Source organism: Choloepus didactylus, chromosome 8, assembly GCF_015220235.1.
Source record: "Choloepus didactylus isolate mChoDid1 chromosome 8, mChoDid1.pri, whole genome shotgun sequence".
NCBI classification, from domain to species: Eukaryota; Metazoa; Chordata; class Mammalia; order Pilosa; family Megalonychidae; genus Choloepus; species Choloepus didactylus.
Genome location: NC_051314.1, coordinates 41,397,453 through 41,527,759, shown reverse-complemented (window position 1 = coordinate 41,527,759; position 130,307 = coordinate 41,397,453). Strand labels below are relative to the sequence as shown.

The following is a 130,307-nucleotide window of genomic DNA, read 5'->3' as shown; positions in this document are numbered from 1 at the left end:
GAAATTGTTGGGGAAAACTTCCCAAATCTTCTAAACAACATAAATACACAAATCATAAATGCTCAGCGAACTCCAAATAGAATAAATCCAAAAAAACCCACTCCGAGACATATACTGATCACACTGTCAAACATAGAAGAGAAGGAGCAAGTTCTGAAAGCAGCAAGAGAAAAGCAATTCACCACATACAAAGGAAACAGCATAAGACTAAGTAGTGACTACTCAGCAGCCACCATGGAGGCGAGAAGGCAGTGCCACGATATATTTAAATTCTGAGTGAGAGGAATTTCCAGTCAAGAATACTTTATCCAGCAAAGCTCTCCTTCAAATTTGAGGGAGAGCTTAAATTTTTCACAGACAAACAAATGCTGAGAGAATTTGCTAACAAGAGACCTGCCCTACTGGAGATACTAAGGGAGCCCTACAGACAGAGAAACAAAGACAGGACAGAGAGACTTGGAGAAAGGTTCAGTACTAAAGAGATTCGGTATGGGTACAATAAAGGATATTAATAGAGAGAGGGAAAAATATGGCAAACATAATCCAAAGGATAAGATGGCCGATTCAAGAAATGCCTTCACGGTTTTAACGTTGAATGTAAATGGATTAAACTCCCCAATTAAAAGATATAGATTCGCAGAATGGATCAAAAAAAATGAACCATCAATATGTTGCATACAAGAGACTCATCTTAGACACAGGACACAAAGAAACTGAAAGTGAAAGGATGGAAAAAAATATTTCATGCAAGCTACAGCCAAAAGAAAGCAGGTTGTAGCAATATTAATCTCAGATAAAATAGACTTCAAATGCAGGGATGTTTTGAGAGACAAAGAAGGCCACTACATACTAATAAAAGGGGCAATTCAGCAAGAAGAAATAACAATCGTAAATGTCTATGCACCCAATCAAGGTGCCACAAAATACATGAGAGAAACATTGGCAAAACTAAAGGAAGCAATTGATGTTTCCACAATAATTGTGGGAGACTTCAACACATCACTCTCTCCTATAGATAGATCAACCAGACAGAAGACCAATAAGGAAACTGAAAACCTAAACAATCTGATAAATGAATTAGATTTAACAGACATCTACAGGACATTACATCCCAAATCACCAGGATACACATACTTTTCTAGTGCTCACGGAACTTTCTCCAGAATAGATCATATGCTGGGACATAAAACAAGCCTCAATAAATTAAAAAGATTGAAATTATTCAAAGCACATTCTCTGACCACAATGGAATACAATTAGAAGTCAATAACCATCAGAGACTTAGAAAATTCACAAATACCTGGAGGTTAAACAACACACTCCTAAACAATCAGTGGGTTAAAGAAGAAATAGCAAGAGAAATTGCTAAATATATAGAGACGAATGAAAATGAGAACACAACATACCAAAACCTATGGGATGCAGCAAAAGCAGTGCTAAGGGGGAAATTTATAGCACTTAACGCATATATTAAAAAGGAAGAAAGAGCCAAAATCAAAGAACTAATGGATCAACTGAAGAAGCTAGAAAATGAACAGCAAACCAATCCTAAACCAAGTACAAGAAAAGAAATAACAAGGATTAAAGCAGAAATAAATGACATAGAGAACAAAAAAAACAATAGAAAGGATAAATATCACCAAAAGTTGGTTCTTTGAGAAGATCAACAAGATTGACAAGCCCCTAGCTAGACTGACAAAATCAAAAAGAGAGAAGACCCATATAAACAAAATAATGAATGAAAAAGGTGACATAACTGCAGATCCTGAAGAAATTAAAAAAATTATAAGAGGATATTATGAACAACTGTATGGCAACAAACTGGATAATGTAGAAGAAATGGACAATTTCCTGGAAACATATGAACAACCTAGACTGACCAGAGAAGAAATAGAAGACCTCAACCAACCCATCACAAGCAAAGAGATCCAATCAGTCATCAAAAATCTTCCCACAAATAAATGCCCAGGGCCAGATGGCTTCACAGGGGAATTCTACCAAACTTTCCAGAAAGAACTGACACCAATCTTACTCAAACTCTTTCAAAACATTGAAAAAAATGGAACACTACCTAACTCATTTTATGAAGCTAACATCAATCTAATACCAAAACCAGGCAAAGATGCTACAAAAAGGAAAACTACCGGCCAATCTCCCTAATGAATATAGATGCAAAATCCTCAACAAAATACTTGCAAATCGAATCCAAAGACACATTAAAAAATCATACACCATGACCAAGTGGGGTTCATTCCAGGCATGCAAGGATGGTTCAACATAAGAAAAACAATCAATGTATTACAACACATTAAAAACTCAAAAGGGAAAAATCAATTGATCATCTCAATAGATGCTGAAAAAGCATTTGACAAAATCCAACATCCCTTTTTGATAAAAACACTTCAAAAGGTAGGAATTGAAGGAAACTTCCTCAACATGATAAAGAGCATATATGAAAAACCCACAGCCAGCATAGTACTCAATGGTGAGAGACTGAAAGCCTTCCCTCTAAGATCAGGAACAAGACAAGGATGCCCGCTGTCACCACTGTTATTCAACATTGTGCTGGAAGTGCTAGCCAGGGCAATCCGGCAAGACAAAGAAATAAAAGGCATCCAAATTGGAAAAGAAGAAGTAAAACTGTCATTGTTTGCAGATGATATGATCTTATATCTAGAAAACCCTGAGAAATCAACGATACACCTACTAGAGCTAATAAACAAATTTAGCAAAGTAGCGGGATACAAGATTAATGCACATAAGTCAGTAATGTTTCTATATGCTAGAAATGAACAAACTGAAGAGACACTCAAGAAAAAGATACCATTTTCAATAGCAACTAAAAAAATCAAGTACCTAGGAATAAACTTAACCAAAGATGTAAAAGACCTATACAAAGAAAACTACATAACTCTAGTAAAAGAAATAGAAGGGGACCTTAAAAGATGGAAAAATATTCCATGTTCATGGATAGGAAGGCTAAATGTCATTAAGATGTCAATTCTACCCAAACTCATCTACAGATTCAATGCAATCCCAATCAAAATTCCAACAACCTACTTTGCAGACTTGGAAAAGCTAGTTATCAAATTTATTTGGAAAGGGAAGATGCCTCGAATTGCTAAAGACACTCTAAAAAAGAAAAACGAAGTGGGAGGACTTACACTCCCTGACTTTGAAGCTTATTATAAAGCCACAGTTGCCAAAACAGCATGGTACTGGCACAAAGATAGACATATAGATCAATGGAATTGAATTGAGAATTCAGAGATAGACCCTCAGATCTATGGCCGACTGATCTTTGATAAGGCCCCCAAAGTCACCGAACTGAGCCATAATGGTCTTTTCAACAAATGGGGCTGGGAGAGTTGGATATCCATATCCAAAAGAATGAAAAAGAAATGAGCTATCAAGCCACTCAGTGACTTGGATGACTCTTAAATGCATATTGCTAAATGAAAGAAGCCAGTCTGAAAAGGACACGTGATGTATTATTCCAATTAGATGACATTCTTTAAAAGATAAACCTTATAGAGACAGTAAAAACATCAGTGGTTGCCAGGGGTTCAAAAGGAGGGGAGGCACTAAATAGGTGAAGCATATGGGATTTTTTTAGGGTGGTGAAATTATTCTGTATGATACTGTGATAGTGGATATGTGACACTATGCATTTGTCAAAACCTATAGAACTTTACAGCATGAAGTGAACCTTAATGTACAAAATAAAAAAAATAGTTTAGGAGGTTGACGGATCCTAGGATGAAATGCAAAATGTGAAAAAACAATCTCATTATATTACATATATATGAAACAACCCCACTGAAGGGAGGTGGGAGCAGGGATGGTGTTGACCTAAGTAATTTTGGAAATGAGTGGAGTCTGCAAGACTAAAGGCAAAGAAACTATATATAAGCACTGTGTTCTAATCGTTTTTTTGTTTTTTTCTACTGGCTTCTGTTTAACAATTCTGATACTACTTTACATGATTCTATAATTGAACAATTAATTACATGGATGGCGGATAGTGGGAGCTAAGATTCTTACCTATTGGAGTGAGAATTTACAGGGAAATCTGCAAAGGGAGGAGGCTAGACTGGCCCACGTGATGACGGATTAGAGATGGAGATATTATGAACTCATGCTTAAGTGAATATAGGTAGAGATGATTATATATAGAAATATTTATATATTTGTTTATATATACAGGTTAGGCACACACACACATTTTTTTCTTGCTCTGCTAGCCAAGAGGGCATAGAAGCAACAACATCCCACTAGCAATGAGCATACTTAGCACAGAGATTTTGGTTTCTAATACCATTATCAAAAAAAAAAAAAAAAAGAAAAAAAAGAGGAACCAGGGCTTCTTAGAGCAATAACTGATTCTATAACTGTGGCAAGAAATTTATAAAATGGACTGTAGAATCCTGTTTTGCCAGAAAGTAAGAAAGTGCTAAAAACAAAACAAAACACCAATGATGGGAGTATGTAAAATTAATACAGAAGAGCCAACTTGAAGAGCCCCTAATGACCAAATCTGGAACAATTTGAACAACAAAATAAAGTAATATTGTGTTATAATGCATATAAAAAATAAATATCCTACTGATATAGATTATTGAATAAATAAATAAATGTGGGAGAAGAGTCAAATCTCCTGTGCAGAAGAAGAATTTCAAATACTTTATAAGGATGCTCCATTCTCAAGGGGCCAGAGAACTCCCCACTTCTTAAGCGTGGTCTGCACATGATGACTTCATTCCAAAGAGCACAGTGGAAAAAGGGCAAAAAGTAATTTGAAGAAAACTGACAAACACCACCTTAGCCAGATAATCAAGGTCAACAGTCATCATTGATAAGGGATGTTGATACTATGTACCTGACTTATACCTGAATTAGTTTCCCAGCTGCTAAAACAAATACCATACAATGGGTTGGCTTAAACAATGGGAGTTTATTTATTCATGATTTTGAGGAAAGGAGAAGTGCGAAACCAAGGCATCAGCAAGGTGATTCTTTCTCCCCAAAGATTGTGGCTTTCTGAAGCCTGGCTGCCAGCGATCCTTGGGTTCTTGGCTTTTCTGTCACATGGCAATGCACATGGCAATATCATCTCCCTCCTCTTCTGAGTTACATTGACTTCCAGCTTCTGCTCCTCTGCAGCTCTCTCTTCATAAAGCCTCATTCAATTGGACCACATGTTAAGTGAAAATAACATCTTCAAAAAGTCCTGTTTACAATGGGTTCCACACCCATAGGAATGGATTAAGAATATGTTTGTTTCGGGGGTACATAATTCAACTCCCCTTGATATGATGAGATGAAATAATAGCACTTTTCCTTTGTAGTCTTCCTCCTAAAACCCATAACCGTAATCTAATCATGAGAAAAACATCAGACAAATCCCAATTGAAGGATATTCTACAAAATACCTAACATGCACTTGTCAAAACTCCCAAGATCAAAAACAAGGAAATACTGAGAAACTGTCACAGCCAAGAGGAGCTTAAGGAGATATGATGACTAAATGTAATGTGATATCCTAGAAGGGATTCTGGAGCAGAAAAGGAACATTAGATTAAAACTAAGGAAATTTGAATAAAGTGTGGACATTAATTAATAATAATTAATTAATATTGGTTCAGTAACTATAACAAACATACCATACTAATATAACATGTTAATAATAGGTAAAAACTGGGTATGGGGTATATGGTAACTTTTGTACTATCATTGAAATTTATCTAATTTATTAAAAATAAAATGCTTGCAGCCTCTAATGCTTATCTTTTCTAATACCTATGCTGGTATGTGACTGACCAGGAGTGTTGTTCACATGCAGGTTACAATTGTTCCAGAAGTTGTTTCCTTTTATTGTAAAATGTCACAGGTTAGGTAATTTTCAGTTGTAGAAAAAGGTAAAGATCACTCACAGGCTTTTCTGTTGGAACAACAGTGCATAACAATCATCAATTAATCAGCAGTTTTCACATATGGTATGGAATCTATAATAATGAAGTAGTATTTGGTGTCTGATTAATTTTTTAATTTTCACATTACTTAAACTCTATGTGTGCCCATTTTTGATTAATTTATGTAAACTTTTGGAAAAAACAAGCCACATTTGCTGTTTTCATTAGACAAGTACAAAAATGGATCAAAATCAGTGCATAGTTCAATGATTGCTGTGATATTTCTTCTGCTTAAAGAATACTCTTTCTCATGACTGGTACATTGAAAGGCAGAAAACATGTGACCTCTCTCATATAGATTTACCTGCTCTGCAAATGCAGCAATTTTATTAAATTCTATTTTGCCTTCTTACAATTCAAAGAGAAAAAAAAAATGTATGCTGTGTTTATAATTGAGTGTAGCACATACTGAGTATATTCCTGACAGGGGAGAGCTTCTGTTTTGACTTGAGGCATTAGTGAAACCTGAGTAAACTCCACTTATAATCTCACACGTCAGGTAATTATGATGATTGGGAAAATTTCCCCAAAACTGGGTTCAGACTGCATTCATTTCAAACCTTGTTCCTCCTTCATTACCCACATCCTTCTGATGCCAGGTCCACAGGACACATTCATTTTGATATAGCCTCTTTCCAGAATGCCTTTGTAAGTTGGCACGTGGTCAGTGGGAGAATTGCTGGAAGCTATTCCCACATGAGAATAGCTGGCAATATCTTAAAGATGAATGGAAGTGGCTGAAAATTTAACAAAAACATATGACCATGTGAATATATTGCTAGGCCCCCTCCAAAGACTTACAAAGAATGTAAATAAGTGAGGGGGTCCTGAAGTTTGATCTTTTTTAATATTGCAGAATATGTGCTTCTGGTGCTAGGAGTCTTTGAAAGGGCTCTTCTTATTGCTTCAATTTTCAAGGTGAAATAGTAATTAAGATAATCAATTCAGAGTGAGAAGGGAGAATGAGGTGGGTGGTTTGGGAAGAGAAATCAATGTATAAAATAGAAATCTACGAGCTTGGAAGAGTGGGCACACAAGGGGAATACAGTGTAATTGTTAAACAGCATTAGAAGCCCACCTGAAGTTCATGGGAAGGAATTTATAGGGAGCAGTAGGCATGATGGTATATTGTGTTCCAGCCATGTTTAGCCATAAAGTGTAAATTCAGCATGGGCAGAGAACTGGATTTGAGCAGGGTTGTCGTTTACCGAGAAAATATTAGAAAGTGAGAGGGATCAGGGGAGCTGTATGCAAGAGAGTGAATATAATGCTGGAACATGGACTTTAACTTGGGTAAGGAGAGAAGAGAGGACAACAGGTGGTTGATTATGAGAAATGGTGGAATCAATCGATTAACAGGTCCAATGGTTCAAAGGATTGTTGGGATTGGGTTCCATAATGGAGTGAACTGGAAAGAAACAGTGGTGGTCAAAGATGGGATGCATGGAATTGAGTTCTGGACGGGCAATAGTCAGTGGCAATGACAAGGTCTACAGGTTGACCATGATACTGACAGGCTAGGGTGGTCCTGAGGGTAGGTTCACTGCAAGGAGAAAAGTTCAAGCACATGAAAGAACAGTATATTGATCATTTATGTGTGTATTAAAATGTCCAAGAATTAGGACAGTATAACAGAATTCAGATAGTGAGCCTTAAGAAATGAGGAGGAAGAACCATTGTTGCATGAAAGCAGCCATCAGTGGCAATGAGTATGTAATCTGATAATGTGAGATTGAAACCTAGGGGTGGGGATGGAGAGTACTAGTTTAAAGAGGAAAAAAGAATTGCCTAAAAAGTGATAAGAAGCACAGAACGGTCCTCCAGACCCACAAACAGCTGTGGGGGAAATACAGCCACCAAATGAGAGGGTGAAGGGAAGAAATAGCCTCAGAAAAAAGCCTCATTTTAGTTTTGAGGAAGGTAATGAAGGAAAAATTCTGAGAATATGCTGGATTTTGCTAAGTAAGGACTGGAATTCCATATGGCACACATATTACAATCTTGATGTCCATTAACCAAAATCGAAGTTCCTGATTGTTATGTAGTGGATAAACGTTTATTTGTGCTGATGCAAGGTGTTCCATAATATTTTAATAAGTGGAATAGGCAAGTTAGAGATTAATATTGCATATGTATGTGTGTATATGTATACCTGTGTATGTATATATATCTGTGTGTGTATCCGTGTGTACAATGCTTTGTACATGAAAAAAAAGTTACCAAGAAACAGTTAACACTATTTATACCTGGGGGAACCCTAACTTTAAGGTTGGAGAGAGACCTATACCTTTATTTTTACCCTACTATAGTGCAATATTACAGTATACAATGATAATTTAGACAATGAAAATGTAAATACTTATTGGCTCTTTGATATTAAGGAATTATTAATATTTCTTAGGTGTGATAAGGATGTTCTGGTTATGTTTCTAAAAATTATCTTTTAGAGATACGTATAGAAATATTTATAGATGGACTATTTTTATAGTTATATTTTATTTGCCAAAAAAAAAAAAATGAGAGGAGAGTGGATGAGATTATTCAAGAGCTGAGTGTGGTTAAGGATGAGTGACGATTACATGGAGGCTCATTATTCTGTCTACTTAAAAATGAAAGAATTTTTAAAATAACAACTTATAACTTACAAAAAATGCAATAGACCATAGCTGCTTGATCAAATTTTGTTTCAACCTTAATTCTAGAAACTATTATTTGCTCTTAGTTCAGGGAATGCAGTGCGGTACATGGTCCCACCCCCTTGCTACTTGCTCATGGTTTAAAGGAGGGAATTAGGAATCATGTACACTAAAAGAGATCAAGGAGACAACATTATGGATCAGTAGAGCAAGAAGATCTACCTATATTAGGGAGAAAGCCAAGTTGAATAGGAGGATAGTAGGTCAAAAGGAGATAAGGTGTTCCAGACCACGAGATCTGCAGGTGTAAAGGGCAAGAGTAGAGAGAAAGCCGGATGTGTTTTAATGCCTCAAGGTGGTGAAAGTTTCAGGAGATGGAGTTGAGACGGCCAGACTGAGGAGGGCTTTGCAAGTCACACTGAGTTTAGGTTTTACCTAAAAATAATGAGAAGCCATTTAAATATTCTAACTAGCAGAAAATAACAGATTTCTCCTTGTTATTCACTTTAAAGTGATAAACACATTTAAAAAGGTCTAAAAGGGAGGAGCATGATCAGTTGAGAGGCTATCATAGTCTATGCTTATATTAATGGAGGTTTACAATTTAAAGCATGAGAAGAGAAGGGAGAATAGGCAAAGGAATTTGAAAGAAATTAGGAGACAGATTAGGAGAACCTGTGGGGTCTGAAGTCAGGGGGTGTTGTCTCAAGAGTCAACTAGGGGTTAAGCAAGGTGATTATTTATTGTCTGAACCACGGAAGACACAGTGAGGTTTGATCTTGCCATTCCTCTTTCAGAAACAGTGTCTTCTCATAGCCCCTAAGAATAATGTCTAACTCCCTTTTGTGTTTCTCAAGGGTCTGTTCTCATCTCTGGATATTGCTTTATACTATGTAAGTTCAAGACACACAGGTTTGATTTTATGAGACAAGATGAGAAATTTTAGAACTTCTTGCTTTGTAAAATACTGCTCAGACAGGGGATAATTCTCATTTCCTATTAAAATCTGTCTCATCCTTATAAGAAGTCCTAGCCCAAACACAAAGCCCCATTCTGTATCTGTTTCTCGCTCTTGCATGCCTTAAGCACATTTAGCTGGACATCAGTTCTGCATTTAGGTTGTTACTTCATTGTGGCTTTATATATACTATTGCGGTTCCCATCTCTCTCCCCATCTAAATTATGAACCACTTGAGGGCAAGCAATGAGTTATCTTCCTTGATTGCCTTGCTTACTTTAGTGACCAACAAATATTTACTGAATTAAAAGGATTCCTTACCCCTTGTGTTCATATTTCAACAATGTATAGAATAATGACAAAAGTTTCCATGGAAAAATTTGATTTTAGCTTTATAAATGCTCAACCATGTTGTAAATATGTGGTAACTTTACAATATCAAAGGACAGCACACTGATGAGAGTGCATAAAATTCTTTATTTAGAACAATAAAGTATATGTATATATAATGTAATTTCAAATTCAAACCTGTATAAAAAAGGGTCAGGACATACACCTATTTTAAAAAGTACACATACAGTATATATACATACACCACATTTTACAACTGCTTTTATTTAATTAAACTTCAGCCTTAATAAAACTATTTATAATAGTGTTGACATACATTTACATTACAATATGCAAACTCCAATCTATGACTGAACTAGCAATATGTCTGTGCAACCATCTAAATGTCTGAATACGTTTCAAGTCCATTGATTTAAAAATAATGACAAGTGGATGCGATAATCACACATTAGTTCTTAGAATACAGAATAGGATATTCTGACTGGAAAATTATATTTAAAGAGACATAGCTCAGAAATCAAATAACTGAAAAAATAATGGTTTTTGTTTAAACAATTATATTAAATTTATTTTTAAAAACATCATAAGGATGTAGTTGGGGATGGCAGTCATAAATTTACAATGTTAAGTAAACATTTTGGGATCATGGATATCCATTTTAATATGGATTATTTCTAAAATAACACCTTGTAAGGAAATAAAAGTACCATTATTTTTATCTTTACAAAGGCATTTCAAGACTAATTAAAGGAAAGCAATAACTTCATAAATTCTGTGGCCAAATATCTCAAATGAACTAGTTAGAATTTCAATCTGAATGTTTATATTTTAAAGCTAATTTCAAAATAATATAGTCTCAAAGATAAGCTAAAATAAGCTGGCTTACTCTAAAACTCATCCCATTTTCTAATTTTGAAATGTAATGTATGGATTACTCTTTTCTGAATTGATTCTAAAATATCTTTTGGCATTCAAAAATTTTATGAGCATCTTACATTTTCTGCTCTTAGCTTTTAATAAAATTAGGGCATTTAAATGCTTAATTTGGTGCATTTCCAAATGTTACACACGTTTCATAGTATATCTTCCTGATTAGAATATACTGGTTTTCATTCTTCAGAGGTGATCCAAATGTTTATTTAAGCAAAGGAACAGCCATTGCTTGTGTAAATTTGAGACTAAGTTTCACTTTTACTAATGGGCCCTATATACATTAGAAACAAGAACAGCAGTGACTTTTTATGGTCAAGATGCTTGTTCAAAGACACTGAAATAGAATATTTTGTATGGTGTTGTGTCAGCTCTATTTTAAATCTTTTGTTAATCATAGAGCAATAGGTTTCAGACCCAGAAGAGACCTTAGAGTTCCCAGATAGATTTAAAAAAACAACAACCACCTGCGATCCAAAGAGGGACGGTGACTTGCCATCATCGGTTCATGGCAGAGTGGAATCTTCTGACAATTTTCCCCAACATTCATCCCATTCTACCAAACTGCCTTTCTGAAAAGTATTTTTCTTAGTTAAAGAAGAATAGATATGGAGTGACTAAAAGTCACATATTAGAATTAAATTTTGAAGCCAAAATCTAGCTGCTTAAAAACATTAATATCCATGACTTCTGAATGGATTTTTCAGTTAATTTAAAATTCAATTGAATTAGTGTAGTAAAATATCCAACAGAGGTTCTCCAAATACTTTAATGCTCAATGAAGTTTAATTCTTTTTAAAAGCAAACAATTCATTATGGATGCATGCCTTTTCATTTTAATAGAACCAGTTACTTTTTCTATTATAGTATTGAAAAAATCAATTCGTCTCTGATTCATTAAAAAGTGGCAGTATGGTAAGCACATTACATTATAATACAATATCCAGGAGCATTCTCATACTTCTGGGCAGGCATCGTTTATCCTGGAGCCACTTTTTTTTATAGATGTGGGTACTACTGAAGAGCTGCAAAGTTTTCAATATAATTTAAAATCTGCAGGACTTCTGAGCTTATTTTAAAAGACAATTTTGAAACATTACAAGAGAGAACTATCAGATATATGGTACCAATTTGAAATATCATTTCATGGTTTACAATGTCAGTTCTGAGTTTTCAGCATTTATGAAGAATTACATTCAGAACAAATATGGGATAAAATAAGCAAAGACATGTATTTTTTTCTCAAATCAGATATGACAGTTAATGCCCAAGCAACTAACATCCAAAATAATAGCCAGCATTTTTTCTATTCTTCATGCATTTTATTGAATTTTAGTGTTTTAAAAATTGATAATCCATGTAACTCTCAATGAAACAATACATTTAATTAAGCAGAACACATCTCCCCTCCCCTACCATCCCAGATTTCATAACTTGCTGAATTTGTTTATTTAACTGTATTTATTAGGACCATGTCCTTGAGTGTCAAAATTCAGCTACTGGCTTTGAGAACAAGAGTACATTTATTGTTCCATCTATTTCGTTAAACAACCTTTCATATGCCCAAGAAAATTGAAACCATTAGTTATATGTCAAACCATTAGACTGAAAAGTATCAACCTAGATAGCCACGACCTACACACATAACTCACACTAACCGATGTCTATTTTTCACAAAACAGTGTCACACACCGAGACACATCCTTTTAGCAACTAGATCTCTGGCTTTATTACTAATCGATTGTGCCATGGCTATATGTGAACAAGTTAATGTAGCTTCCCAAAGCACCTGGGTGTATATTAGAGAAATGATTAGTGTTTGAGGAACCACAGAATTTCAGAGAAGGAAAGGACCACGGAAATATTCTGGGCTCTTTGGTACAAAAGAAGATCAAAGGCCACTTACTGGAGTTATTTTTGGATTAGCTTTGAACATAAGCTAAAATCCACTATACCAGAAATTCTTGGACTTTTGAAATCAAAGGAAAGCTGTTAGTTTTTCATGCCCGTCTGTATAACTACATTGAAAATGGGCCTCTTCTGGTTGTAGTACATGGTGATAATGTTATCACAACAATCGTATTAGAATGGGAAGCTTTGGATTTCTCTATCCACATGCTCCCTGTATGGTATAAGAACCTTTCTCAAAATAAAACACAGGAAATCAATCCTTGACTTTAGTCAGATGTTTCTTTGACTATACAAAAAAAAAAAACTGGCAAGGGGAATTCACATAACATCTTACAAGTTCTACTTTAAAAGCACAATGTACAACTTGGAAATTTCTGCCAAATTCACTCTAAATATGATAAATGCTGTCACACATTTTAAACAGCAAACTGACACGCATGACTACATAAAGCTCTCTTTTTATTTTTAATTCATAAACCTTAATGAATATATAATGCCTGATTTTAAATAAATGGATCCTTTAAACAGATAATGGTGATTATACTATAAATAACTAAAGTTTCCAGATTCCTTGCATTCTTGTAAAAGCCAAGTAACCTAGTTTTCAACACCCATATTAGCATGTGGGTGTGGTTCTCTAACCTTAGATACTAAATATTATAATTTATTTTTACTCTTCCCCATGGTGGATTTGGAAAATGGGACATTCATACATTCAGCAATTTCTCCAAAGTCCCTTTACAAGACTGTAATAGTTTTAGAGTACAAACATTTTGCAATATTTTTTGCAAACACAATTTATACATCCTATAATGGTCAAGGGAAAAGGTAGATTTCACCGTGGGTGCCAAATGTCCTCCTTGGCAGACTGTTCTGCTATTCAGTGTTCATAGCTTCTTCATGGATTAATTTTTTTGGAGAGTCTTCACTCTGCAAAGGCATCACTGTTCTAATTCCGTACTGGCTCCCTTGCATGACCATGTCCTTTTGTCTAGTGGGATATGGGTGAACATGGTTTCCATCAGAAAGACATCAAGATCAGACCCATATCATGTAACCAGGCAGCTATAAGGCTGACACATCGCCTACTCCAATCATTTTGTTCCCACTGCTTTCTATACTGTACAGTGGCTGATGCTATTGACTTTTTGGTTTTTGAGAAAAAAACAGTTTGAGAAAAAGTGTTACCCCCTACTATCCCAGCTGAAATTAACTTGCAGAGACCAGGATAACCATGGGCTGCCGGTTGTAACTGAAAAATAAAGCTATGTGGTTTTTCAGCAATTAGACATTTCTGGAGGCATGCAAATGGTGTGTGCAGTCTGGGACATGTTCTTTCTTTCCCAACATCAGTTGCAAGTTCTAAATGAGACCACAAGTCCCCCAGGTCCTTAAAATAGAGTCCTGCTCCATGCAAGTTATTCTTTATAGATGATTAATTCAGTGCCAGTTTCACAGTAAAACACTTTGTTCCAATTTCTGAATCATCCTTATATAGTCATTGGTAGCAAGAACAGATAAAGATGCAGCCTGTCACTCCAGACAGAATATTTGTTTAAAGCTGCTTCATTTATGAAGCAAACATGAACTGTTACCCGCCTAGAAAGGAAGGAAAAGAGAGAGGTTAGGGCATGTCTGTTTTCTCCTTTCTTTTCCTTCTTAATAGCTGAGTTAATAAAAGACTACAGAATAAATAATAGAATTACAATGAATGCTTCACTTACATGGCCTAAAGGAACTTGACAACGTTTTTCTAGGCGCAGTGATACAGTTTCCCAATTGTTCCTTTTAAAAATCTTTAACTCTGTCTGCAATTATCATACTTATTGTTTATTGTCTGTCTTCCCAGTAGAATGTAAGCTCCACAAGGGCAGGACGCTTTGTCTATCTTGTATACTGCTATATCCCAACACTTAGAACAGTGCATGGTATATGATGGATATTTAAATAAGTATTTATTAAATGACAAGATGGATGAATGAATACATGTGGCTTTCATACCTACAGGCATAGCACCAATTATCTCAATTTTTGATGGGTAAGAGGGTTAACCTTTTCCTTAGTCTTGAATTTCTCTAGCTATGACAAGATAGTAGACAGATAGCAAGGCAAGGGAGAAGAGGAACACAGGTAGAGTAGAGAGTGGAAAAGTAGAGATAAATGTGGTATGAAAGAGATATCCAGGAAAGGTGGAAAAACCGGTCAGAGGCCACCAACAAAACAGCCTCATGTTCAACAAACAGCTCCAGAATCTTGACTGTCTAGCCAGGCTCTAGCAACTGAGGAAACAACGACAAGCTCTCATTCAACACTGTCAGCCAAAAAAAGACAAAAATCCTGGCACCATATCCTGATAAAGCCTCAGGGGAAGTTCATTTGGCCTCTGCATAGCTTATTGTACTTGTTTGAATCATGAAAGCTACACTTTGTTTTAGTTCTTCAGTGCTGGTGTTAAATCATTCAGCTCTGGACTCAGCTTTCAAATTTTTAGTTTTCAAGTAAAGTATTTGTGCTTCCTCATCTGCTTGTTATTATAGACAGTATCTTCACTCTACCTTTAATCACAGCAGCTAAAAACATGTGTATTTTGCATTTCTTCTCTTCTCTACTCACTACTTCCCTATTTTTGGTCTTGTTTGACAATCCCAGAGCTGCAGATCACTGGTTTTAAACTACTCCAAATCATTACAAAGGTTACGTAGAAAATTCCCTGGTATGAATAATAGGAAGAGCAGTTTCCCTAAATGTTGTATACTAAAAACTGTATTACATGGTAATTTATCAAACAGAAAACTTTAGTAACTAGATAAATTATGCTTAGGAAAGCAGAATTAAATCCAGAAAGAAACACTGAGACAATAAGAGAAACTTCAGAAATGCAAAATGCATAGCAAATATTTTAAAAATAAAGCTTGGTTAGAAAAGCAAAAAGTAATCACAAAAAGCAAAAGGAATGAAAAAAAAAAGTTACAGAATACTTTGAAATGCTAAGCTTAATCAAACATAGAGAAGCCATCATTGGAAATCTATTTCTGATATTGTCCTTGGGTCACTTAGCAAAGAAAATAAACTTTCTTTTCCCATAGAATAAAACTACAATTTTTATAATGATATCCTGGACTCTTGGAACAACCTCATGAAATAAGGAGGGCAAGTATTATTATCCCTTCATTATATAACCAGAGGTTAAAAGACGTTAACTGACTCATCCAAGAACCTTCAGCTAGTTAAGCTGCAGAAGCCTAGGCTTGAGCCCAAGTCTTCTAATGCCTCTCCCCACAATGCACCTACAGAAAGAAAGCTCAAAAACAACACACCCAAATTCAAGAAATTCTTAGGAAATACCAGTAAAGAGCAAAAGATCTTGCTATCTGGCAGCCAACTATTTGCAAGCCCTCTGCACTAAATGTCCAAGCTTGACCTAAGCTAATCCTTATTCCAATTCTTGGATCTATTTTCTTCTGTCTTAGCTCAAATCTAAAGGAAAATTCTAGCTTGTGTTTCTTTTATGAATCTTTTCACAATCTCAATTATAATGAGAATCGACTTTCTATACTTACCATGCTGGAGTAAGTCAATAACCGTTGCTGAGCATCTAGAAATCCATGCTATTTACTATCAACCAGATTGGACCTTTTCTGTGGCAAAGCAGTCCTTGTCCCAAGACTTCAATTAAAATTCATTGTAGGTGACTCCCAAATCTATTTTTTCCAGCTCTGGCTGCTCTCTGAAGTTCCGGTCTAAATATTTGGCCACTGGAGAGTTCTACCAATATTTACAAACAGTTCCTTCTCCCGACTTCCAATTTTCTTTTAATGACACCATCTGCTTATTCCCAAGGGCTCCAAACCATCCTTGAGTAATCCCTCTGATGTCAAGCCTCACATACCATCAGTAACTGATCTGTTGATTCTTCCTCTGCAATGTGTCCAAAGTGGTCCATGTTTTCCTATTTCCATGGCCCCAATCCTAGTTCAACCCTAGTTCTCTCTCATCTGATGGGAAGACTGGCCTTTTAAATGGACTCTATCTCCAGTTCACCACTCGAATCTATCTAGCTACACAAACACTAGATTACTTTCTTAAATATCTGCTTTGATTGTATCACTCATACCTTTTCTAAAACCTCCAATGACACCTTACTAATTACTCAGTGGAGTATAAGCCCAGTACTAGAAGTCAAACCTTGCTTCAAAGTCATCTGCACACTTTTTCCCTTAGCATTTTACTCTTTCATGTGTGACTCTAAGGAGTCCTAATGTTGAAACTGATCCTTGAACTTTATTTGTACTTTGGGGCCTGCATGACTTTTAGTATATGCCATTTCCAGTGTCTTGATACTGCTTCCCTACTGCTACTAATGAAATTTTATCAATCACCCAAGATCCAGCTCAGTGCAACTGCCACTTCTACCACCTCCACAAAAAAGCCCTTCTCCTATTGTTAGTAATTTCTTTCTCCTTTCAAATGAGGCCATTGTATATGGTTTGCACTTTACAATGTTAAGGGGTGCAACCCACACCAATATCTAGAGTGGTGTCAAGTGCACATCCCACACAACCAGACCCAGCAGCACTGCCTGGGATCTCTTATTGCATTTTCTTTGTAAATGCCTTTTGTTGTGTTTTAAACTATGTAAATTTCTAGTCTTTTTTTTTTTTTTCATTTGGTTTTTTACCCGTGTCTTATTTGCTTTTGTAGGCTATAAGCACTTTGAGGAAACAACCAGGTACATTAAGCTTTGCATTTACCAATGCACCTACTACAGTTTGTTAGAATTAATTTGTGGAAAGAAAGAAGAGCAAAACTTTCCTATAATATACTAAAATAAATGAAGTTCTTCAAGTAATTTAACCCCATTTTATTTCTTTCTCTTAAAGTGTGCTGCACATAACCAAATAAATAAAAAGTATCTGAGAAGTTCTTGTGGGATGTCACATATAAATATTTGGCATCAGCTAGGTGACTATGTGATTTTTAACTTTTCATTTAGATGTTTCCATGTTTGAGGTGAAACAAACATAACTTTAGTATATTCCTTCGGAGGCAACTACTTTTGTTTCTGGTTCATCACTTATGTTCCTTCTGTGTTCTTCTATTTAAAATATCAAACCCTCCTTACTTCTTTTAGTTTACCAGTTGTGGGCTATTTCCTTCAGAGAGCTAACTATCCCACATGTTTCCTATTGCAGTGTTTCAATATTTGCCCTGACTTAATTTGTTTTAGTTGCTGAAATTTCCACTTCAGGAGGAAATCCTTGCCATAAACCTGAGTCATTCCCTTTATTTTCCTCTTCTTGTTAACCAATAAAACAGCAATCTAAATTGCATCTAAGATACAATTACAACTCCACATTTCATTTCTGCCTTGGTATTTTTTAAAAGCTATTGTTATTATTTCTTGGGAGATTTTTTCTCCCACCATGTCATAGTCTACTCTTCCAAACTTTCCCTCCACCACACCCCTTTCCTTGAACTACATGTAAAATTCCTCGGCAGGTTTTAAACCTGTTTGTAAGCTTTCCTCTATTCAATGGATACATAATAAATGACTATAAATGATACACATGCATTTTAACTTTGGGGTTTGACTTGGTGATTAGCTGGCTCCTCCCTCCCTTCTTCGTTTCCCTCGGCATTTGAATTCTTATTTATTATACATACCCAAGTTATTTTTTGTTTTTCTTTCTACAAATTTTATTCTCACATTACTACAAGTCTATGAGATATCCTTTCATCTCCTCATTCATTTATTCAACAAATATTTATTAATTGCTTAAAATATGCAAAGTATATGCTACATAGATTGGTAGAATTCCAAAATTAAATTTAGATACAAATCCTGCCCCCTAAGAGCTAGTGATTTAGACGGAGACAAAATGTCTAGATAAGTAACTTTGATATCCTACCAAGAATCATATGAAATGTAAGTAGAGGGCCATAAATAGAGATTACTTTCATTTGAAGAGTCAGTGTTTTGGAAGTGTGGTATCTGAGCTGAGCTTTGAACGGGCTATGCAGAGATAGGAGTAAGGCACTCAAAGAAGGAGTACTTTGCACTTCTTCAAAATTCACTGTCATCCATTTCATGCTGACCACTCAAAAGATTCGCAAGAAGTTTATTTCTGAATAATTCTGGGCTTCTTTAAACCTGACTGCTAATTTGATTCTTTTTGTACATGAGCAATATTTCGTATTTTAAGAAAAATAAATTAATGGCAGCCTTCCCACATGACTGTATTCTCTCTAGCTGTCTTAATGACAGTCTTATACCTTACAGTCTTATTGACCAGAACCAGCAAATCAAACACACACATACATGTACTATACATACATATACATGTTCCTATATACAAAGTAAAAACCCTATTTCAGATGAACATGTTCCTTACCACTCAGTTAAAATTTCATTTAGAGTTCATTCATTCACGCAGTTGTTCACTCAACAAAGATTTGCTGAGAGCCTGCAATGCTCAGGCAACAAGTTCAGTGTTGAGGACACAGCCAGAACCCGACAGATCCAGGCCCTGTCCTCATGTTTCTGAGTATTAGACATATGCATAAGCTGCTCAACTATGGTTGCTTCCAAGTGCTGTATTTTTTCCTCCTAAACAAGTGGCCTGCATTTTTCCACTATAATCCAATCTCCAAATGCCACAGGAAAAATGCCACAATTTAACCACAGGGTCAAAGTCCAATGTGCCAAAACCGGATCCCAGCCATGCGATCCCAAACCAAACAATATAAGACATGACTTGAGCCTTTAAGACTCAATTAACTATTTAATGTGTGGTTTGTGGATTTCTTGCTGAGGATACTGAAACAGCAGTTAGGGAAGAAACCATGAGCTTGTACTGGGGTTGAAGAATAGAGAAAGTATTTAGGAAAAATCATGATTTCACCATGGAGAATGTTGCTTCAGAGAAATAAAAAAGGTAGACCTAAGGGTCTGTTCATTCACATTACTTGACAGGAAAACTGAGCCTGGAAAGGTGAGATGGAGAATCGAAAAAAGAAACAAAACAAGAACAACAAAAAAAGAATGCAATTTATGCTCTGGATACCGTGGTCAAAGGCATGATTGAAAGCAAAAACAAAAAAATCTGCAGAATAACAGGACTAAAGTGTTAGGGACATATGCTACATAATTATCATATTATGTTATGTGGGGTTGTTGAAAAATGATATTCTATAACTAAAAAGTGAGTTCCTGGATGAGGTAAGAGACTCCAAGACCCAGCTTCCCTGGGGAAGGTTCAGCGCTAGAGATAAATCTCTAGCTCAGAGACAGAAGTGAAAGCTGGAAGGACAGTGACCCGAAAGGAAAAGGCAGAGCTCACCACAGACCTTATCTGTAATTATCTGGGAGAGTAAATGGTCCTCTTGACAATAGGGAGGATAGGGAAGAACTGAGGGTTTAGGAAGAGGAGAGAGCACTCTTATGCCACTGTGGTAAAGACTCTGGGATTTCATGAACAATTACAAAATAGCCAGTGAGCAGAAGTAAAAGAGAGGACAGCATGACATGATATGGGCTAAGGTGAGTGCCATGCTGGATATTCCTCCAACAGTGTCTGCAGCTGGAGAAAAGGGAAAGATAGGAGAGGAGATATATACATTGGTTCTTTCTGGCCACACCTTTCTCTCCTTTCCCCAACAAGCCTTCCACTGATCCACACAATCCTAAAAGGTAGCTGTCACTAGTTGACATTCAGTGCATCCTGGGCTCTGGACTGTTACGAGACACAGTTATTAGTATCACTCATGTGGCAGGTGGTACTTTAATACATCGATGATTTTATTCTCCTGATTGTAAGCTACTTTGACTCTTCTCCTTTTTCTTAAAATGGCAGGGAAACAGTTTTGGTTTTCTCTTGCTTTAGTATCAAAAAGGTGGAATACTTATTCTATCATCTTACAGTAGTAACATCTAAAAGAAATCATTTTAAGGTGGTAACATCTAGATGAACACCTAGAAGTAAATTATTCATTTTTTCCTTTACTAATAATGTTTTAGTTTAGCCCTAGTTTATCTTCTGGACTCAAAAATAGTCTAAATAAACACTCAATTGTTAACTTTTTTATATGTCACCCACACAGGATGGATCTACTCATCAGGATTAACGTTGCTCACCTTTCAAAACTTGAGATACATACAATGAATTAGACACGCACGATTCTATTACGTAACACCTTCAGTTAACATAGTGGCATCTGCTTGACAGAAGACTTACTAATACATTTTGTTTCTAAATTTTTATATCTAAGATGCTGTATCATTCTTGCTGAATATTTCAGCTTGAATTCTAAAGACTTACCAATGTACGAAAGTAACAGTGTTGATACAAGCCAAAATTACACTTCTTGAAACTCTCTCTCTTTTTCTTGCAACATACTGAAAAACAACAAAAATGCTTATTTGCTTTTGGGCAGAGATTCTGAAGAACACCATGATCTGGGCATTGTAAAAGGCAGTTTTTCTGTAAATCCAGTAGCAAATGATTGCAAAATTCAGTGGGAAGCTTATCTTCATAAGTCATACCCTAGGGAAGATTGTATCGGTCTCAACATAGTCTTTCCAAGTAGTTTTAAAAATTCTCTCTCTGTATATGCATATGCACATGCTAAAAATGCCTGTATGCATTTAATATGTGTATATGTATGCACACAGGCATGGTATGAGAGAAAGTAACATGCAAAATTTAAACTGTATGAAAATATTAATGCTGTGACTATACAGGATAAGGTAAAAGAGTGATCAGGCACATAACTATATAGCTTATATGGTGTGACTATGTGAAACCTTGCGGCTCACACTCCCTTTATCCAGTGTATGGACAGATGAGTAGAAAAAAGGGGGATGAAAAGTAAATGAATAATGGGGGAGCGGGTGAGAAGTATGAAATGTCTTGGGTGTTCCTTTTTACTTTTAGTTTTATTCTTATTTTTATATTTTGGAGTAATGAAAATGTTCAAAAAATTGATTGTGGTGATGAATGCACAACTATATGATAATACTGTGAACAACTGACTGTACACTTTGGATGACTGTATGGTATGTGAATGTGTCTCAATAAAATTGCATAAAAAAGAGTGCTTAAGGTTGGCTACAGTAAATGAAAGGTATCTTAAAATGATTTTTGTATTTGGTTATGGAGAAAATACTGAATATGCTGAGAAAAAGTTAGAGGCTCTGAAAGCCAGTGTCGTTAAAATAAACTAAGTATGCAAGAGAATAAGCACTGCAAGTATTTTGAACAGGAACTGACATTACGAACCAGGGTTTAAGAAGAATGTGACAAGGGTTGGGCTAAGGATAGGTTAAAGAAAAGAAAGATTCTGTAGCAGCAACCTAAGTCAAGAGATAATAAAAATCTTGGATGAAAATAATGACTATTGACAAAAAAAGCTAAGTTTTAGAAGAGATGCTGAGAAAGGGATCAGTACGTCTGGTAATGTGATGGAGAGGGGGAATAATCAAACCTGCATTCAGAACTTCAGGACCAGGGTTCTGAGCAAGACTGTTGCTTATAGAAACAAAGAAAGCAGAAATGATCACTTTGATACTCTAAGAAGGATCATAAAGACAATATGTAAAGGTGTTCTACAGGTAAATGGAGATGTAGTAGTGCAGAGAGTGTGAGAGGACAGAAACATGGATGAAGACTTGGGAGACACTGATTATGAGCTGCCATTATCCAAGAGAACAAATTCTTAAAAATGTTATGTGCACAGTATGTGAAATGGCAGTCTCGAGCTTACTTAAATGCACACATTTAACAAAACAAAATAATGGCAATGTCAAGCTTACTTACACACACATTTAACAAAACAAAATACCTTATCTCATTATCCTCTTCATTAATCTGTATTTTTTCAACCGCCCTTGTAAGATTTGGTTGTTTCTTCTAGGAAAAGAACAATGATATATATATATATTGTAAAAATATCAACGAATGTTACAAAACTGAAGAGGAAAATGGGCCTTCTTTTTAATTTTTATGTCAATAAGTCCAATAACAATTTTGTTAAGCATGCAAAATACTTTTGCAAAAAAAAAGTATGAAAATGCAGAGTATCATCAGTTCAATATTCTTATGGTATTGGAAGTGAAAGAGTAATAAAGAAACTGCCAGATTTAAATAGTAATCAATTTCAAAAGACATTTCAAAAAGTGAGTCAGGATGCTTTAGCACATTTGAAAATTTTAGAGTCTTTGAGGAGAAGACAACAAATGGTTAGAAACCCAAAATATCTGATAATAAAAATGGCATTTCTATTTGGTTTTTAAACACATGATATGACTTTTAGCTTATGTTCTTTCTTTTCATATTTAGTCCGAGCTATGCAAACCAATTCCCATTTCTCAAGTGTGATTATCAGTAGAGGTCTTGGCTACAAAGCATGAAGACTACTGTGGGAAACCAATCTGAGATTCAAATTTTGTTGAAGCTCTAAGTCAAGGTAATATGCACCATTTTCTTGATAGGATCCTTTCTCAGAAAAGGTTTGCATGTTAATCATTTGTATAAATAATAGTAGGAACAAATAAATAAGATCAGAAAGTTTCTGATCTTTGGGAAAAAAAAAAAAAGTAACAACTTACCTTCCAGTATAAGGCTCCAAAGGCAAACCCAATTACAAGAGAAAAGAAAGCTGGCAATGCCATGGCTGCCCATTGTAAGCTGGAGTCTCCAGTGGAATTTGAGGCCTTCCCTGTAATTTAAAAAGCAGGCAGTGGACAGCACACCCACGCTAGAGGTTTTGCCCTTAGGTTGCGGTTGTTCCCAACTGTTTCCTCAAGGTACTCTTGTCCTGTCTCTGCTTAAACTATCTGAAACCTTGATCTTTATGCTGAGAATTGTTTGGGGAAAAGCAAAACAAGTCCAGGTACTCTCCAAAAGTTAAAGAAGTTTAGAAAAGAAAGATATCCTACAGACAAGGGGATTTGACATAGTTAAAATTGATACATACAGAACACAGACTTGGCATATCTCCTGGGAGGGGATGATTTATACTATCAAGCAAATCTTTCTAATATCTTTTCACTTTGTCACTCCTGACATCCTGCCCAGATGTTTTAAAGATGACACTGCAACCAGATCAAGGTCTATATGCATTAAGTTCTGTTTGTCCTCCCACAAATATTAAGTTGTCATACCTAGACTCTAGTTATAGTATTTTTAGGTCCCCTGTGCTTAGAATCATAGCTGTTTCCTCATTCACATCTTCATCCACATTTATTAGATGCCAGATAGTACCAGGCACTGTGCTGTGTACTAAAGGTTTGATTTTTCAGACATTTTATATTGGAAAATTTGAGACTATTTAACACTACAGAATGGTTGAGAGCACCAAACCATGTCACCCCACACTTAATCTAAATAAGTAACTTAGTGAAATAAAAGACATATGAGATTGACTTGGGAAAAATTTCCTGACCCTGCCTATTTCTATAAGAAGTATAATGATTCATGAATTTACAAACAAAACAAAACACATATGAGTACACACAATCTTTCACAAGGGTCTTGCATCCCACTACAAAACTTCAGTTTTGCAGATTCCAGATTTTTCTATACGTTTTCTGACAAGGAACACCTTAGTTGCTTGGGAACACTGACACACATGTGCTGATATGTAAGATTTAAATTCTCAGTTTTCTTTTGAAAATGTAATGTATTTATAAACTATAAATTTTCAGCAATTATATGATCAAAATATAAACAAATTCAAGGTAAAGTGTCTGCTTTGGGCTAATTTTGCAATATCTGGGTTACCAGGTCAGCCTACAATTACCTATTTAACATGAAAAGTAAGTAAGTATATAAGGTAAAAGAACTAAACCACTATATGTGAGTCATCATTTACAAGGGTAAAATGAACTCATAGATTTAACCTGAGTGATATGAAACAGATCTTATCTTCTATAGTAGGAAAAGGAATTGCCCATTTCCCACCATTTGTGCACCGGGAGCAGGAAATTCCCTAATTCTAAGTGTTTCCTATGGTCTAGGTCAGAGGCTCAAATAATACGTAGTTTGCGTGCAAGTGTTGGTGGGGGGAGGGAGGGAGGAAGTGAGGAATAAGGTGTCAAGTGTAAGGTGCAGGGGGTTGGGCAGGCAGTTGTGGGAGTGGGCTCCTCCTTCCATATAGGTACACTATTCTAACAGTCCTTCTGGCCCATCCTATCCTATAGCTCCATGAGAGATGTGTTCAAGGCATCTCAAGTTGGAGCTCAACATGAATTTTCTCACCAAAATAAACCTGTTAGAAAATGAGATTTGGTATTGAAGCAGTACTATTATTACAATAATATAGCTTTTATATTAAGGGTTATGTTAAGATTATCTACACTAGTCTGAGACCTAACTGTCATTTATAAAAGTGTTCTCTTTGAGAAAAGAGATTTAGAGTTACAAGCAATTCCTATTATTTTAGGAATTTTAATATCACAATCTGTTAATAACTTGGGTTCCACTGTCATGTTGTATTCTTCCTGATGGAAAACCTACGGCAGCCCATACTTGGATTGTGTACATGCAATTAGCATAGATTTGACCAGGCGAACCTCTTTGAGAGGCTCTAAGCAACGTTTGCAGAGAGAACAAAGGAAAGCATTGATAATTTTGTCCCCAAAACCCAATGGAAAATTTCAATGAGCTCCCTGTTCCGCCCAACGCCCAAAGCCGAGCCTTGATTTTACCCCTCAAATCAGAGGGAAGACCACACACACTAGCAACAAACAGGAGTTTACTAGAGAGAGAGGCATTCTGGGATACCCTCTCCTAGAGGACAGCCCCCTAAGAAAGGCATTCCAAGCAAAGCAGCTGGGAGGAGAGAGCAGAACTAAGGAAAGCTCACACTTGCTCTCACAGATTTCTGTGTCTTTAACCATTATGAAACTTCCACCCCTAAGAAAACAGCCCAAGACAAAGTTCTGGAATCTGACTACTGATGAAATACACAGCAGGAATGTTCCTGTGGGAAAGAAGGAGGAATGTAGGGTAATGATGGGGAGGGGAAAGGACCCAGAGGTACTGAGCTTCATTCCTATAGAGGGCAACAGGTCCTCACTTTTATTTCTCTTATTAACTCAAAGGGCTTAACAGCCAGGTGTTTGATTTGCCAGCGATACTGCTATCCCTTCTGAAGGAAGAGAAATATAAAATTTTCAGAAAAGGCTTGCCTCTGCCTACAGGATTTGACTCCCAGTATTTGCCACTGCTGTTATCCACCAGAAATCAATGAGATTTGAATTATATGCCTCAAAGCCTATATGAAGGATGTTTGGGGTCAAAGTCCCAGTAAGAAAGCTTTGCAAAGATTGTCCATCAGGTATGGGGAAACAGGAACACTCATTCACTGCTGGTGGCAATGTAAAATGGTGCAGCTGCTGCGAAAGACCATTTGGCAGTTCCTCAGTAAGCTAAGTATAGTGCTGCCATTTAACCTGACAATCCCAAAAGGTATATACCCCAAAGAACTGAAAGCAGGGACTCAAACAGTTACTTGCACACTGATGTTCATAGTGGCATTATTCACAGTTGTCAAAAGATGGAAGCAACCCCAATGTCCATTAAAACATGAATGGAGAAACAAAATGTGGTATATACATACAAAGGAATATTATTCAGCTGTGAAAAGGAATGAAGTCCTGATACATGCGACAACATGGATGAACCTTGAGGACATCATATTGATTGAAATAAGTCAAACAAAAAAGTACAAATATTATATGATTTCACTTATCTGAAATAAGTAGAATAAGCAAATTCATAAATTCATTATCTGGAATACAGGTCACCAGGAAATGAGGTGGGGAAACGGAATGGGAAGTTAAGGTTAAAAAGTACAGGGTTCCTATTTGGAATGATGGAAATGTTTTGGCAATGGATGGCAGTGATGGTATAGCACAACATTGTGAACGTTATCAACAACACTGAATTTATATCTGAATGTGGTTAAAAAGGGAAACGTTAGATTGTATATACGGTAATAGAATTTAATAACAAAAAAAAAAGTTTGTCCACTGGGACTTTGTGGGGAGAAGGAGGCTCATCTAGAACAGCATTTGAGTAGTCCCAAATTCCTGAGTTATCTATCATATTACTTGGGTCTCATTATTACTAAAACTGTTCACTATCCAAATTTATGGGAACTGACTTCTTGGTTTGACTAATAATTACTGACATCCGTACAGATGTAGAACAAACAAAAAAAAGCTACAGTTTTGCTGACCTTTCTTTTAAGAGTAAATCTGCTTTTGGGGACCACACCTATAAACACAGATTTCTGGGTGCTTTGAAATAGGAAACTCAGTACTCCTCCTTGATTCAGATCCAAAGTTCACTATAGGCTCCTCACAATTACTGATCCACAGCCTTGGTGCTTCTACTGTTCTAATAATTAATGATAAACATTTACTATACATCAGACATGGCTCCATGTACTTGTATATTAACTCATTTCAAGCACACAGAAACCTTATGAAGGAGATTTTATCACTCTCCATTTCATTGGGAACTACAGAGATTAAATAACCTGCTGAAGGTCATAAAGCTAACCAAAAGCTAGAGCTGGGAAATAAGCCCAGGCAGTCTGACTCAAGATTGTATTTCTAAAATATGTATAAGGTAATACATACTTGTCCTTTGGCTGGCATGATTGCCAGCTTTTGAGTCTTACCCCTGAAAATTAGTAGGCTTTTTCAAATTTCCTTGATCCTCCTTCCCCAAAAGCCTCTATCTCCTCCAGACTATAACCAAAAACTTTTACCTACTTCTATTATTATTCTTATTATACACTGTACTGTATTTTATTTACATCTGCTTCTCTTATCAGAAGGTGAGCTAGTCTTGAGCATCAGAATCCAAGTGCTGTATTCATCTGAATGACACTGCCTGGCCAAAAGCTGGTGATGATGCAAGACTCATATTTTTTTAAAAAGAAAACAAAACAAAATCAACAAACAAAAATAAGGCATCCATTCACCTTCACAATTAAAAAAAAGTAACCTCAGACTCAGAAGCACAGGATTAAACAGGTGCTTTACATTGTTTTTCTTTTAAAGCAATAGGGAAGACTTTCACTTCCAGCCATGATTTAACAACTGGTAGCCGAGTAGCTTTCCCAACCTAAATAATTATAGCACTGGAAAAATTATAGGAAGCATCTATTTCCAGACATTAGTCAACAGGCAGCACAAGACTGTAATCTCTGAGGGGAAAATATACAAGGTGAGTCCCATGATGTGGAAGCAAACCCAAGCAGGGGATCAAAGTTCCCCTGAGAGAGCAAGTCAAAGACTCACGTTCAGGGTTCCTGATGTGGCTGGAGTTTGTGGGATAGGGAACTGGGGAGAAGGTAGCTGTGCAGAGAAGGAGCACCAGAAATCTCCAGCAGTCTCCTTAAGTCACTGATTGAATAATAAATAAGCTGTACATGCACAGGGAGAGATTTCACAAATCCTTGCAAAAAACAAATCCTAGGGAGCTAGACTTTAACAGAGACCCTAGCAGTCATATGCAATGGGAGACAAGGAGTTCTGATAAGCAAGAATGGACAGACCCTGAGAAATGCTTAGAGACATTCTGAGGAAGTCAAGAGACACCTCAGAAATTCCATACTTTAAGATAAGGATACTCTACCCCCTCCCTCCAAGAAAGCCTAAAAACAGGTCTTGGAAGGAAGATAAGGCTGATTTGCCAGTAAATGACTGCCTACCAGAACAAAACTCAATGACAGTACAAAATCCTAATACTCAACAGCATATATCCAGCATGTATTAATAAAGTACTTAGCTATTTAAATAGGAATGTGACCTAGAATCAAGGGGGAAAATAGAATAGAAGCTAGCACTGAGACGATTTATGTGGTGAAATCAGGGGGTAAGAACTTCAAAGTAGCTATTATAACTATGTTCAAGGACGAAAAAAGAAAACATTGTCATAATGAATACGCAGATGGTAAATCTCAGGAGAGAAATATAAAAAGAACCAAATGGAAATTCTAGAACACAAAGTACAAATTTAGAAATGAAAAATTCACCAGATGAAAAATTCACCACTTTAGAAGAAAGGGTCATTGAATTTTAAAATATATAAATAGAAATTACACATTTTGAACCGAGAAAAATGGTTAATAAAAAATGAACAGACTCTCCCCTACGTGGGACTTTACTCCCAGGGGTGTAAATCTCCCTGGTAACAAGGGACGTGACTCCCGGGGATGAGCCTGGATCCAGCATCATGGGATTGAGAAAATGTTCTTGACCAAAAACCAAAAGTGGGAAGTGAAATGAAACAGCGCAAAGTTTCAGTGGCTGAGAGATTTCAAATGGAGTCAAGAGGTCACTCTGGAGAGTATTCTTATGCACTATATAGATATCCTTTTTTAGTTTTTAGTGTATTGGAATAGCTAGAAAGAAATACCTGAAACTGTCAAACTGCAACCCAGTAGCCTTGATTCTTGAAGATGACTGCATAACTATGTAGCTTACATGGTGTGTATGATTATAGAAACTTCATGGTTCACACTCCCTTTGTCCAGTGTATGGGCAGATGAGTAGAAAAATGGGCACAAAAACTAAAAGAAAAATAGGGTGCGACGGGAGGTGATGGAGTGTTTTGGGTTTTCCTTTTTTGCTTTTATTTTTATTTTTATTTTGGAGTAAGAAAAACGTTCAAAAGTTGATTCTGGTGATGAATGCACAACTATATGATGGTACTGTGAATGGCTGATTGTACACTGTGGATGACTGTAGGGTATGTGAATATACCTCAATAAAACTATTCAAAAAAAGTATATCTACTAAAAATGGGAACAAAAATTAAATGAATAATAGGGGTGATGAGGGGATAGGATGTTTTGGATGCTCTTCTTTACTTGTATTTTATTCTTATTTTCATTTTTTTTGGAGTAATGAAAATGTTCAAAAATTGATTTTGGTGATGAATGCACAACTATATGATGGTACTGTGAACAACTGATTGTATGCTGTGGATGAATGTAAGGTATGTGAATATATCTCAACAAAACTGAGTTAAAAAAATGAACAGAACCTCCATGACTTATGAGACAGTATCAGATTGTCTGATACATATGTGATTGGTGTCTGAGAAGAGGAGAGGGAAGAGAAAATATAAACAATGGTCAAATTTTCCCCATGTTTGGGCAAAAACAAACTTATAGATCCAAGCAGCAGCCTGGCAAACCCCAAGAAAGATAATTACAAAGCAAACCATCCCTAGGTACATCTTAGTTAAACTGCTAAAAAAGAGAAAATTCTGAAAACAAAGAAAAAGCCAGAGGAAAAAGCCAGAGTATACACAGGGAAAAATACAATAAAAAAGATGGCTACCTTTTGTCAGAAACAATGAAAGTGGGAAGACAACGGAGCAACATCTTTAAAGGACTGAAAAAAATTCAGAATTCCATAATCAGAAAAAATACCTGTTTAACATTAAAAACAAAATAAAGAGATTTTTTTGATAAAAAGAAAAAATTGAAAATCTGTTGCCAGAAGATCTGCACTGCAAGAAATGCTAAAGAAAGTTCTTCAGCTTGAAGGGAATTAACACCAGATGGAAACCTGGATTTACATGAAGGGATGAAGAGAATAAGAAATAATAAATTTATGGATAAATATAAAAGATCATATATTTTTCCTTCTCTTTCTGTAAAAGTCATACCATGGTTTAAAGTAAAAATTTTAAGAGTGTATCATGGAGTTTATAACCTATGGAGACATAGAGGTCAACAGCAACACAAAAAAATGGGTGTGGTTAAGTGCAACTATTCTGTTTCAAGGTTCCTGTATTTTTCTGAAGTGCTACTATATTAATTCTAAATAGAATGCTATTATTTAGGACGTATTCTGCAATTTCTAAAGCAACTAAAAAATAATGCAAAGGGATATCAATGAAAAGTCAACAGAGTAATTAAGATGGAACACTAAAAAAAATTTAATTAACCCAAAAGAGGGCTGGAAAGTAGGAACAGATGATTAAAAACAAGTGGGACAAATACAAAACAAGAAAACAGTAGACTTAAATTGAACCATATCAATAACTGTATTAAATATGATGAAACTAATTAAAAGTCAAAGATAAACTTGATAGGGAGGTGGGGCAAGATGGTGGCATAGGGAGATGTAGAATTTAGTTAGTCCTCTGGAACAGCTAGTATAGAGCTAGGAACAACTAGTAAATAGTATGGAACAACTGTTGTGGGACATCTGTACCGGTCACACATCATACACTAGTCTGGAATGGGTGGAACGGCTGAGATTGCAGCATAAAAAATGTAAGTAAAAGTCCCCAAACTGCGGAGCTGTCACCCCTCCCCCATGGGCACAGCAGTCCGAGTTGGAAGACTTCACTGTGAGAAAAAGAAGCAGTTTACTAGGAGGAAGGGAAGGTAGCTCAACCAAGGTCCAATTGCAGCTTTAATTAATGCATTTGAAAACAGAATACAAGCTACGAGCACAGCTAGACCCAGACCAAACAGGAAAGGAACCTGGAGGCTCCTCCCAGCAGACAGTTGGTGGGGCTGATGGGAAAAAATTACATAAATAAATAAAAACAGAGGCTTTTGGAATCGGCTGAGCTCAGAATACTAGAAAAGGGCTGTGTCCCAAGAAAATGGGCACACAGAACTGGGCACCAACTCTGTTTCTTGACTGGTAATTGAGGGGTTGGGGACTGGCTCTGAAAAGGGGATTTCTTTCTTTTTTCCTTTTTTTTCCTCTCATTCTAACTAATGTCTCATTAGAGAAAACCTCAGGCATTTTCATTTGTCAGGCTGACCCAGGCAAGGATGGAGTTAAGATAGTCAGAGAGTCAAAGGAAGAAATCAAGTGTAGGGGATAAATCCCTAAAGGGCTTATCTTCCCTAACAAAAAGGTGAGACAGAGCCCAGTTCAAGTGGCTGCCCTCCCTCAGAGAACTCAGATCCTAGGGCCAGGAAAAACAAACAAACAAACAATAAAAGCTTAAGCTTGGTGTGCTGGTTTGTATATTTATGTCCCCCAGAAAAAGTCATATTCTTTAATGCATTCTTTTGGGGCCAGATGTATTAGTGTGGATTGGATTGGAATCTATTGATTCAGTGTCCATGGAGATGTGACCCACCCAACTGTAGGTGATAACTCTGATTGGATAATTTCCATAGAGGTGTGCCCCCCCCCATTCATCCTGGGCCTTGTTTAGGTTACTAGAGCACTATGTAAGCTAAGAGAGAAGGAGCTCATACTAGCTGGAGCTGAGACAGACATTTTGAAGACTGCTGTTGGAAGCTAAAGCAGACATTTTGGAGAACGCCACTCTGAAATGCAACCTGGGAGTAAGGAGATGCCAGCCATATGCTTTCCCAGCTAACAGAGGTTTTCTGGATGCCAATGGCCTTTCTTCAGTGAAGGCACCCTTTGTTAACGGACATTTTATGGCCTTAAGACTGTAACTGTGTAACCAAATAAAAGCCAATCCATGTCTTTTATAAAAGCCAATCCATCTCTGGTATTTTGCATTCTGGCAGCATTAGCAAGCTAGAACACTTGGCTTCTGACACTCTCAGCCCCTGGCAGGGACAGGATCTACTGAGAAATTAAGGCAACACACCTCTTTACACTGGTGGGGAGCTGTGGGCTGACAAGTGCCATGTGCTGGGCAGGATAGGAAAAGCACAGCATCTGGAGGTCTCACTAGAAAGTCTAATAACTTGATGGGTGTCATCCTCAGGGAAACCTGATACTGATTACAACCCCTTTCTGAGACCTGGGCACATCTGGTCTGGGAAAATATGATGGGGTAATCAAGGAAACCAGATGCCTAGACAACAAAAAATTATGAATCACACTAGAAAAAAATGAAGATATGACCCAGTTAAAGAAACAAACTTACACTTCAAATGAGATACAGGAGTTGAAACAATTAATTAAAGATCTTCAAACAAATATGCTAACTCAAGTAAAAGATCAAATCAATGAGTTGAGGGAAGATATGGCAAAAGTGATGAAGGACATAAAGAAGACATTGGAAAAACAGGAGGAAGAACTTGAAAGTTTGAAAAAACAATTGGCAGAACTTACGGGAATTAAAGGCACAATACAAGAGATGAAAACCACAATGGAGACATACAACAGCCGATTTGAAGAGGCAGAAGAAAGGATTCAAGAACTATAGGACAGAACATCTGACATCCTACAGAGAAAAGGAATAGAAAGGGAAAAGAATGGAAAAATAGGAGCAGGGTCTCAGGGAATTGAATGACAACATCAAGCACATGAGTATATGTGTCACTGAAGAGAAGAGAAGGGGAAAGGCAACAATAAGAACAATGGAGGAAATAATCCCTGAAAACTTCCCATCTCTAATGAAGACAAAATTTCAGATCCAAGAAGCACAGCATATCCCAAACAGAATAGATCTGAATAGACCTATGCAAAGAAACTTAATAATCAGATTATCAAACATCAAAGACAAGGAGAGAACTCTGAAAGCAGCAAGAGAAAAGCGATCCATCACATACAAGGGAGGCTTGATAAGACTATGTGTGGATTTCTCAGTAGAAACCATGGAGGCAAGAAGGAAGTGGGGTGATGTATTTAAGACACTGAAAGAGAAAAACCACCAAACAAGAATCCTATATCCAGCAAAACTATCCTTCAGATATGAAGGAGAGCTTAAAATATTTTCAGAGAAACAGACATTGAGAGAGTTTGTGAACAAGATACCTGCTCCACAAGAAATACTAAAGGGAGCACTACAGGCAGATAGGAAAAGACAGAAGAGAGAGGTTTGGAGAAGAGCATAGAAATGAAGACTATCAGTAAGAGTAAAAAGAGAGACAGAGAGAGAAAAAACAAAAATAAGATATGACATATAAAATCCAAAAGACAAAACTAGATGGTAGACATTACATTCAGTGAAATTAGCCAAAAACAAAAGGACACATACTCTATGGACTCACTAATATGATTAACACTGATGAGTGAAATTTGAGAGTTAAAGTTGAGAACACAGGTTGTCAGGAGATAGAAAGAAGTTAGAAAATGGGCATGTAATGCTGAAGGAGTACAGAAGGTTCAAGAGGATTGATTGTATAGACCAAATGGATAGCATAATACTGTGTGATGGTAGCACAATATTGTAAGTACTCGGAACAAAGATCAGTGTAAGTATGGTTGAAGGTGGAAGGTTAGCGACATGTATGACACCAGAAGGAAAGATAGAAGATAAAGACTGGGACTGTATAACTTAGCAAAACCTAGTGTGGTCAATGATGGTGATTAAATGTACAAACAGAAAAATGTTTTTAAAAGAGGGAGAACAAATGAATGTCAACATTGCAAGCTGTTGAAAATTGGATGGTATAGGGCAAAAAAATACAATCAATGCAAACTAGAGTCTATAGTTAACAGTAACATTGTAAGACGCTTCCATTAGCTATAACAAAGACAGCATACCAAAGGTAAATGTCTATACGAGGGGAGTATAAGGGAGTGATATGGGATTCTTGGTGTTATTGTTGTCTGACCTTTTGATTGTATTTTATTTTATTTTAATTTTTCCTCTATCTTTTATATTTTTATTCTTCATTTTTTCCCTTGTTCTCCTGTTTCTTTGCAGAAGAAATGGAAAGGTCTTCATATAGATTTGTTGGTGAAGGCACAATTATGTGATTCTACCAGGAATCTTTCATTGTTTACTTAAAATGGATTGTATGTTGTGAGAATAAAATTGTTTAAAAAATAAACAGAAGGATACAAGTGCTGGAGAAAATGTGGAGAGACAGATGTACCTATTCACTGTTGGTAGGGAAGTAGAATGGGGCAGCCCAGATGGAAGGCAATGTGATGGTTCCACAGGAAGCTAACTATGGGGATGCTACATGGTCCTACAACCCTGTTATTGGGTATGTACTTGGAAGAACTGAGAACAGGGACATGAATGGACATTGCACACTGGTATTTATGGTGGCAGTATTCACAATTCATAATGGATGTACCTAAGGGTATATTAACTGATAAATGGAATGGTGAACTGTGATGTATAACACATAACAATGGAATATTGAGTGGAAGCAAGAAGAAATGAAGTTGTGAGATATGCAACTAGGTGAATGGACATTGAGGACAGTATGGTGAGTGAAATAAGCTAGAAATGAAAAGAAAAACAATATAATGCCTCACTAATATGGACTATCGATAATGTGCAAACTCTGAGAATTGAATCTGAGAGCAGAGGTTTTCAGGGGAAGGCTTATGGTAAAGGTCCCTAGATTGTAAGCTCTTACAGCAGTCACATCTATGCATGAGTTGTAATGGTTATTTCTAAATTCTGAGATGATGAGCTGTTTGTGTATAACATGGTCAACTCCTGGAACTTTGGGTAGCTGTGTGACACCTGAGACTCAGAGCCAGGGTTTGGTAGCTATGAACGTCAGCATTACCATATAGCAAATGTTAAAGAAGCTGAAGAAGAGATCAGACTTTAACTGGAGATATGAGTAAAATGGACTTTGTTAGGACTAAGGTAACCCAGACTAAAGGGAAAAGGATGATATTGACTGTGTTTTAAAACTTTGACTTCTTTGTGAGACCAAAGGAAGAGATGTTTATTTGGTGGAAAATCTATATTTTCTGTAGCATTCTATATAATGTAACTTGTATGGTCAGTTTACTCAAACACCATAATTACATGGAACCTTGAATAGGGGGAGAGATCTGGTTGTTTTCTACAGATTAGTGTGACATCTCTATACATCCTAGAGTAATTTGGGCAGAGAATAAAAAGTATTTGCAAAGCCCCCCTGAGACACTGGGGAAATTCCCCACCTGGGGAATTCCTGATATTCTCATAAGCATTGGAGCTACCAATTTAGAAGGCCAAGCCCTTGATCTTGGGGCTTGCATTATGAAACTTGTTACTGTAAAGGAGAAGCTAAGCCTACTTATAATTGTGCCTAAGAGTCACTCCAGAGAACCTCTTTCATTTCTCAGTCATGGTCTCTCTCTCTGAGCCAACACTACAGGTGAACTCACTGCCCTCCCCGCTATGTAGGACATGACTCCCAGGGGTGTAAATCTCCCTGACAACATGGGACATGACTCCCGGGGATGAGCCTGGACCTGGCGTTGTGAGATTGAGAAAGCCTTCTTGACCAAAAGGGGGAAGAGAAATGAAACAAAGTAAAGTTTCAGTGGCTGAGAAATTTTAAATGGAGTTGAAAGGTCATTCTGGAGGTTATTCTTATGCATTAGTTTTTAGTGTATTAAAATAGGTAGAAGGAAATACCTGAAATTGTTGAACTGAAATCCAGTATCGTTGATTCTTGAAGATGATTGCATAACTGTACAGTTTATACTGGATGACTGTGTGGTTGTGAAAATCTTGTGACCCACCTCCCTTTAGCTTGTGGATGGACAGATGAGTAGAAAAAAGGTGGGCAAAAAGTAAATGAGTAATAGAGGAGGAAAAGGAGTATGAGATGTTTTGGGTGTTTTCTTTTTTACTTTTATTTTTATTTTTATTCTTATTTTTATTTTTATTGGAGTAATGAAAATGTTCAAAAAATTGATTGTGGTGATAATGCACAACTCTTTGATGATACTGTCAACAATTGACTGTACACTTTTGATGATTCTATGGTATGTGAATATATCTCAATAAAATTGCATAAAAAATATAAACTTGATAAAGCAGCAAGGCCCAACTACACACTATTTATAAGAGATGCACCTTAAAAATAAAGACTTAGATAGTTGAAAACAAAGGAATGAAAAATATATACCATGAAACAGTAAGAAAATAAAGATCAGCTCTGTCAATAACAGACAAAACATGCTTCAAGACAGTGATTAATATTGGGGTAATGAAGGTTATTTTCAGTAACATAGAAGAGTTAATCAGTCTAGGAAGACATGACAATCATACACGTTTTAACACCTAATAACAGAGCTTCAAAATACAAAAAGCAAAACACTGACAGAACCAAAGGGAGAAATAGACAAATTTACAATCATAAAGAAAAATTCTGAACACCCTGTCTCAGGAAGACAAAAGAAATTAGACAAATAACTTCCTAAGAATGTGGATCTGAACAACATTATCAATCACCTTGACCAAATTTGGAAAAGCTACATCCAAGAAATGAAGAATACACACAAAAGATGTCTCAATAAATTTCAAAAAATTAAAAGGTACAGAGTATGTTCTCTGAGAACAGAATTAGTTAAAAGTCCCAAATATTTAAACATCAAATAACTCATTTCTGTATAACCCATGACTCAAAGAAGAAACAACAAGGAGAATTAAAAAATATTTTGAAATAAATGATTTAGAAAACTCAACATAGCAAAATGTGTGCGGTGTAGCCAAAGCAGTGCTTAGAGGGATATTTATACTTTTAAATGCTTATATTAGAAAAAAATGGTTTAAAATCAATGATCTTTTTTTTTTTTTTTTCCTTTTCACCTTAGGAAGCTAGAACAAGTTGAGCAAATTAAACCCAAGGTAGGTTGAAGGAAGGAAATAATAATGATAAAATTAGAAATCAATGAAACAGAAACAAACAATAGGGAATTTAAGAAGCCAAAAGATGGTTCTTTGAAAAGATTAATAAAGTCCATAGTTAATAGGAAAGACATTCATTGACTAACACACACACTCAAGGCCCCAATCTCTGATCAGAACCCTGGGGAGTCAATGTATTATGTAATTCACAATTTTAGATTTTAGAAGGTTCTGTGCTGCAAATATTGTATTTTATGTAATACCACCAAGAAGGTCCAGGTAGCAGCCAGTAATCAAACAAATTACTTCTTCTGCAGTGAAATACATATTCACTTTTAGAAGACTAAATAATGGTTATAAATAGCCTCATCTTAGTTCAAGTCAGGTTTTGGTGAAAAAAATTACAAAAACAAATTTGGCATTAGAAGGTTTGTTCTTATTTTTTAACTTCATAATTGCAGACAAGCTATTGTGGACTTATACTATATTACTTACTCCTATTTACAGATAAGTCGTTTATGTCCCTGAACAAATGACAATCTCTCATTTATAAGTCCTAAGGAATGATTTTCTTAGCTAAGATCACAGAATAATTTTTTTTTCCTCCTGTAGCTTCCAAGAAGCTAGAGGATCAGAATATTTAGTAAATCCAATGATCTTTATAATGACTTTTGCCTGGATTTGAAAAGAGGACATAATCTTCAGAGGAAACTGGGTTCCTAGCTAAGAAAGACAGAAATTTCAGGGAAAGAAGCGTCTTCTCCTTCAACATGTAATTTTAAAGTCAAATAAGAAAATCAAAGTTTCCAAACACTCAGTAGTAAATATTGATAAATACAAAACTGTAAGTATCCCTCCAAGAATTCTTCACAATTAGCATTTCTACTTTCAATTTTAAAATTCTATTTAGTCTGGCAATTTCCATGCAAAAATTATCTTTTTGAGCCTGCAATTTAAAATTCTAACTAAATCATATTTCTAAAAAAAAAATTCCATCCTTATTTAACGTAATCTTAGCAGAAAATTTATTAGCCCAATTCTTTAAGCTTTGTCTCAAGCTATAAGGAAACACAATTTTAAAAACCTAGTATTTAATTCTCAAGAGGACCATAACATGAAGAACAGTAACAGAACAGTATTTGTATTAATAATGGTATAAATTTCCTTTAAAGACCATGCAATACTCCTATGGATGCTTATTGGAGCCATGCATGCATTAAATCAGATATTTGTACTTACTATTACTGCTACTGCTGTCATTCCTAAGGGAGCTGGCTGCAACAGGGGGTAACATAAATGGTTTTGTGACACTGACTCTGGAATCTAAATAGAAAGCAATAATGTGTCAGTGTTGCATGGCAATTTATGTAAATTACAGAGTCCCCAAAAGGTGAAGTGCAATATCATGATGAGTACTTTCCGGATCTGCTTCCCAAGTTTAGATTATTCCTATTTATTTCATACTGGGTCTTGCTGTTCTATTTTATTAAGAAATTCACCACAATCATGTTGTAGAACAAAGATTTATTGCATACCTATGCTAGTAAATATGAACAATGATTAACTGTTGGTAATTTATCATTAAAAACAACAAAAAGACAATGAAATTAAGACTGCATTAGAGAGAACTGGTGGAGAAAAAAGTAGTCTCATTACAGAACAATTGATGTGAATCAGAATTCATGACTCAGAGTTAGACCCTTAGGGGTAAGATGAGAGAAGGGAAAATTAAGACGACTGGGGGTGAGGAATAATATAAATATTCATATTTATATTATGTAAATTACTAGCAAGTATCAGGTAAGGAAATACATGACTACCATATTGTTTACTCACATAAAATTCTTTAATTTGACAATGATGAATGTTGTTTTGGCTTGGAAATCAACAAAACTACCATCACTAGCTTCTTGTGTGCCATTGATATTTCCTTTTACATTAGTCATACACACACATATACAGCTACACATATATTTGATTCACTGATAGATCCTTAACTACACATATGATTCAAGCTTGTTATTTATATTTAAAGTGGAAATGCTTAAATATCTTACCTTTCTCAGGACTTAACGTTGAAGAAAGCACACATTCACTAGTTTCAGATGCCACGATAAAGTCTTTGATGGCATCAATGGATCTATTAAAAATTTGAAAGAATTGTTCAGGAGTAAATTGCCTGCGTTCTGTGTTTTTAGGTGGTTTTTTTACATTCTGGAAGAAAAAAACACCATGATTACATTTTTAAAATAGACTACAGACTTAACTGAGGTCAAGGTAATAGACTATAAATATGTCCTTCAAAGATTCATGTATTTGAACTCTTAAAACTAACACTTTTAGACAGCTGCTTTAAGCTACATAATTCAAATTTGTACTGCAGGACAGTGATCCCAACCAGTTCCATCTGGGGCTCGACTCCTGATAATAGCAATTGAGGAGAGGTTGGGGACTGTGAGGTAAACACAAGGTCATAACAATGAAACAATCCTGATGACTCATTGAGGACACCGCATTTTCAGGGATGCTCATTAAAAACATTACTGTTCATTAAAAAATCATATACCTCTCCATAACACAGGCTCCAAATAGCCAAAAATTTACAAGTCTGATGGTATTAAATATTGGCAAGGATGTGAAGCAAGAGGTCTCATACACTGCTAGTATAATATAAATTGGTACATTGAACATTATCTAGTAAAGTTGGACATATGTATGCCCTATGATCTAGGAATTCCACTCCTAGATAAATGCCCTAGTGAAACACTTGCATGCACTATGGAATGTATAACAAAGTTTAAGCCACAGAGTGTAAATCGTTACATCAAGCAACAGGACAGTGGTTTAAAAAATAGTTGTATATTCAATCAATGTAATATTCTATAAGCAGTAAAAAATTAGTTACAACTCTATATCAAAGTGGACATATCTCATAAACCCAATGCTGAGAGAAGCAAGTCAAAAAAGAATACAAACAGTGTGGTTAATTTAGAAAAAGTTAATAAAAAGCAAATCAAAGCTATACTTCAGGGATACATAAATGGATGATTTTCTATAAAGAAAAGCAGGTAATAATAATAGTGGCTAACAGCTCAATAGCACTTACTGTGTAGTATTCTAAGTACATTATATATACTAATTCGATTTCCAAAACAGCTGAGAAATACCACCTGCAATCACCTAGGTTCCAGCCAAAGGCCACGATTTATAAATGCACAATCTTTGGTATTTGGAATGTTCTTCCCAGCATTGCCATTTACTGAACATCTAAGTCATCTTTCAAGCCCAAAGCAAATGGTACTTCCCTTGTGACACCTGCCTGCTATACCCAATGTTGTGACCTCTACTCTTCCGAATGCCATCAGCACACCCCTTGTACCAACAAGATGTAAAAAGAGATTTACCACTAAGATGTCATTGCTTGTAAAATACATTCTAATTTCAGATATTAGAAAGTAAAACAACAGAAATGATGAAATATACCAATTAGGTTATTCTTATAAGAAGTTAGTCAGAGATTGGGGAGTATAAATGAGACTGATGTTGGGTCTTACAGAAATTTGCATGCAAGAAAGGAGGGAGCATTTCAGTGTTTCAGGAGAGAATCATTTTTAAAATCTTAGGTTTAAACTTCAAGAGGTCCTTAAGTAAGGACTTCTAGAACTTTAGCCCTTTGAGCTCTATACCAAACCAGGTCTCCTAAACTCTATCCTGTTAGATACTACAGTGCTATAAAATAATAAAAATAATAATATGTATTAAGATTTCTTTTGTCAGGTGTGATGCTAAAGCACTCATCTCAGATCATCTAAAGTCAGCCCTGTGAGATAGATCCTGTCATTGTTACCATTTCAAACATAAAGTGAAGCCCACAGAAGTTTACCAAGCTATTAAGTGAGAGATTCAGGATTTGATCTCCAGTGCCTCACTCTTACTCTCTAGGGGTACACTGCATATGCTTGAAATCCAAAGCACTGTCAGGCCCATATCCTGAAGTGGGTGATAACCAATTATCAAATGACTTGGAGGAGCCAAAAGTGTTCTTCTTCTTGTGACATATGGGGTGATTGCAGTATAATTCCATTAAATAGTCTAAGTATAAGGGTCCATTACAGACAATTTTCCATTTAAAGGTAAATAAACATTTGTAACCAAATAAGAAGGTTGTGAGGACTTCATTCATTTAAGAAATAAAGATATGTTTGTTTTTACATCATTGTGCAAAGAAATTTTTTTTATATTAAGTGACAACATTTAAGTCAATGCTTATTTCAGCATTGCAGTATTTTCTGTGTTCACCTTTAGAAAGATTTTTAAACTCATTTATAAATTAAAACTATACAAATAAAGATGCCACCATATTCCCCCACCCCCAAATAGCATAGGTTTTAGATAAGAGCACTAAAAAACAATCTCACTGAATATGTGGTTACCTTAGATGAATGTTCATCCATGCACTCTACAAGGTCATCCACTATTTTCACCAGTTTGTCTATGATAGAATAGTTACTCAAGCCTTCAGAGATATCTGAAAACTTGTCCAGAAGCTCAGTCAAGCTGACTGTCAATTGTTGCACCATCACACTTATCCAACAATGAGTAGGCTGCAAGAAATGGAAAGAAAGGAAGATAAAACCATTTATTTTAAGTACAGTAAACTCAGAGAACCCTCTAAAGCCATCGGTGTTTCAGTCATCTGCAGCTGTATAAAGAATTTCTTTATATCAGACCAGGTCAATTCTTATGTTTTGTTTCACTCAGATCTAATATCCTGATAAAAATCAGAGGAAAGCATTTATAGTAGTGACTTTGCTATTAAAATTAAGAGTTTAGGATACCTGGTTTAGGAGACCTGGTTTGGTATAGAGCTCAAAGAGCCAAGGTTCTAGAAGTCCTTACTTAAGGACCTCTTGAAGTTTAAACCTAAGGTTTTAAGCATCATTCTGTCCAGAAACACTGAAATATGCTACCCCCCTTAACTAAAATTAAGACAAGGCAGAACTCTTACTTTTTACAAGGAATCTAATTCTATTTAAGAATATTTATTGTTTACTCATTGTGTTCTCAAAAGAGCTTTAGACACTGAGGTAATTACAAATGCAATGATAGGAGAGAGTTCTAGCCCTCAAGAAACTTCCAGTTTTTTGGGGGACTGGAATGTAACATGAAACAACTGAATAATAGCAGCTTATGTTTCTGGGGTTATTGACAGATTTCAAGGCTTCTTCATAGATCGATTCATGTGGTATTTAAAAAAACAAAACAAAACCAAACAAAATATAGCCCTGACAGGAATGTGGTCTGAGAGAGGAGAAGTAGTTTTGCCTAGTGTCAGGACCGGTAACAAAATTTGCAGGACCCAGTGCAAAATGAAAATGTAGGTTCCCTTTGTTCAAAAACAATTAAGAATTTCAAGACAGTCAGAGCAGAGCATTAAACTAAGCATGGGACCCTTCTAAGCAAGGAGTGGGCCCTCTGTCACTGCAGAAGTCACACGCCCACGAAGTAGGTCCTGCCCCATGGTTACACACTCAAGCTGTATTGACAGGCAAAACTTGAGTTCTGTTGAGGCTGAGAGACTCCAGGCAACTACTTAAATTCTCTGAACCTCACTTTGCTTGTCTATAGCATGGAAATAATGGAACCTTCCACATGGTGTGGTTGTGATGAGATAATGTAGGTAATTTGAATATAAGTTGCATGAGGGCAGCTATAGTCTTAGTAACTGATGCCATGTAAAATGACTCAAGCCACCAAGCTTTATTTCTCTACTTATCTGCAGAGTACTCACTGGGGGAAGGTCAAGTCATTTATTTATTCTAAATTATATAAGTGAGCCATTTTATACTCACTTAACAGAGCCATTTTAATTAACGCAAAAGAGCTAAAAAGATAGGTAAGCGCCAATTCCTGGAAGCATTAAGCATCATTCAAAACTTTTAGGATTGTTGGCTTCGGCTTGAGATAAGTAGGATAAACACATCCTCAAATGGGAATTAGTTCAAATGTGTATCTGGGCCATTTCAACTCATCAAAACCAAGTTCTCAAGACATTGTGTTTCTGAAGTACATTCAGAATGGATTCCTTTGTTTTGTTAAATCAACACTTATCTCAAGCACATGTACATTCAAATTTCTATCATCAACAGGTCACTTTCAAAACTGTCAGTCTTTCCTCTGGTGTTGAATTGCTCTGCAAGTTTCCCTCCATTTAAGTAGTGATAATTCCCTTTAAAAATAATCAGCTCTATCAGGAAGGGACAGATTTCCTAGGATATGGGACATATTACATACTGTAAATACAGTTTGAATAGAAGTTATATGGTAGAATAGCCTTCACCAATTCATTCCTTCAGTTGTAATTGTGAAAATACTTTGGTGGCAAGAAGATTCTCCATAGTAATCTTGTCAAATTCTTTTCTTGCTTCACTTTATGAAAATGTTTCTCTATCCTTCATTTGGATCTTCTCACATATAAGAACCAAAATCAAATTCCCTTATTTTGAACTAAAGCACTACTTTTGTTCCTGTGCTTTGCCATTGATGAATGGGTTCCTTCATTTTTGTTGCTTTCTTTGTAATTAAAGTAGGAGAGTTTTCTGTTTTTTTGTTTATTTGTTTCTTATTTTTAATCTGGGGAACTTGGGGGTACTTACAACCACTTCTTTCTCTCTCTTTTTCAACTTAACTCTATGTTTACATTCTGTATTCTAGGTTTTATATAGCTGTAACAATCAACAGCCCCTCATTTTCACATACCTAAATCAACAGTCAGAGAAATCAACATTTTCCAGTAAAACTTTTCATCCCTCAAACTTGTGATTTCTTCTAGTTAAACCATGAAAACCCCACAATCTAATCCTATCCCAGTATCTGCCTAAATTTTAAAATCACAAACAGTTGATAGTTGGTATGATAAACTTCTTGGCCACACTGCAGAAATATCATGTTTCCAAACATTTTACAATCTCATTTTATTCAATTTTCATTCTTGCTTTTGTCAAAATTCCCTTGGGAAAGGATGAATAATCAATTCAAAAATTCTAAATTCTATCGTTTCATTGATTTGTTTAACGTTAATATGTTAGCTTTTTAAGATTCTTCAATTTATTAAAGATAAAACTGAGGTAAACAAATAATGTTAAATGCCAGACAGTTTTTACCTGCTTGCCTGCAAGACAGGAAACCAGTTTTGACTAAAACATCAAGCAGTTTCGTATTTTCTTTTTCATTAAATGGTCAATGATTTGCAAGGAGAACAAAACACAATAAACGAAGTATTTCATTTGTGAGATGATATTACGTTTTTCTGCTTTTAAACTCTCCCAAGATTATAATTATAAAATGGATGATTAAAGGTTGTGAAATTCACAAACGTAATTTTTTTTCCTTTGCTTTAAAAAAAAGGCATTATTATCACTATTTCTTATCTTTCAGAGACCATTTAAAACTTAAATAGTTCTATATAAATATTAACTCAAAACATTCATTAGAAGAATGTAAAATATAAGTAAAGTTCTCTCCTTTGCTAGCAGAAGAATGTGAAGGATTAGAGAAGTTGACAGTATCACACAGGATGTCAAAGAGGAGATATGAAGAACAGTTTTCAACTTCTCAAAGTATTTTATTCACCCATCACACACAGTTTATAAAAGAGGAAAGATAGTCCCTGCTTTGAAAAGGAAAACTTACCTGGAATGTCCTTAACTCCAGACTCTTTGATTTGCTAGCATCTGTGTTACATTTTCTACGTTAATAATAGAAGCTCTAGGTAAGAAAACTGGAACAGCATATTCTCTTTTTCTATATATTTATAACATGTATCATTCTAGAATGCTAACTGAATCGATGCTATTGAACCAAATGTCCTGACCTGCTAGCAGGCCACTGCCCCTAAAGACTTGGTTAAAAACTGTGAACTTCCATAGGGATCTTAACGTGCTTGCAGCAGCAAATTATTTAACCAAATGATTATTTAACCAAATGATTAAATAAAAGATTTAATGAAAAACTAATATAATTTACATATATGAAACACAACTAGGAATATGACTGCTTCTAAAGATAAACAATGAAAATATCCATGCACATTCAAGCACCAAACATACATTATGAACCCCAGCAGATGTGTCATATACTCTCTGTAATTCCAGAACTGGTAACTGAGACACTGGCTGAAATGAACTGTGTGCTTTAAAAACATCCTGGGGACTTGCTACATCTGGCACCTTCACCTCCTGCTTCATTCAAGAAACTGTTCTCGTTTACTAGTTGAAACAGTATGGCCCATTACTCTGCATGGGATGGATTAAAATGAGTAAGCACAAGCTTTATGGAGTCAGAAGTTGACATGGATAAAGCCTACTATATTTTTTCACTGATGTACTTTGCTCTACTTTCTTCTTAGTAGCTATTCCTACAGATACCTAAGTGCTTCCTTGCTGGGCCTAAGATTAGTCTCCACATGGTCAGAGAATGAGCCCTCTACAAAAGAGTTAGAGTAAAATATCAAGTAGAGAGTCTGAGGGAGAAAAACCCTGGCTCAAAAATTCTGAGGCCTCTCAGGAATATTCACAAGTATTCACTGAGGCTTCTAATCTAACTGATCTGATTACCAGCATTACCACCCAGTTGGTTGTTTTTCTTTTAATGTGTTAAACCTCAGTCTTGCCAGAATTAGAGGTCTGAATGTCTAGGGCACAAAAAATTCCTTTCTTTCTTCTTGTGCTTTCGGCATCTACGTCCTGACTGAACAATCAAAAGAATCCAGAGTCATGTCATGTCATTAGAATCACAATATTTTGGATTTGGTCCAGTCCTACCAATTTTATAAATGGGAAAACCAGGTCCTCAAAAAGTGAAGTGGTATGTCCAAGATTACACAGCAAATTTAAAACAGAAACAGGTTTAGAATCCAAGGATTCCAAATCACTGTCCAGTTCTTTTATCAGTAAGTTTAGGGAAAACACATAGGACTGAAATTTTTCTCCACTGCATTCACCATGACTCATCTGTTCTCACATCTGGACCCTGACACACTGCCCTTTAGAGATCTCTTAGGAATAGAAATGTCTCTTTCTGTCTCATTTCAACTAATTCAGAGTGATAGTGATGAGAGCAAAAGTCTCTGAGTAATCGAGTAATCATGACAACCAAGTAGGAAATGCCAATTGCCATTAGTGAACTTTACCATTCCTCTGGATTTTACCTTTATTGCCAGAAGGCTCAACACGCTCCTGCTAAGTTCCATGGGCAGGCAAATTTAAAACATTCCTATAAAAGCACTTTGCAAAATACAACATTGTGTGCTCACATTACTAATATAGTAATTAAATTAAAAACCACCTTAACTCCCCTTTGGATAAGCTGGGGTTTGTAATGATTTATTTTAGTTCTCTTCCACAACAATTAATTTGGGTCCTCAGGGTTCACTTTAGACTTCTAACTTTGCATTTTATTGTTTGGCTTAAAGTGATGTAGAAACCACGATCTGATTAGGATGGTGACCAACACAAACACTATAAATATGTGTTATTTCCCAGGGCAGGACTATAAATGGCTACTGACCCAGACACAAAATAGCACAGTGAAAAAGAGACAGCATGGGGAGGCCAGGGCAGCAGTGATGAACTAGAGGCCCAGTTTCTAGTCTCACCTCTGTCAATTCACTTTGCAGTTTTGGGCAAATCAATCTATTCAGGGATCCAGTTTCTCTGTCTGTAAAATAAAGGTGTCTTTCTAATCTCTACTGTCCAATATGGGAGCCACTAGCCACACATGGCTACTGATCACTAGAAATGTGGCTAGTGCAATTTAAGGACCAAAATTTCAATTTTTCTTAACTTTAATTTGTTTAGATTTAAAAATCAGTACTTGAGTCAGTTATTGGAAAACTTTTAAGTATGGCTGGAATAACTCAGGTATATGAATCTATATTTTCAGCTATAAGTTTAGGAAAATCTAAATATAGAGTAAATATTTCCAATGAAAATTTAATGTCTGAACTGGGCTGTATAGATGTAAAATACATCCAGGATTTTGAATAAAATGAAAAAATGTCAAATATTTCATTAATAACTTTAAACTGATTATAAGTTAAAATAATGTTTTGGTTACATTGGATCGAATATATTTCATACCTAATTTCATCTGTTCCTTTTTAACTTGTAGCTACTGGAAAATTTTAAATTACTGATGTGGCTTCCATTATATTTCTATCAGCCTATTCTAGACATTTGAAAAGTGGCTTAACATAATCACTTATTATAAAGATGAGCCCAGTACTGTTGTTTGAGTATACAAAACAACTTCTTAAAATAGTATTTAATATAGTATATCATACACTTAACACTTTACACTTATTCCTTTTAAATAAATTCTTCCTTATTATATAGGAGGGACTATTATATGAGAACTTAGTGTGTCTACTGGACAGACCTCTTATAGTAGAAAACTATAATAACAATGATGACATTTGACAATTATATTATATGCATTTCATGCCTTGGTTGTCACATCTTAATTACTTCTCCCAACAGTACTTTGAGGCAAATACATAACATAAAATAGTAAAGAGTTATGCAAGTAATGCATGCTCATGTAGCCAAAATGAATATGTTATAGAAAAATTCAGAGATAACTAAATGGTAAGGTCCACAGAGCAGGTCCCACGTTGGTGTTGTTAACTATTATGGCCCCAGTACGAAGCAAAATGCCCAGACGGAGTAGGTGTGGTGTCAAATTTTCACTTACCAAATGATAGAGGAGAGAGAAAATGTGGTCTGGAACAGTGACCTTGTGTGAGAGAGAAATCTTTAGATCACCTTTGAAGAGATGCCTAGTAAGACACTCTCAGCCTCCAAATATTTCACTACTCTTTGAGTAGAATTTGTATGAATGAATGGTAGAGGAAAGGGCTTCCCTAGCAAGAGGAAAGCAGCACTGAGGAAAGCCTTGGAAATGAGAATAATCATGGTGATTTTAGGAGACGGTGATGCATCTGGCTGAGGTGGTAAGTTTGTGTTGGGAAAGAATGGGTATTAAGATAAAATGAGTGGGACGGGGCAAGATTATAGAGAATCATGAACCAATCACATTCAGTAATTTGACTTTCAGCTTTAAGTAGCTGGGAACAGTGAGAAGATTCTTGAATATAGAAATTACTCAATAAAAGTAGTGTAACAGGAAGTTCAAAGGAACCATGATTCTTCATAATTGCATAATACAACTCTTATAAAATGCACACATACATAAAAGAAGACAATAATGTTGAGGCTCAGACACTGTTTGACAAGTTATAGGCACACACTCAATTGTAGTGACCCCGTGAACTATATTCAGTTCAAATCTGTGCCTCAGTGAGATTACAAATGATTGCCTGCCCAGGACCTTTCCTCCTTCCTTCCTTCACTTTCTTTCCATGAATATTTAAGTGCCTACCATGCATTAGGCACTATAAGGCAAAGCAAAAAGAATGCAGCCCCTTAGTTTCTGTCCTCATGAAGTTTATAGACTAATGGAATATTATCAATTAAATTATCCCACAGACAAATGTAGAACTGCTACTCTAAGAAGTGCTATAAAAAGAGTGTCTAGTAGGAGGACTTGACTTCATCAAGGTGGTGAGATAAGCTTCCTTAAGGAAGTGAAATTGAAATTTAAAAGAATCAGGAGTTACCTACATAAAGGGACTGACCAGCATTCCAGGGAGATGGAAAGGCACGTGTGAGGCAACAGTGGCATCAGGGAACAAGAGAGAATGAGGCACTGAAAAAGAATTTGGAAAGGTGCCAGACCATGAGAATCTTATAGGCTCTGTTTCTCATTTCCCAAAAGCAATGGGAAGACATTCAAAGCCTATCAACAAGAAGGGGTAAAACGATGGGATGTATTTGTTAACAAAACAAACCAACAAAACAAAACAACACTCTTTCTACTTAAGAAGAGCCAAAACCTCAAATGAGAAATCCTGGATGGCAAGGAAGATTGAGAAGAGACCAGAGGAGGCAGTACCAGGCAAAAGCTGGTAGCCACGACTGCGAAGTGAAATTACGCGTACCTGAGAAAGAGTGCTGGAGGGGGAAAAAATACTGGGAGGCTTATTGTTAGAGTAACATTACATATCATCAATGACTTCTCCATTTAGCCCTGCCTTTAAAAAATCATGTAATTAAAAGCTGATGAAGAGGGAACTTCTGTGGAAGACGGCAGAGTAAGGAGCTCCAGGACTCACTCTTTCTCTAAAACAGCTAGTAAACAGGCAGGAACTGTCTGAAACAACTGTTCTGGGGCTCTGGAGGCTAGAACACTGCACAGCATCTACTGAAGAGCGGGAGAAAGAAGCTGGTAAACTGCAGTCAAGAACAGTGAGTACCTCTCTCTGCGGCAAATGCTGGCACCCAATCCCCAATCTCCCAGCAGGCCTCTTCAGGATCCAGTCCCTGGCTAGCTGCTGCTGTCAGAAAAGGATGTAAAAATCCTCTTCTCCAAGAATGGGATGCTGGTGATGGGGGGTAGTGTGAGCACTGATCACCTTTTGATTAGTGAATTTAGATCTCTGGACAACAGCAGTGGCAGCCATTGTTTCAACCCCACCCCCAACAGGGGTGGAGGCAGTGGGGGTTTAAAGACACAGTGCATCCTTATGGCTGTGGGGAACAGTTTCCTGAAGATTGCCATCTGCTGGGCAGGCCAGGAAAGTGCAAATTTGGGGAGCTGTCCAAAAGGCTCTGGGCATCTTTCCTGATCCTCTCCCCAGGGTATGTTAGAGCCATTGGTGCCCTCTTTGTGGGTCCCTGGCCAAGTTTTTGCTGTGAAATGCTGACTTTGTAAAGTCCTCCATGGGGTAACCCTCCTCCCAGAATTTGCCCTCCAGACAAAAGCAACTAGAGACAACAAAAGGAGTGTTAAAAAAACTATGAAGGAAAAACAAAAACAATCAGAACAGAGCAAGATTCCCAGAGAAGGAAGAGAGGAAAGGAAGCTTTCTCCTGGGTGAAACAATTGCACAAGTAGAACAACCTTAAAAATCGTACTGCATATCCAGGGCAAGAATCAGATGAAGAAGAGCTGAAAAAATGTGATCAGTTAAACATGGGCTATCCTAGAGGACTAAAATAAGTTGAATCCTAAAAGAAATAGAAGACCTCAACAGACCAACTACAAGTAAAGAGACTGAATCAGTCATCAAAAATCTGCCAAGAAAGGAAAGCCCAGGACCAGATGGCTTCACAAGTGAATTCTACCAATCATTCCAAGAAGAATTAATATCAATCCTGCCATACTCTTCCAAACAATTGAAGAGGAGGATCACTACCTAACTCTGTTCATGCTAATACCAAAGCCAGATCAAGATACTATAAGAAAAGAAAATTACAGACCAATTTCTCTAATAGATGCAAAAATCCTCAACAAAATACTTGCAAATCGAACCCAACACCATATTAAAAGAATCACACACCATGGTCAAATAGGTTTTATCCCAAGTATACAAGGGTGGTTCAACACAAGAAAATCAATTAATGTAACACCCCACATTAACAAATCGAAAGGGGAAAACCACATGACCATCCCTATTGATGCAGAAAAGGCATTTGACAAAATCCAGCACCTTTTCTTGATAAAAACACTTAGAAAAATAGGAATAGAAGGAAACATCCTCAACATGATAAAGGGCATATATGAAAACCCACAGCTAATATCCTACTCAGTGGTTAAACTGAAAGCATTACCACTAAGATGTGGAACAAGACAAAGACACTCATCGTCACCACTGTTACTCAACATTGTCTTAGAAGTTCTAGCTAGAGCAGTTAGGCAAGAAAAAGAAATAAAAGACATTCAAGTTGGAAAGGAAAAAGTAAAACTTTCACTATTTGCAGATGACATGATCTTATATAGAGAAAGTCCTGAAAAATATACAACAAAGCTACTAGAGCTAATAAACGAGTTCAACAAAGGGGTAGGATACAAGATCAACATACAAAAATAAGAAGTGTTTCTATACACTAGTAATGGGCAATCGGAGGAGGAACTCAAGAAAAAATTCCATTTACAATAGCAACTGAAAGCATCAAATATCCAGGAATAAATTTAACCAAGGATGTAAAGGACTTATATGCAGAAAATTATAAAACATTGCTAAAAGAAATCAAAGAACACCTAAATAAATGGAAGGGCATGAATTGGAAGACTAAATATTGTTAAGATGTCAATCCTACCCAAATTGATTTACAGATTCAACACAATCCCAATCAAAATTCCAACAGCCTACTTTCTAGAAATGGAAAAGCCAATGATCAAATTTATTTGGAAGGGGGAGGAGCCCTGAATAGACAGAAACATCTTGAAAAGGAAGAATGAAGTTGGAGGACTCACACTTCCCACTTTAAAGCATAATACAAAGCTACTGTGGTCAAAACAACAGAGTACTGGCATAAAGATACATATATTAATCAACAGAATTGAATTGAGGGTTCAGAAATAGAACCTCACAACTATAGCCAATTGATATTTGACAAGGTTGCCAAATCTACTCAATTGAGAAATAACAGTCTCTTCAACAAATGGTGTTGGGTGAACTGGATATCCATATGCAAAAGAATGAAAGAGGATCCCTATCCTATCTCACACCATACACAATAATTAATTCAGAATGGACCAAAGATCTCAATATAAGAACCAGGATCATAAAACTGCTAGAAGAAAACATAGAGAAGCATCTTTAAGAACTTGTGGTAGGCAATGGTTTCTTAGACTTTACACACAAAGCACAAGTAACAAAAAGAAAGATAGATAAACATGACCTTCCCAACATTAAAAACTTTTGTACATCAGAGGACTTTGTCAAGAAAGTGAAAAGTCAATGTACTCAACAGGAGTAAATATTTGGAAACCATATATCTGATAAGGTTTTAATATCCAAAATATACAAGGAAATCCCACAATTCAACAATAAAAAGACAAATAACCCAATTAGAAAATGGACAAACATCACTAACTATTAGGGAAATGCAAATCAAAACCACAATGAGATATCATTTCACACCCACTAGAATGGCCACTATTTAAAAAACAGAAAACTACAAGTGTTAGAGAGGAAGTGGAGAAATAGGAACACTAATTCATTGTTAGTAGGAATATAAAATGGTGTAGCCACTGTGGAAGACAGTCTGGTCGTTCCTCAGGAAGCTAAGTATAGAATTGCCATATGACCCAGCAATCCCACTACTAGGTATATACACAGAAGAACTGAAAACAGGAACTTGAACAGACATTTGCACAATGAGATGCATAGAGGCATTATTCACAATTGCCAAAAGGTGGAAGCAAGTCATGTGTCCATCGAATTGATGAGCAGATAAACAAAATGTGTTATGTACATACAATGGAATATTATTCAGCTGTAAAAAGGAATGAAGTCCTGCTGCATGCAACAAAATGGATGCACCCTGAGGACATTATTTTGAGTGAAATAAGCCAGACACAAAAGGACAAAAATATTGTATGATCTCACTGTTATTAACTAATAAGCAAACTCATAGAGTTAGAATCCTGAATATAGGTTACCAGGCAATAGACTGGGATTAGAGAATGGGGAGTTGATGCTTCACTTATACAGAATTTTTATTTTGGCTGATGGTAAAGGTTTGGAAATGGATGGCAGTGATGGCAGCACATTATTGTGAGTGTAATGAATAGCACTGAACTATACAGGTGAAAGTAGTTACAAGAGGAAACTTTAGGATGTATATGTTACTAGAATAAAAATAAAAAGACAAAACATAGGCCTGTACAGTACAGAGAACCTTACTTTGGACATGATGGACTATAGTTAATAGTACAAGTATAAGAATGTTCTTTCATGGGTTATATAACAAATTTATGATGAGGTGGTAATAATAGAGTGGTATATGAGGAGAAACATACACCTAATGTAAATAATGGATGATAGAACTATTTTAATAATGTTTTATAATTTTTTATCAATTGTAACAAAGGTAGCTACTTTTAAAAATAAAGCAACTATTTTAAAAAGTGCTATCATCAATAGTAACAAACATTCCACAATATTACAAGGTGCTAGTGGTGGGATGGGTGTAAGGCAATTCTGTATCTTATCATGATTGTTTTGTAGACTCACAACTTCTCTAATAAAAATTAATAATAATAAAAAAAAACTGAGGATGACATCACAGTAGAGATTACTTCAGTTAAAAATCATCCATAGATGGATGTTAAGGGGTTGGGGGACTTTGATGAGGAGCAGAATATTTACATGGTCTTAAAGTGTCTTCCCAAGGACTGATATTAGTTGCTAGTGAGTAAATATATAGAAATAGCTGTTCATCTTAACATGGAGATCTAAACTAACAGAACCATGAAGGGAAGATGGATATTTTGTATCTCTGGATGAGATAACCTGAGAAGGACACATCATCACTTATGTAGAATTATGGCTGGAAATGCATTGCCTGAATTAAATATCAAACTCCCAAATAAGAAACACTCTATGGGGGGGGGACAGGGGCTGTATTATTAAAAAATTTTAATGTCAGTATCTCATTGCTGCTATAACAAGTTACCACAGAGTTATGGCTTAAAAAAATCCAAAATTGGTCTTACTAGGCTAAAAATCAAGGTGTCGTCAGGCTGTGTTTCTTTTGAAGGATCTTTCCTTACTTTTCCAGTTTCTGAGACATTGACAGCATTCCTTAAGCTTGTAGACCCTTCCTCCATGTTCAAAACCTATACATCTCCAATTCTCCCTCTCTGGCTCTGACACTCCTAGCTTCCTCTTATAAGGACACTTGTGATTACACTGGGCCTACCCAGATAATCCAGGATAAACTTCCATTCTTAAAATCCTTAAATTAATCACAGCTGCAAAGTAATTAGCTGCAAAGACCTTTTTGCCATCAAAGGTAACATATTTACAGGTTTGAGAGATTTTGATGGAATATCTTTGGGGAGCCATTATTGTGCCTTAGCCCACATGATATCTAAATGAAAACCGGGATCCTAGAATGGACCTTGTACAGAAGGAAAAGAAATGCAAAATCAACAACAAGGAAGGCATTTTGGGCCCTGTGGTGGATTGAATTGTGTGCCCCAGTTTGGACATGTTCTTGGTCTTGGTTCACATTATAGTGTGTGTGGATCATTGAAAATGTGATCTCTTCAAGCTGTTGCTTCATTTAAGGTGTGACCTAACTAAATCAGGTTGGGCTCTAATCTGGATTACCGGAGTCCTTTATAGGAGAGTGTAAGTGAGACAGAGAAAAGCCACAGGAACAGCTAAAAGCTGTCAACAGAACACAGAGGAGAACACAGAGGAGAACACAGAGGAGAAAGAAGACATCACCATGAGTATTGCCATGTGACAGGAAAGCCAAGGAACCCCAAAGACTGCTGGCTAGCCAGAAGATACCAACCCTGGGAAGAAGCAGGCCTCTGAAACCGTGAGCCAATAAATTCCTGTTGTTAAACCAACTCATTGTATGGTATTTGTTTTAACAGCTAGGAAACTAAAACAGGCCCTTTGATAAAACCAGGAAGATAGGCAATAAAGTATTTTAATTAGTAATAAATCTATTGATATTGACAATCATTATGTATCTATGTAAGAGAATCTCCTTTATTTAGGAAATATACACTGAAGCATTTAGGGATAAAGAGTCATGATGTTAAACATATTCTCAAGAAGCTCAGAAAAAAATAATGAAACACATCTGCACATACAGAAAGAAAGCAATTGATAAAGCAGATGAGGCAGAATACTAAAATTAGGTGAATGTGAATTAAAGGTTATATGGGTGGTCTCTGAATAATCTTGCAACTTTTCTGTCAACTTGAAATAATTTCTGAAGTTTTTTAAAAAGGTTGAATATATAATTTGCTTTCATTAAAAACTGATGAAGAATTTTTACTCAAATACTACAAGCAACTCATAGTTTATACAAAATTACAGATGTTAGCATGAATGCAGATGTGTGGCACAAATCTAGCAATTCAATTTTTGTTTTTTTTATAATAACATTACTAGTAAATGGAAAGGACCAGAAATGTTTAGGTATTTTTAAGGTTAGAAAGGTAAAAGGAATGCCTAAGTGTCTGGCAATATTGTAGTTTCTAAGAGTTTAAAATAGAATTGGTAATTATTGTTAGATGTAAATACTAATTGGTTAATCATACCCTATTGTAAGAGAGAATCTGCAAGGTAATTTTCTAAGAAGGCCCTTAAAAAGTAGTTTTCCTTTTTTGGGAGTATTTAGCTGATTTTTAAAACCAACTTAAAAAATAAAATGTGTTCTATTCTAGAAGCTTCTTTCTGCCCAGTGCCTAAGGCAGAAGTTTATTACCGACCCCCTCCCTGCACCCCCCAACCTGGCAATCTTTCTAGCACCCACCTTCACTTACTCCACCCTCTATTGTTTGAAGACAAATGATAAGGCAGCTGGGACTGGGACCACTGACAACTAATCAGGAGCAGGCGGGCCTCGGACTGGGAAAACTCCTCTGGTCTTGGCAGAAACTAACATTTTAAAACAAAGGGTAAGTAAGACCCCTGTATCTGCCCAAAGTCCCAGGCACGGGCTTGTTTTTCTTGCCAACTGTGGTGGCCAAGTTTTGAACTGTGTTCTCCAGTTGTGGCAGGATAGCATGCCAAGATCAAATAATAGTGGACTTTTCTCAATTATAGAACAAGTGACAAATATGTGGCACTGGGCGACTTTGTTTTTTCTTGTAAATTTGGCTTTTTCTATCACCAGCCAATACTGGAATCTCTAACTTAGCACAAACTATGATTATACCAGAACAAAATTATCTACTTAGTTATCTGTCAGCTTAACAAGTTGTTTTTTCAAAGAGCAGCATGATTTATTTGAGTCAGTTCGGGAATCGCTGGCCTAAAGGCTCAAACATTCAGAAGCAGGGGTAGGTCTTTATTACTTAAATGATTCTCTCAGAACATTTTTCCTCCCCAATGCAGTTTTTTAGATCCCCACATCCTGTGACCCAGGGTTAAGGGTCACATAACCTGCAGGTTTCTTTTGAAGGCTCTGTCACCATTGATAAATAACACTGAGCAAAATACTTGGGTGCTTGTAAACCTTAGGGTGTCATCTGTAAAGGAGGAATGGTAATAGCTATCCTACACACTTTCTGCACACTTTTATTCACCATCCAAGGAAATGAATATGTGAAATCATTTGGAAAATGGAAATGTTTTATATAAAGGCCAAATAACTTTTCCTGGTTATTAAGGAGGTTCTGAACATAAGGCCATTGCCTACTGTGTTTGTCTCCCAAAGTGCCTGGCAAAGTGTCTGTGCCATAGTTTTCCCTAAACAAATATTTGCTGACTTAACAATTGAATTATTAAATTAATTAGCTTTCAGGCTGCTAGAATTTTGCATTGTTTCCAGAGAACTCCCGCTAACTCAGTAGGATAGACGTTGACCTAGGCTTGAGGATAACTGGTTCAACATAAAGGTACATTCTGTAAGGAATTTTAATGCATGCTAAAAATGCTTACTAATGAAAAGAAATACAGCCTTTGCCATTCTCTTGAAATGATAGCCTTAATGTCTTTGAAAGGCATTTTAAGCAGAAGCCCAGAGTGATACATTATTTTAAATTGGTAATAAATTTGATAGCCTAATCCACAAATTACTGACAGTTTTGAAACAACTTGCAAAAGGTAGATGAGTAATAAGTATTTGGTAACTTATGGAAAGATATTAACTTGTAGGGCAAAGTTAATTCAAGGAAGAGGGTACAGTAGTTAAAAATAAATCAACACAGAGCAATATGATACATGTCAAAACCATGTTGAAAACATAGGCAAGTTGCAAAGTGGTATATGCAGTGTAATAGCATTAACATGAAATTTTTAAATATGTAAAAATATTATACATTATTTATGGATACATAGTTTGTAGTAAAAGCATAAAAGCATGCAGGGCTACTGTGTACCAGTTTGCTCCATACAATTGCAAAGGATGCTATCCTCACTCTAAGACTTGAAAGCATGCACTGGAATGGAAATTTCCAACTCAGAATAATAGTTCCCCTAAAATACAAAAGGGGGACTAATAGAGCTAGGGAAGGAGTATGCAAGAAGCTTTAGTTATATTTATAATATTTAATTATTTTAAAAATACATTTGAAGCAAATATTGAACAAATGGTAAGGTTTGGCAAGCTATGTGGTAGGTAAACAGGTATTACATTATCCTCTATGCTTGGACTATTTCTTAGCATATGAATTTTGACACTATGTAATGAGAAAAATCATAATTCTTGGTTTAAGTAATAAAGTAAGGTATAATCAAAACCACATGTTTTTAAAAGTTCCAAGAATCTATCACACTGATAATAAAAATTCAGAAATAAAATATTGTGTGCTCTCAAATTGTAAGACTCACATAATGAAAGGACATTATGTAATTTTACAGTCAAACTTTTTTGGGTGGAGGCTCAAGGAAAAAGAGAAATTTGTGGCTAGCTCTAAGAAAGATGATCTTATTTATTTTGAGAGCATGTACCTAAATTGTGCTTTAATTCTCACCCGTAACTAAAGTTTAGCTATTGCTGGAGTGAAAAATGTGTGTAAGTCAAATTCCAAAGATATCTTCTTCAAATCCTGATATTAGCAAACTCCTAAATGGCACAGAATTCCCTATCTTGGTGTGAATGATCCCATTTGTTTTTGTTAGCTACTAAAATGGAACTCAGAAATGAACAGTTTACATACCAAGACATCCATCCCGGGGACATAGTTGAGGGTTATCATATAGTCTTTTGGAAGATTTGCCACCTAGAGAAACCAAAACCAAAATGAAACAAACAAAATAAAACAAGAATTACATAAGAAAATTCATACATATCAATAAATTGCATTGTTTTTAGAGGTTTTAAGAAAAAGACACACAAACCTTTTTTAATGCAAATTTTTTTTTTTTTTGGACTACAACAGACCTACTAAATTTAATTAACAAGCCCTCCAGGAGATTCTGGTGCATGCCTAAATTTGAGAACTACTGTTATATCTTGATCCTAAAAAATGTCAGTGCAACTTCAAAAGAACAGTGCTATTTTGAATATGCAAATATTTTAGGACTTAAATAATTTAGATACACAGTTTTTGAATCTAAGCAGCATAGGGCTGCTTGACTGAACATTTGAGATGCTTCAAATGTTTGCCTAGCTACTTTTAGAGGCTTTAAAAATTATCTAACATATTTCCATTATTCGTTGTGGCATAGGTGAACCAGCAGAAGATCTGGAATCAGAGAATTTGGATCAAATCTAACCACTCTGTACCCTGTTTTCTCTCATCTGTTTAATGGAGATAAGTGTACCTACATCAAATGGTCATTGTTAAGAACTGAGATAAGTGAATGTGCCAAACACTCAAGCTATGCTTTTTTTTCCTTTCAAATTACTCATTTTATTTTTTTAATTCATTTTTATTGATTTACATTCACATACTATGCAGTCATACAAAGCATACATTCAATTGTTCACAGTACCATTATATAGTTGTGTATTCATCACCCAAATTAATTTTTGAACATTTTCATTACCATACACACAAAAATAATAAGAATAAAAATTAAAGTGAAAAAGAACAATTAAAGTAAAAAAGAACACTGGGTGCCTTTTTTTTTTTTGCCCCCATTTTTCTACTCAATTCATCCATACACTGGACAAAGGGGATTGTGGTCCATATGGCTTTCCCACTCACATTGTCACCCCTCATAAACTACATTTTTATACAATCGTCTTAAGGATTCAAGATAGTTTCAGGTATTTACTGCTAGCTATTCCAATTCATTAGACAAAAAGAGTTGTCTACATTGTGTGTAAAAGTGCCCACGAGAGTGACCTCTCAGCTCCTTTTGGAATCTCTCAGCCACTGAAACTTATTTCATTTCCTTTCACATCCCCCTTTTGGTCAAGAAAATGTTCTCCATCCCACGATGCCAGATCTAGATTCCTCTCCAGGAGTCATATTCCACGTTGCCAGGGAGATTCACTCCCCTGGGTGTCAGATCCCACGTACCGGGGAGGGCAGTGATTTCACCTGCTAAGTTGGCTTAGCTAGAGAGAGAGGGCCACATCTGAGCAACAAAGAGGCATTCAGGAGGAGGCTCTTAGGCACAATTAAAGGGACCCCTAGCCTCTCCTTTGCAGCAAGTCTTCCCAAGGGCAAGTCCTGTAGTAGAGGGCTCAGCCCATCAAACCACCAGTCCCCTATGTCTGTGAGCACATCAGCAACCATCGAGGTGGGGAAGCCCAACACCCCTGCATTCTCCACCAGCTCCTCAAGGGGATTCTGCATATATTTCTCATTTTTTGTTTAATTAACTTTTTTTTTAATTAACTATATAAAAAAATACAGTTAAAAAAACATTTCAAACAAAACCATAACATAACAAGGGAGTGAGAAAAAGACAACTAACCTAAAATAACTGCTTTAAGAAAGTAGTCAAATGATCATTTTATGAACTGAGATGAGGGAATGTGCCAAACACTCAAGCTATGTTTTTTATTGAGAGCTATATTGGCAACCAATTTTCCAGGCATATATCCCAGGAAGTTATGGAGTTCTAGGTTCTTCTAACTCCCTTCCTACAAACAGACCAGCTCCCTCATCTCTACCTTTCTTTTACATCACTGTTAGAATTCCCAGCTGAATAAAAGAGTCAACAGTGGGTTGGTCTATCGGGTCTTAAAACAATATACAGTGTAAAAAAGTGTTGTTTCACCATTACATCCTCAATTCTACCTTGCTTTGCAGTCTTAGGTTCCCCTTCATTCTGTCTCTAACAACTTTATTTTTCCTACAGTAAACAGAGATCATGTGCCTGGTTGCTGAACTAGGTCATCCCTGACAAGTTTCACAGCACAATACACAAGCTTCTTCTTGGTCTTGCCATTAGCTTGTAGAATCTGAGAACAATTCAGTGAGAAAACATTTCAGGCAATGGCATAGGCAGTCAGAGGGGGGCCAAGGTTATAACTGATCCCATTGCGCTCATTACCACATTCCTTTCAGTGGTACCAACTCACACTCATCTCTACCACCCCTTCCTAACCCCCAGATGAGCCACCTGATCTGTCTGGTTGCTCCTTTGCTTTCTCAGTTCACTTGATCATAACAGTAACAGTTTCTAACACTTAATAAATATTTAATATATCCCATGTGCTGTGCTCATTAAGGGCCCATCCAATCCTCAGATCTCTGTGATATCCCTATTTCACAGATAAAGAAATCGAGGCTCAGCAAGGTCAAGCAACTGGACCCAGATTGCATGGCTACCACATGTTAACCATGTGTTAAGTCTGGATTGGAACCTAGGTCTCCCTGACAGCAGAACCCCCATTACACATTTTCACCTACTCTCTGGACACTTATCCGAGGTATTCTCCCCATTAGTGAAGGTCCACCATCATCCCTCCTCATGCCATCCCAGGAAAACAGAATCTTCTCTCCCTAGTGAAAACACATCAGGGATGCCATGGAAGGTCTTTCCCACTTTTTCCATTTACTTTAGGATCACTCTCATGTTCTTTATGCTTAGCCTTCCTCCTCTTGGTCAAACTTACCACCATGCTCCTATAATTCATTTTGTCTTCTGAATTGTCATATCATCTTTGAAAAGCAAAATGACCTAGTTGTTTTATGTCATGTGCTCAGCGTAAGCCCTAGCAGCAAAGACAAAATAAATACCTTTGCAGGTGTGAGCCTGTAATATGAGACCAAGCAGCAACATTCTGTTTCTTTATGAACCAACCATGTAAATTAAAGCTATTTCGGATGGAGAAACATGGCAAGAAATGGCAGGTATTCTGAACACAAATCTAGCCCCTTCTTACAGCATAGTTTACATTATTTAAAAATTTATGTAAATAACAGGATTGATTGAACTAGTTTTCAGAAAACTTAGGACCTGGGTATCTATCTAAAGAACAGAGAAAATGTTAGAGATTCACTGGCCAATATCTTTTTAACAGACTTTATTTTTTAGAGCAGTTTAGGTTTACAGAAAGTAGAGTTCCCTTATATCCTCTGTCCCCTTGCACATAGTTTCCTCTATTATTAATATCTTGCATAAGTGTGGTACATTTGTTTCAATTAATGAGCCATTATTGATACATTATTATTTACTGAAGTCCACAGTTTACATTAGGGTTCACTCTTTGTGTTCCACAGCTCTAAGGGTTTTGACAAATGCATAATGTCGTGTAGCCACCATTACAGTATCAGTGCACCATCTATTCATCCCTTCCCCTTCTCTCCCCAAACCCCTAGCAACCACTGATCACTTTACTATCTCTGTAGTTTTGTCTTTTCCAGAATATCAATATGTAGCCTTTTCAGACTGGCTTCCTTCATTTAGAAATAGGCATTTAAGGTTCCTTTAAGTTTTGGGGGGAGTTTAAAGCTCTTTTTCTTTTCTTTTCTCTCTCTCTCTCTCTTTTTTTTTGATTGCTGAATACTATTGCACTATATGGATATACCACAGTTTTTTTATCCATTTACTTATTGAAGGATATCTTTATCGCTTCCAATTTTTGGCAGTTATGAATAAAACTGCCATAAACATTGTGTGCAGGGTTTTGTGTGTACTTAAGTTTTCCATACATTTTGGGCAAATTCTTAGCACTGCAATTGCTGGATCATGTTTTGGGTAAATACGTAGCATTGCAATTGCTGGTTCATATTATGATCCTATGTTTAGCTTTGTACGTAACTGCCAAACTGTTTTCCAAAGTGGCTGTATCATTTTGCATTCCTACCAGCAAAGAAAGAGTTCCTGTTGCTCCACATCCCCACCAGCATTTGGTATTGTCGGTGTTTTAGATTGTAGCCATTCTAATATATGCATGGTGGCATCTCATTGTTTGGAAATTCCATTTTAGTAGTAATTTATATACAAAGATTGGCTCAAGGAAGTCAAAGAAAGTTTTCAGGAAACTCTCTGACCAAGACACTGAAATCACCATACCTTATTACTTGGAGGATATTTAAGTTTATTTATTGATACTTAATTTCTGATTGGACTGAAAAACAATACTAATTTTGAAAGTATACCATGTATAACAAGTTTTCATATGCAGTCTCTACCACAAGCCCATATAAGTCCATTTTACAGATGAGTACATGGAGGCACAGAGAAGTTAACAGGCATATCTCCAAGGTCACAGGCATCAGGAGTACTGGTGGAGGGAGGAAAAAACCCTGGATCTAGTACTCAGCACAGTTGTCTACAGAAGTCTCCCCATCATCACTTTCCTGGTTTTCTTTGGCTCCTTCCAAAGGAGAGAGAACTAAGGAAGTCAGATGGTAAACTTGTATGGTCACTACATGAATTATTATATTACTTTCTAAGCATTTATATTATATTGAATAGCATCCTGAAAGCACCAATAACTTGTGATAAATTTGGCTTCTCTGATGTATACTGATCATTGGGAAAAGTTCTGTAAAGTAGAGGAAGCCTTTGGCCTGAAACTTGGAAGATGTTCCTTAGAGAAAGCTAGTCTGATGAAAGAGTCAACTGCACAGGGTCTAGAGACACACAGCTAGGGTTGGATCCTGGCCCTTCTTAACCCAGAGAGCTGGGGCAAGTAATTTAATCTACTTAAGACTCGATTTCCGTGTATGTAAAATGGGAATTAAATAGAATGTAGCTACTGGATTTGTAAGGATTAAGTTAAATCACTCATATAATATACTTAATGCTTAGCAAGATGTGTGAGCAAGAATGAGTTTCTATTTTTATTAATTGCAAGTGGGTGGAGCATTCTTAGATAGAGGAAGGGACATATGCAAAGGCAAAGAAATGGGAGACCAGAGACATATAAATCAGACTGCAGGAGATGAAAAAGAAAAAATTAACCACGAAAACCACATAGACAGGGACCTGAATGCCGGGCTAAGGTGGTCAAATGGGAGGCAGTGAGGTTCATGGGAGCAGTTCTACTACCAGAAACCTACAGCAGGTTCCTTTAGCCTTATGCACATTGCTTTGTGTCTGTGGAACTTCCATTCTTCATCTGTAAAATGAAGGGAGTGAACTAGATCATCACTAAAAATTCAGTCTGATTTAACTTTCTTGTAAAAGCTATGGGGCCAAAGTGAATGTGTTTAAGCAGGGAGGAATCAAGATGGTAAATGTAGGAAGATTTGTCTGGAAAGTTGGACTGGAGCAAGAAGAGACTAGAAACAGGGAATGGGTTAGAAGATCATTAAGAAAGTGATGAATTTGTCTTAATTTATATAGAGTCTACAAGCTAGAAAAGCAGAAAGGTGGTCTAGATTCCAGGGAAGATTTCTACTAGTAGGATTAAATGGATGGGGCTACATATTTTTAAAACAAATCTATTCTAGTAAAATAAGTTCAGGGCAAAGTAACAGAACTTAATTGATGGAAAATGTTACCAAACATGAAATTATTCCAATGAGCATGGTTTGGAGTGTGAGGACGTCAGTTACTTGATGATAGGCTAACTTTACTAGATGGAGTCCCATTTGCTGTCTTTTTGGATGTCTTGATGGTTGACCATACTCAAAGACATTGAAAACAGCTCATGGGGAAATAGCATGCAGAATGTGGGAAACTCAACCAAGAAAAAGTCTGCAGGCCCAAAAGATACTGGCTGCATCCCATACCCTGGAGGTATCTGGGCTGTTAGGAGAAAAAGAATTTAAAGCCAGAACTCTTTAAGTCCCCATCCAGATCACTGATCTGAAACATATGGGGTCTCATGAGTCAAACATTTTTGAGGTCCCTAAGTCTCACGAAATAAGTTGCTTAGACATCATTGGCGGGATGCTTACGAATAACTATATTTGAAAAATATACTGTTTGAAGCATAATAAAAATCAGAATTATTCAAAACTGACCATTCTAAGTATGAAAATTTATTAACTAAGGACATTTTATAACTTCCTGTTAAGTTAAACTCTAGGAGTCAAGGATAAATATACCCAACTTAAAAAAAGCACTAGCCACAAGACCAGAAAACTCACGAATTCCTAAGTTCTAATCCTACTTAACTGACTTGTAGACTGACCTTGAAAAGATAAGAGAATAACTGCACCTTTACAGGGTAGGGATGCGACAGTTCCCTACCTTAAAGAAACAATTCGTTTATCTGCTTTGTCATCAATCTTCTTAAAATTTTATCTGGAGATTTTTTTTTCTAGAAAATATTTTCCTATGTTAAAATTGAAATATGATTGACTTTACAGAAACATTTTGTGTTTGGGAAGACCTGAATAAAATTTGTTGAATATTTGAATCAACATCCAACATGTAATACTGTAGATTTTGTCTATGTTAGAAAGTCAGAATATACTACAATTCAAACATATTTTTGAAAACCAAAATGCAAACTCAAAAGTTAGGCAACTCAGTTCAACTTTTTAAAAAAACAGAAGAAAAAAAAACATTTTGAGGAAGACACATCATTACTCAATAGATATTTAAAGATAAAAATATTATTAAAAAGGAAAAAAGCCACATTAATTAAATTCCCCAAATGATATCAAAACATCATCACAAATGAAGGGAACATTTAATAGTAAGAAGAACTAAACACTCAGGAGACAGAACATTTAGTAGGGAGAACTAAAGGTGAAAATTAATTTGAACTATTTGGCGATTTGGATTCCTCCTTACATTAACACTTAGAACCACTGGAAGCTGCAAACCTAATTGTCCCACAGATATGAGTTTTTAAAGATTCATTCATCCTCTTCCCAGATACTTGCCCTTTCTTTAGGTAGGTCTGACTTTGCCATTTAAAACAAGTCTTGCAACATTTTTTAGAAACAAAGCAAAATGTTCTGTAAATGGATGAACTGTTATGCTGAGTAAACATGCCAGAAGGATTTCAAATGAAAACCATGGGGACTGGAGGGGCAGTACAAAGTGTCCAAGAAGAAATTTAAAAAAAAAAAAAAAAATCGACAGTAAAGCCATAAATCATGTGCTTCTGCGACGTGAGAATCACTCCCAAGCAAACAAACTTAAGATTTGTGGGCACAATGCAAGTTGCCACCTAATGCAAAGGCAGAACTGGTAGAGACTGCAAAGGAACTATTTCAATTGCAAAAATTGCTGGGTGCAGAGGGAAGGAGTATTTTCAGCTGAGTTTCTTTCCCTCAAATAAAATGTACCAAGGTTATGCAAGCAAAGCAAAGTTCTCTCATTCTATATCACCTTCTTTAGTCAAAGAATTAGTGAATTATTCCACAAGGTGCAACCTGGAGGCATATTATGAATAAAAAGAATTTTAGAGCTGAAAAGAGCCCCCAAGTTCTCTAATTTAATAGGTATTATCTTTTGGGGGGAGGGAATTACAGACTTCTCTATGAAGCCAATGAAAGCTATGCACCCTCCCCTCAGAAATGCACATAGGCGCATGTAGGCACAACTTGTGTTTCCATGTGACAGGATATGAGGTTTATGAATCTTGGATTCAGAACTACTGATCTTGCCCATGTTCTTCATTTTATGGATCAGGAAATTGAATTCCAGAAAGATTCAGTGATTTGTCCAAGGTCACTCAGCTAAGTAATAGTGCAGCTAGTATTCAAACAAAACAGTATTCCTGCTAATTCAAGATGAATTTGCCCCACCAATCTTTAGAGAAAGTTTGTGATTACTTATATCCATAAAACTCAAAAGTCACTGGTGTTGCAGTTTAAATTGGTAGGACTAATGAATTTCAGGCTAAGGATGGGAACCCATAGCTTCTTTTAAAACATGAAAAGAAAAAAAAGGAAACAACCCAACATTATAAGCATTATCACCTATGCAGAAGTCCTGGTACTTTTATGTAAATAACTATCACCTGGGATGCTAGTCAAAACCATTAAAATTCCTACACCCCATCCCCACAAGTTGGGATTCAATATTTCTATGATGAATCCCTAATATCTGTAATTTTAATAAATACCCCAAGAGATTCTGGATGGATGCTTCTCAGATGAGGTTCCACAGAATTCTGGTTAAAAGCAGTGGCTTTCAAACATTTTTCTTAAGCTGAATATGTTTTTCAAGACAAGTCTTATTTGGAAACCCAGATACGTAAATAAAAGCATACCAGTTTTGTGGGCTCCAAGATAGAGTTTGAAAATCACTGTCTTCAAAGTCAAGGTCCTGGTAATGGGACCAGAAGCTGGGTCTCACCATTCTTGGCTCTCCATTTCCTTATTTATAATAGTTTGCCTAGATTGCTTCTAAGTTCTCTTCCAGCTCCAACATCCTATAATCCTACAAATGCCACTACTATAACCCCTACTAATAGCTAATTCTCAGCAGGCACCACTATGTGCCAGGTACTGTTCTATTAATTACACAGTCCTCACAGTCACTCTAGGAAGTTAAGTACTTTTAATATCTCCACTATACTGATGAGGAAACTGAGGCACAAAGAGTTTATGTGACATTGGCTGTGTTTAAAAATGTATATATACATTCTGTCATTTAATTTATACCACAAAATTGTGAAGGAGGAACTGAGACTTAAAAAGGTAGTTACTTATCCAAGGTCAAAGAGCTCATATTTAAACTGAGGTCTGCCAGATTCCAAAAATTCATTCTCTTAATCAACATATTACCACAGTCTGGGCCTTGTATTATATTATGAAATCTTTTTAATGGCATTCTACTGATATGTTGCTATTATGACCCATCTCCCCAAGTAGAGTATAAATATTCTGTGATTGGGAATTGTGAAGTACATGCTCTAACTGTGCGTGTCTTTATTCAACCAGATGTGATCTTCAGGGTCCTATTTTTTATTAACTTGGATTGTTTTCAAGAAATTATAATCCAAAGAAACCACACTCATTTTCATTAAAGCAACTGTTGAAATTAAATTGTCTTCCCTGAGCCACTTGTTGGAAGAGGGGGAAAAATCTCTTTCTTCAGTTTAATGATTTGACATTTGCCCTAAGAGTGAAGAATTATATTTTACTGTCAATATTAGTATCACTTTTCCAGGTGTCTCTCTTCTTTCTCATCTTATTGATGTTTCTTGCTATTTCTTGTATCAGTTGAGAGGTAAACTGATAATAAGCAGAAGGTTAAAGACCCATGACTGGAGAAACTTGGAGGTGCTTGTTTCACCTACATATGCCACTTGAAAATATCGGTTTGACATTTCACAGGAAATGGTGCTTATTAAGTATTATTTCTCAAACTCAATAACACCTACAAGTAATTTTCCTTAAATACCATGATAATCTTGGATATGCCCAGTCTGTTAGAAACTATCAATCATCTTTTCAACTATGATTCATTGCTTGCATATCTGAAATTTGCTTCCTGGGGCCCTGTAGGCCTCCCCTGCTCATTTCTATTTCCCACTATTGTATCAGCAGCACCATGAGAGCTGTAATTTTTCTGTTGTGACCTGCTTTAAAGATATTTTAAAGACTTATATTAATCAGACATCCTTATGAATCTATACAATATAGATATAACTAGTCATAATAAAAATAAAAAAAGACATTTTGGTCTCTAAACTTTAAGAGAACAGATCATCTGAAGCAGTAGTTCTTAAACCTGGCTTCAGAAATTTGTTAAAATTGCAGATGCCTGGAGCCCCTCCCCTGACCCACTGAAATCAGTTTGTTTTTGGAGTGGGGCCCAACCACCTCTATTTTTAGTAAGTACCCCAGTTGACTGTGAAGTTCACCAAAGTTTGAGAACAATGGAGCACATCATTTCTTCATTCATTTGATAAACATTTAATGAATGCCTTCTACCAGTACACTCAAAATTTAGTATATAAATGCCTATTATCTTTTTAGTATTGTTTCTTGGATCACAACTAACAAGCAACTTTAAGAAAAGGACCATGATCTATATTTCTAAAACATATTTTCCACCTTTCCCCATCCCTATAGCCAACACCCAGGCTGGACATATAGTACAAAAATGTTGTGCTGCTTTTGGTCACCAGCCCCTCAAATAAAACTTGTTCACACATCGTCAGGTGCTACATCAAAGAATACTTTTAAACCTGGGCCCCTTGGATTTCAAGCTAAGGAAACCTGCATAATTTGTCTCTCTCTCTCTCTCTCTGTATGTATTTCTAATTCTGAATTGAGGCTAAGCTAATAAGACTCTGACCATAGTGTATACTCCATGGTAGGAGTATATTGGAAGGAATGAAGTTATTTCAGGATATTTGTCTTTCTTATTACTTTGCTGTATTTTGTTTGGAAAAATTTTTTTATTTGATAAATAAAGTAATTTTAAAATAAAAAACAAACTTGTTTTGAATTTCAGTTATAAAGCCAAAAACAAAAAGAAAATAGGAAATTTACATCAAGAGCAAGGGACAATGAACAGAGGCCCTTCCACTCCATACATAATTAAGTCAACAATTATAGAAAAACACATTTCTTTCTTCTTTCCACATTACAAGCATCATTTCTTCCCTATTCTCACATCACTTCTTTTTTTCTCTAATCAATATTCAAATAACTGACTGTAACCTAACTGGCTATTTTGAAGCAGGAACTTACAAAACTGCTTCTGAAACTTTGTTCATCCTGAAATCACAGGCTGCAGGACAAATGAGCATGTAAATCCTCCCTAGTGTGTGTGAGTTGAGAAAAATGCCTTCCAGATGTTGTATTAAGCCCTCTCTATCACTGCATCTTATGAGAAGCATGGCATGAACCTGAAATGGACCAAAAGGCACCAGTGCAAAAATAGGAGAAAATGGCTTTTCCTAAGGAAAAAGTTTCCATGTGACAAATATGAGAGATTGAGTCCATTCAACATTTGGGCAGCAAATCACTCCTCCAGCTACATTCACTGAGGGAGCAAATGTTCACCCACATGTGACGTGGTCCTCATGCTCTATAAAGGGGAGAGTGGTCATCTCAGATGTCCTTTTGTTAGGCTTGTGAGAGAAGAGCAGCTGGGAAGGCACATGGAGGGGAAATAAGACACACTGAGGAACCCACTAAAGAGATAATGGGGAACAAGGTGGCGTGGCAGAGTCTCCAGTGTCCTGAGAGGAAAGGACCCACAAAGAAACTGAGTCACTGCAGTGGTGTCCAATGGGCCAATTTTGCCAACATATTCTCCAAGACTTTAACTATCTCCTTACCTGTTCTCCATAAACCCTTTAGAATAACTCAATGATTCCCTTCCTTTTCTCGGAAAAATACGTACTTTGGTTTTCAAAAGCCTGATATGTTATCAACAAGTGCACAAAAAAAGTCACAGCTATCGAAAGCGTTCCTTACTTACCAATTTTGTAACGTCTTTCACATCATCAGTCACACGACTCCTGCAGGTCCCTGTAGTTCTGACGAGAGGATTAAACAGGAGCAGTTGAAGATAAATGCAAGTGATAATCCAAGTCTAAATGAAAACAAAAATTGCTTGTTGACCACCCATTAAAATCTCCCATCATTTAAACTATTATACATCTTATGCCTTGCTGTGGAAAAGGCCAATTTACCATAGTCAAAAATATCTTATTTGCTTAAGCATAATTAAATTCTAAGCATTCAAGCCACACTGACCAAATGTTTAAAAAATTCTCAGCTAAAATAAAAAATCTCATTTCAATGATATTATTGCTAACTTTTTGTCAAAAGTTTTCCACAGCCAATTTCTTAATGGCAATTAGGAATGAACTTGTAGGAACATGCAATGGATTTATCATTTAGAATGCCTTCCAATAATCAGGGAATGCATAAAATTCATACCTTAAGGCACCAAAAGAAACTCTCTCTTTTTACTTTAAAAGTAGGCTGTTTGGCATGTAGCAGCATAACTCTTGAGCAATGTTTTAACCCAATAGTCTAAAATAGTACAACAAGTTAAAATGAGGGAGAAAGTTATATTTTTAGATCCAGGACAGAATTTAATCCCATTTAATCATTATTTTGAATTAAAGCTTTTTAAACATTTAATAAGGAAAAATATTTTCTTAGCCAATAAGAAGACATTCTTAAAACTTACCAGGAAGTAATAACTTCCTTTTATAAACCTGATATATAACTATATAGATATACCTTTGAAAATGAGCCCTTTCTACCATGTGTTAGTTTTATGCATGATTTAATTTCCCTTATTATACTATACTTTAGGTTCTTAAGAACTTGGTTATCAGACTTCTTTTGGTATCTTTACAACACTTAATGCAGCACCTTGCACATAAAAAGCCCTGAATAAATATTTGCTGGATGAATCAGTGGGCAAGGTAAAAAAAAAAAAAATAATGTAATGTTCAAATTTAATAAGCCATTTATTTAGCACCTACTATGAGACAGGTGCTATACACTAGTCACTAGGGAAACAAAGATGATGAAGGCACCCTTGAAACTTGGAGGCAGGTAAATAAATTAACAAGCACGCCCTGTGATAAATGCTTTGAGAACGTGGAGGAGGAAGCAATTAATCAATTAACCTTAAGGAGGAGAACCCATGGTAGGATGACAGTGCCAAGAAAAGCTGGAGAGAGAAGTTGAGTCTCGATGCAATTTGGAGGACAAGGAGTTTCCAAGAGTCGGCAAAGAAGGGAAGAGCATTACAGGAAAAATAAACAGCATGAGCAAAGGCATGGAGATGTGAAGATAAATAAAATCTGTGGGATTTCTTTTATGAGCTATCAGTTGCTTATATCATCTTAAAATTACATAAAAGCTCAGCTGCACAAGGCTGGCAATCTTTCCTATTTGTGTAGCTTGGATCCGATTATTATTTCCAATTAATAACTAGAATTTACACTGGAACAAATAATGATTATCACTTGCTAAATTTCTAAGACCACAATGCTTCCTATATGGATACAGTGGCTTGTAAACAAAATTAAAAACCTTTTTATTGGGTTTTAACAATCAATCTGTAGTGCTTTACCATTATGGTCTATTTTAGCAGTAATCCTTCTTCATTTCATTTAAGGCTATTCTGAATACTGTGGGGTCACCTCTCTATTATGCACATTATTAAATATCTGTAACTTATAAATAAAGTCTTAAGGAATTTAGAAAAGAATGAGCATGAGGAGGGGCTTGTTAAAATCTTAAGTATTGCCATGGTCTGCTTCGAGAATTTCTATTGCAGATGTGGAAAAGCAATTCTATCAGCTCACCCAGATTTGATTAGACTCTGGGGGAGTGACTCAGAATAGCCAAACTCGCTACAGAAAATGGAATCAGAATATAATGTATTAATGTACAAGGGTGAAACACAACGTCAAACAAACTGAAATCCTACGTTGGCTGATCAGCACATTTTCTTCTAGTCTATAAGGAATTTGGCAAAGGAGGTCAACGTATCACCAGCAGAAGATCTTTTGGTAAGTGAAGAATCATATCAAAGAGAATTAGCTGACCTTGTTCACCACATAATAAACCCTGAGGCGTTCTTACCACACATCAAACACTTTGGGATTAAACACTGCACTAGTTTTGACACCTGTTTCCCTGGGACCACAATGAAGGCTATAGTTGTAAACAATTCCTGTTTGGGAGATTCTTCTTTTTGACCAATCCCAACATAGAAAATATCCTCTATTACCATAGTCTTCCTTCATATGCGTAAATATAATTGATGAAACTCCAGCTTTCTTTTATATCATCATTTCTAAGACCTAACTCCCCCTTGAAATATATTTCTCCAAGACTATATTTCCTGATATGGAAAAAGAAAAAAAGACTGCCCTGTAGGCTATGGTGAAGAGAGACTTGAGAGTAACAACAGGTAGAAACACAAAGACCAGCTAAAGGTTAGTTATTGCTTTATTTATAAAATCCAAGTAAGAGAAGTTTGTAGCAATGCCTTGACCAAAAGTGTTTAGATCCTGGATGTCTTCTGAATGCTAAGCATATCCTGACAGTTGGAAGGTAACTGGAGAGAAGGAAGTCAAAGGTGACTCCAAGGGTTTTGGCCTGAGCAACCAGAAAGACAGTGCTGTCATCAACTGAAATGGGGAAGGTCGCGGATAGAGAAGGTTTGGGGCAAGATCGGTAGTTAAGTTTGCACGTGTTCAGTTTGAAATGTTATTGAGATATCCCAGTGATGATACCAGATGACTATCTGTATCCAGCATTGAGGAAAGAGTTTGGGCTGGAGATATAAACTTGATAATCTTTGAAATATAAATGGAATTTTAAGCCAATGAGTGGATAGCATCACCAAGGGACTAAAAACAGAAAATAGAAAAGAACCAAGGACTGTGTCCCAGGGTGCTCCACTCTTAAGAGGCTTGACAGAAGAGTCAGAGTCTGCAAAGGAGCCTGAGAGGAAGAAGGCAGAGGTGTAGGAGGAAGCCATGTGAAGGATGTATGTTAAGGAAAAGGGGGTCACACTATGTGAAATGCTGCTTGTAGGTCAAGTAAATTTGAGAAATAAAAATCGACCACTGGACTTAGCACGATGGAGGTCTCTGGTGACACTGACAAGAGCATTTTTATTGAAGCAGGGTGAGGGTAAAAGCCCGACTGGAGTGGGTTTAAGGGAGCATAGAAGGATTTAATTAGAAACAGTGAATATAAACCGCCCTTTTGAAGAGTTTTTTCTGCAAAAAGAAAGGGGAGCAAATATAAAAACAAAAATAAAAACAAAGTGGGGTGGTAGTTGGAGGGAATTGGGAGTAAAGAGAGTTTTATTTGTGAGATGGTAGAAATATCAGGATGACCATATGCTTACTGGGATGCTCCAGCAGAGAAGGAACAATTGGTGATATAGGTCAGGGGAGAGAGAACTGCTTGAGCTATGTCCTTGGGTGAAAAGAAGTTCCCAAGTAGAGGGCCTGGCTTTAAATAATTAGAGTAAGGATAATTCATCAATATGACCAGGCAGGATTTTAGAATATGTGAATGCAGATATGATGCTGGTGTTTGTGGTACAGCACAGTGAATAAAGGCTACCATTTAATGAACATTTATGTACCAAGCACTTTGCATATATTATAACAAAATTTAAGTTTTACCTATTCTCGGGGAGATTCAACAACTGATGCACAGAGAGATTCAACAACTTCTAAATGATGAAATTAGGATAAAAACCCTGGTCTGTCCAATTCTAAATCCTGTGTTCTTCTCTACTCCATATAGTACCACCAGAAGTCTGTTGGATCATTTGAGAAAACGTCCCAAGTATCTCTCTAAAACATTAAGTAATGATTTTGAAAATACCAAGTGTTATGAAGATGAGTTTGTTCCATATTCCATGCCATAGCTGAATTTCTACTTTATTCAGGTAATTATTATACTTTAAAATATTGTTCTTTGATAGTTTCTTAAAATGTTAAGGCAGACTTCTGTAATAATTGCAAACTACGACTTCACCATGGCTGCATCAATATTTTTTTGCAACAATTACATACAAACATCTATAAATATATGATTGTGTTCATTTTATAGGAATCTGGTCATGGCTAAAATTAAAACTATATTAACTTAATAAATCTTCAAATATCCCTGACAAATATGTATTCCTTGAATATTTTACTTTAAAGGTATTAAATGAACTCACACTACAATTTTATTTTGCATATAAAAAGATATTTTTGCTACTGTTAAGGAATATTTCATAAAATTCAACAATTCACTCTGGCATAGCTAAAGGTTAGGAACAATCAAAATAGAAATATACTGAGAAGTCTGCACAGCAGTAATACTTCCTTAATCAGCATTCTCAGGAGAAGGCTGAAATGCAGCGCTTACTTCTTTATATGGAAAAGAAGTTTTCAGTGTTAATTATTCTATACAGAAATCTTTCTAAAATATAGTACACATACTTCTCTGATTGCTTAAACACTGGGTAGAAAGATTAAACTTTGCTTATCTTTGATGGTTCAAGTTCTTCAAATAAAGGGAAGACTTGAAAAGCATCTCAGTGTGTAGTTTTAACTGCCCTCTCCTCCAAGTAGCTCCAAATTACTGTACTTATCTGAATGACTGTTTTTAAAAGTTTTATTTTAGTTTTCTTTGTTGTTTGTTTTTTCAGTTTCCCTGTTTCTCCTAGACTGTCAGATCATTACTTGCAGCGTACTTTTACTGCTAACGTGCTTCTCTGCGGTTTCATCTAGTCTTGAAGGCAAGCAAAGTACACGGTCCATTATAGGAGCTGGCAGTAGGCAAAATAACAGCCCCCAAAGATGTTCACGTTCTAATCCTTGGAACCTAGGAATATGTTGCCTTTCGGAAGAAAAAGGACTTTGCAGAGGTGATTAAGTTAAAGGCCTTGAGATGGGAAGATTATCCTGGATTCTCTGGGCGAATCTAATCACATGAGTCTTTAAAAATAGAGAACCGTTCCCAGTGGTCAGAGAGAGATGGAATGATGGAAGAAGGGTTAGAGAGATATCACACGAGAAGAACTTGACTTCCCAGTGCTGGCGTTGAAAAGGGAGGAAGGGGGCCTCTAAAGCTGGAAAAGGCAAGGAAAGGGGTGCTCTCCTAGAGCCTTGAGAAAGGAACACAGCCCCACTGTCACCTTGATTTTAGCCCAGTAAGCCCTATTTTGGACATCTGACCTCCAAAACTGTAAAATAATACACTTGTTAATGTTTTAAATGACTAAACGTGTGGTAATTTGTTACAGCAGCTACAGAAAGTTAAAACAGACCTCAATAAACGTACTTTCTGAATGAATTAATGAATGCATGGGGTAGTGACATGATGTTCAAGATGTACCTGGTGAGGAGAGTAAGCTGTCTCTCCCAGGATTCTGAGCCACTAATTCATGCTTCAAGCAAAGATGCTCAGCATTTTTCTTTTTTTTTTTCCGTTTATTTGTTCATGTTTCTGGGTAAGATTTCATTTGAACAAAGGTTTCCAAGAGCAAAGAAAAAAAACACACACAAACTGTTGGTGTGATGGGCAGAATATAGAAAGTGGATCCAGAACTCTGAGTCCCTTACGTACAGCCCCAACAATCCACTTAATCCCTCTGAGAATCAGTTTATCAGCCTATAAAATGAGAATAGGAATAATTTTTACTACACCCACCTCATGAACTGGTCATAAGAAACAAATGAAAAACTTTACAATGGGTGATCTGCAGTGGCTTATGGGTTTGGGATCGGCTATGAAACCAGGGACACAAGTGTTTCAGAAAGTTTGAAAGAAACAGTCGGAGAAAGGACTTTATAGAGTAAAGCTTCCAGGAACAAAGGGCATGACCTTTAGTACGTGGTTATTTTCACACTGATTTGGGGTTCGGATGCTTTTTTCAATTTATTTCCTAGTTCTCAGCTGTGTTTGTTAGTTTTGTTTAACAGACAACTGACTTCCAATTAAATGGGGTGTTCCAATATATCAACAAAAATACTTATCTTTGTTTTCTCTCTCTTCCTCTTTCTCCAACTTCTGGAAACTCCAACAAGGGCATACGAGTGCCTAAATGTGTGGGCATGGGCAAACACACGCAAGCACACACCCTAATGGAGATACAATCCTGAAGCAAGATGTCCCTGCATTTGTGACTTCTGCTCTAAAATGTATCTTTTCAGTTTGGGTAATCATCTCACCGTTTTCTTCTGTAACATTCTCTGCTTCTGCATATGACATTTTTCTTTGGCTACTTTGTTTTAGCATCGTACGACTTTTCTCTCTAGGTCACGCTCATTGTGTGATAACCTCTCATTTCATGATAACCTTTCATTGCACAGACACATTAAACTAATCTTGTGGGCAGTTCTAAAATTTTCATTTAGAGCCAAGCTCAAAAAGTGACCCCAACATGGCTCCCCCACAACACACAAAACTCCAATAACCTTTCATTGCCAGAACTTGCCTTCAAATTATGTAGATGATGAAAAAACTAATAAGAAATCAGTATGCATAGTTAGGACTAACGCATGCAATTCTAACAGTCCTAATGGAGAGAAGTAATAAAGACTAAAATTCATGCTCAATAGTAAATGACAGATAAAGCAGGGCCTTTCCTGGGAGTGGATTTTAACAATAGCAGATAATGCCAGAAATGTACTTTAAAAGAAGGAAGAAAAAAAAAAAGTTACAGGAAGATGAGGCCAAAGACCCTAAAGACAAAGGTCACACCTCATTCTTATCTTTGTTGAGAACCAACATCAGACTACCATGGAAGACTCACCCACTCATCAATTCCTCCAGAAGAAAAGAGCCTTCTTTACAAAAAAAAGCCACATACCAGGAAAAGAAGCTGCAAAGCACCCCTAAAGCAAGCTATTTACTTAATCTGAACATGTGTTATAACACAGAAGTTAGGTTGCAGACTCCTTTCCTTTAGTGGAAATTAACATGCACGCAGTCCAAAAACATCAGGGAAACATATGCTGTTCAAGAAACCAGATTTGAATCTTACAAAAGTTGAAAAACATAAACTCTTTTCTCTATATGAATGTGAAAAGCAATTAGGAAATATCCATTGCCAGGGTCCACATTACAGTCTTCACAAAGTTGAAAAAGTAGCCGAGTGTCTGTGTAGCTCATTTTCTTTATGCACAGACCTACAAAATGGTATTGACCGCCCTGAACAAAACAGCAGCTGCTGCCAAAACAACATTCATCTTCTTTTTAATCTCACATGCCAGCCAGCAAAGCAGGCAGTTCCCTTGCAGCCCAATGTGCTTTGGAAGACAGCCAACCAGTTCAGCTACCCACAGCTAGGAAAGCAAGTTACCAAGATACAGGTACTGTAATTAGTCCTGAGTTCAGGTCTTCTGAGGTCATACGAACCAAATCCTTTAAAAAATAATCTAAAGTCAATCAACAACAAGATCCTGCTTTGGTAAATAGCCAAATATTTAATTTCATAAGATTTCTTCCTTTTATTGCTTCCTTCCTTTTATTTCTTAAAAACTTAACCTTTAAGGATAGCACAATACTATGTGATGGTAGCAGAATATTGTAAGTGTAATGAACAAAGCTAAGTGTGAATATGGTTGAAAGAGGAAGGCTAGGAGGATGTATGACACCAGAAGGAAAGCTAGAGGATAAAACTGCAACTGTATAACTCAGCAAAAACTACAGTGGACAATGATGGTGATTAAACATAGAAATATAAGAAAGTTTTTACATGAGGGAAAACAAGTGAATGTCAACATTGCAAGGTGTTGAAAATGGGATGGCATATGGGAAAAAATACAATCAATGAAAACTAGGGTCTATAATTAACAATAACATTGTAATATTCTTCTATTAATTGTAACAAAGGCAATACACCAAAGCTAATGTCAACAAAGGGGAATATAAGGGAGGGGTATGGGAATCTTGTTGTTTTTGCTGTTTCTCCTTTTTTATTTTATTTTATTTTGTTTTTGTCCTCTTCTTTTTTTGTGGAAGACATGGAAATGTTCGTATTTCTATAGATTGTGGTGGTGGAAGCATAATTATGTGATTATACTGGGAGCTACTGATTGTTCAATAGGATAGACCGCATGATGGGCGAATAAAACTGTTTAAAAAATAAACAGAAAGATACAAGTGCTGGAGAAGGTGTGGAGAGAGAACTATACCTATTCACTGTTGGTAGGGAAGTAGAATGGTGCAGCCCCTCTGGAGGACAGTATGGTGGTTCCACAGGAGGCTAAGTATAGGGTTGTCATATGATCCTGCAACCCCGTTATTTGGTATATGCTTAGAAGAACTGAAAGCAGGGACCCGAATAGGCATTTACACACTTGTGCTTATGGCAGAAGTATTCACGATTTGTAATGAATGGAGGTGGCCTAAGAGTACATCCATGGGTGAACCTAAGGGAGAACTATGGTGAATACATAAAAGGAATGCTGAGCAGCTTCAAGAAGGAATGAAGTCTTGAGGCATGCAAATAGGTGAATGAAGCCTGAGGACATTCTGTTGAGTGAAATATGCCAGAAATGAAAGGATAAATATTGTAATTTCTTTATATTTATATTACATATTTATAGTTTATATTTATATTATATTTTCACTAATATAAACTAACTATAATGAGCATATGCTGAGAATTGAATTTGAGAGCATAGGTTATCAGAGGATCAAACACGGGCAGAGATTGGGCAATCAATGATGCAGGAAAACAGAATGTTCCATAACGCTTTTTGTAAAGGTTCCTAGATTATAAGCTCCTATAGCAGTCACATCTATTTCTGAATTTTAACTGTTATTTAAGAGATTTTTATTTGGTACAAAATTTATATTCTCTGTAGCACACTACCGAATTTAACCTGTATGGTCAGTTTATTTAAACAATATAAATACATGGAACCTAGAATAGGGAAAGACATCTTGTTATTCTGTATAGGTTAATGTGATACCCTGATGTACCCCAGAGTATTTTGGACAGAAAATAAAAAAGAATCTGTGAAGTCCCCTTGAGGGACTGGGAAAAAATGTGGAAATATTAAACTTCCTCATCTGGGGAATTCCTGATATACCTACAAGCATTAGGAACTCCCAATTTAATAAGTCAAGCCCTTGACCTTGGGACTTGCCCTTATGAAATGGATTCCTACAAAGGAGAGGCTAAGCCTACTTATTATTATGTCTAAGAGTCACCCCCAGAGAACCTCTTTTGTTGCTCAGATGTGGCCTCTCTCTCTCAGACAACTCTGCAAATAAACTCATTATCCACCCCACTACATGAGTCATGACTCCCAGGGGTGTAAACCTCCCTGGCAGTGAGGGACAGGACTCCCAGGGATGAGCCTGGCTCTGGCATCATGGGATTGAGAAAACCTCCTTGACCAAAAAGGGCAAAAGAAATGAAACAACATAAAGTTTCAGTGGCTGAGAGAACTCAGAGTTGAGAGGTCAATCTGGAAGTTACTCTTATGCATTGTATAGATTTTCCTTTTTAGTTTCTAGTGTATTAGAATAGCTAGAAGGAAATACCTGAATCTGTTGAATGGTAATCCAGGATCCTTGATTCTTGATGATAATTGTATAACTATATAGCTTTTATCATTAGACCATGTGACAGTGAGAGCCTGATGACTGACACTCTGTTTACCCAGTATATGGGCAGATGAGTAATAAAATAATGGCAAAAAATATATAAATAATAGGGGAGTATAACAGGTAGGGGATGGTTTGGGTATTCTTTTTTATTTCTATTTTTTCCTTTATTTTGGAGTAATGAAAATGTTCTAAAATTGATTGTGGCAATGAATGAACAACTGTATGATGATACTGTGAGCCATTGATTTTATACTTTGGATGGATTATATGGTGTGTGAATATATCTCAATAAAATTGCATTTAAAAAAATCAATTGACCATTAAAAAATTACTATTAAACATTAAAGAAAATACCTAATAATCCCACACAGACTCAAATTAAAATCTAACGATGGGCCAGTAATCTCAAAGAGACAAAGGAAACACCAATCAGATTTGTTTGATTTTTAAACTTTACTGCTATCCATAAGGCGGGCATTAACAGGATAGCTAAGTAAAAAAATCAAACCTACTTGACGTCCAAACTGGTGCACTAAAATCTTGATGATTCCCTTCCACCTCTCTCCATGTAGATCCTTTTGTTAATAATTGAAATTAAAATATTTTCAAATATGGTGATCACTAGAATATGTAGTGAAAAAAAGTATATGTTTTCGTAACAAAAACTGAATATCCTACAAAGGAATTGCTTAATATAAAAAGGCAAACAGTGGCTTTAATGTAAAAGGGGGAATTTAAAGATTTCAAGGTAATCAATCAATGGGGAAAAATGGGGGAAAAAACTCACCCCATAACAGTCAGTCCTTGTGCTATATGTAAATGCTATTGAAAGGGAAATGACTCACTGTATATTGCGCTCCTGCTAAGGGCGAGGTATAGGATGAGCAGTGTGCAGGTATCATTTTATATAATCCTCCCAGGTAGATATTATTATCCCATTTTGCACATGAGTAAAACAAGACTCAAAATGATTAAGTAACTTGCTTATGGCCACCCTGCTAGTAAATTAGCCAGCTCGATTTGAAACAAGACCTATGCTGAAAAGAAAAATGCTGAGCCAACTAGATAATAAAAATGATTTTTCTTTATATTTAATGAACTACTGAATTTTATTCAAAATGCCTATGCTGTGGAAGGCATCAAGTTCCCTTTAACTGAATCAGTTTCTAATTGAAGGCACAATGTCAAGTTATTACCAAGCTGAAGTAAACAAGTACTGCAGGTAAATCAAATTACACCTAACTGTAGCTTTAAAAAAATTACATAGCTAGAGGATGGGGAGAAACCCCAAAAGTAAAGTGATAGTTGTTCCTCTGATAAAAACAAAATTGGGTGTTTTCAAATTTTTAATAGCATTATACCAAGAACCTCTATTCATTCAAAAAACATAAAATTATTGAATGCCTAATAAATCAATAAGTCAAAGACACATTTTGCTAGGTGATTTGGATGTTATCTTAAAGCCGTTGAAGGATTTTGATCAGCAAGTGTCAAGGTCTGACTTATTTCTGAAAGGTTCATGGGACATCAAAATGAAGGATGGACTGGGGAGCAACAAGCCTGGGGGCTATTGCAATATTCCAGAATGGACCTGATGGCGGCCTCAACTAGCGGAGCAGCAGGGAATGCAGAGAAGCAGATAAGTTGAAGAAGTCATGGAAGGAGAATGGAAAGAAAGTGGGTGGGGCGAGATAGGGGGGAAGTCACAAATGACTTCCAGGTTCCAGTTTGGGCGACCAGGTAAATGGTAGTGCTATTCTCTGAGCCAGGAAAAATGTGGGTGGGAAGAGGTGGCAGCTGGAAATTTGGAGTCATCTCTAAAAACCCTGGAGAATACCACCATTTAAGGAAGGGAAAGAATGATTTGCAAAGGAGATGAGAGAATGTGAAGTCAAATTAATGGGAGGCAAACCAGCTGACTGTGAGATACTGCAAGCCAATGGAAAAGAAAGCATTAAGGGGAAGACATGATCAACAAAACAGGCACTAGACGATGTCAACACGAGGATTGTGGAAGAGTTTCTAATGGAGTTGACCTTGATGAGGACAGTTTCCATGGAGCGGTGGATCTAGAAGTTAGACCCCTGTGGACAGAGGGAGGGGAGGGATATATGGGTGTATCAGTAGCTTAGAATATTTCATTAGCAACTGGTGGGGAAATATAGGTCATTAGCTATTCAAAGTTGTACAGTATCAGTAATACAAATGCAGAGGTGAAAAAAGTCTCCCCAAACTGTGTAATCCACTTTATCTCAGGAAAGTGCTAGGCCATGACTAATGCTGATCAATCTTATGAAGATGATGATACGTAACAAACCAAAGTAGTCTAGAGATCTAGTTCAATTTTGAGCCAGATTTACATATTTGTTGCTGATTCCTCTTGCTAAAAGTAAATATTTTCAAAGAAATAAGGGGAACAGGACACCAACATTGGCCAAATTTTGAAAACAGCAAAAAATTTCCCAATAGTTTTGAAATTCATATATCCATCTTCAGAACTCCATGAATACTGGTTCTTTTGGGTTGGCATTGTTCATTATTATGTCAATTAGTTGCCCTAAATACTGAACCACCATGATACGCAGGAATCAGATGGCTGTATCTTGACAAAGACAGATACAAAAACAAATCATAATGTATCCTCTTTTAAAAATGTGAATCTCTTCTGGAACTGTGATCTCATGCAAATCAAAAACTCTGTAATTCTGTAAAATCTTTTGAACTCCAAACAATTTGTCAATAATAAAATGAATGTGGGCTCCAGCTGTCATCTGTTTCTATGAGTTGAACCTGAGACTGATTACCTAAACTTCCTAGGAATTTTTGTTTTTTTCCTCCCATGATTTTATGTGTCCAGATGTCTTTTCAGGTCAGCTACTGGGGATCTGACAAGTTTGGTCTCACAAGGCCCTTTAATTTTTAAAAAAGCCTTAATTTGAGGAGGCATCTCAGGAAGTTTCCAACAAAGTTTTTTTTCCCCCTCACCTGGGTTTTTGACTACATTAAAATAAAAATCTTTATACTCTGTGTCAGCTGCTTCCAAATACCATCAAAATGGGGTTAAAGGCATGCACTCAAACACTCACAATCTTGATCATCTTCTCCATCACATCAGATGACAAGCTTCATCTGCAAAGGTCACAGCAGAAGCCTTTCTGATTATGCAATGTGTGCTGGACAGACCAATTGCCTTTTGTTGCATTAAATAACTTGTTGAAATGTCCCCCCTTTCACTGAAGGGGCCCCAACCAAAGCAAGAGGAGTTGGCTATTTCATGTTTAGATATAAGTGTAATCACCTAGGTTGATTCTGGGGTACCACACAGAACCCAAATCCCAGAAGGGGCAGCTCAAGAATGGGCATTTTTAACAAGCCCTCCATGTGATTCTTATGTACCTTCTAAAGCCAGATATACTATTTTAGGCCATAGGAGGGCATGGATACCATATCATTAGGAAAAACAAGCCAAATATATATATATATATATATATATATATATATATATATATATATATATATATAAATCTTAAAAAGTATATAAAGTTGCATTTAACTCAAAGGTTACATTTTAGATGCTCCTGGTTTAGAGTAGCTTGATAAAATAAAAGTTAAGAGTAGTAACTACGGAAGGTCTGTGGATTGGCTCTTTTAACATTCATTCCAACCCTCCCCTAGCCTATCTTCATGTACTGCAATGGCTGGAAAGGTAAAAACTCCATTTCTCACACTCCCTTGCAGATAGCTGGGGTTACAGATGTGACTTAGGTTCCAATAATCAGGCACAACTCTGCAGGAGTTGATATGGAAAGGACATACCTGAGAAAAGACGCTGGATTCTGGGCATGCATTTTGCTGGCCTGGGTGGTAGAGGAGGCAACGAGACCCTGCAGTTAGCAGCAGTAATAACCCTCTGCATTGGCTGTCACAGCTTTGTAGACTGCAGCAGACTCAACTCGATTCAGATTCTGTGTACTGGGAGTGCTCTGGAAGTACAGCCTACAGCCTGCTTCTCCAGCCCTTCTAATGATTTTTTAAGCAATCAGCTATACATCAATGTGTTTGTTTAAACCAGCTAGGGTGGAATATTGTCTGCAACTAAACCCAATGCATAACTGGGAGAAAAGTACCAAGTTATTAAGGATTTATTTCTTATAAAAGTTGGTATAAACTTTCTGTAGAAAGATTTTAATAATATTTATTTCTTAATACATTTTTATAGTGAAATACAACATACATCTAGAACAGTGATAACTTTCAAAATATGACGCAACAAGTAGCTAGAGAGCAAATCTCAATGAATACCGTGGGCCACAGCTCCACAATTCCAGCTAATTCCCCATCGTGACACACAACACATACACAGAAAGGTAACAACCCTCAAAGCATGATTCAACAAGTAGTCATATAGGTATTTTCAAAGATTTTAAAAATATTTAAATTCAAATTGCAACATAAGGGTCATTAAAAAAATTTTTTTTAAATGAGCTGTTTTTGATTGCCAACCCATAGATAATTTAATAAAATTCTGCCACCAGAAGCATAGCAAAGCATTTACCTTTTACATGCAGGGACATGTTCCTCTCTGGTAGCAATACACTTCACACGCAGGTTCATTGTTTCTAAAGGAGATGAAGTTTAAAACAGAAAACCACCACCAAAGCAAGGGAAATTAAATTCCCAGTTCTGTCACTTACATGACTTAACGAATTATGCAAACTCTCTGAGCCTCAGTTTCCTCCTGGTGTTAACATTTCCTTGGATTTTTGAACAGATTAAAATCATGTTATGTAAAAGCAACCAGAAGATGACTGGCAGATAATAAGAGATGATCACACAACTGCTATTACTTTATCATTGTTACTAATCCCTTAAACATTGAAGTCATAGAATTAAAAGCTGTTCTAACAGTGAATGTCACAATCCGGTTTATGTTCTACATCTCCTAGATTAAAGATCAGCACAGGAAGGTGATAAAGAGAGGTTGTGAAACTGCCCCCTGGGCTTGGAGTTGGGTCAGCTGTCCGAAAGCATGCAGGCTCATGTCTACCATGCAAAAATGATCTGAATTGTTTGGGCAAGGGTGACTGTTAACCTAAATAGCAGAGGTTCAAAAGATACCTTTAGCTTTAACAATAAATCCAAGACAGCTTTAGAAAACATAGTGTATTTATTAAAGCACAGAGAAGTGTTATAGAGAAGGCCAGCTAGGATTCGTGGATTCTGGAATCAGACTGCCCAAGTTTCAATCTCTTCTCGGTGCTTAGAAGCTGCTTTGTGGCCTTAGGAAAGTTATTAAAAAAAAAAAACTCTCTGTGCCTCAGTTTCCTCATCTGTAAAATGGCCATAACAACAGAACCTACTTCTAGGCTTAGTGTGAGGATTAAATAAAGTTAGGTATGCTTAAGCATTTTAGTATAGCAGCTGACAAATAGTACACCCTTATAAATGTTTGGTGATTATCAATGCTGACTTTTCAACTCCACCTACAACAAGCATCCCCAGTAATGTAATTTCCAAACTTGAAGGAGCTATGTCAAGGCAAAAATCTGTACACCATTCTTGATTCTTCCCATTCTCCTATTTCCACAGCCAGGCTGTCAAATCCTAATCAATTCTTCCAGCAAAATAAATCTGAAAACATTTACTTCTCTTCTTCTCATCTTTTACCACCACAGCTTATGCCAAGCTTCATTACTCTCTCCTGGTGGACCATGAAGACCTTCTAAATAGAACTCGTTGCTTCCTTGCTTGCAGCTCACAACAGGGTGGCCTTCTGGGAATATAACATCACTGCCTACTTAAAACCTTTGAATGCCTTTCTGTTCCATTTACAATAAAATTTAAACCCTCATCAAGGCCTACAAGGTCCTCTGTAACACAGACTTGCCCACCTCCGTATTCATAGCCTACCACTTCTTCTCCCCCATCACACTCTAACCACACTTGCCTTCTTTAAGGTCCTGAAACACCAAAAACATATTCCTGCCTCAAGCCCTTTGCAAGTACTGCTGCATGCTTCCTCCCTCCCGGGCTCTGAAAAGACAAGTACTTCTCATCATTCAGGACGCAGTCCAAATGTCACCTTCCCAGAGAAACCTTCCCAGATAATGGGTCTTAAGTAACCAGCACTCACCCACCCTCCACACTCTCACACACCATTTTTTTTCTGTTGAAGCACTTTTTATTCTCATAAATTATCTTGCTAACCTAATTAGTTTACTGTTTTCCTGATCTCTTTCTTCCTATAAGAATGTAAATAGCATGAGGACAAGGATATATTATTCTTGCTCACCATTCTTATCTCTAGCACCTTGAACTGGTCCTCACTCATAGTCCACGCTCTGTAATTGTGGAGCTTGCATGTATTGCTAACTGCTACTAAAATACCCAGGAAAATGCTCCTACAACCAAATTCTTTTTTATGTAGCACAGACCATGGTGGTGGCAATAGCTAAGTCGTTTCAACAGAGAATAAATCCAGGTATAAGAAATGGGGCACAGATGAAGTCTGGATAACAAGCAACATAATCCTCAGCAGATAGTGTCCATATTCACACAATGGAATTGCAATCTCACCAACCAGTTTTGCCTATTTTCTGTCTCCACACTTAAGTCTGAGCACTATAAGGCAGGGACTTTCAGTCACTCAATCTTGTATCATGAGAGCTCAGAGCAGTGCGAGCTGGGAAGGCGCGCCCATAAATATTTTTAGAATGAATGAATGAAGGATAAACAAAAATGTTTTGCTCATCATTGGGTGTAAACCATTGTCAAACTTCTCACTCTCGGGTGCAATAACTGCTGGGTCCTAACGGTGACAATAAAGTGTGAGCAATGTTGCAAAAGTCTCTAAAATATCCAAAATTTGACATCAGCCAAACACCCTTCAGTTTGAACTTTTAACCATTTTATTTGCACCTTAACACTTCTCTAGCTCCATGTATATAGGAAATGTGGATAAAAGCCAGGTGTAGGCATGGGCTCCATGAAGTGTAGGGACCATGTAACTGCTGGTTTGCCAATCTCTGGCCCCTACATCACAGTACCTTGCTTGTAGTAAATGCTAAACATTTTTTCATGAATAAACAACCAGTGGAAAATGCCTCCCCAATAGATACGGCCAAAATGTGATAATAAACCAAAGTGCTGATCTGGCTGTAAAATTTCCAGAGCTCTCTTTCTGAAGAAACTAGATAAGTCTAATGTGTAATTACATTCCTTTATTGATCTAACAAAGTCATATTAAAAAAATAAATAAACCACAAAAACAACAAAAAACACAGACCTGGAATGTAGGAACTCTCCTGTAATAAGTTCAAAGGAAGTCCGTGAGACATCTATAATTTCCTACTTTATTTAGAATTCAGTATAATAGACAACTATAAATTTATCTGTCTCCTCAATGAGCTGCAATCCATCAAAATTTCTAAAGCAGCCATTCATGAAAAAAAAAGAAAAAAAATTCAGCATTGGAAACATACCCAGAGAATATGATTACACTTGGGAGGAGACACTTCCAGAAGTGATGACATGTTAAGCCTTTAAATGCTAAACTTATCTTTCTGCAAAGCACTGGTTGACTTGTATCTGTCATCCCCACTAAAGCAGGAAGAAAAAATTCTTTTTTATGTTGTACACACCATTACGGCGGCAACCCATTCCCAACAAAATAATAAAACCAGCTACCTTTTATTCAGAGCAACACTGGTATAGTCTACTATATATTGATACCCCTCCCCTCAAATGATTTATTTGCAAGCAATAGTAAAGTCACATGCAGAAACATCCATCAGCTGCCTCAAAAGCACAACCTCCCCCCTCAAAAGAGGCCGAGTTAGTGCATTTTTATGCTAACAAGCATAAGTTGCAAGCTCTTTTTCCCCCCAAATTTTCACCATGATATATCCACGGCTATGCTTAGCATTCTCTACAATACCGCCATGTAGAAGGAAACTCCAAATTCAGTAAAGAAAGAAGACGTAGAGCAAAAGCAAAAAGGGAAAGACTTCTTACAATGTATCAGGATATGTGTACTGACACCACAGCTCTTTTCATCATTATTATTTAAAAAAGGTCCTGAGTTAATGAGTGTCTAAATAAATGTGGCTCATTATAAACTATTTTCTACTCTGAAACCCTCCCTCATAATAGACTTGGGAAAATATTATCAATTATGTGACCTAGTATAAAAAAAAAAGAAAGAAAAAAGAACTTGGCAGCAAAAGGGTATACCCAAAGTAAATTTTCTAAAGTGCACAGAATCTCTTTAATGTTACTTTAGAGCGCTGTGGTAAAGCAGTGGTATTATTGGCTTGGGTCACTTAAGATGGTGGCTTCTAATCACAAAAGGAATTTGAAAACACCAGTTCTTATTAATCCTTCTCCAGTTTTCTTCCTCTACTCTCAAATGATCTCTGATCTCAAGTACTAAAAATACTTTTTGCTAAACTCCTTAATCATGTCTTCCTTAAATATCATTCAAAATGAACCATCCAAACATCTTCTAATATTCATTACTCATGTTGTCATATTTCTGTTTCTTAACCACTTTCAAGATAGAAATTTATACACATCAGTATCCAAAACTACACAGCATCCAGTCCTTGTCTATTGCACTGGCTACCTGTTAATCACAATAAACTGTTTAAAGAAAATATCAGAGAAATGTGGATGAGCTGGGAGGAAGAATATATTTACTATATTTATAACAGTCTTATGTATCAAGAAAAAAATCTTATCTAGGCAAAAGAAGAAGATAACAGCAGTACCAGTAAAAAATAAGGAATCAGAAGCAAACAGACCAGTTTTGATGACAGATTAGTTGTAAGATACTGAGCGACAAGCTCAACCTCTAAGCTTACATTTCTCTTCTGTAAAATGGAATAATCGCATCATCACCTTCATGGACGGGGAGGACTAGGAGAGATAAACCACATAGGTCAGGAGCTGGCACACAGAAAGAACATTTTCTTCATTGCCTTCATTGTCATCATCAGCAACAAAATGCTCTGTCCTAAAATCCTCTCTATATCTTGGATTAACAAGCTACTCCTGGTACTTGCCATTCAATTTATCATGCTATTTTTTTTTTCTATAGAAGGGCAAGCAACTTGCCCCTGTTCTTTCTCCTTTATTTAACCCACTATACACTCCAAGTAACCTATTTATCACTTCTCTCTTCAAACAGAGGTAGGTTTATACAAGAGCTTTGGGTGGGACTGCGTTTTGTGCCTGGCATATAGATGTTGCCTACTGACAACAATGCATAATAGTAATGCTCTAAAGTTCCTCCTACCTTCCAAGTTGTCCTCCGTGGTGCCACCCCCTGGGTCAATTATAGTCAGGAGGTGTAAAATAGTTCAAGTCACAGAGTCCTGCTTAGAAAGACTCTTCTAAGATACCTCTGGTATGGTTCATTAACTCATAGCTTGGTTCAGAAAATCTTTACTAAGATTTTGGCACTGTGCCATTCGCACAGGATACCAATGTGAGGCAATTTAGCCAGGGAAACAGGTCAGCAAAAAGATAATTCCAATATCCTGTGATAAGCGATATGATTTTTTTTTTTAAACCCATAAGGAACCCAGAATAAGACTACCACACATACTGGGGAATGAGGGTGGGGAAGAAGGGCAAACAGATGTCGGGTGGGGGGCTTCTTGGAGGGGAAACCATCTGAGCCAGACATGTGAAAGATGGGGAGGGGCCACAGGATGTTCCAGTAAGAGAAGAGCATGCTGGGCATGCCACTGTATGTCGTTAGGTGACACAGGAGTGAAATTTACCACCCAGGGAGTGGTGGAGATAAGCAGCAGCCAAATCACAGAGGACCTTGTATAGTGTGCCGGGGTTTGGACTTTATCCTGCAGGTAATGTAAAGTCAGACCACAGTTTTAACCAAGTTAGTGAACTGGTCAGATGTGCATTAGTAACTCTAGATTGTTTTTAGTTAGAGGGAACTTTTAAAATCATAGACGCCACCATTTTTTTTTGTTCTTGGATAATGAAATCGATGCCTTCAGAGGGGCTAAATATACCCACACACATAGCTGAATTTATGTCATGGATCTCCTGCCCTACCAGCAAGTTCTTGTTTTCACTTTCTGCATTACCTCTCAAATGCTGGGATACAAATCCCCAGGGAATGGTGCGAAACTAAGCCACTGTTAACTTTCTTCCTAAGTAATTTACAAAAATAACATATTCCAATGTCTCTCTCCCTGTCTCCACAGGGCCTTAAAAGAATGGATGTATATGCTTTTTCTTTCTCACTATTTAAAAGAGATTTCCCTTTTATCTAATCTTGGTTCAAGCTTTTCCATGTTAGATCTTACTCTAAACTAAGCCCAAAATTACTTTACACATTCCAGGCTGGCAAATTAATCCCTGAGTTAAGAGTCAAAGATTCAGTCAAGAAACCTCTAGAAACACCCTTTCGATTATGCAATGTTAGAAAACAGGAGCTGTTTTCTTTCTTCCACAAGTGGTTTGAACAAGTCAGCACTCCATCAAAAGGAACGTGGTAACAGTTTAATGTTCTGTCAAAGAATGGAATGCTTGTTTACCTGAAGTAATGGACTGATAAAAGTAACTTGTGGCTGTCTTGATTGATACAAAACTTACTCGAAGATTAACCTGGACAATCAAGCCCTTAAACTCTAAACACAATCACCAGCAAGAAAATAAAACCTGAATTCATAATGGAAACATTTCCAAACTGTTGGTCACACACAGTTATGTAAAAACTTGTAAAACTTATCAAAAATGCTTAGCAAAAAAAAAAAGAAGCTTCAAATGCTAACCAATATGTTTTTCTTAAAAGCAACTAACATTTACGGAGGTTGTCTGGGTATCTGGCATAGTACTAAGCCCTTTGCACATATTGGCTCATTTAATCCTCACAACCATGTTAGACGTTAAGATAGTATTATCAACCTCATTTTACAAATGAGAAAATCAGAATACTCCAGGAAACAGTTACTCAGAGTCATACAGAGTCAAGAGATGGGTCCAGGTCTATAAGTCTCCAAGGCTGCTAATGATCGTATTATACAGAGTCTGAGGCTCAATTTGGAAGACATTAATAAAAACAAAGCTTTCATGTATTCGGAAAGTTTAAATTCTTTACCACTCCACTAATTACCTCCCTTCACTCTCACAACAACCCTGTGAGGTGGGCAAGACATGTGCCAGCATCCTAAAATATGAAGGGGGACGCTGGCCTAGGTCCGTATCCTTTAATAATCTCAGTGCACGATCCCATTTCCCGTAATCCCGCTTTGCTTTTCAATGACAATGAGTTTTACATTATTATAGCCATCATATAAATGGAGTAAACTGATGCTCAGTAGACAGGCTAATACACGCTCATCTGTTCATTGGCATAATCCAGTCCCTAAAGATTAGAGATGCTACATATTCAGCATCTGTTCTGGGGCAGGAAATTTCCATATATTATCTTACTATGTACTGTTACCCCATTATACTTGGGAGGGCATTGAGGCTTAAAGAAAAAAAGTGAATATAGTAGATTGAGTTATGTATGCCAGAAAAAACACGTTCTTAATCTTAATCCCATACATGCGGGTATAAACCCATTATAAATAGGCCTGTTTGAAGATGTTCTTTTTAGTTAAGGTATGGCCAGGTGAATAAGGATGAATCTTAATCGTATTACTCAAGGCCTTGCAAAGAGAGAGCCGTGGGCAGAATTAAAAAGTCAGAAGTCAGCGTGACCAAGAAGAGAAAGGAGAGGACACCACCATGTGAGTGGAAAGCCAAGGACCAAGGGTTGCCAGTCAGTCAGAACACCACCAACCCCAGGGGGAAGCAAGACTTCCAGACTCTGAAGCCATGAGACAATAAATTCCCATTGTTTAAGCCAACCCCTTCTGTGGTATTTGTCATAGCAGCCAGGAAACGAAGACAGTGAATAATATGCATCTGGTCTTAGTGAATAATAGATCTAGGATGTAAGCCCCAATCTTTCCAACTTCAAAGCACAGGCTCCTTCCAGTGTCTGTATGAGGTCAATGAGTCAAATGCTTTGCTCAAACATAATTTAGTGCTTAACAGCATAGCAGTAAAACATGTTAAGCCTGGAAAATATTTTTTTTTATTATAGCATCATTTTGCAGGTGTCAATCATGAACCACGTATACAGCATATTATTTCTAAGTTAAAAAAGAGAGGAAGAGAGGAGAAAGGAGAGGGATGGAGGGAAGGCTGCAAGGTGTTCTTCCATTTTACAGGAGAAACTCAGATTAAGAAAAGTTCAATAATTTGCCTATGATCCCATGGCAAAACCTGTTTCTGAAACAAATGCCAAACTCTTTCCATTCTCCTCCGACAAATGACTATATTTCCATCTGTGCTCAAAATGACTTCTCCCAGAGAGTGAAGCATAGGGAATCTTTACCAATTCACAGTGAGAAGGACTCATGTTCTGTTTCCAATTCCAGGTATAGCAGAGAAGTTAGGAATGCGGGCTCTGGATCCTGACTGGTTTCCAAGCCAGCTCCACCACATATTAGCTTGAGACCTTGGGCACATGATGGAAGGAAGCATCTTTGCTCTACGTAAACTAATTTGAGATTATACTTACACACATTTAGCTTTTTTTTTTTTTTCTTGCAATGTTGTCAAGTAGAGTGAAAACAATTACATTATTAGGACCAAAGTGAATTTGAGGCCTGAATTATTCAAATAAATTGCTTCACCTTTCCCTTTCACTCTGGCAATGGAGACTGCAATTTTAAAGGAAACCGTCATTACCAATGAAAAGTGTTACCATTTGTTTAACGCTAAAAACAATAGCAAATGTCTATTCAGTGCTTCCTATGTGCCAGGAGTTGGGTTAAGTGCTTTTCATGGATTACTTCACTTAATCTTCATAAATACTCTATAGGAAAGTTACCACTGCCCTCCCTGTTTGGAAGATGGAGAAACTGATGCTCAGAGAATTACATGCTTAGCCAACCAAAGCAGGCCAGGCTGTCTGAATGCAGTTTGTTCAGAAAACCATATTTCTGTTTTGCTAACCACCTCATCTGTGCTCAGATGATGCAATGACTTTTTAGCTCACACTTTCATTTCCACTAAACTACTGATGAGTAAGTCACGTGGTGATGCAGCTAACAAGAGCACTCTGACAGTCATTTAATATTAAAAATTTGTAACGATGCAGAAAATGGATTTTAACTATTGTTGCAGTTGAACTGATAAGGAATAACAAAGCAAGGGTCACAATGTAAATGGCCTACTAGCATTAAAGTGGACTGAGCATATAAATGTTATTGTTAAATAGTTTTCTAATATAATCACAGCCACCTAAAACTGCCTTCAAAACAAACCTGGAATTAACCTGTCCTCTATATTTCCATCTGTACTAAAAATGACTTCTCCCAAATAGTGAAGCATAGGGAATCTTTACCAATTCACAGTGAGAAGGACTCATGGACAGAATCTCTGTAGCATCTTTCTCCAAGAAGTTATCTGGAAACACAATTTTTAAATATTTAAAAATCTACCTTCTGCCTACAAAAGTACCATTTTATTTGAAAGACACCAAGTTTTCAGCAGTTATTCTTAACTCCAAAAAGTAAAATGGCATCTTACAGTTTATAATGGGTCACCCTCACAAGAGTCGGATGAGGTAGGTATGAGGTTTCCATCTGATGGCTAAGGAGACAAGAGGCTGGGAAAGGTTGGACCTGGAGCTCAGACTCTGACTTGTGGGGCTGCCTCTCATCCACAGCCATTCACTCTTCTGGGAAGTACTGAAGATGTGGGGACAAAAGCAACCTGCCACTCACCCAGAAGACACAGCTTTGCCTGCTCTCAGTCTTCCAGGTTTAAGATTAGAACCCATCATTCTCTACATTTTCCAAAAAGTAAAAAGAAAACAAAATGATGCTGAACACTACTTATGTTGGTTGTACGTATACATGTGTTTCTAAATAGGGTGCATAATTTTGTAGTAGTTAAGAGGAATCTGGAGTCTTTAGAATTAGACTTGGCTTCAAACCCAAGCTCTCCCACATCTTTACTTTTTTTTTTTTTTTTTAATCTTGGGCAAATTTTCTTAATCTCTCTGAACTTTGGTTTCCTTGTTAAAACAAATGGTGTTAATAATAATATCCATTCTAAACATTTTTGCTACACTCAAGTGAGATTTGCACTTCATGTGGCTGGTGCCTCATCCGTGATGAGTAAATCAACAGATATAAACTAGTCTTATTATTTCCTCATTCAACAAGCCACTGTTTCTCTTAAGCAGCCTGTCTTTTGTTATATTATATATAGTCGTTTCCTTTCACAGAAAGGGAAGAAAGGTAAAGGAGATAATTTTTTTTTAAAAAAAAGGATTTATTTTAATGCTTATAAGTGTTAAAGAAGTTGGATAATATAGAAATAAGGAAGTTAAACTATTAGTTTCTAAATATTATTATAATTCATTGTTTTGTATAAGCCCTACAGTCAAAGCCAGGAAATTTACGTCTTACAGGGTGTGGGTTTATTGTTATGTTCTGTGATTTGCTACTCTAGCAGAGAAGGAAATGATTGTCTACTAAATCCCAATCACTGTACTTTTACACACGTTATCTCATTCAATCCTCACACCAGTACTACTAGTAGTTATTTATATGCCCATTTTAAAGATTGGGACAGTGAAGTTCAGAGAGAAAAACTTACTGAAGGTCATACAGCTAGTAAGTGGCAGAACTAAAAATATGTTTGAGCTGTAACTGAGTCCAGTGCTTTCTATTTTCTCACCTGGCTCTCACATTTACTTAGTAAATGATGTTGCATATTCACTAAAAATTAAATTAAATTAAATATAGTGAACAAAGTCATCCTTCCAATCATCAACCCCATTTGTATACATAACAGACTGAGTACAGCAGTTAAAAGTTTGCCTTCCACGAAGAAAATCTTCTGAAAAATGTTTCAGTGCCTAACAATCTGAATCAGGCATTCTTTTCACAACATTCAACATATATTTATTGAATCGCTAACATGGGCCACATTGGTAGACACTGGAATCATAATTTTTTGTTCTCCAAATTCTATTATAAGCAGCTGTTTTAAATATCTGAATTGTATTTTTTGAAATTCAATGTTCCTGTAAAAAAATGTGTATCTTAAGACATAATTCACTGTGGTTGTGCCAGCTGAATCTCGTTGTGTGTTAATCTTGGCGATAAATACCTGAATTGGCAGAGGAAAAGACCTTATTTTAGTTTTCTCATCTGTGAAATGGGATGTAAAAAAAAAAATAATACCTACCTCTCAGAAGAAAATTTATGAATTAATTAATCTTGGAACCGTTTATATTAAGGGCCACCTTGGCATGCTCTATGATCAGGGTGGTTTGATTTTATAAAGCAATAATGGAAGCTATTTTGAAATGACTACACATTTAAATGCCAAACATTTGACGCACATTGGAGTAAATTTCATTCCTTCAAACTGAATCATTTGTGTGTGACATCTGTGCAGAAGTACAAACAATAATTGGTCGAATCAGTTATGTGTTTAAAAGTCTAACTGAAATTTAAAAAAATTAAGTTTTAAACGGAAAAAAAAAAGAGAGACAGAGGTCCACCATTTTCTAGGTACTGCTAAGGCACAGAATACTATGGATACAGTGTATTATAAATTAACAGGTACTAGAGTTTTAAACACACTTCCCCAGGCAGAGTTAATAATAAAAAATAAAATCTGTTATTGTTACAAAAACCATGGAACAATTACATAAGCCCTATTCAGCAGATCTGTGTTTTTCTAGATAGAACTAATTTCATCTAAATATTTAAAGCATTATGCTATTAGCCTCCTTTTCATTTTTCATTAATGTTTTCTAATCCCTTTATCATCCCTGTATTTCAGCCTGCATTTTGAGAACACCTGGAAGCCAAAAGTACCCACCATTCCCTTGTACTGTGATAATTTATCTTTTTAACAAACAGCAGAATGACATATGTATGAGGGTCAGTCCTCTGCTAGCAATTCACCAAAGATCTACGGGAGAGGCAGGAACAGAGCAGCGTCCTAAAATCTCCAGAGCTCCAAACCAAAGCAATCACAAAGGTTTTGGTAGGTCATCAAAAAATGGAAATCCCTAACGAGCTATTTCAGAAGCATTAAAATGTGGGTTTACACAGAGCTATAAATAATGCTGTGGGACTGCTGATGTTTGTTTTGCAATCCTTGAGTGTTCTAGATCATGTTAGAAGCCACTTTATATGCCAAACATTGTTTCCTTTCCTTTTCCCCTCATCTAAAGCTCTCAGGTGAATATAAATTTTTAAAAACTGGTACATATAGACAACACATCCCAGGAGGGTGCCAAGGCCTTTTATAACACAACACACTTTCTCTGTAACACTCTTCTTGGAAGCTGAAGAATCTGTGTGTTTTCACAGAGGCAGCTGCTGGGAGAGCACTGAGGATGGGACCCCAAGTAAACAGTGGAAGCCTCAGCCCAGGAGGGCCCCAGGAGTTCCCCTCACTATAGACAACCACCTCTAAATATTAAACTGTAACATTTAGAGGCAACCTGGTTTACCAGCTCTCAAACATTCACATTTAGAAGAAACAAGCCAGTTTTGAAATTCAGTTCAATTCAGCCCTGAAGTTTAATAAACTCACCTAAAAGGAAAGCTTGTTTGCTTTAGGGATTTTATGTCAAAGTAAAAATAAACAAATAAATAAAGAGGCAAAAGTTCTAGGCACCCACAGGCTTTGCTCAGAAGATGAACCTCTGCTCCTGAAAGGGCAACAGAGAATGTGTGTGCTAGACAAACACAAGGACACCCTCCCCCCATGCTCTGTCTCCTCAGCAGTCTGCAGCTGGGACACAATTATACAATTGGGATGTCCTTTATCCAAAGGTGAAAGAAGCTTGCTTTTTTTTAAGTGAGCCCTGGTGATGGTTCTGCTCCTGTCTTTTCACGTCCTTTTGCGAAGGCATTCTCTCTGCAAGGCTACTGACGGGTGTCTGAGTTCCTATCTGTGCACCCGGAACACAGAGAAGTCAAACTAATTGCCCCACCACCCCATTAAGACCATGTTCTAATCAGCAACATTCAACAGCTCCAAAGCAACAGCTACATGTATAAAGTTAAGTGCTGAAATGAGGCCCACATCCAGATAACTGAATGATAGCCATTTCCAGTTTTTTAATTGTCTGGAGTATTGCTTCAATTCTAAATTCTCTTTTAGAGGGTAGCTCACTAGACTCTGCCAGCACTTAGAGAAAAGCATTATCATCATTGTCATGTCTTATCTTCTGAGGAGTCTGTCTTCTGGAGGGGGGCAGGGAGGAGGCTGTAGATCCATCTGATCTTTGAAAACTCTCAAAGTCAAGGAGAAAAGGATTGCTGTGGCCTCTGACTTCTAAGCAAAACCTGCTGGTAGCTACCCAGGCTTGCCAGCAGCTCTGAGCTATTTCAATCCTGGAGGAAGTGAAGGAAAGAAGGCAGACAAGAATTGTTCTCGACCTGCAAACTACCAGGACAAGGAGAGACCAGGCAAAGTATCATCCACCTACCCTAATTTAAAACAGGGAACATTCCCTGAGGCAGAAGAGCTGCTCCCTTTTTCGCCCTCTGTGGCTCCAGCTGCAGGCCTCTCCTCTTCGCTATCTTCTCAGGATTAACTCTCGGGCAAGATTCAGAGATACAAAGACTCAGTGACTTGCCCAAGGTCATGCACCTGAGGGCAATGCCAAGTCTAGGACCTGGTCCTTTGCTTCTGTCCATTAATGCTCTTTCTCCTACATTATCAGATACCTCATGGCTTGTGATCTCCATTTCAACTCTATCCACACAGACATTGGAGACTGCAGGGGCAAAGAAGACAGGAAAACACAGGGGAGCGTTACCTTTTGTGAGCTTATCTACTCCAGCTGTCTAACTTTGCCTTGCGATTCTTCCTCACTTACAGAACTTAAAGAATAGAAGAGAGAGAGAAAGAAAAGCTCCTCTTAAACTGTGGATATAGCTAAAATAGGAAAGTGTATCAGGTAGTAGGTGAAATGGCTAAAAACAGAACAGTCTAAACTTAAATCTTCTTCACTTCACCCCATTGGCTGATTCACAATCATGAAATGATAGTTATAATTGTATTCATATCAAAGCAATGGTTATATAAATCTTAGAACCAAAGGTAGCTTAAATGTCATCTGGTTCAAACCTCTATTTTATTAGTATCTTACAAATAGGGAATTTTAAAACTGGGAGGCACTTTGAAATCACCTAATACTACTTTTTCTTTTTACAGTTGAGCAAACTGAGAGGTTCAGAGAGGTTCGAGTAACTTCCCAAAGTCATACAAATTAGTATCCTAGTTAATAAAAGAACTCCATCTCCTAATACCCAAGGCAGTGTGGTAGCTTACAAAAATAGTAAAATGTAGCCAAAGCATAAAGAGAAATAAAGAGCCAGTATTTCCCATCTCCCCAGCACCCTCCCTCCCCACACACACACCTTCTTTTTTTCTGGACAGGAGATAGGTAGAAATAAAAGAATGACAAGGCTCTGAAACTCCCAACCCCTAGAAACATTTTTAGTATACCCATAATTAAGAGAAAGGGCAAAAACGTCTTGCTGCATCTATAAGTCAGCGAGGCTGCAGCCAATGGTTTCTATGAAACCGAGTCTACACAAAACAACCCTGAAAACAGCATATCTTATAAAAGCATCCTGGTGTTCCCTCAATTTGATTTATAAATTGTTCTGACTACAGGTGACTAAGACCAAAAACAGAGTCTCCTGCAGCTGTTCATGATTCATGTATCAGAAGAGAAAGATAAAAGATCACTCCTGAGATGTTTATACCCAATACCTACCCTAATTTAAAACAGGGAACATTAAGGTAATTGAGAAAAGAAAAAAAGAAAAATCCCCCAAACTTGCATAATGAAAAAAAAAAAAAATGTCACTGCATGTTGCCTGGTAAAGACAACAAAGAAACCCTGCTGAAATGAATGCATGGTCTCACCAAGAAGAACAAGTGCAAAGAAGACCAGGAATAGATGCTGACCAAGTCTCTTTAGTCTAAAATAAAATAAAACCTCAATATTATACAAGAGGAACTTAGAAAGCAAGAGAGTGGAAATATGGAACTGAATCAGAGATAGTAATAATATTTCTATTTTCAATCTCTTCTTCCTAGTTCTCTCATTCACTTTTACTTTTAGAAGGAAAACTTTAAAGAATTTAACAGCTCTCATGCCCACATATCGCTTTTGTTTTCACACTTTCTGGGTCTGATGTGTGTTAATTATGGTCTATAAAACAGACATCAGCCCATAACAGGAGACACTGAGTTGACAGATTCAGATTTCATAAAACTTGGTCTCTGTACTTAGCTTGTGAGGCATCATTTAACTGCAACAGCCAGCTTTTCCCTGGCTTGTAAAAGTTAGCCGGCAGGCAACTCTTTTTTCAGGGACAATAAATTCAGGCGGTAACTACAGTAAGGCACTGTGTTAGGATAATGACATATGAAATCTTATTTAGTCTTTACAACACCGTGTGAGAAAAATCTTTAGAACGATTCTTAATTATGGTACAGGTTGCAAAACAAAAATCCCAAGAAGATTTAATCATTTTTAATCATTTGCCTAAAGTAATTTATCTCACAAGTGGTAAAATAAGAATCAGAATCTAGGTCTTTCGAGTATAGATTTCAGAGGCTAGAGCCTAAGATCCTTCCACTACATCTTACAAATTTCCCAGACAAGAAATGGAAACAGCTTTATTCCTTGGGGTTCACAAGAGCACGCAAGAAACCTCCAAAACTTCAGACAAGCTATTTGGGCAGGGATTTTTTTTTTAATGTTATTAAAAAAATCACCAGTCATTTAGGAACAAATGTGACTCACAATTTCCTATTTTCAAATCAGCAATTACACGTAAATAGAATTTAGCAATTTTATTGGATTGGCCCAGGCCTTCAAATTTGCGTATGGTTATTTTCCATGTTTTATATTAAATACAATTGACTTAGCACTTGGGTTTTAAAGTCTTGGCAGAATGTATGAATTAAAAGCTACATGAATTACAATTATTCAAAGCACACATTTCAAACTGAGTGATTTTAAATACAAGATTTAAAAAATGCTCTTTTCATAAATGTGTTAATTTTCCTATAAAGTAAACTTGCATCATCACCCACATGACAAATACAGACACAAAAAAGGAAATTTTCTTTGGAATAGCAAAAGCTAACAGGCATTCTATTTGCTTCTTCTCTGAGAAACAACATGTTTGCAAGATGACTCGTATATTTCCGTATTTCGGAAACTGACAGCAGTCATGAAAACTCTCACAAACCATCTCAAAACTAAAATATAAGTACAATAGCATTGATAAACATGGCACTGGGCCTGTTAAATTGATGACACTTTTAATCAAGTCTTAGTTGGTGTTGCAAAACATGCTGTTCCAATCATTATTTAATATGCCTGTGTGTCAGTTATGTTTTATAACGTTATACATTGAAAGAGATGTTCTTTCTTAGCAACAGCCACAATTTCCTTTGGAAACTGCAAAACCACACACTATCAATAAAATCCGATCAAACAGAAACCTGAGAAATGCAAAACACATTCATTTCTATAGACTTATGATTATATTTATTGTTACAATTGTGCAAGACTATTGCCTCTGTAATTATTTTACAAATACTTAAGTCCATCACATGAGCTACATAAATGAAAGAATCATTCATCAAACCCCAAGTGGTTGTTGATGGAATTTTCACACTTACTTAGCTTGACTGAAAGGCCAAAATGTCTAGTGCCCCCATGATTTTTAGAGAGCAGAGTAATTCAAGTTAAAGTCCTTTTCTTTTTTTTTTTTTTAATCAAGTCTCTTCCTGTATCTTGGATAATAAGAGAGTAGTAACTGGTTGCCTTATAACAGAACTCTGGAATTGATGCCAACTTTAGAAACAACTATTTAAACTGCTTCAATATGTAGGTGTTCCTCTCTGACACACATAACATACTAGACTCAAAAGAACAACTGATCCCACTTTTTGAAGTCCGATTCTCTTGTCCTACTCTCCATCAAGGACTGTTGCACAAAAAATTTCTTTGTAATTTTAGATTAGAACATTTAGCAATATGAAAGAGGATCTAAACCCCCTCCCATTTCCACTGGATTATTTTATTGATTCTGTGCTTTTTTCCAGTGTCCCCTTTTTCAGTGGCAGGAATGTGGAACTGCTAGGAGTATCCCTAAAGGAAACCTTGAAGGTCATTAGATCCCAGGCAATGAATGCGTTCATTCAACAAGGGCACAGCCCTCCTTAGCCTGCAAGCCCTTTAACATCAGCAAGTTCCCTCAAAGGGCTTGCACTTTAACTTGGTCGGAGCAGGTCACATTTCTAAAATGCTTAGCTGTCTCAAATGCCCCTGGCCGGCAGCACTGAGTCAGTAACGTGGTAGCATTTCAGGCTAGGATTGACCTCTATCTAGTTTTCAATGGAATTATTCCATGTAATCCGATTTACACAGCCCTTTAATGAAAGCAAGAAAGGAGATTACAGAGCTCACATTTGTTTTGCAAAGCAAGGGTGTGAGGACAATCAATGCTACTGACTCTGAAAGTGACTTGAGAGTACCTCTCACCCCCTTTGGAGTGTTGGACATTAACCTGATCTGTCTGCAGTGTACTTGTTTAAACAGGTCATTATGGGCTCTGCCTGAACTAGAAGGTAATGCCATTTCCACCTAGACCTCACCACTACCATTCACCTGAGCCCATGCTACTGTAACAAGGAATAGGCTCCCCTGTCCTTGGGTGTTATTCCACATAGCAGAAGCTTGTACAAATAAAGTAATTACATTAAAACTTCTCTTTCGGTGCAAGAAAATTTAACATTTGCATTTCAACAGCAACCTGTGGAGATCCCCAAATGTGACATTCAGGGCTCAGCCTAAAAAACCAATGTGCCAGCAAGAGAGAAGATACATTTTCTGTTTCTCTTGCTCTGAGGCTGCTCCTCTAAGAGACTTCACAAACCTCCTTTCTGCCTGGCAAGCCTCTTGCCTCTTCTCTTTCCCACGCCACTGGGGAGGACTCTATTATTCCTACTTTCTTGGAATATGTACATTTTCCGGGCCTAGTCATCTATTTATAATATTGTGAAGCGGGTCATTTAATAAAGGAGTTTCAGCACATGGATGCCGTCATTTTAAACTGACAATCTATACCATCCCTCCAATTTCTTTTCCTCACCACTTCCACTCCTTCCACACGTTTCAGGAATTGCAATCTCCGATGGAACCTCTGGGGGGTAAAAGGGCAGCCTTACCCAACCCCTGGCAAGATGCACAGAGCAATTTTTAAGGGTTAAGTGAGAAGAGGTAAGAATGCTGGGGGATGAAATAAGCTGTGGATAGGGGTGCCGGGTGTCCCCTTCTAACGATAACCAGATATTTGCTTCAAGAAAAAAAAATCTAATTGTACCCCTAGGCTTTGTTTAACACAGGTTCTCATGTACAAATGCACTTAGCAGCCCTGGGAATTATCTCAATATTTTTAGGGGTCCCCATTCATAAGAAACTTTATTATTTTGTAAAGGAAAAAGGTGGGTGTGAAGTGGACGTTTCACCCCGTCTACAACTCTCTGGTGAGTCCACCGGGAGGCTCACACCTGGCTAAGGCTGCGAGCAGCCAAGTTTTCCCGGACAGGCGGCGGGGTAGGTCCCCCGTCCCGCCAAGCGCTGCAGCTACTGAGCTTCTGATTGGAGACGCTGCAGTGGCTGCACCCGCGTCCACCTGGGCCAACTGCAACATCTGCATGCGAGAGCGTGCGAGTGTGGGGAATGGGGATCTGTTTCATAATCTTCCGGAACCCACGGGAAAATGTCTCCCGAGCAAAAACATGCCTTCCTGTGATAACCTGAACTCCTCGGCCAACGAGCCGATCCTTCCATTTTACAGGAACTGAGGTTCCCGACTGACAGTTCCAAACTTAACCTCCGCGGCTCCAAACTTAACACCGACTCCCTCTCATCACTTCCACTCCTCCTCTCCGTCTTACCCTGGCCAGGCGGCTCCGGCTCCCAAGCCACGCCAGCCTCGCCTGGAGCCCCTAGGCTAGTCTGGCGTGCACAGCCCCGCACGCCCCCGCACGCCCTGACTAAGGACTCGGACGCGCCACATTAGGCTTCCCCGGGCGCGATTTTCTTGGAGAGCCGGCGAGCTCCCGGGCGTGCCCTACTCACTTGTGTCTTCTTCATAAGGAAAGGCAGCACGGCGATCCAGCCCAGGCAGCGGTGTGGCGACTCCGTTTAGCTGTTCTGGAGCTCCAGCATATTGCACGGGCAGCGGTGGCAAATAGTCCACGCATTGGGTAGCCCGAGCACAGCACCCTCTCCGCGGCCGGTGCCTCCAGCAGCTCTCCTAGTCCCAGCGCGAGGCGGCGAGTGAAGCCCGGGCCCGCGTGCGGCCAGAGCTTTTATATGGCTCCCTCCCGCCTGCTCCGGACACGCCTCCTTCCCTTCCGGAGCCCTGGGGAGACCAGTGGGCGGCAGGGGCGCGGGAGGAGACCCAGGAGGGGGACAAGAGTACGATGAATGTCCGAGAAGTTGGACAATAATGCCAAACGTCTCCCCTCGCCTGGAGACCCTGGGCGCGCACCGGCAGGAGGGCGCAGGGACGCCCAAGGCGAAGCTTAGCAACCTGGAACCGCCGCTCGTACTGCGCGCCCGGCGGGGGCAAGTCCCAGCTCGGCCTCCGGACCCCGGGCGCGCTCACCGGCACCGCCTGGGGACAGACGAAATACCTCACTTGTAGGCAAGGCGCAGAGCTCCCTCTCTTAGGCCGAGGTAGTGCGGGAGAGAAACTCACTTGGACCTAGCAAAGAATTCACAGCTATTTTCAGAACGGTTTACTGCCATGCCTTTGGAAATTGAGATTTAAAGAGAAGCCACAGATTATGAAACATGTACGCGCCAACATAGCAAGGATTTTGAAAGCTATACCTTTTTCAGAGAAGTTTTTGAAATCAAGAAAGTAATGCAATAATAATAATAATAATAATGGATAACACCATTATGTGGTGTATTTAATTATGTACCATGCGCCATGCTAAGAACTTTAATATGGATTGCCTCACTAAATTTTTTTCCACAAATTTATTGGATGGATCTTATCATTTTTAATCCCATTTTATAGATAAGGAAACAGAGATTTAGGTTAATTTTCCAAAACAGCTACCGCTAGTAAGTGGCAGAGCTCTAATTTGAATCCAGAGCCCTGTCTGTACTATCTTTACAAAATGTGTAATACAAATATTTGTTAACTCTCCAAAACTCTTCTATATTTGTTTGTAGAAAATGAAAACATTAAAAAGCTTTTTTGTTGTTTTATTTAAAAATAAAATGTTAACTGGACTTTTGGAGCAAGAATAGTGTATAAATTTAGTAACTAGGTATTTTAATAAGAGAAAAAGATTACAAATTTCTTGCAATTGATTCAGAATCTAGGTAAATCTTGAAGCTCATTATATAAATTTTCTATTGTTGTTTAAAAAATTATCACCAACTTGGTGGCTTAAAAGCAACACAAATTTATCATTTTACAGTTTGGAGATCAGAAGTCTGAAATGGGTCTCACTGAACTAAAATCATGGTGTAGCGTGGGCCGGACTGTATTCCTTCCTGGAAGCTCTAGGGTGGAATCTACTTTCTTGCCTTCTTCAGCTTTCAGAGGCTGCCCACATTCCTTGGCTTGTGGCCTCCTTTTATCTTCAAAGCCTGTAATGATGGCTTGAGTCCTTCTTCTATCAAATCTGGCCTTGAATTCTGCCTACCTCTTCCACGTTTAAGGATTTTTATAATTTCATTTTTATGATGGCATCAAATAATCCAGGATAATCTCACTATTTTAAGGTCAGCTGATTAGCAACCTTAATTCCATATGCAACCTTAATTCCCTTTTGCCATGTAACTGCCTTATGATGTAACAGTCACAGATTCCAAGGATTATGATGTGGACATTTTTAGGGGGCCATTATTCTGACTACCACACTCACCTAATAGCAAACAAGTTTAGGGAGGGGACTGAGTAGAAGTATAGACTTGGTAAATTATTGGGCATCTTTCATCAAGTGCTTCACTCCCACTAAAAGAATAGAAAAGGACCTCAAAAGAAATTCAGAGTATGAAATAATTGCTTTCACTTTCCATGAGTTTGGGGAAGGTGGGTTCTATTCCATACACATTACAGACCCACCCTATGACCTTGCCTCAAATAAAGGGTTTAGCAGTGTGATGTGCATTACTATCAAAGGTAGCCAAGATGTCTTTAAGTGGTATACAGATGAACATTGCTTTTTATATTAGCAAGTGAGTATATATTAAAATGTGTATCTTAAATACACATATATACATCTCACATCAAACAAATGATTTCAACTTAGTTGCTGCTCAGAAAAAAATTTTTGAGTCAATTTTAAGTTAGTTCAATGTGCAACATTAAGTAAATAATAAATAATACCAAAAGGAAATGGGTATGACAAAATCATGTGGTTGGTATGAGAATTACTGAAGTTTGGGAAACATCATTCTAACCATACTAATTTGTATGAGACCAGTATGCTGGAATGGCCTAGTTGGACCTGTTAAAGAAACCAAGCAGTGGATCTATTAGATTCAACTTCTTACATTCAACTCATCTCCTTCTATCTCCTCCTCCCACCTCCACTACTCTGTGTCTCTAACTACACTAATCTTGTCATTGACTTTCTCATCCATAATTCCGCATCTTTTGTTTCCTTCCTACTGCTGTGCTATAGTTTTGGGTATAATTATGTTACTTGAAATTAAGTCACGAGGATATAAAATGAGGCATGCAACTAGGTGAGTGGATCTCGAGTGAAATAAGCCAGAATTGAAAAGACAAACATTATAATGCCTCACTAATGCAGACTAACTATAATGTGCAAACTCTGAGAATTAAATCTTAGAGCACAGATTATCATGGGAAGGCTTACTGTAAAGGTCCCTAGATTGTGAGCTCTTACAGCAGTCACATCTATTTCTGAGTTGTAACGGTTATCTCCAAATTCTGAAAGGCTGAGCTCTGTGTGTATAACCTGGTCAGTGTCTGGAAATTCAGGTAACTGTGTGACACCTGAGACTTAGAGCTAGAGTTTAGCAGTTATGAAGGTCAGTATTACCCCATATCGCAAAAAGCTAAAAAATAGTTCAGAGATATAAATGAAGCTGATCTGGTTAGGACTAAGGCAAATCAGATTATAGAGTAAAGAATGATATTGACTGTGTTTTAAAACTTCAACTTCTGTGTGAGACTAAAGGAAGAGATGATTATTTGGTGCAAAATCCATATTTTTTGCAGCACACTAAATAATTTAACTTGTATGGTCAGTTTATTCAAACACCATAATTACATGGAACTTTGAATAGGAAGTGAGATCTAATTGGTTTGTACAGGTTAGTGTGAAACCCAATACATCCCAAAGTAATTTGGGCAAAGAATAAAATGTATTTGCAAAGCCCCCTTAAGGGATTGGGGAAAAATTCAGAATTATTAACCTTCCCCACCTGGGGAATTACTGATATTCTCATAAGCATTGGGGACTACAAATTTACAAGACCAAGCCCTTGATCTTGGGGCTTGCCCTTATAACTCATTCCTGCAAAGGAGAAGCTAAGCCTACTTATAATTTTGCCTAAGAGCCACCCCTAGAGAACCTCTTTTGTTGCTCGGATGTGGCCTCTCTCTCTCTAAGCCCACTTGGCAGATAAATTCACTGCCCTCCCCCTACATGGGACATGACACTCTCAGGAGAGTAAATGTTCCTGGCAACGTGGGACATGACTCCCAGAGATGAGCCTGGACCCAGCATTGTGGGATTGAGAAAGCCTTCTTACACCAAAAGGGGGAAGAGAAATTAAACAAAATAGAGTATCAGCGGCTATTTCAAATACAGTTGAGAGGTCATTCTAGAGATTATTCTTATGCATTGTATAGATATTCCTTTTTAGTTTTTAGTGTATTGGAGTAACTATAAGGAAATACCTGAAACTGTTGAACTGCAACCTAGTAGCCTTGATTCTTGAAGATGATTGTATAACTATATAGCTTATATGGTGTGACTGAGTGATTGTGAAAACTTTGTGGCTCACACTCCTTTTATCCAATGTATGGACAGATAAGTAGAAAAATGGGAACAAAAAGTAAATGACAAATGGGGGGGAGGGTAATAGGATGTTTTGGGTGTTCTATTTTACTTGTATTTTTTAGTCTTATTTTTATTTTTTATTTTTGGAGTAATGAAAATGTTCGACACTGTGGTGATGAATGCACAAGTATTTGATGGTTCTGTGAACAACTGATTGTTCACTGTGGATGATTGTAGGGTATGTGAATATATCTCAATAAAACTGATTTTTTTATAAAAAGGGACTTGGGGTTACAGTGCCAAGTTGTACTGCAACTTAACTTTGAAAAACATCTTAGGACATGGCAAGGCAGTAGCTTTTTAAAAATTAAAAAAAAAAAGTATTTTTTCCAGTTTTTCAATTAGAACATGCTTCATGGAAGAAAATTTGGGAAATGTAGACAAATCAAAAAGGGAAAATATTTACTCCAAGTCCTACACACTGAAGACAACCATGCTTGTCACTTTGCTATCTTCAACTTCTGCCTATTCTTTGGGCATTTTAAAATATAAATGGATGCTTCTGCATGTTAAAAAAAAAAAAAGGAAAAAAGTATATAAAAGCAAATATAAAGGGATTAGTAAGAGCTACTATGCAAATCAACAGATATAGGCAAGCTTATTAGGAACGAGTAACATCAGAAAGATAGCTCTCTGCCCTTAAGGGAAGTGTTTGAGAGGCAACTTATGGTCAGCATCCATTTCCTTTTACAGAAGAAAACCAGGGAGCTACTTAAAAATGAACAACAGATGATGGCATAGAGGGGAGTGGAAGTTAATTAGTTCCCCTAGAGCAACTAATAAACAACCAGGAACAACTGGTAAATGATCTGCAATAACTGCTGGGGGACAAGTGTGACTGTCCACACGTCACACACCAACCTGGATTGGGAGGAATGCCTGAAATACCAGCATAAAATCTGTAAGAAAAGACTGTGGACTCATGCCAAGAGCCCCTCCCCCATGGTAGCCCAAACTGCAAAGCCTTGCTGTAATAGAGAGCAGCACTCTCTGAACAAATGAATATACCTCAGTCCAGCTCCAATTCGGGTTTTAATTGGCAAACATGGACTGATCAATGCAAGCTGCAAATCCCCAAAAAGCAGACAGAGGCTTTTAGTGACACCTCACCTTGAAGAGCCAGGGGACCTCTCTGTCTTGGGAGGGGGACCCAGAGGACCAGGTGCTATCTCTGGCTGACAGATGAAACTGGGGGCTGTGGACTGACCCTAAAAGGGGCTATCTGTCCCTTTTTCTCTCCCTTAATCTGAGCAGCTCAGTGGAGAAAGCCTCAGCCATTTTCAGCTCACACTGCTTTGACCCAGACAAGGGTGGAGATAGAAGAGTCAGAGAGACAAAGAACCTATTTATATGCAAATGAAAACTCCCTAGGGGGTGTATCTTCCCTAAGAGGAAAAGGGTGTTGCCCAGATCTACTACCCACCTTCCATTCAGAACCAGACCACAGAACCTGGGGGAAAACAGCCACAGGCCACAGCTCCTTACATCAGTAGGGAGTGACAGGCTGACAGGCGCCACCTGCTGGGCAGAAAAGCACTGTGGCTAGATGCCTCATAGGGTGTGTCAGTCCTCTAAGACACACCCTCAGGGAAACCAGATACTGACTATTTCTTCCTTCTGAGACCTGAGCCTGTTCTGGTCTGAGAAAACCTGATTGGGGTAACCAAGGAAACCAGATGCCTAGACAACAGAAAACTACAACCTACACTAAGGAAAGCAAGGTATTGCCCAGTCAAAGGAACAAACTTACATTTCAACTGAGATACAGGAATTGAAACAACTAATGCTAAATCAATTCAAAAAGCTTCATCAAAAGAGATGAAGGCTATAAAGAAAACACTGGGCATACATAAAGTAGAAATCGAAAGTTTGAAAAAACACCTGGTGAAATCTATGGAAATGAAAGGCACAACACAAGAGACGAAAGGCACAATGGAAACATACAACAGCAGACCTCAAGAGGTGGAAGGAAACACTCAGGAACTGGAGAACAAGACACATGAAAGACTACACACGAAAGAACAAATAGGGAAAATAATGGAAAAATATGAGCTACATCTCTGGGAATTGAATGACAACATGAAACACATGAATGTACTTGTCTTAGGTATCCCAAAAGAAAAGAAGGGAAAAGGGGCAAAAGCAATAATAGAGGAAATAATCAATAAAAATTTCCCATCTCTTATGAAAGACATAAAAATACAGACCCAGGAAGTGCAGTGCACCACAAACAGAGTAGATCTGAATAGGCCTATGCCAAGACACTTAATAATCAGATTATCAGACATCAAAGACAAAGAGAGAATCTTGAAAACAGCAAGAGAAAAGTGATCCATCACATACAAAGGAAGGTTGATAAGACTGTGCGGATTTCTCAGCAGAAACTGTGGAGGCAAGAAGGAAGTGGTGTGATATATTTAAGATACTGAAAGAGAAAAACTGCCAGCCAAGAATCCTATATCTGGCAAAACTGACCTTCAAGTATGAGGGAGAGCTTAAAATATTCTCTGACAAGCAGACAATGAGAGGGTTTCTGAACAAGATACCTGCCCTACAGGAAATACTAAAGGGAGCACTAAAGACAGATAGGAAAAGACAGTAGTGAGAGGTTTGGAACACAATTTTGGGTGATGGTAGCACAGCAATGTAAGTACACTGAACAAAGATAACTATGAATATGGTTGAAAGAGGAAGGTTAGGAGCATGTGGGACATGAGAAGGAAAGAGGAAAGATAAAGACTGGGACTGTATAACTCAGTGAAACCTAGAGTGCTCAACAAATGTGATACAATATACAAATATGTTTTTTCATGAGGGAGAACAAATGAATGTCAACCTTGCAAGGTATTAAAAATAAGGAGGTACTGGGGGGAAAATACAATCAATGTAAACTAGATACTGTAATTAACAGAAACATTGTATTATGCTTTCTTTAATGTAACAAAGGCAATATACCAAGGCTAAATGCTTATAAGAGGGGGGCATAAAGGAGGGTTATGGGACTCTTGGCATTGGCAACATTGTCTGACTCTTTGTTCTACTTTAGTTTAATGTTATCTTTCCTTTTGTTGCTTCCTAGCTGTCATGTTTTCTTTTTTCCTGTGTTTTTTTCTCTTTCTTTTTTCTTTTTCCTTTGTCTACTTTCTTTGACTCTTCCTCCTGCTTTGTGGAAGAAATGGAGATGTCCTTATATACATAGTGATGAGGGTGATGAATACATAAATATGTGACTATACAAGGAACCATTAATTGTTTACTCAGGACAGAATGTATGGTGCTTGAACAAAACCATCTTTAAAAAAAATGGGTTGATGAAGAAATCTTGAGGGCACTATATTGAGTGAAATAAATGAGACACATAAGGACAAATATGGGTGTCTCACTGATATGAACTAATTATAATATGTAAACTCATAGACATGAAATATAAGTTACCAGGATATAGAACAAAGCTGAAGAATTGGGAATGGTTGCTTATTATGAGCAGAATGTTCGACTAGGTTGAACTTAAATGTTTGGAAATGAACAGAGGTGACAATAGCACATTGTGAGAATGACTAACAGTGCTGAATGGTGCATGAATGGGGTGGAAAGGGGAAGCTCAGAGTCACATATGTCACCAGAAGGAAAATTGGAAGTTAAAAAATGGGAATGTATAAAACAGTGAATCTTGTGGTGGGCAATGTCTGTGATTAACCATACAAATATTAAAAATTTCTTTCATGAACCAGAACAAATGTATGACAGTATAACTAGAAGTTAATAATAGAGGGGCATATAGGGAAAAAAATATACCTATTGCAAACTATATACTACAGTTCTTTCATCAACAGTAACAAATGTACTATACAAATACTATGAGTCAACAATGGGGGTGGGGTTAGGGATATGGGGGGATTTGAGTTTCCTTTTCTTGTTTTTATTTCTTTTCTGGAGAATGAAAATGTTCTAAAATTTGAAAAAAAAAAAAAAACTAATTGCAGTGATGGATGCACAGCTTTATGATGGTACTGGGGCAATTGATTGTACACTTTGGATATTTGGGTAATTGTATGGTATGCGAACAATCACATTTGAGAAAAATGAACAAGAGGTTATAATTTAAAAAACAAAACAAAACAAAAACAATGGGAAATAGTGTTAGCGAGGGTGTGGAGAAATTGGGACCCTTATACATTACTGGTCAGAATGTAAAATGGTACAGCTGCTGTGGAAAACAGTTTGGCAGTTCTTCAAAAAGTTAAACATGGAATACCCGTATGACCTGGCAATTCTACTCCTAAATATATATCCAAAGAATTGAAAATGTATACTACAAAAAATATATGCGCATGCATGTTCCTAGCAGCACTATTCACAATAGTCAAAAGGTAAAAACAGCCTGAACGTCCAGCAACAGATGAATGGATAAACAAATTTTGACACATGCTTTCAATGGAATATTAGCCTTAAAGAAGAATGAAGTACTGATACATGCAATGTGGATGAACATGGAAAACATTATGCTCAATGAAGGAAGTCAGATACAAAGGGTCACATATTGTATGATTCCATTTATTTGAAATATCCAGAACACAAATTGGTGATTGTCAGGAAATGGGAGGAGGAGGTAATGCAGAGTAACTCAGGTGTATGGAGTTTCCTTCTGGGGAGATGAAAAAGTTTTGGAGCTAGATAAAGACGGTAGTTGCACAACATTGCAAATGTACTAAATGCTGTGGAATTATTCACTTTAAAATGGTCAATTTTATGTTATACCATTTCCATCTCAATTAAAAAGAAAAAGAAAATTAAAGTGAACAAGTGGTAGTGCTATGCCCCAGGTAGACAGAAGGCTTAGAAAAGAGAATTTTTCTTGGTGGGAATAGTAGTCTCCCATTATAAAGTTCATGAAGCTCAAAATTTAATACATTGGGAAGAAATTCCTTCCATGACTATCTAGTCTTTCCTTGCATACTTTCAAAACTAATTGGCCCATGCTCTTTTTGGTTGATCTAATTGTTGGAAAGCTTTTTTTTTTTTAATTGAGGTTTTAACATTATTTTGTTAGGAGGAAGGTTTAATTTCGTAATTAAATCATCTTGAGCACGTGAAACTTCTCTTGTTCATTCACCATTTTGTGGCTTTCGTTTTTTAGACACATGTTATATTTCAGTATCATTCTTAAAGAATGGCACCCCAAACTGAAATCAATACTGTCCGACCAGCCCAGACCAGAGAGATACCATCTGTTCCCTTATTTGGGTGGCTGGGGGAGGGGAAAGGAGAAGGGTGAGAAACACTCTTTGATCTTTTGACTTCCTGCACTAAGAATTTGTCATTGTTCTTGAATAAAGACATAAACACTGTTCTAGTTTGCTAATGCTGAGGAATGCAAAACACCAGAGATGGATTGGCTTTTATAAAAAAGGGGGTTTATTTGGCTACACAGTTACAGTCTTAAGGCCATAAAGTGTCCAAGATAACACATCAGTAATCGGGTACCTTCACTGGAGGATGGCCAATGGCATCCGGAAAACCTCTGTTAGCTGGGAAGGCACGTGGCTGGCGTCTGCTCCAAATTCTGGTTTCAAAATGGCTTTCTCCCACAACGTTCCTCTCTAGGCTGCAGCAGTTCCTCCAAAATGTCACTCTTAGTAGCTCATGGGGTATTTGTCCTCTCTCAGCTTCTCTGGAGCAGGAGTCTGCTTTCAATGGCTGTCTCCAAACTGTCTCTCATCTGCAGCTTCTGTGCATTCTTCAAAGTGTCCCTCTTGGCTACAGCTCCTCTTTAAAATGTCACTCTTAGCTGCACTAAGTTCCTTTTGTTTGTCAGCTCATTTATATGGCTCCAGTGATTCAATTTAGACCCATTCTGAATGGGTGGGGTAACACCTCCATGGAAATTATCCAATCAGAGTCATCACCCACAGCTGGGTGGGGCGCATTCCATAGAAGCACTCAAAGAATTACAATCTGATCAACCCTGATAACGTCTGCCCATACAAGATTACATCAAAGATAATGGCGTTTGGGGGACATAATACATTCAAACTGGCACAAACACTTTAGCAGAGACTTCACTTTGCCTCCAGGGTCTAGCCCCTCCCTGTCTCCAAAATCATGTCATACAAGGGGATTTCCTTGCTCTTGTGGCAATGGCCTTTCTGTCCTCTTAATTCCCTCCATCTCAGAGCCTTTGCATATACTCTATCTTCTGCCTCTGCTTGGACTGCTTTGCTAGCCATCTCATCTTTGTCTAGTAAATACTTATTCATCCTTTAGATCTCAACTCAATATACCCTGCATTCCCTTCCTCAGGGAGGCTTTCCCTGATCCACTTTATTTGGTCACCTCTCCACTTGTAACCTCAGGTATGAATTCTCACTCCTTTGTAGCACTTATCAAAGTTGCAGTTTTACATTTGTTTGTTTGATTATTTGATTAAAGCCATTGACTTTGACTGCCCTTGCTCACCAGCATAATGCGTGGCACACAGCGAAACTCTTCAGTATTGGTCCCATTAGGTTACTGATGCCAGATATGCACCAGGAATTGGACTAGGCCCTTACCTTAAACTATGTCATTAACTTCTCACAACAATCATATAAGGGAGAGATATATCCTATTTGATAAATGAGGAAACTGAGGATCAATAAGGTAAAGTAATGTGCTCAAGATCCCTCAATCAGGAAGTGTAAAAATGTTGATCTAACCCAGGCATATGGATTATGATTAGGATATTTTTTTTTTCTGCCTAGTACACTTTTCCTTCCCTCTTCTTTTATCGGCACCCCATTTCATTTGGAGAATTCGTACTCTATTCCATGTCTTTCAGAAGGGATTGTCATTCATGATGCTCCGTTCTCCCCTTACCAACACCTCTACAAGAAGAGTAAATTTAGAACCCAGGTCTGCCCAATCCCCTGACTGGTGGTTGGGCAAGGTGGGCCAATCAGAATCACTGTGGGACTTTTCTGCTACAGCTGGTGAGAACTACCACCTCTTTCCTTTGGAATTGCCAAGCTACAAGAATGTGAAGCTTCCTTTATCCTACAGGTGTGTGATTTTAGCCGCCTTGAAAACGATGTAAGACATCATCTCACAGAGCATTCTTTGAATAATCTGAATTTTCTAGCATTCAGGGAACCCATTTGTTTATCTTAGTTTCTTCCTGATAATGGAATAAAGATTAACAAACATGGCCAAGCAGAATAAAGACTTGATATTTGATATTGTTGACCTTTTTTTTTCACCCTTTACACTGTGCCTATAATTTAATAACAATCCCAATTTAAAATTCAACAGTAAATAATTGCATTCCTTTAAAAAGCTGAGGCCTTATAATACCAATTTGGAGATCATTTTTTAACTCTTGTGAAATTCTAGAAATGTTCATAATATTAGCTCAATGTTCTATTTAATGTTATCGATAAATATTGATCACATAACAAATGGAATTTGACAACACAAATAAAAGAATTATTGTTCCATGGATATGATTATAATATGAATAGATCATTACACTTGATGGCTAACAAATAATCAAGACAATATCAGCCATCATGACCCAATGGGAAAGTGAGATTATCAAGAAACTCTAAAGGAATAAAATTATTTAAACATTCTGGTAGGGACCTTGAGGGGGAGAAAATCAAATGTATCTTAGAGATGGAGTGTGCCGGTATATCTCAAAACTATTAATTCATTAACCCATTCATTCAACAAATATTTTTGAATACCTCCAGATGACATTAATAATTTCTTGCAGAATGTAGTATTCATTCCTGTTTTCACTGCACTACTTTGTATCTTACCTAAACTATTTCAACAAACTCATCTTGGCCCTCCTCTGGTCTTGTTTAACCCCAGTCCATTCTCCACTTTCCTACCAAAGTTATGGTTGCATCTGTAAAATTCTGGTCACCCAATTCACTGCTGATAAATGTGTTTCGACTCTCTGGAGCCTAGAGAATAAAATCCAAGGCTTTCCACAGTTTGGCCCCAATAGCAATAGCTGCTTAGTCTCATCTATTGTAATATCCACCTCCTTCCAAATAGCCATACTGGACTTCTCAACACTGTCTCTTTGACACCTTTGTTCTTGTACTCTCATTGTTCCTTCAGCATGGAATAGCTTTCCTTCATTTTCTGCCTGAAATCTCCTTTTCATCATTCAAAGCCTGGTTCAAATATTACTTCCTCTTTGAAGCAGAGTGGTTGCTCATTCTTTACAGCCTTAATTAGGTTTGCACTTAACAGGAAAATTGATTTGTAATTCATAAGCCTTCAGTAAGTGAAGGACAGAAGGATGTTTCTCAAAAATATACTGTGTGAAAGAATGAAATGAGCTGTGAAAATACGATGGGAATAATCTAGACAGAGAATATGCATATATGATTGCTTAAAGGTTAACTATGTTTTCATGTTATCTTTTGCTATTGAAAGGGTAAATAAACATAAGTATTTTGACTCAAAATTTATTTTTGCATTAAAGAATTATATTTATTTTATTTGAATTGTAAATGTCTTTGTTTACATCTTTTTCTAATTTCCTTAAAGGTTTCTGAAACTGAATTATGTCATGAAAACATAGGTTTTAAAACTGGAAGAGAGTTTTGATATAACGTAGTTTATATATTTAATTAATCTACTTGTGAGGAATCAAGATCAAAGAGTAAATAGTCCATCCTTACTTATAGTAAAGAGTGATTTATTATTAATGAGACAATAATTTTTAGGTTATTCATAGAATAATTTCTAGAGAAGATAAAAAAAGTATAATTGATTTTTTCTGGAATATAGAAGACTGTTGAATACATATATTTTAGTTGCTCAAATATTATGTAATGTTATAACTTTTATATATTTGTACCATGGGTCCTTCTTCTTCATGACCATTTAAAAACATATCATATTATTGTATCTTTTATCATATGTGTCTCATAACTTTTATGTGTATTAGGTAAATTACTTTAGGTTACTGCTTTTGGCAGCAATGGTTATCTCTTCAGTTATTTGGTTTTAAAAGAGATTTGTGGCTCCAACTGTGGCAATGTTCTTTTTCACATACCACTCTTGAAAAATGTGTTCTCTAATGAATCATTTAAATGAGAAGTTTCTAAGCATGGCTTATTTCCTAATTATTGGGCAAGTTTGTTCTGTATTATTCTTGAATGGCAAAGTTAATAAAGAGGGTAGGGATATAGACAAATATACTATTTTGAAAATCCCAACTCTAGTATTAAGCTCCATCACAAGATTTAATGAAGGTCCTCTTATTATCTCTTCCTATGAAAATTATTAACAGGGAATGACAGGGAAGGTATCATTTATTTGTGACTTCCTTTCCTCTTTCTTTTTTTGGGGGAGTGCTAGGGGGAAGGAATGGATTTGAATATAAGGTCAATCCCTAGGGACAGATAACTTTTATAAGTTCCATAGTCTGAAATCACATTGTAGATCCTCCCCTCCCCTTCCCATGCACAACTTGTGTAGACAAGTAGCAGATTTTTTGTCTTCCTTCAGTGTCATCAGACCACTTACCAAACTTGGATAAAAGACATTTGTTAACAATGTACTTCATTGTCTTTGTTTTCTTTCAGCAAGAAACTGGCTGTTTTGCAATGACCCCATCTTCAGAGGTTACAAGGATCTTGACCAGTTTTCAACCTATTTTCCAGAGGTCTTGAAGGAGGAGATAGCTTTGGGAATCTAGGGATCCAAACTGAGAGTGTCTAGTAAGCACCAGACATGATCATCAATAGACACATACACCCCCACCCCCACTCTCCTTTCTTCTTTTTCTTTACTCGGGTTCCCTCCAATGCTGGCATGCCATGCTATGGAGGCTCCCATGGCAAATTCCAGATACCAGGTTTCTTAGTTTGAGGATTATTCCCAAGGTGAGTCAGGATATGAAAATAAAGTGATTATATGTCATAACCATTGATTTTTTAGTATATGTTTTCTTTTTCATTTCTAAGGAATGCATGCTTAAATTGGACTGATTATGGCTGTCTTTCATTTACCTTAAAATATGCAGTATGGTATTTTGCATGTGCTGTTTTGAGGCTACATCCCAGGTGCTGCAAGCATTCTATTCAAGAATCTCAATCTAGGAATGCCCAGCTACTTGCTAACTAGAAGTTCCATGCTCTAGAGGGTGCTACTGCAAATCTTCTGTTATCATTATCTAGTTTATCGATGGATGTTGAAAATATGTTTGAAATAATGAATGTTACATATTATTCATAAATAACTTACTAAATGGCAAAAATTAATCTTTTAGGGGTGAAAATAGTGGCTTACCAACCATTATCATTAATGTAAGAAGAGAGCACTCATCAGTAAAATTAAAGCTGCTCAAGATATGTGGATTGGCTACAATTATTTTAAAGACAAAAACATGAATAGGGTATAAGAATCCAAGGGGCCCAGAGACTTTAGCTGTAGAAATGATGCTAGAGTCTTGAGTCCTAAACAAACTTGCTCCAGCCATTGGTATGGGAGGATTTCTAATGATGTGTTTGCTTAAGATGAACATTTCATGCAAGCTGTTTTAGGACACTTAACTGTATCAAAAACTAGGACTTTATCAAAATTTTAAAAAAATTTTTGTATGACCTGATTTACTATTGCTATTGCTGATGTATTTGTTTCTAATGTCTACATGTGTGGCAGAATTTGGTCTATGATTTCCTTTCAATATGATTTGGTGACCATGTTTTCTACTATAAAGAACCTAAGAATTGTCCTTGCTACATTGGCTTGAGGTCAGTTCACAACTGTTTATGAGAGAATTACTATGTGCTAAGTCCTTTACATATATTATTTAATATATGCAGTGATCAATGCAATAATCCTCAGCATTCCTAACATAACTGGTATTGTTTATTTTTGTTTTTGGTAAATTATTCATGCATGGTCTAGTTCTAGTCATTATCATTATTTAGAGAAAAAGAAGTAAGGTAATCAAATCCACCCACAAAGCCAAGCCCCCAGCTCTCAGAAGATGCTAACCAAAAGCCGTGATAAGCAATCGTCTTGTGCCCACCCGGGATCATGAGGAAGTAGGTTATCATGAACCTTTCTGGCACCTTGGCAGCCTGCCCCAGGAGCAGGGAATGTGTGCTGATAACCGCTGGGCAGAAAGAGCAATTTACTGGTATTCACCATAGTTTGCCAGCTGCGTCCTCCTTGGATGCTGTACAATCTTCTACTACACACCAGAGTTTCGAAATAGTTGATTCAGAGTTTCTGCCTGTTTAAAAGTTGTTCTGTTGGAGAGAAAGATTCAAGGAGCTCTCTACTCTGCCATCGTTATACAATCCTCTAATCATGATGCTTTATGGCATCTGTTACTGATTCTTTTTGTTAAAGGAAGCTTTCATGAGCTAAGAAGTAAGTTAAATATTTCTGATGCATACAGTATTTACATTGCAGAGGTTTCTTGGTGGTTGTGAGGAGAAAATAACTTGTCAAGTCCTAGGGCACGCTGGGTAGCTACCAGGACTACAGGATACTTTTCAAAGCAGTATTCTCAGCATGGAAAATGTCCTTAAGGACTTTGATTCAAATGACTGATTTCATGACTATGAAGGGCTCCTAAAGCGGAACAAGGTTCTTTTATGTAGAGCAAAGGAAATAGTTAGGCTAGCAGTGAGCCTTTTCAGGGCAAACACTGGAAGCTGAAGATTATCTGTGCTGATTTTCCCCCAATCTCTGTTATTGGGTTTCTGGTTACCCAACCTTAGCATGCTTGTACAATGTCATCTCTGTAACCTTTGTGGCTATGTTAGTTTATCTTGATCAATTATCAATGCAAAGTGAGAAGCTGCCTTTCATCTGGTTTCCAATGGTGCTAACGAGAAAGAAAAACTAAAAAGTTTGCATTGAGCAGAAATAATTTAGTCAAAGATATGAAAGTACCAACAGTGAACCTAAAGAAAGTATTTGAAGAAGGAAGGCTTCCTAGGGAGACACCTCACTAATATCCTACACCATAGGACAATGCAAGCAAAAGAAAGTTGGCTGAAATGTTAATTATTTGTAGGAAGACAAAGTTTTCTTATGTGAACCTCAATAAAGGATTTTTTTATAAATTCATCTTTAAGCTGTAGCAGTTCTCCTAAATCTAATGCATCAAAGATCTGACATTATTAAGAAGATACTCCTTGAAGTCTTAGCAATGTAAGTGGAGCTGGCCAGAAAATAGAAAGCAAAATGCTGCATAAACCTTCCTCTCTATAAAGAGAATGTATCAGACGTGAATTTTGAAGACCCGTTAAATCCAATGGAAGAGCAGCTAGAGTGCCTCCTAGTGAATTATTTTACAACTGTTAATTAAATGAAAGGAGGAGAGACAATTCACCCTATCTAACAGAGTTCCATTTACATTGTTTTATAGTGGAAAGAACATCAGCTTTGCAACCCACAGACCTGGGTTTAAATCCTGACTCCACCATTTTCTACCTGGGAACTTTACGGCCACTTCTTTAACCTCTCTGAGACTGTTTCTCCACAAATTAATGGAGTTCCTAGTACCTGTCTCCCAGCAGCAATGGAATCTATACCTATCACCAACATTCTGTTTGACCTTGGGCAACTCAACCTCTCTGAGCCTCAGAAGCTCCATCCATAAAATGGGAATAATAATGCCTCCTGACTTCAATCTAGAATTTGTCCTGTACTTGTGGGCAAAACATATAGGATGTGGAGAAACTGGAATTCTAGTGTATTACTGATGGGACTGTAAAATGGTGTAGCCCCTGTGGAAAGCAATATGGTGGCTCCTCCGAAAGTTAAATATTAAATTACCACACGACCCTGCATTTCCACTACCAGTTATTAACCCAAAGAAAGTCAAAACAGAGTCTCAAACAGATATTTGTACACCAATGTTTAGAACAGCATCGTTCACGATAGCCAAAAGGTGGAAACAACTCAAGCCAACCAAAACATGAATGGATAAGCAAAAAGTGGTACTTACACACAATGGAGTATTCTTTGGCCATAAGATAAAATGAAGTTCTGAGACATGCTGCAACATGGAAGAAACTTGAAAACATTATGCTCAGTGAAATAAGCAAGACACATAAAGACAAATATTGCATGATGTCACTTATAAGAGGTGTCTGGGAATAGTGAATCTACAGAGGCAGAAAGTACATTAGAGGTTACAAGGGGTTGGGAGATGGGAGGGAAGCGAAGTTTGTGTTTGAAGGATTTGAAGTATATGTAAATATAATCAATTTTTAAAAAAATAGTTTTCTTGTAGACAGCATATAGTTGAGCTTGCTCTTATATCTGGTCTGACACACTGCCTTTAAAATAGTATGTTTAGGCCATTGACTTTTAAGTATTAATATGGTTGTGAGTAAAATTTCCTATTCTAGTTGTTTATATTGGATCCAGTTGTTTTCTATTCCTTTTTTCATGGTTTTCTTCTTGTTTGGGGGTTAAATGTTTTCATGATTCCCTTTTATCTCCACTACTGGCTTCTTCTTTACATCTTTTAAAAAATTAGTTTATTGTTCTGGGGTTTGCAATATACATTTTGATTAATCACAGCCTACTTTCACATATAATTTAAGAACCTTATAGCAGTATACGTCTATTCCTTTCATCTTTTGTGCTATTGTTGTCATACTTTTTTTTTTATACTATAACCACACAATACATTTCTATTGTTTTTGTTTTAGATACTCAATTATCTTTTAGGGTGGTTTAAAATAAACACAATAAATCTTCTATATTTATCTTCATTTTAACCATTTCCAGAGATCTTTCTTTGGATAGATACAAGTATCTGTCTGATAATATTCTTTTTGTCTAAATAACTCCTTTAAACATATCTTGTAGTTAAGGTATGTTGGTAATTAATTTTGTCAACCTTTGTCTGAAAAAGCATTTCTCCATTTTTAAAAAGACATTTAAACCTGTATAGAATTCTCTTTTTCTCAGCACTTTAGAAATGTCACTCCATTTTCTTCTAGCTTATATAGTTTTAGATGTGTAGTCGACTTTAATTCTTATTTTCTTTGCTCTTACTCTTGTTTTTTCCTCTGGCTGCCTTCAAGATGTTCTCTTTATCTTTGATTTCCAACAGTTTGAATATGTTGGGTCTAGGTGTGTCTGTGGGTGTATATTTGGTATTTTCTTGCTTTAGTATCCCTGAGATTTCTAAATCCAAAATTCTTGGAAAGGTTTGATGCCTTTCCTTATATTTGGAAGATTCTTGGCTATTATCTCTTCAGATAGTTTTTCTACCCTGTGCTTTCTTCTATTCTGGGATTGAAATTATACATATGTGAAAATATTTGATATTGTCACCCATCTCATTCTGATATTGATACTTTTTTCTTCTCTCTTGTTTTCCTAAGTCTGACTATAAATTTTTCATTATTGTTGATCTTCTCAAATAATTAGCTTTTGATTGCATTGTCTATATTTTTCTGTTTTCTATTTCATTGCTTTCCACTCTGATACTATCTCCTTTTTTTTTTTTTTAATATTTGCTTTGGGTTTAATTATACCTTATTTTCTAATTTATTAAGGTAGAAACTGAACTTATTGATCTGAGACCTTCTTTTTTAATATAGGCATTTAGCGTTATTAATTTTCCCCTAAGTAATTCTTTTGAAATCCACATTGATATGTTACATTTTCATTTTCACTTAATTCAAAATACTTTCTAATTTTGCTTTTAATTTCTTCTTTGACCCATGGGTTAATTAGAATTATATTATGTAGGTTCTAAATATTTGAGGATTATCCAGAGATCTTACTGCTATTGATTTCTAATGTAATTCCATTTTGTTCAGGGATCCTACCTTATATGACTTGAATAATTTAAATTGTTGAGCATTATTTTGTGAAGCAGATTTTTATCTAATTTAGTAAATATTTCTCATGCTCTTGAAAAAAATGGGTATTCCTCTCTTTTAGGTTGGAGTGTTCCGTAAATGTGAATTAGTTCAAATTGGTTAATACTATAATTTAAATCTTTTTTATCCTTACTGAATTTATGTCAGTTTGATTTATCAAATATTAAGAGAGGAGTTTTAAAGACTGTGACTGCATTTGAAGATTAATCTGTTTCTATTTGCATTTTCATCAGGTTTTGCTTCATGTATTTGAAACTTTCTTCTTAGGTCATAAAGGCTTATAATTATTATGCCCTTTGATGAATCAATACCCTTATCATTATGAATTGACCTTCTTTATATCTGACAATGTTCTTTGCTGTGAAATCTACTTTGATAATAATATAACCATTCTAGCTTTTTTTTGCTTAGCGCTAACATGGTATACCTTTTTCCATAGTTTTGCTTTCTAAATAATCTGTGTCTTTAAGTTTAATATATGTTTCTTTAGACAGCATATAGTTGGGTCTTGCTTTTTTAAGAATTCGAATATGACAATCTCTTTTTTGATTGAAGTACTGAGACCATTTAAATTTAATGTGATCATTGATACAGTAAGGCTTAAATCTATCATCTTGCTATTTGGTTTCACTATCCCTATTTTCTCTTTTGTCTTTTTTCTTTTTCTGCCTCATTTTTAATTGAGTGGCTTTTTTTTTCCTAATGATTTCATTGAACTCTTTTTTTGCTTATTAGCCATAATTGTATGTTTGGTTATTTTAGTAGCTGTCTTTGCATTTATGGTATCCATCTTTAACATATCACTGGTCATTTTGATTTTTGCTTAAAGTATGCAAACATTTCAATTGATAAAAGGCAGTATTTCCCACAAATGGTGCTAGAACAACTGGAATATGCAGAGCAATGAAACTTCAACCTACAAACCTCATACCTTATACAAAAATTAGCTCAAATATGGATAATAGACCTAAACATAGGAATGAAAACTATAAAACTTTTCTATGGAAAAAAAAAATGAGTGAAAATCCTTTTCACCTTGGATTTGGTAATAGATTATTCATGGCATCAAAAGTTTGATCCATAAAAGAACAAATTGATAAATTTATTCTTCATAAAAAACTTTGCTCTATGAATGACATTGTTAAGAAAATAAAAACAAATCACTGATGATTGGAAAAAGCTTACCCATTAAAATCATCTGGACTTGGAACTTTCTAGACAAATTCTTTAATTTTTTTTTTTTCCATTTCCACCTAAGTAATGGTTATTGAGACTTCTTCCTATTTCCCAAGTCAATTTTGGCAATTAATGCTATTCCATTAAAAAATAAGCTACTTCAAAGGGATATACATGTTTACTAAATAAAAAGTTCATTTTATTTATATAGCTTTTTAATCATCCTTGTATATATACTTTTAATTTTTAATATTTTATTGCAACTTTAATTTGCTTTTGCTTTTATTTTCCAAAAATTTATCTATTCTATTCTCTCTCAAAGAACTTGATATTGATTAAGTTGTTGTTGTTTTAAATTTTTCTGTGATTTTGTTTTATTTTAATTTATTCCTTTCCACTTTTCTTAGTTGCATTCTGTTTTCATTTTCTTATGCTAAAATCTTAATTTATTTTCACTAGTTCTTTTTAATATCTAAAGCATATAAAACTATGAATTACCTCTGTGTTCTGCTGTGGTGCTTCCCATAGGTTTTGTTAGGCAAATAAAATTTTCCTCTTAAATAATCTGCTGTTTCACTTATTGTTTCCTCTTTGATCATCAACTATTTAGGAGAGTGTTTTAGTTTCCTAGCTGCTAAAGCAAATACCATGTAACAGGTTGGCTTAAAAAATGGGAATTTACTGAATCAGATTTGAGGCTATGAGAACTTAACCAGCTATGTTTCATTTCCCTAGACCAGTTTCCTCAGTTATTGAAAAAGGGAGGTTATACCAAATTAGTATTTTCCAGATTTATGTGACCACAAAATTACTGAGGACACTTGTTATAATATCCCAAGTCCTATTCCGGGAGACCTTGATATAGTTGGAGTAGTGCCCAGGAGACCTTTTTTCTTTTTAAGCCAGAAACTGATATGATTCTTATGTCTTAACAAGTTTTATAATAATTTCTAGTTTGCAATTCTTTAATACAGTAACTTTTCAAACTAGAGTAGAATTATATTTAATTCTTAATCATTTTCAATAGTCTTGGCTGGATGTTAATGATTCTAAGGAGTGAACAATCCACAGCTTGTGCATATATGAGTACCAAATGAGTTTTGCATTATTTTGTTTAAACTCATATGGTCCTAATTTTTATTCCTTGTGCAGATATAAAATCAGGTTTAATTGTAAAATGCTTATCAACCATATGCAATTTCATCAAAAGTTTAAAATACAGCATCCATATGTTCCAATCATTCCATGACTCATTATTGACCCAGGAGAAATGGGTACAAAGATGCATACACAGATTTTCACAGCTTCTTTATTTGTAGCAGTCAAATAATGAAAACAACCCAAATTTCCATCAACAAGTAGATGGTTAAACAACCATGGTATAGATTTGCAATATTACTCAGTAACAAAAGGAAATGAACTATTACTATACATGACATGGGAGAACCTCAATATAAAAATTATGTAGAGTAAAAGAAACCAGATAAAAAAGAGTAAATACTATATGATTCCATGTATAAAACATCCTAACAAATTCAAACAGTAATCTATAGTGTCCAAAAAAATATTATTGGTTGCCTGAGAACACCAGAAGGGAGTGGGAGGAGAGGATTCAAAAGGTTTTGGGAAACTTTTGGGGTAATGATTATGTTCACTATCTTGATTAGGCTGATGGGTTCATGAAAATATACATATATTGATATCAAATCTTCACTTTAAATATGTATCTTTTGGGTATGTTAATTGTATTGGAAAAAACCTTTTAAAAATAATAAAAATTTTAAAAATCAATAAAACATGTGCAAGCACCATGTAAAAAGAATTTTAAGACTTTAAAAATTGTACAGTATTTGTGGGGCATTTTATTAAATTCTAAGTCTAATCTGTATGCTTCTAATGTTATGATGGATACTTTCAGTTTCCAATTTTTGTAATTAAGTATTGCTTCAGTATTTTTGCAATGAGTTTTTTTAATTCAGTTTTATTGAGATATATTCACATACCATACAATCATCCATGGTGTACAATCAGCTGTTCACAGTACCATCATATAATTATGCATTCATCACCCCAATCTATTTTTGAACATTTTCCTTACACCAGAAAGAATCAGAATAAGAATAAAAAATAGAAGTAAAAAAGGACACTCAAATCATCCCCCATCCCACCCTATTTTTCATTTAGTTTTTGTCCCCATTTTTCTGCTCATCCATCCATACACTGGATAAAGGGAGTGTGATCCACAAGGTTTTCACAATCACTGTCTCCGCTTATAATCTACACTGTTATATAATCATCTTCAAGAGTCCAGGCTACTGGGTTGGAGTTTGATAGTTTCAGGTATTGACTTCTAGCTATCCCAATACATTAAAACCTTTCAGCCACTGAAGCTTTATTTCATTTCATTTTGCAACCCCCTTTTGGTCAAGAAGATGTTCTCAATCCCACCATGCTGGGTCCAGATTCATCCCCGGGAGTCATATCCTGCATTGCCAGGGAGATTTACACCCCTGGGAGTCAGGTCCCATGTAGGGAGGAGGGCAGTGAGATCACCTGCCAAGGTGGCTTAGTTAGAGAGAGAGGGCCACATCTGAGCAACAAGGAGGCACTCAGGGAGAGACTCTTAGGTGCAATTATAAGCAGGTTTACCCCCTCCTTTGCAGTAAGCTTCGTGGGGTCAGGCCCCAAGACAGAGGGCACAGCATATCAAGCTTCAGTCCCCAATGTTTGTGAGAACATCAGCAACAATCCCGGTGAGGAAGTCCAACACCTCCGCATCCTCCCCCAGCTCCTCAGGGGGGCCTTGCATACATATTTTTATTCTCTGCCCAAATTTCTTTGGGGTGTGTTTTGCAATGATTTTTATATTAATTTAAAAATGAAAAATATTTGAACAATGAAAACTAAATTATAAATTTGAACTTATAAAGTAAATGTATGCTCATACACATGAATAAATCATGAGACACTTTTAAATCCAAGGGTAAATCAATGTTAATAATGCAGAAATATTCAGTTTTCTCTCCTGTTAAATATTGTGGTTTTCTAATTTGATTTAATGTCAATCACTCTGCATAATTTTTTGAACCTATGATATGGGTTATGGTGGTACAGTGATGAGTGAGAATCAGAGAGAGCTTGAAATCATGTAAAGGAGTTAACCGCATAAAACTAACACAAATTGCAGAATGGCTTAAAAGAGTTGCAGAACAAGGTCTGGGACAACGCACAGCTTTCTATGGATATATATTTCATTCTTATGGATCACTTATGTCTGAAGAAGACTGGAGATATTTGATGGTGAAAAGGCTGCTTGAGATAGCATTTGAAGGCAGGATAGAATTGAGCATAAGGATTTGGTAAGGGGAAATGACATTCTAGATAAAGAGAACTGTGTGTGTACAAAAACAAAGATGGCTGAAAATGCTATATACCTACAGAAAACATGGGCTAGTTTAGGTTGGCTTGAATTGTGCTGTAAAAGGGCCAGAACTTAGATCCTTGATGGGAAGATAAATTGGGATCAGATCCGACCTTGAACATTCTTCTGGTGAGGTTGGACTTGAGTTAGTAAGCTATAGGTAACCATCAATGATTCTGAGCATATTTATGTCATGATAAAATTTATATTTCAGACAAATAATTCTAGGAGCAGAGTAGGAGAAATTGCAGGAAAGAGTCTGGAGGTAGAATATTTTTTAATAGTTTCAGATAAGAGTTAGTAAAGACTCAAACTTAGTGGCATTGAAACAGTAAGGAATCACTGTTGAAAACAGAAAATCAGCATGGGCGGAACTAGGCAACTACTCAAATGCAAAATGTGAATGGTCAAAGATGACTTCATTCTAATAATGCTTTTCTTTTTCTTTGTCATGTACACTGACATCATTGCTTAGGACATACCCTGCCTTATCTAAATCCAACTGAAACTGAGGCATTTGTTTGTTTTCAAACAGTTTGCAATGGATTAGAGACTACCAGAATCTAGATATAGAATAATGAATTATAAAATACTTGGTTTCTAAAATATCTTTTTAGAAGACCACTCACATACTTGTCTTGCTCAAGACACATTCCTCATTTTTCCATGCTCAAGTTATTGACATATGAGAATGTATTTAACCTTTATGACTCAGCTTTGGAACACATATATAATCATGAAAAAATCTACTGGGTTTTATATAGGAGTCTGTGGGGGAAAAACTCACTATCACTGAAAATTATGACCTTATTGGCATAAAAATAAAGCCACTACATTAATATTTCTTAACTGCATTGCATTTCACCCATGGCCAGTACAGATCCTCCAAATGCAATCTCAAATACTTTTTCCTCCTCTCATCCTTACTACCTCACCTAAAGATTTTATTCTACAACTTTACTATTCTTCCCTAAATACCAGGTAATATTTTGTCTTAATGATACTTGCCAATACTTTGGTTATTAATCTTTAAAAATTTTTACAGTGATGACCCATCATAGCTGCAGAATTATCTGAATAGAGTGTTGTATTTTTATTGTTGGCATTTCTTCAAAGTTCATACAGATGGATAGAATTATGAAAGCAAAATCCAATATTGTGCTCACAAATCCTAAGCCGCAACTGCTAATAGGATTTAAATAAATGTTTAATAAATGCTTGATGAATGATTAAATTAATGAGCAGTTTCAGTTGTTTGTTTAAATCATGCTTAGTACTCCTAACTCTGGACAGTTGAAAAGATTACCTAATTTGATCTAAAATATTTCCAACTGTAACATATATTTTGTTGGTTCTTTTACCTTCCCAATAATAAAGGACATGAGACTCTGCAAAGTCCCCTTCCAGGAGTTCTCTGGAATCTCCTAGAGGTAGCTTACCTGTGCTTATGTACCAGTCTTATTAATTGGCTCATGTGGGCACTCACCATTTAGCCCCTCTTCTCTAGTTCCAGGCTTCCTCCACTAGGTACATCATGGCTGCTGGACATTGCCACTCTCACTGGGGTACTACTGCTGCTTTTGCCAGGCTCTGCCACTTTAACCTTGGTCAGGAAACAGGACTAGTTCTTTGGTACTTCCACTCACATCGACTTCCCACCTTAGCCTTTCCCGACACCACTCTTTCCCATCCAGCTCAGCTGCCTTCTACTGCACAGGGTGCTCTTGGGTGTTCTCAGTGTTAATGCTGAATGGAGCTCTTGTGCAAAGTAGGGAACCCCCTTCTCTTTTTGGTTATACCTTGCTAGAGGAAGAACCAAAAGAGGACATCTGGAGACAGGTATCTTAGATATTTAAATGAAAGAACAGTTTTACCTACAGCTTTGCCTCTCTATCTCAACTCTGCCCAATTTCGTGGCTCAGACATCATCCCAGTGTGGATGGACTAGGAGACAAATATGAGTTACAGAAATCACACTGTTCTAAACACAGGAACCATTGCTTAACTGACTTGCAGGGGATGTGTGTTTGTGTTCAGATTCTGATTTAAGAAAGTTCGTTGTTCTGCTGAATACCATGACATGGCCTAGAACTGTGGTTGGAAGTAAAAGTTAGATTGATCTGAATTGTTTTTGTTGGTATTATTATTATTATCCTTGTGAAGGCTGGGACATGAGAGAGAGAGAAAAAAAAAAAAAGAGATATAAAAGGCATACAGAGTTGCAGGGCAGGGGTTAAAGACCTACTTTGGTAATACCTAAAGGAATTTTTAGGAATTTTAATTTTGGGCTCCTATCTTGTAAATCCCTGTATCTCCCTAGCAAAGTCTCCTATATGCAGAAACGTCTTGGCTTTTGTTGTTATTCCTGCCAACCCCCTACCTGGAATGGGGGATTAAGGAAACAGGCTGAATCCTGTAATTGGGTTGACATTGTGTAGGACAGGAATACCACATATCTGGTGGCAATATGACACTCAACCCAAATTAATTTGATGAAAGAAGTAGCACAAAATCTGAGCTGAAACCCATGGAAACTAAACACCATAATTTTTTCAGCAACCTTGAGGAGGATGTAAGACATATCTATTAAATGAGTAGGCTAAAGCAATTTTATCTAATTCCTAAAAAGTAAGGTGACCCTACCTGAACTCTGGTTTGCATTCATTTCAGGATTACCTTTCCCCTGCATAAGGAAGACTTGGTACTGGGGAAAAGCCCATAGTGCCTAGTTTTCTAAAGCCAGTTATCTCCCAGGAGACAACTCTTTTTCTCGTAAAGACACTTCTAGCAGGTGACCCCACTGGCTCATCAAACATGCCCACACAAAACTAAACCTCAACCAGAGATACAGCTCAGGCTCCAGTTGGGTCCCTATCGATACTGTGAAATTTTAAAAAAAAAAGAGTCAGTGAATCATATGTTTGTGATTTTTTGTTTGTTTGTTTGTTTTTCCTGCTCCCAATATTTTCTTTTTTCCTCCTTGAAATGGTCACCTATATTGCCAAGGGAAGCTTTCTTAAGCAGGAAGCATGTTGTCTTTATTAGGGATGCCAAAGAGTTGCACCAAGGAAGAGCAGCTCATCATTAGAAAAGGAATGGGGTAGTTGAAGAATTAGTGAGTGTTCAATTTACCTGTAGATTCAGGTTTACCCATATTCTGAAATCAGATCCTCCTCTGGACGAGAGGGATGTTGAATGTCTCTGCCGAGGTAGCTTTTTTCAGAGTAGCCTGCCATGCTAAGACAAGGACAGCAGGGAGAAAGGATACATTAAAAGGGGACAGGACCAGGAATCTGCCAGGCAGAAGGGATGAGGAGGGTAAGATGACACATCCGAGGAAATAAGATAAGGCAAGAATTAGCAAGGCAAAGTCTCCAAATTAAGCCAGGTGGTGAGTTAGAAGCAGTGTTGCCATGGAAAATATGTAAAAACCATCTCTCTAGTGGTGAGGTTGGGGGAGTCCTAATTTATAGCATTTGCCAATTTCCCTGGTGTAAATACTCCCACCATGACCAATTTCAAGCTTACAATGTGGGGTCAGCAGGCTTGGAAATTTTCTGAACATTTAACAGTCCAATCTTGTTATCCAGTATGAGCCATTTTCATCATGCTGCTGATCTGGCTAAAGAAATTTATAACTCAGGCAGGGTTCAGGGACTTAGGCAAAGAGTTTGGGTGAGAATCCAGGCAAACCATCTGGGTGATATATACCAGTATCATCAGCAAGAAAATGCTAGACAGGTTATTAAAGATCTTGAGTGGTGGCCTTCTGCAGATGTTTCCTTTAAAGGGTGGAACTAGTTTCTGTGGGAATAGGTCGGAGGCGGTGGAGACAAATTGGATTATCTGTCAGAGTGGGAGCAAGTGGTTCTAAGAGGCATCATATGGCGGTCCCTGTCTTCTTTCTACTGGGTTTCTGGGTCGGTAGCAGAGGCTTGGCTCTTCCTCTTGGTTAGATTGCTTCATTCTCATAACAAAAGCAAGGCAGTTAAGGAATCCGTAAAGGTAGTCGCTAAAAGAAAGTGTATCTCACAGCCTAGTGGTTAGTTGGTTAGTTGCCTGCTTCTAACTTGTTTTACAGGCTTTTGCATGCGCACGCGCTCCCCCCCCCCCGTCTTTCCTCTCTCTCCTCTCTCTTTCTCACCCTCTCTGCCTAATAAATGTTCTGCCTGGTTTGAAGCAATCTATCATTCCAAATGACGCTATTCACAAATATGATATTCCAAGCCCATATTTTAGGATGAGAATTTTCAGTGTTTAAATCTGTAAATTTATTATTTAGCTCTTACTTTATATCATTTTATTCCCAGAAGAAATTTATATTCTAAATAATAGTAGTAGAATTCCAAAATGACATATGACTATAGTTTTCATTACTTACTAAATCCTTTAAAAATAACTGCCAATTCCTTTG

At 36.8% G+C, this 130,307-nt stretch overlaps 1 protein-coding gene across 2 annotated transcripts; it reads right to left on the bottom strand.

Moving 5' to 3' along the window:
* Nucleotides 1-10,025: 10,025 nt before the first annotated feature.
* On the bottom strand, nt 10,026-102,799 carry KITLG (KIT ligand). 2 transcript variants are annotated; one of them, XM_037846813.1, is made up of 10 exons: nt 102,447-102,796; nt 69,570-69,683; nt 58,031-58,093; nt 41,707-41,877; nt 39,331-39,487; nt 38,513-38,596; nt 23,365-23,474; nt 22,599-22,666; nt 21,077-21,153; nt 10,026-14,357 (listed from the first exon to the last, which is right to left on the bottom strand). In XM_037846813.1, the coding sequence occupies exons 1-9, from the start codon at nt 102,459-102,461 to the stop codon at nt 21,114-21,116; spliced, it is 822 nt and encodes a 273-aa protein (XP_037702741.1). In that variant the 5' UTR covers nt 102,462-102,796; the 3' UTR covers nt 10,026-14,357; nt 21,077-21,113. The 2 variants fall into 2 exon arrangements, with proteins under 2 accessions (XP_037702741.1, XP_037702742.1); XM_037846814.1 differs by lacking the exon at nt 38,513-38,596 and having other exon boundaries at nt 102,447-102,799.
* Nucleotides 102,800-130,307: the final 27,508 nt, after the last annotated feature.

Bases quoted from the DNA above. Each gene is read 5' to 3' on its own strand.
- KITLG (XM_037846813.1), bottom strand. The intron at 39,488-41,706 runs GTAACCACATAT...TTTTTCTTCCAG, and splicing joins TGGATGAACATTCATCTAAG to AATGTAAAAAAACCACCTAA. The intron at 38,597-39,330 runs GTAAGATATTTA...CTTTCTATTTAG, and splicing joins AACGTTAAGTCCTGAGAAAG to ATTCCAGAGTCAGTGTCACA.